Source organism: Adiantum capillus-veneris, chromosome 14 (assembly GCF_014529385.1).
Source record: "Adiantum capillus-veneris isolate H3 chromosome 14, ASM1452938v2, whole genome shotgun sequence".
Taxonomy (NCBI): Eukaryota; Viridiplantae; Streptophyta; class Polypodiopsida; order Polypodiales; family Pteridaceae; genus Adiantum; species Adiantum capillus-veneris.
In genome coordinates this window covers 7,515,944-7,643,061 of record NC_140944.1, presented here as the reverse complement: position 1 = coordinate 7,643,061, position 127,118 = coordinate 7,515,944, and the positions used below count along the sequence as shown (strand labels likewise).

Below are 127,118 nucleotides of genomic sequence, written 5' to 3'. Positions count from 1 at the left end.
TCCCTCTGCTACTCCTACGCTCCGGGGCACGGTTGAGATGCTTTCTCCTAGCACCATTACTACATAGCTCCGCCATCAATAGAGCTATTTGTCTCCTACATTGCATACTTTGTCCAACACTATTTGTCCCATTGTGCACCTAAGGTTTTCATCCTTCCATCACCACCACTCCTACAGAAAGAAAGCGGAGATAAGTATGCATGTGTTTAAGCATATAGAAGACATGGCTGTACGCGGTGATAGTATCAAACGGGCAAAGGTGGCATTAGCAAACACATTACACATTGTGCAGAGCGAGAAGATGGTGAGAGCACAAAAGTGGTGTACATAGGGCAAGGCAAGACGCTTACAATAGGAAATTAAAGGATAGGGTTCTCGGATAAGGTACTTCACACGAGCCATGTATATTTTGGAGATGAGCAACGCCACTTTGGGAAGTTGAGGCACATAATTAAACACGCAACAACTTGAGGATCTGAGCCCAAATAAAAATGGGGGCCCCGCGCCACTGTTGGTCAATAGCCACATGTTGTTGGAGAGATAGGACACTAACTGGTGATAGGAATGAGGGGGCACTAGGGGGAGCTCTCGCCATCTCTTCTTCTCCCTCTCTACTCTCCAAAGTCTTTGAAGCCAATCGTAGGCACTATTTGTTGTCATCTGGTATCGAAATCCCGAGCGCCGTAAACTTATTATATAGATTATATAGATATATGTATATTACATTATATAGATATATATATTATTATATAGATTGTGCTTCTCTATGCCGTTCCTCAACTTTGGCCTACCTCACCTAGCTATTGGGTACTTGTTGAAAGGTGTGTGTGTTACTTTTATAGATCATGTCGTCGTAGATAAGTTTACACTTAGTTCACACTTAGTTCACACACCAAATTTGGTGTGGTGCACATACCCTCCCAAGTTCACCAAGCTCACAAGTGACGAGGAGGGCTCGTGCGCTCTTAAGTACCACATTGGAGGGATTCACTTCGTTTTTGTGCTACTTTGAGCCGCTCCAAATGCTTCGTGGGACGCAGCTCTAAGCCTGAGAACCTCGTTCTTTGGATATGATGGCAAGTGCCCTTGGCAACACTACCCCATGATGTTGTTCTCACCCCCGACCATGCAAGCATGTTTCCATTGCCATTCATGGCCCCAACTATTCAAGGGAGCCACATGTCTACATGTGCAAGCACGAATTTTGAGGGACGAGGTGTCAAAAAACATTTTTCATTGGTGTGATACAACCAGAACAAGTGGTTCCTAGATCACTTAAAGCAATGATGAGTAGATGACCATTTGCTTCCCTATGAAAGCCCAAGAGGCCACTGACAACTAACAATTGAAAACGCCCAAGACGTCAAGAGCCTGAGAGGGTCTCTCTCTCTCTCTCTCTCTCTCTCTCTCTCTCTCTCTCTCTCTCTCTCTCTCTCTCTCTCTCTCTTTGTCCGAATGCAGTTGCTATTGACGTTGTGAAAAGGCTACACCATGGAGCATCTATTGATGTTGTGACAAGGGTGCACCATGGAGTAGCACTAAACCTATAATGGAGATCCATTTCACGCTCTCCGCATGGCCACATGGGAGAAGGCTGCGATGGACCCCAAGAGCCTGCGAGGTGATAGTGGCTATTGAATGAGCCGAAAGCGATGATAGCCATCTACGTGCATGCCAAGAGTGATGGGCACAGAGCTGAAGCGTTGGCACTGATTTGATAAATGGGCAGAGGGGTGTCAACCCACTAGGTGGAATCCTCTCTCTCTCTCTCTCTCTCTCTCTCTCTCACACACACACACACACACACACACACACACACACACACACACACACACACACACACACACACACACACACACACACACAAAAGGTGGAATCAATCAAGGGGTTGCTATAGTAGCTTCCATGCCCAAGCTCACTAGCCTGCTCAATGCTTAGGCTTGACTTTGACTCTATTCGCATGTGTTGACTAGCGCCTTTGCGGCAGATCACCTATGCAATTCGTGCACCACTCGCCTGAATGCAATCACCAATAGGGTCCCTTGTCTTGCTGCCCATTGCTCATCCCTCCACATCTCCGTCATGTAGCACTCCCCTGTCTGCCTGTTCTTGCTTGCCGTCCTCGAGTTGCCCTGCATTGCCGCCACCTATTGGACCACCTATGACCTATGATAACGCCCCGCATTCCACCTTCGGCCCTTCATTTTATAGCTCACCACTGGTCGCCTCAGTAAGCCCCAATTGCCACTCACTCTTCCACCTCCAACTCTTTCCCATACCCTGTTGGTCATGGTCACTGCCACATTAGCGAGAACAATAGAATCCTTGGTCATGTATTTTTTAATTATAAAATAAATATATTTCTCCTGGGCCTATAACCCATTGGCACCCTACAATGTAGCAAGTGCATCGTAATGCTGAGAGAGAGAGAGAGAGAGAGAGAGAGAGAGAGAGAGAGAGAGAGAGAGAGAGAGAGAGAGAGAGAGAGAGAGAGAGAGAGAGAGAGAGAGAGAGAGAGAGAGAGAGAGAGAGAGAGAGAGAGAGAGAGAGAGAGAGAGAGAGAGAGAGAGAGAGAGACTCTGCCATGCACCCCACATGCTACTTAAACGTCTATTCTTTAGCTAGCTTGGGCATGTGCAATTTTGATAGAGGGTAGAACGTCATATGAATTTGGTGTGGGTTGTAGCCTATGAGCAGAGGAAGGTGAACATGTAGGAGGTTTGCGAACAACAAGCGAAGAGACAGTAGGGGGGCGGAGAGAGGGAGAGAGAGAGAGAGAGAGAGAGAGAGAGAGAGAGAGAGAGAGAGAGAGAGAGAGAGAGAGAGAGAGAGGGAGGGAGGGAGAGAGGTAGGATGTAACATTTAATGGCCTAAAAACTTGTGTGTAGCAAAAATTATCATGAACATAGTGGGCATTCCATTAGAATAGATTCCTAATGAGAATGACAAGAGTGCTTGGGTGAAGAGAGCAACAAAAAGCATAACACCTAGTTAGATAGCATGAACAATACTTTCAAAAGAGAGAGAAATTAAGCTATTGACAACAGTTGAGGACTGGATTTTCATGGAGCCGGTCCCCCCTCCAAAAGGCTTTGTATTATGGTTTCTCCCATCAAGAGAGACATTGTACAATACAATTCTTTGTGTTCCTTCAAGACTAGCTAGTGCAATGAAGATGAAAGCTTCATGCACTAAGCAAAACACTTAGCAAACACAACATCAATTATCCCCGGTCTCAGACCCAAGACCTCACACACCTTCAAAGATGGTGAGAGCTAGCAGGGTATGAAAGTAGATTGAGAGGAAGAAGGAGTATCTTACGAGAAAGATGTACATCTCCTCACATAATCACTCATATTAGCATAGCTTAGCTTAGTAATTAGCATGGTAGAGGAGATGAGCATGCATTGAAGCTTGGCTCTTGGTTGGATTTGCATCACAAAGCCAAGAGTTGTTGGTGTAGGCCTCCCTTCTCACAAGCTTGGAGTAGGTGGTAAGCTTTTCATTAAAGCTTGAGAAGGAGAGAGAGTCTTCTTTACTTCACACATGAGATTGTGTGAGTGTGTGTGTGATAATGCCTTGCAAAAATCAGCCCCCTCTCTCTCTTGGTCGACCCCTCTTGCTATTTGCTCATGCTCTACCCTCATTGGACCTCCCAGGCCTAGCCAATGGTAATTAAGCAGTATAAGTGATAGCCTTCTGACATGTGTCCCCCTTTCCCCTTTTGTGAGAGCTTTAGGTAATTTAATAATTCAACTAAACTCTCATTGGACCCCTTTGCCTCCTGGCCAATAGGAATCAGGCAAGCCATTGGGCTGCTGAATGCTCATTGGATCCCATGGGAGACTGTCCAATAGTCTTCTAGAGGACTTAATTCTCATTGGTTCTTTTATTAAGTGTTTTTAAATTAATTAAAACTAGATTTACTCTAGCCTAATTCTCATTGGTCCACCTCCAAGGCCATCCAATAGGAATTGGGTACACCTTGTGGGCATCTGGGCTAGGGAGCTGACATATGTCCCTCATTCCCTTTGTGTAAAGGGAGCTTGTGTGTGTGTGTGTGTGTGTGTGTGTGTGTGGCTTTCTCTCTCATCCCCTACAAGAAAGGCTCGCCCCCTCCTAAGTAGGGATGTTGAAAGACTTTTTTGGACACACACAAAGCATCCAATTCCCCTATGGTTGACCTTTGGACACAACCTTTGAATTTTGGAACCTTAGCATTTTGGAAGTCTTAATGGGCTGAACCTTAGGGTCTTTTTAGCCCATTGTTGCACATGGCTCTTTTGCAGATGCCCCCCCCCCCCTTTGGATCCTTATTTTCCCTCCTTTGGATCCCTATTGTGGCCGGTCTGCTAGCTTAACCAATATTCTAGCTTTTTCTCCCCTGGCACTTCCCCATATTAAATGATCAGTTTAACATGAGAAAATCATTTAGGAGAATTAGATATTGATTATTATGACATAGAATTTAGATGGTCTCCATGGCTTTTGTGTAAGGAAGCCGCTAATGTAGGATTAAGATGGTCTCCATGGCTTTTGTGTAGGGAAGCCGATAAGGTAGAGATGGTCTTCATGGATTTTGTGTAGGAAAGTCGCCTTGTCGCATGAGGCAAAATTGCAAAACATTCGACGCAAAAATTATAGATAAATTATATCTTTGGAATTTGCATGCAATGTCCAGAAACAACTAGGTCTAGTGGAGTCCCACCAATGAATTTTTAAACTTACCACTCCAAAATCTAAATTTGGAAGGTGGGAAAATTTGCAAAATTTTGAGATATAAGTGGTGCAAATATGCCAAAATCAATGTACTCGCAAATAGACTTGCATTGTTACACATGGTAAATAATTGTATTATGTGGGTCGGCTATGGGTCATTAAGGAGAGAGGTGGAAGCACTCCCCTCTTTGAAGTCTGACGCTTTTCTTGCCTCGCTTACAACCAGGGCTAATTTAATAAGAAATAGAGCCCTACTGCTCTCTCTCTCTCTCTCTCTCTCTCTCTCTCTCTCTCTCTCTCTCTCTCTGTCCAAGTGTCCGCTAGGGCTTCCTTTCCTATATTGGCTATGAGTCTCCAATGTCCCCTCGCATTTCATTTACAGGTGGGTGTCTCCTCAACCTTTAGCGAGGCAGCGAGTCATAATGGCATAGGGAGACACAAGAAATAGCCAGCAAAGAGGCAACCAAGTGTGTGTGTGTGTGTGTGTGTGTGTGTGTGTGTGTGTGTGTGAGAGAGAGAGAGAGAGAGAGAGAGAGAGAGAGAGAGAGAGAGAGAGAGAGAGAGAGAGAGAGAGAGCTCTCCTTGCCCAAGTCCTTGCTCCAAGAGTAGCCAGAAACGTGTTTCAGGCTGTAGGGAGACAAAAGGGATAGCCATGAGCCTGTCGACGTAGGCGAAAGGTAGAATTAAGAGGGTCTCCATGACTTTTGTACAAAGATTCTGCTCTGCCACGTGAGGCAAAACTACAAAACCTTGGGTGAAATTTAGAAATAAATTGTGTCTTTGGAGTTTGCACATAGTGGCCAGAAAAAACCTCGGTTTAGTGTAATCCCACAAATGAATTTTTAAGTTTACCTCGCTAAAATTTAATTTTGGAATGTGGAAAAGTTAAAATTTTTTAAGATGTAAGTGGTGCACATGTGCCAAAATTAATGTATTTTCTGTAAGTAATTTTGGGTAAACTCTATGTGTGGACCAACAAAATCTTGGCATGCAGGCACATGACATGCGTGACATGATGTGTGTGGGGCATAGCCTAGGCGGCGCTCTGGCCACACTGTGTGCCAAGTGGTATCGAGAGGCAGCCTTCATCGACAACAATCTAAGTTGTCACATTGTGAACAAGCGTGATGTGGTGCCCTACATGCCAAAGCTATTGACATACCTGGTCTTTGCCTCGGCCTACAAGCATGTGGCCCAACCCAATTACCTATACGAGGACGCGCTTGACCAAGTGTCTCCCACCTGGAAGATTGACATCCCAACGAGCTCAACTTGGGCTTTTATGATATAAGGGTGGGTTCAGACTAGGCGGCGGAAGAGAAATGCAAAGGGGTGTGGATGCTCGATGGCGAAATCTGATTGGTTTGAGTTGAGGCAGTCTTCCGCCGGGCCCTCCATTTTTCTTCCAACCCCCCCCGGAAGAGTTGATGGCCTCTCTCAGCCCCCTTCACTTTTTCGCTTTTCCTCCTCCACGCTGTTCACACTAGGCGGCGGCAAATTTGCAAAGGAAGGTTTCTTTTGCCGGTAGAGTCTGAACCCAGCCTAAGAACCCAGCCTAAGACAAGTTCTTATATAGCCTCCACAAATGCGATGCTTCAAAATGTGGGCTTACTAGCTAACCATTGAGAGATAATTCCGGCCATTCTATAGCAGCCATTGACATACGCGGTGGGTCACGCGAGCTGAGAAACCTTGGTAGCCACGTGTGCGCCTAAGACGCGCGGACTTTGCTCGTGCTATTATGACTATAGCAGCCATTGACATACGCGGCGGGTCACGCGAGCTGAGAAACCTTGGTAGCCACGTGTGCGCCTAAGACGTGCGGACTTTGCTGGTGCTATTAAGACTATCCTCTCTTGCAACGGAACCATGGAGCTCAACTCCTGCGGAGGCCTCGCTTTCGATGCACCAATTTCGTTTGGAGGCCGCTTAGTCTTACCCCGCACAAGACGAGTCAGAAGCCTACTTCCAGCTCGCTCAAACCAAGAGACACCATCGCACACTACTGATTCAGAGATTGACAGGTTGGTTTTCGAGCATTATTTCCGAAATGTCTTGCATCTTTGGATATATGCATATGTATCCACACAAGTCTAGCAGGCTAGTATACGGCCCATACAAGCATTCCTACCGGTTTAAGCACTCAGCAATCTACATTCTTGCTAGGGGTAGCAGAATCTCGTAAGCTGCAAAGACAAAAATGCCTTTCATTAACAACATCATGAAGTTCTAATTTAAGCCCTTTCTTTCAGTGAAAGTTATGCATCTCATGTTAATTTGCCAATTTATAGCGTATCTATCTATTTAGTCATTTTATGTTTTTGACTCAAGTATATAAGACCCAGGGCTATTTAGTATCCCATATGGCCAAATTCATTGGAGCAATCTCAAGCTTCGCTTATCTCTCTCTCTCTCTCTCTCTCTCTCTCTCTCTCTCTCTCTCGTGCATGTCTGGTGCTGTGAGAGAGTGTCTGACATCTATGCTTCTAGATTGTGCTATGCTTCCACAATCTCTCTCTATCCTCTCTGTCTCTTACTCTCGTGCACGGCTTATACCACGTCTACGCTTCCGACGTTGTATTGGAGTATAGAAGAGCGCTTGGGGCTATCACCCATACAGTCGGATTGATTGAAGCCTATGTTGCGTGAAACGTTTCCAAACTAGAAACTTGGACTTGCATATAAGAACATGAAATGGAAACCTCCAAGACAAGGAAAGGTTGGGGGTATACCCAATTGAGAGTAGCCAAGCATACAAAAATCAACAACTACATTAAGAAAAATATTTTAACAAGATTTGCATAAACACATGAATGGGGAAAAAACTAGCTTTCATAATCCACATAAGCCAAAACCAAACAACTTGACACCTAGAGCCTCCTAGCATCATGGTTTCATTAAGAATCAATCCAAATAGATCAATACATTATGTACAAAACAATTTATGTAGCTTCTGCTTCACAAAAATCAATATCCATTTTTATCAAGAGTGTATACACATCCTCCAAGATTTGTCTTTCTTATGCACAAGTAGCATTGGTGAAAACAAAGGTGAAGAACTTGGTTGGATCAAGCTCTTTTCCATTAAGTCGTTGACTTGGCTTGTGACTTCTTCTTGTTAAGCTCTACTCACTTTGTACGGTGGTAGGTTCGGAGGGGACCGGGGTACTCCTTGGAATCAAGTGGATGTTGAGATCTTCTGGCCCCTTTGCAGCTCACTCGCCAAGTAAGCTCTCTAAGAAACAATTCACATGAGATTGAAGGAAATTGAGACGCTCGAACTGTAACCTTGACAAAGTTGAATCCTCAGATTCACTCATTGGTTTGACAAAGATTGAGTAAGCAAAAAGAGTTGGTTTCGTTAATTTGGAAATGGCAGACGTCGATACAATAGGGACTAACTAGCCCTTAAGTTTTACATTTAGGACCACATGTGTGTCTTTACTGTCCTTTAATAGGAGTTTCCCAGCTGTTGAATCCTCAAGATTTACTCTCAAATGAGCCGTCATCTCTAGATATGAAGTTTCTCTTGGCCTTATTGTCGAAGAAGATCAAGGCCTCCTAATCTTGTACCCTACTCCATTGTATAGCTCGATACTCTCGTTCTCGTGATCCTTGGGTGTCCCATGAAATCAACTACTAGTCTTGCCTTTGTCTTTTCCTTCGTTGTAGCTTGCACTTCTACAACTTTTGATGTCTTCGGCTTGTCTAGCTTTCCTTCTTTCTTTGGACTCTTTGTCTAAACGTGCTCGACCTCACCGCAACCATGAAACTTTTTCTGCGTGAAGAACTCTACCTGCTGCTCGGCAGTCATATAAGAAACAATGGTTTTCTTTTGTAGTCCTAACTTTTTCCCCTTCTTCTTCCCTTTGGAAGTCTCTGCTTGTACTGACTTGGATGTTGGGAGCACCCATGTGCAAAGTCAAGGAGTCTACAAGCAAAGGATAGCCATCCAAAGCATGGTCCATAAAGTGTAAGATGATTTAGGACTTCTGCTGCTCCAGACAGTAGTTTTGTAGCTTGTGGTAAGCGACAACAATATCGCTGTATATGTTCTTTTAGTGAGACCTTCGTGAAAGAAGATTTAGGTAGGAAAGTATCCCAAAATCTCTAGTTGTAATGCGGACGTGTGTCGCTCTCTATCATCCTAAGCGGTTCCAAGCCATCAATACCTTGGCTTCATACTTTGGTGTTAACTACAATTATGAAAAGAGCCTTTTGAGCCCCACCTAATTGCGAGGTGCCTGCCCGTGCAAAAAAAGTGATGACCACCAAGTCTGTGCATTGTCACTGGTTTTCTCCGTCAATTAGCGGGTACTCCTTTGTTTCAACACACACAACACAGACAAATGAAATTTTATATTAACGTCTTCAAAAGGCGAAAGTGACCTATGAGACCAAAAAGTTGCAAAATGGTGAATCTGATACAATGTCTGAGTACCAAAGACTATGGGGTACTAAATTGCTGTAACATCCTAAATTGTAGAAGTGAGCTAAGCAGCTAATTGGAACTGTGCAAGGTATGAATAAGAGTTGATACAACGAGTGAGGGTTGATACAATGAGTGATACAATCTCAACGGAGGTGAGTGGATAATGGGTGGGGTGTGTGATCATAGGATATTTCTCATCGATCGCTGGTGGATCTCATCATTATCCTCCATAGTGAGTACTGTGAGTAAGTGTTGGACGAATGATCCGGATCCTCTGATGCAACCTCTGTCAATGCTGTGAGGGCGCCCTCGCAATTGTGGGAGTGTGGATCTCCATAGCTCAATCAAGGTGCTTCTAGTGTGGGTGAGATATGAGCTTTGTGTTGTGACCACTCCTCTTCTAGTTGTCCATTGGCTGGTCAGAAATGTGCAATCTGCCTTTGAGAGTGGCTCTCCGCTCATCTCCTCAGCATGCTCTCTTTATGTCTGCGTAGCTCGAGAAAAAACAGTGCAAGACATCTCTGATTGTGGTATCTATCATGGGACGGGCACCATGTGCCAACGGAAAAGAATAGACTGAACAACTTTAAGCACTTCAAATAACAACTGAACTGAAAGAGATGCACGACACGAGATGGGGAGTGGGGGAGTTTCACCCCAAGAGAGCACTGGCCCCAAACGTTGGCGCCCCTTTCGGTATTTCTTTATATTGCTTGAACTTAGTATAACACTGGTACTTCATCCTCTGCACCTCTACGCGGGAGCTTGCCAGAGAATGAACCCTTGGCTCATATATAAAGGCCCTTGGCTTATGAAAAGCAGTTACATGAAAAACATCAAACTCTAAAAGCATCATCTGCCCATAAGGTGGCACTGAAAGTCATCCAGCGCAAATTACGAAAATCCGTACAAGTGCCACGTCAGCACAATCAGCGTAAAATGTGGAATTCCGTATTGTCTGCCACGTCAGCAATCCAAGGCAAATTGCGGGCTGTCTGTACAGCTCACGTCATTGGTTCTCCACGCAAGTCTTCTAGGTGCTTTATTTTAATGCCTTTAGTCACTTGGGCCCTATTGGACGGGGTCCACCATAACGTGGTGAGAACTCTTCTTTAAGAATAGGCCTCTTGGCAAGACTTCACAAGTTGGTAAAACTTCTTGTGTCGCTTCTACTTCTTCAGTTGCTTCTTCTTAGGGTTTAGGCCCCTTGGTTGGGATCTGCAGGATGGCTCCGTTCTTTCGTTGCTTGACACGTAAGAAGTTTTTGACATCCTGTTACAAACTGCTGATGTCAAGTCAGTGAAGAGCAGAGCCAACCTTCAAATCACGGCCAAGGGGCCTAAACCCTAAGAAGAACAAGCAACAACAGAAGAAGAAGTCCTACCGACACGTCCGATGGGGCCCAAGAGACATCAAGTAATTAAAATAAAGCAGGACCCACACACACACATCGCTCAGATTTTTCGTTGACTGCTGACGTGGTAGAACTGTATGGATTTCGCAAAATGCACTGACAATGCTGACGTGGCAGATTTCGCAAAACGCGTTGACAGTGTTGACGTGGCAGATTTCGCAAAACGCGCTGACAATGCTGACGTGGCAGTTGTACGGACTTTTGCAAAACGCGCTGGCAGATTTTTGGGCATTGCTTTTGGACCAGATGCTTTTGAGTTTGAAGGCTTTTCATGTAAATTGCTTTTGGGCCTAGGGCTTTTAATATGAGGCCATGGGCTCATTCTCTGGCATGCTTCCTGGAGAAGGTGCAAAGTCTCGAGTATCGGCTTATACTGTGTTGATGCAATATAAAGAAATACCGAAAGGGGCGCCAAGGTTTGGGGCCAATACTCTCTGGGGTGGAATTCCGCCACTCCGTGTCGCGTGTCGTCTCTCTCTCTCTCTCCCAGTTCAGTTGTTATTGAAGTGCTAAAAGTCTGTTCAATCTGTTCTTTTCTATTGGCACGTGGTGCCTGTCTTATGACGACGCTTCCAAATGTCCACTGGACTTTTATTTGAAGTATGTTCGGGTCCCGACTCCGGACTAATAAGCCACTCACACCCTTCATACATCGCGCATCGGGCGCGCTCCAGTCTTCAGCGCTCATGTCTTAGGGTATAAGCCAAAAAGATCACTTGCAAGAGAAGAATCCAAGATTTCTTTTGAGTCGCTGTTTTTCTCAAAACCAGTGCCATGCAGTGAGTGGATGTCTATAGCTACCAATCCGTACACTCAAAGGAGTTGGCAAGCTTTCAAGAAAATTTTTGCCCGAAGTTATATGGTTTCTGACGTCTTCTTTGAGAGTGCAACTTCTGGCAGAGTGGGGTATCCTGAAATGCTTGCCATGGAAACCCTTGCAGATTATATCTTGAAATTTCTCGACATCTCTTAGTAGGTGTCTCTTTTCGAGTTAAATCCTTGGAGGTCCAGTGTGATTGCTATGTCTTCGGACTACCATCAACGCCACGAGAACACTATCTGTCCAAGATCTGTGGACCGTGCTATGGTCGGCTACGACCTTATGAAAGGAATATAACCCTAATTTTTGGTGTAGGTTTCAGGATGGAAAGTCAGTCGACTTTTCGAGCTCCGCTAATGTCGAGATTGCTTTTTAAGTTTGAATTTTGTTTGAGAATCTTTTTGAGAACTTGTTTGGTGATTGTGTTTGAAATGGATGGTATCTGTCTTGAACATGTCTTGGTGCACTGCTTTCAATAATTGGTGATTTTACTCATGATTGGAGTAGTGAGAAGTGCCGTTTGGTATTGTTTGAACCTCGGAACGACGCAGACGGGATGTCTCGGGAGCGTTTCGTTGCATGCTAGAAAATTTGCGAATGACGTAGACGGGATGTCTGGGGAGCGTTTGGTTGTATGCTTGAAAAATATTGTTGTTGTGACTCCCCGCCCGGACCTGGATGGTTATGCGGAGGAGTACCAAGGAGTCTGAGCAATGGTTACTCTCAGCACCTCCAAACGACGCAGGCTGCGGTCTGGGGGGTGTTTGGTTGTAAAAGTCTCCTGGCCCGGACCTTTTTAGGTTATGCGGGAGGAGTGATGAGGGGAGTCATTGAATATCTCCCAGCCCGGGCTATGCGGGAGGAGTGTTCATCGGCGACTTTATGTTTCTATGTCTTGTAACATGCATATGTGAGCATCTGTGTTGCATTGTGATGTGCCAACTATTCCTATTTGGATGAGATTGCCTGGGTATGTAATTTTACTGCATCAAGACACCTGTGGAAGATCAATGCGGTCTGGGTGTGATGGATAATTTTACTACGCCGGAATATCAAGAGTTCCGATCTGGACGAAAGGAGAAGCCAACTCCTTGATCAAAAGAGCCGAAAGGAGACGCCAACTCCTTGATCAAAAGAGCCGAAAGGAGAAGCCAACTCCTTAACCAAAAAAAAAAAGAGCGAACTGATTGTCCCTCGGAAATTTTTGAGCTAACTTGAGTTGTTTTGCATATATGTTGTAATCGCGGACGATTACTTTCTTTCAAGAAGGGGGGATGTCACAAACTGTTGACGTGTCAAGTCAGTGAAGAGCAGAGCCAACCTTTAGATCACGGCCGAGGGGCCTAAACCCTAAGAAGAACAATCAACAACAGAAGAAGTAGAAGTCCTACCAACTTATGGGACCCCGTCTGATGGGGCCCAAGAGACATCAAGGAATTAAAATAAAGCAGGACCCACACACACATAGGCCGGATTTTTTACTGATTGTTGACTTGGCAGAACTGTACGGATTTCCGTAAAACGTGCTGACAGTGTTGACGTGGCAGTTGTATGGATTTTCGCAAAACGCGCTGGTAGATTTTTGGGCATTGCTTCTGGACCAGATGCTTTTGAGTTTGAAGGCTTTTCATGTAAACTGCTTTTGGGCCTAGGGCCTTTAAATATGAGGCCATGGGCTCATTCTTTGGCATGCTTCCTGGAGAAGGTGCATTCTTTGGCATGCTTCCTGGAGAAGGTGCAGAGTCTCGAGTACCACCTTGTACTGTGTTGATGCAATATAAAGAAATAGTGAAAGGGGCCCAAGGTTTGGAGCCAGTTCTCTCTAGGGTGGAATTCCGCCACTTCCGTGTCACGTGTCGTCTCTCTCTCCCAGTTCAGTTGTTATTGAAGTGCTAAAAGTCTGTTTTGTATGCTCTTTTCTGTTGGCACGTGGTGCCCGTCTTGTGACATATCCCCCCTTTGTGAAAGAAAGTAATCGTCCGCGATTACAACATATCTGCAAAACAACTCAAGTTAGCTAAAAATTTCCAAGGGCCATTCCCAGGGACATTCCGAGGGACAATCAATTTTCTCATTCCAAATTAGAGCTCGTCATATCTTGGGTCATTGGCTTTTCAAAAATTTTATCCAATAAGGAGTATATTTTCATTCCATATCGGAGTTACTTGATATTTTGTTGTAGCAAAATTAGCCATCACACCCAGATTGCGCTGATCTCCAAAAGGTGACTTGATGCACTAAAATTACATACCCAGGCAATTTCATCCAATTAGGAATATATTCAGTGGTTGGCACATCACAATGCAACATAAGTGCTCATATATGCATGTTTCAAGACACAATGAACAACGCCACTGGGCACTCCCCCGAGATGGTCTGCGGTATGAAGCTACTCAATGACTACCTCATCACTCCCCCCCGCAAATAACCTAGAAAGGTCCGGGCCATGACCTCAGAGGACTGATACAATCAAACGCTCCCGAGACCGCAACCTGCGTCGTTTGGAGGTTTCAAGCATACAACCAAATGCTCCCCAGACATCCCGTTTGTGTCGTTTGGAGGTTTTCTAGCATACAACGAAATGCTCCCTAGACATTCTGTCCGCGTCGTTCCAAGGTTTTCAAGCATAGAATGAAACGCTTCGCAGACATCCCATCTACGTCGTTCCGAGGTTTTTAAGCATACAACGAAATGCTCCCTAGACATCCCGTTTGCGTCGTTTCGAGGTTCAGACAATACCAAAACAACATTTCTCACTACTCCACCCGGGAGTAAATCACCAATCATTGAAACCAGTATTAAAGGAAGAGTTCAAATCGGCACCAAGAACATAGACAATCCATTTCAAACAAATTCCAAACAAGATCACCAAACAATCTCTCAATTAGAACTCAAAAAATCTGCTAGATCAAATTGAAAAAGCATTCCTCACATCAGTTGAGCTCGAAAGTAGACAGGGCTCCCTTCAAGAAATGTGCACCAAAATCAGTGTTAGATTTCTTCCATAAGGTTGTAGCCGACCGCAGCATGGTCCATAAGCTCTTGAATAGTCGAAACAGGCCTCAACAGACAGTCTTCCTGTGGCGGCGATGGTAGTCCCAAGACATAGCAATCACACTGGACCTCCAAGGTTATCAGCTTGAGAAGAGACACCTGTTACGAGATGTCCAAAAATTTCAAGTTGTAATTTGCTAGGGTTTTGCGTGGCAAGCATTTCAAGGTACCTCAAAGCACTTCAAATAACAACTGAACTGAAAGAGATGCACGACTTGAGACGGGGAGTGGCGGAGTTCCACCCCAAGAGAACACTAGCCCCAAACACTGACGCCCCTCTCGGTATTTCTTTATACTGCTTGAATATGAGAGAGAGAGAGAGAGAGAGAGAGAGAGAGAGAGAGAGAGAGAGAGAGAGAGAGAGAGAGAGAGTAGACCACAAACACAAGATATGGTGAAGAGGGGGCCATCAGCCCCCTCTTCCTACCATGAGTAGAAGATTCAATACACAATAACTAGGTGATGGAAGTGGGTACCCCCTTGGCCCCATAAATAGGTGCCCAAGGGGAGGTAGGGCAATGCCAGATAAAATCCTCCACGACCCAACAAGAAAAGAAATATATGAATTATGAGGGTGCATGGACAAGGTGGGTGGCCGGCCCAGAAGTGGGCGGCCGGACAATGCAGTCTAAATGCATGTATGGCTAGTGTGCCTAGGGACTACCCACTCTCTCAAGTGGGCGGTCGGCCCCAAACTCGGGTGGCCGAACAAGGTACAACCCTCTACAAATAGACTCACAAAAGTGCCAGATCACTTCTAAATCTAGAGAGATCAATTTCTTCTCCCACAAGGCAACGCTGAAGCTCCTGACGCAGTCGGCCCCTCTGACGCTGAAACTGGGGCTCACCCAGTCCCTGCATGTTCCATGAGACGATCCTCATGGGGAGCGAGAGAGAACAGATGCTGCCGCAGCAACTAAACGTGCTATCTTCGAGGCTGGCTTGGATGGAGAGTAATCCGCATCCGAGCGTCCTCTAGATAGGCGTGACTGCAAAGAGTACCTGGCCCAAGCCCAAGTAGACCGAGCCATGCGTAAAGAAACCTCCTCTGTCCAGGAGTCCTCATGAATGTGTACATAGCATGGCGGGCACTGTGTATCAGCAAAGAAGTGAACCACAATGTGTCTACATCCTGCTGCATCTGGAGGGGTCACAGCAAACTTAGCCAATGGCCACAAAGTCTGAAGCATGTCTGTAACTCCTAGGTCTCCCATGTGGTGAGAGAACTCTAGGGCCTGTGTATGGAGCCACTCCAGCAGTGAGTCGAGAGTCTACTCAGTCTGGTCCCTGCCGCACAGAGGAAAAGAGAAGCCAACCGCTGGGTCCAAGCCTCTATTCCCCTAGCTGCAAGGAACAGAACATGAACCCTGAAGCAGACTGCCTCAAGGTTTGATGAGGAGTCGCCGAGAAATTGTGTAAAGTCGTAGGCAAAAGAGTCCCATCGACGCCGAATGTCGAAGCTTGTGAGACCACGAGGGACTGTTGCAAAGGGAGACGTCAGTACCTGTAGAGGGGGTCGCAAGAAAGGCTGTCGCTCTCTCGCCAAGCGACTCGTGGCAAAGGCGTTGCCAAGAGATCTCCTAGCAGCCGGGGATGGCCCTACCCCCTGGGTCGACTGTGGAACTGGAGCGGGAGGGGGGGGTGTAGGAGCAGGGGGAGGAGAAGGGCGAGGAGGAGAGGCGGGGGGGAACTCAGGGGGAGGGGGGCTGTTGAGGGTGAAGCAGAGGTGGGGGCTGGAGCAGGGACCTCGTCCTGCTCAAGAGGACCGAATCGGTTCCCCGTGGGAACCCACTGCTGCTGGGCAGGCACCTGAGGACCACCCTGAGTGCCAGGCTGTCGCTGAGGCCCCCGTCGTCGTCGACCACGAACCTGCTGCCATCCCTCCTCCGCTGGAGCCCCAGGCTCGGAGGGTGGCTTTGCCTGTGTGCTCTGTCTCTCTGCTTGTTGTGGCTGCTGGCCAGCCCTTGCAGGTTGGGGCTAGGTCTGTGGTGTAGGTCGGGGCCTCCTCCGTGGAAAGGCCTTCGCAAGATGGCCCATCTGTCAAGTAATGAAGCATTGATTCGAGAGGCCTGAATACTCCATGCTCTTTCTAAACAAACCTCCACTCGCCCGAGGAGGGAGGATGACCTTCGGGAGAGTGTGAGTGTCCCTAACCAGAACGCGAATTGAGGGAATGCCAGCCGCCTTGGCAGCTACTGAGGCTGCCGTGCGAGGTGTCTCCAGGACAGCCCCAATCACTGAACCTATCGTGGACAAAAGTGGTAGGTACTTCCTCCGCAAACCAGGAAAGTAGACGGAGATGGGAATGTTTGCCTCCTCTACCAGAACATCTGAAGCAGGGTCAAAACCATGTCTCCACTCTCAAAAGTGGGCTTGAACTGCTCAGATGGTCAAGGGACTCATGACGATGACCTTGGATGCCATCTCGGATGTCTCAAACTCGATCTGATAGTGGCCTCGTCCGAGGATTTGAACGTCCAAGATCTTGTCCACCTTTGCGAGAAGGCGGGCCTGGAGAAGATCACACAGCTCTTCTCTGTTGGGTCTGGTGCCGAGAATCTTGCAGAGGACAGAGGTCGCCTGGAGGCGCTCCACCTCTGCTGCGAGGCTCGCGGTGAAAGAGCAAGTCGGATGGTGGGCTCAACTGGGTCGGGCGAGGGGGCCTCCGAGGAGTCCCTCTGGGGCGGAGCATGAGCCTCCATTTGTGTCTGCTGCTAAGTAGGAAAAGGGAGGGTGTGAAGACTAACGCTTGAGAACTCGGCGAGTAGAGTCCAAATGAGAGCTCCACTGCAGGGCTATACAAGGCCTTCGGGGCCCGGGGGGGGTTGTGCTAAAGGTGCCAAAGGTGGGGCGTGTGTAAATGAGGGGCAGGGTGTGTGGGGGCATGCATGCAACGAACGAAAGGGGGGAGTTCTGGCGAGCGTAGGGGGGAGGTGCGGGGTAGCGGGCTGGATAGCGCACAGGCTGGGTGCAGCACAGCAGCGCGCGGGACAGGGACATCGCGCAGGCAGGGGGCAGCGCGTGGGTGGAGGGGGGCGAGGAGAACGATGGCGAGGGGGGAAGGCAGGAGCAAGTGTGCGGGAGCAGCAACGAGCTTGTTATCGTACATCATCCTGCATACACGGTACTTTGGCCTTAGTAAGCGAGTATTTCTATTGGACATGAAAGCTTTCCTCCGAGAAGTATGTGCAAGAATGTGCGCAGTGTGAGCTTAATTAAAGCTGAACTTCAAAAGCATGCTCGACGACTCCTTTGCAAATTCCGGATGATAAATGGACTAGCATTTCTTTGTGATGCCATCTAAGTCATTGTTGACCAACTCACAAGAATGGCACAATTTAACCTATGGACAGACCGAACACACTAATCAAACAATGGAGGATATGCTTTGCGCATATGTCTCCCGTCGTCAATCTGATTGGGAACATTATTCTCCGGAGATTCAGTTTACAATTAACAGTGCTAAGCACTCGACTACTAGTTATAGCCCGTTCATGGTCATGTCGTCTCGAATCATCCTGAAACCTATGGTTAGACCGAACACACTAATCAAACAATGGAGGATATGCTTTGCGCATGTGTCCTGTCGTCAATCTGATTGGGAACATTATTCCCCAGAGATTGAGTTTACAATTAACAGTGCTAAGCACTCGATTGCTAGCTATAGCCCGTTCATGGTTATGAGCCGAAACCACTAATTGCCACTAGGCTCAAAGGCATTAAGATGCGACGCTAGGCTGTTTTCTTGCAGGACATGCAGGAAACTTGCGATGGCTAAGGAAAGCATAAACACGGCCCAAGATCGGGCTACCTTTTATGCTAGCTAGCATTGGTAACCTTGTGATCCTAAGGAGGGGATGTGGGTGTACCTTTAAGGTACCGAAGGATTCTAAATCGATCTGTACTAGTCAATGCTTGAAATTGTCTTTGCGATATTGTGGGTCATTCCGAAGATTAGTGATGTCTCCTACAAAGTGGGTCTACCTTCTAACATTACTGTCCATCCCGTGTTCCACGTTCCGCTTGAAGGAGCGATTGGGACAAGATGCACGAGCTGGTTTTATAAGCTGCATAGACATGTAGGTGGAGATGTGGACATTTTATTGGTTGAGAAGCATAAGATGGCCAAACCATTTGGCAATCTTATGTATATAGGATCTCGCACCTTTGGGAGCTTGCTCTAGGCAATATGTCTCGCACCTGTGGAGTGTGCAATGTGCATCTCTGTGGATCCATGGTAAGTGGCCTCTATTAGTCACCATGGTACTTTGGTTATTGGTAGAGCTATTTACGTCACTATACAGATTGCTACTACTTTGGTTGTCTATGCTCCTACTCATTGCGAGAACGAGCGACCTTTTGGGCAGCGCTGTCTCGTGCATTACCTATTGTGAATACTTGGGTTGTTGGAGGCAACATCAACAACATACAATTGATACATGATTAGCAAGCCTCCACCCCTCGAGTTTTGTTGTCCATAGCCCCGCATGAGCAGAATGCATGGGAGAGATTCCTCTTAGCTATACATGTAGTGATGCTTGGCACATTCCGTCCTTTGGTCACTAGCTTGGCTCACTCAAATTTCCTTGGGGGTTCCACAAAGAGGAGGGCTGTGTGCTTTTGAGCGGCTGGAAAGATTCTACATTGGTGCATGGAATGCATCCCTTGGTGGTTTCATTACTATTGGGTGGCACTCTTCTTTTTGATCATTTTCCAGTTTCGCCATGCATCTCTTTTTAGACTCCTGATGCCTCTTGGAGAAAATGCCGTATTCCAGATAGAGTGCTTACAGATGTAGAACTAGTTAGTGGATGTCGTAATCAACTTTCGGTGAGGGATCGGACGGAAACACAAAGATAACTACAATCTGCAAAACTCTGTAACACTTTATTGCTTCAAAAGAACTTGAATAACTGAGAGAGAGAGAGAGAGAGAGAGAGAGAGAGAGAGAGAGAGAGAGAGAGAGAGAGAGAGAGAGAGAGAGAGAGAGAGAGTACACGGTAGACACGAAGTGGCAGAGTTCCGCTCCTATACAACACTTGCCCCAAAGACTCGCGCCCCTTTCGGTATTTTATTATTATTGATCGCAAAGCTACTATTCCCTGATGGTCCAACTCTCCGAGACTCTTCGTCCAGATGCATCAAAAGAGTGGCCCTCAGGACACTTATAAACAGTACAAGGTATGCCCAAATAGAAGAGCCCCAAAAGCACTTGATCCAAAAGCTTTTGTTCCAAAAAGCAATTACTCATAAAAGCTAGCGCCAAAATCTGTGAGATCAGCGAGTGCAAAACGTGGATATTTGTAGAGCATGCCACTCATCATCTTCTATGCAAAGTGGTCCTCTGCTTGGTCTCTTAGTGCTTTAGGCCTCTCGGCAAGGATCTGCAAGTTCGGCGGGGTTAGGATTTTTAAGTTCTAACCCTCTTTAATCTTTAGGCCCCTCGTCCAGGTGCTATAAGTTGGTAGATCTTCTTCTTCTTTTTTTGCTAGGGAATAGGCCATTCGTCGGGATTCTCAAAACTCAATCAAGTTAGTTGAAAAATCCGAGGGTTGATCCGAAGGGTCGTTCTAAGAATCAATCAGTGTTTCTCATTCCATAACGATGCAACATAGATGATCAGAGATGCAAGTACAAGACATAAAAGAGGAAGGAAAATCTGTGCACGGCATAAAGGATTTTGGCTTTGACAAAGAGATTGGCATGGACCACCTTTCTAGGGATAGAGAGTCTGTAATTGGCCAAACAAACATAGTGATTAGATGCGTCTATGACCTCGATGTAGAAACCCTAACCCTAAAACCTGTCGCATATGCTGATTTTTTCAGTCTCCAATAGACCTGCTGGCCTTGTGCATTAGCGGTGTTTGTAGAGAGGCTGCATCGTTCACTTATAGAGAGCTTCGATGCATGTAGGTGTCGCTTTATATACCTTAGAGCTCGACTCAAAGGATCTTGCAGGAGTACCCTTGTGATACATTTTGCAGGTAGACAAGCAGAGTTGTTAGCAGAGCTTCATTCCATTCAGGAGGTGAGATCTGAGTTTTCCAATCATGCCGCGGTATCTTGCAAAGCAATTAGGATGAACGAGGATTTTTTTTGCTACACTAGAGAGTGGCTAGCCGGCTCCTCCATGAGAGCCATAAGAGATTCTCAGGATACCTTGCAGACTCATCCGAGTGCTGTTTTGGACATCGCCTTTGGTCTTTTCGAGAGGTTATTTTTTGCAAATCCAAATATTCCACCGATGCTGCAGGCTATAGAGTAGATATGGTCTCACTTACTCCTGTCAATGACAGAGGATATGTGTTTCCAGCTCATGTCTCTCTTCTCTTACAGAAAGCTGAATGATGTAGTTTGTAGTTGGGATGCATATACTTGCCGAGGGGAGGATGGGCTCACCTGAGGCTTCTTCTTGACACACTGAGATGTATTCCATGGGAGAGGTTGCCAAGATAACTTACATCTTGACATGCTTGGATCTATGTGTTCTAGCCTCATATCTTTTATTCCCAAAGGAGGGGACACTACTTATTTCTGGCAGTGGAGGCCGTTCACTTCGTTGTTTAAGATTTTGGCCAGCAAGATCAGTCCTAGATTGCACCCATTCTTATAGGATCTTATTCATGGTTCACAGATAGGATTTGCTGAGGATAGATGCATATTGGGCAATCTGTTTTATCTTTATCAGGCAGTTGAGTGGGCCAGATCTTTGGGCTACTCCTCGATTTTGAGAAGGCATATGATAGAGTTGACTAGGACTTCTTGGAGGGCACATTGCTCTGGATGGGGTTTCCGTAGGCTTGGATTAGAGGTGTTTCTGCTTTATACCTCTAAGTGACGACGACCATTGGGGGCGGCTTCATTGGACGCAAATTTGTGCTTTCTAGATTTGTGTGTCAGGGTCTCCCGCTAGCACCACACTTGTCTTTATTTATGGTAGAGGCTATATTCGTTTTCCTTAGAGTTCAGCAGCCTGCTGTCAAAGGTTTGAGCATGCCTATAGCAGAGGAGCCAGATTTGGTAGATCAAGAGTATGCCGATGATACCCTTTTGTTCTTGCAATATATGCCTGGCATTTTGGATGCGACTTGCAGATCAGTGGATGTCTATTGCTTGGATAGTGGTGCCCGCATCAACTGGCACACGTGGAATGGCATCTTGTGCGTTCTGATGATATGCCTACATGGGGGTCTTAGAGGAATTTACTTAGCACGCCTCTCTTTGGCTGGTAGAGCCCTAGTGGTTAACCAAGTTCTTCTTGCTTCGGTTTGGTTCATTGCCTTGTGTTGGATGCTTCATGCAAGAGTTATGTCTTAGCTTTGTTGAGAACTTCGTCTCGGGAGGTTTTGATTGCACTCATGAGACCAGAGCATGCGGCATATGGTCTACCATCATCCTCCTTAGGACTGAGGTGGCTTGTGTATGATTGATCCATAGATGCAGAGTTGCACACTTCTTACCAAGCTAATTGTATGAGGCTTGTTTCTTGGTGTGAGGCCAGACTTACCAGCACATTGATGGCAAAGCAGTTTGATATATATCTATGCTTTCTTGGTGTGAGGCTAGACTTACCAGCACATCAGATGGCAAAGCAGTTTGATATATGCAGGAAAGTCAACGAGAGGATAGCTAAGATAGAGGCAACTATACCTGTGCACTGGGACCAGGTGCTTCGAGGTGCTGTTGCTATTCTTGACATGTGGGCTTACTCTGATGAGAAGGGGATTCCCATTTTTGTTAAGCCCCTCCAACTACGTACTAACATGGCTCTGTGACAGGATACATCCTTTTTAGCGAGGAGATTCAAGGCCCCATATTACCACATTCTCCTTGGCAGTAGAGTAGTTGCTGCCAAGGGGACTCTGTAGGCCATGACAATAACATCTCATATGACATAAATTAAATGTTTATATATGGTGTAAACATATATTTAGGGCCCCATATTTCCACATTCACCCTGGCAGCCAGTCTGAGTAGTTGGTGCCAAGGGGACTCTATATGCCATGACAATAATATCTCATATGACATAAATTAAATGTTTATATATGTAAAAGAAGATCTCCCCCATGAGCTAGCCAAGTTGCAAATACCTCCAAAAGCTTTTTGTATCAATAGCCTATGTATAACAAGGCTTCACATTTTAATGAACGAAAATGTATTTTTCCCGAACAAGGTTGCATCCGTACGTACGTATGGAACCATTCAGTACGGTACAACCGTACCGTACATACCGTACGGTACGGTTCTGTATGGCCATATCTAAAGAATTTGGAGGAAATCAGTGCCGAGCGTATGGATTTTGGCGGACAGTTTTGGCGAGCCCTTTTGTGAGGTTTAGGATTTATTGAAGTGTGTGCCAAGCTTAAAAATTTTGGGCGCACCTGTTACGATTTCCAGAGAGGAGATTTGTGCAGAGACCTTCAGAGACAGTCACACAGAGGCTTCTACCTGAGACTTTCCCACGGAGAAAGGTAAGTTTCACTCTTCCCATATGCTTCTTCCACTCTTTCTTCCTACGTTGCGCGTACTCTTTGCGACCTCCTGCCCTCTCTGAGCATTTGTTCTCCTCTCGATTTCTCATGTGTGTTGTAATGTTAATTTTTTTGTGAGTCTAAATTTTTAAAGGTCTGTGAACTTAATTTCAATTTAATATGGTTTTTTTACAAATGGTACGTACCTATTACGTACCTGAAAGGTGGTTCAGTACGGAAGTACGCTCCGTACGTACCTTAACCATGCCCTACACCACGTACCTTTCCACCTTTGTCTTGAATATTTGTGTGGCTCATTTCTCTCGTTGCTCTCCCACTCTATCTTGTTAATGTTTTTCATGAAGCTTAATCGCGTTATCTATAATCCTCCCTAAAAGCTTAGAAGTTTCAACTCAAACCTCACTCCTTCTCATAACAAATGCTCATACTTGCACAATTTTTATTGGTCTCTTTTGTTTGAAGGTGATTTTTTCTTACAAATCCTAGGTATACTATAGTCGCAAATCAAGCTTCTATCATAGCTGCAACCCAAATTATTAGGCATTGACGACGACTATCTCTATGTGCCTATTACAAAAGTCACACTTCATGTGAATTTTTACAAAGTTTTTATCATTCAAAGCTAAAAAAATAAAGTTCTAGGAGCAGTTTCAACCTCAAAAAATGACTTGGGGAAACACAAACTGGTAAATTTACAGAGAATTCCAAGAGTTTATGCTCACCCCAGTAAGAGTTTTGAAGCTTGGTGATTGGCTTCATGAATTCGAAACATTAGAGAAATTCAAGCTAGAAATACATGATTGAATTGATGGAACTTCTACAAGAGAGATACTTAACCATTTTGTTGTAGAAATATAGTTATGTAGTGGTCTTTGTGTTGCAGAAACTCATGGTCTGAGTCAACATCTGTGTGTATTAGCGAACAGATTGGAGATGCCCTCTTGCGCAAGTAAGTACTCGTAGAAAGTTTTGTTTTAAAAGTTCTCTCTGAGCTTAGCATTTACTTTGCTTCTATATTCATTTATCTTCGTGCTTTATGTTGTTGGGTAGCAAGTTTTAAATAGCAGTATAGCTGCTTACAGTAACTGACTACTTTATTAAGAAACAAGATTATGGTCAACTGCTAAAAGCTTGTAAGTATGTTGGGAAGGTGAATTATTTCTAGGAGTAAATATACCACTAGCAGTTCAGTGTGATACGCGGAGCGTAGAAGGCTAGAGTACTTTCCTTTAAAGCCAGCTTGTGTCCGGTGCAATTTGAACAGGACCATATGTATTGATCGTTGTAATAAGTTTATTGAACAAGCCTTTCTTGGTATTTTTGGAGGGTGTTTATCTTTGGTGGAAGTTCTTCACATTCTGATAAAATTTCGTAACTTTTTTGAAAAATCTAGATTGAATTTGAGACAATGCTCCTAATAATTAAGTCTCAAAATAATTGGTGCATCATGTTTTCATATGGTTTAAATGTCAAAGGTATTTCAAAAGTTACTATCGCTGCAGTAGCATGACCTTGTGTGCGGGGCTATAGTCATAGATGCTTTCTTTTGCAAAGTCAAGGTAAAGCAAATGACTGTGCTAAATCAATCTTTTATCCTAGGGGTTTTTTAAGAGCCATTGGGAAGCGAGTGCTTTATTGCTTGCTCATTCGATTCGAAGAGAAAGAGACTCTTTAAACACTGATTTTTCTTAAATCCTCTCTGGCACTCATTGTTACTGCTCTAGGCCTTTAATAGCATCCTTTTTAAAACAGTGCGTCAATGCTAGACATCAAGCACCATGATCATCTGTGATTGTGTATAATGCAAGTTGTGCTTGACATTGTAATCATGATTTCGATGGAATGTCGTCAACTTTGAGAGGAGGTGTTGAGAAAACTAAAGTAGTTGGCCTCGACCATGGTCCGTTCCTATATGATATCATAGACAGCCTCCCTCATCCAAAAAACCTCCATGTAAAACCTGTACTCTGAATCTGATCATGGGAGAGCTCTATAGACTAAGGAACATGTGACGTTCTCCTGACAGCCGCTGGAAAATAATGTTGACACAGTGGTCTACTCCTCAAGGAGACATTTGGAAATCTCCATGGACCAACCACAAGGAATTGTGCATGCAAGATCTTTGATATTGGGACATCTGTTGGTGAAGCAAAATCTGTTGAATAGTCAGAGCTCACTCTCCTGCTCACTCCCATTCGGTCTTGGTTTCTCCCAAGGATAGGTGACAGGGAGTGAGGGTTGTTTTGTGGCTGTGCCCGGTCGGAGTGAGGTAGTTTTATCATGTCGGGATATGTATAGCCGTGTTTGGCTCGGAGTTTTTGGTTCTTTCCATGGCCAATAGGCTCCTGCACGCGGGGAATATCTTCCCCAGCCTTGCCAGTTTTCCCCCATGGCCCTACTGGGCCCTGGTGCCCTGTTCCACTATGTTTTTTCCAATTATTGGGTCATGAGAGCTGTTTCAGATCTGGCCGACCAGCTTCCCTGTGGAGTACTTATCAGTGGGAAGGGGTACCATATGGGGTGTGTGTGCAGAAGCCTTGGGTGCGGGTGCCCCTTGTGGGCAGCCCTAGGGTGATGTGATGGGCAGAGGAGGGCAGTTTTACTGGCGTTGAGAAGCAGGGAAGCACACCTGCAGAGGTGATGGGCAGCAGGGGTTGTCCCTTGCGTTTTTCTTCTCAGGGCATCTACATAGAGATGATGTGATCAGCTAGATGCAGAGCACCACATCCGAGGTGCAGGGAGTGGAGAGGAGATGCTCCATGCTCTCCAGGTCGTAGGGGACTCTTCAGTCTTCTTTCTCTCATACCTTTAAAGCCAGCTTGTGTCCGGTGCAATTTGAACAGGACCATATGTATTGATCGTTGTAATAAGTTTATTGAACAAGCCTTTCTTGGTATTTTTGGAGGGTGTTTATCTTTGGTGGAAGTTCTTCACATCCTGCAGAGGTGATGGGCAGCAGGGGCATCTACAAAGCAGCAAGAAAAAAGAATATATCATGCAACTTCTCACGAAAAACTTCATCAAAAGCATTTTGATGAGGAGGGCTGCAAATAGAGATGAGAACCTGCAAGAATGAGACTGAAAACGAGCGGTAAACATGTAGTAAATTGAAACAAGTTTCCACAATGTAATCTCTCATAGAGGCTCCCAAGCCATGTCGTAGGGGACTCTTCAGTCTTCTTTCTCTCATACCATGACGGAATGAATAGAGGAGTACTCGAGAGAGGAGACGAACACAGCGTGAGAGATGGATAATGACCCACGAGCAATAACTCAATAACTTTTTGTGTCATGTATTATCATCCACTGCTCTCGAACCATTCGCCAACTGGTGAAAAATACACTCAAAACTAGGTCAAGAAAAGAAACAATCAAATTCACAAGTTCTTAGATTTTAGATTTTTGGTCCCAACTTTCTTATTGCCCAATTTGGGATACTTTCCCCCACTTTGACAAGAGGTCGAGATGTATTGCAACCAATGAATGACCTTAGACCATAGCATCCCCTACGGACTGCATTCCAAAAGAAATCTGTTGTGGAATCGTACACCGGATCTTCTTTGGGCATAAGGCAACCTAGTTTCACTACCAGAATTCTTGGCAAAGTTGAATATCTTGATGCATGAAAACGATAACCACTTATAAGTTATCATATTCTAGATGCAAGATGCTATTATTTTCCAATTCTCTCCCAAAGATCACCTGTGAAGCTTCAAGTCATCTATGCCATGTACAAGAATGTCGACGTGTCTTATGTTTTTGAATGTTGATATATATACATAAATATAAATAGTTACAAGGCAAATTACTTTCGCTATTGTCCGATGAGGTGGCCTCGCACAGAAAATCGTTCAAGAGCTTGCTATAACCGATTCAGAGACATTAATTGACTAAGTATAGGGGTTGAACAGAGTGGAGTATGTGTGGCGGATCAAACACAACAAAAACATGACCAAAAGAAAAATGAACAAGAGCACAAGACTGGACTTGACATCAATCGAGCGTGATCGCTTGAGAATGAGCCCATCCTTTTATACTATGGGATCTCCGTATGCTTCTCGTGTGGGATGATCTTGCTTGTATTTCATTGCTCCAACATCTTCTCTCAACCTCTCGACGGATACCGGACAATTTGGAGAGTTGTTTGAGTCAGTTTAGGAGGCCTTGGGGAAGTTGGTTTGGTCATAGAGATGTGCACCTTGGTACCTTTCCTTGGCTTTTGTGGTGGAGGATGATTGGGTCCCTCCTTCCTCTTACAATAAGGCTGTGTCGTAGATCTGCATCCTTTTTTGGTGTACATCATTAGGAAATGAGTGGATGCAGGTGATTTGGAGGTAAGGCCTAGGGGTTTCATAGTGCCTTGGCTTTTGTGAACTGCTTTGAGCAGATTTTTCACAAGTCACATTTCACCTCTTGGTTAGAGTATCTTTATCCCTAGTTGTATCTTGTGGTTTGTTTGGGATTTTTCCCCATGATTTTATTGTGTCTCTTTCAAGATTTTTCCCATGCCCCTTGTATGTGGAGCTATGGTCTATTTTATGTAATGCAAACATAGTCACAAGGAATGGCTATTTTTGGGCCTATGGTAGTCCTTCCTTGTTCTCATTTCCCGTTCTAGTCCCCATTCCACGTGACTACATAGTCATAGGGAATGTCACTTCATGCGGTCCCCTGTTCCCGTTCCCCATTCTTATTTCTTGTTCCATGCAAAGGGTTAAACGCCCAACTTTGAGAGAGAGAGAGAGAGAGAGAGAGAGAGAGAGAGAGAGAGAGAGAGCTTTATTAATGTCTTCGAAAGGCCGAACTCGACCTATGAGACAATATCATATTCATGTGTTGATGCTCTAGGCATCGGAAAATAAAAAAAAGGTACAAACTGAAATGAGCCTATACTATGCAAAAGGGTGTGGTAGGGTGGTGCATGTGGTGTACAATGTATAGTGTGGGTCCTCGTGTCGAGGTGTGCTCACACATCATCAGGCTCAACTAGGGGCTGCAAGGTGATACCACCATGAGATGATAGGGAGGGTATCTAAAAACAAGCAACATATGTAGGGTAGAGAATGTGGTACATCGGTGGTGGCCTGCTCAGGTATCTTTGGAATGCTGGATCCCTTGGTGCTGGTACATGACTCTGCTCTAGATACTGATGGTGTAGATAGAGCTAGTATCCTCGAGATCTCCCTCCGGTGCCTGCTGAAGGGTAAGCCCTCTACTCTGTGTAGGTAGTGTGGGGGGGGTCTGGCCCTGCTCGACGGAAAAACTGTGTGATGGTAGTCTGTGTCCTGCTATCCTGACTCTGGCGTGGCTGTAACAACTGCTCTCGAACCTCTAAAGCCGCAACCAGGAACTGGCCAAACCTCCTCTGCTCTCGACCTATCATATGTTGCTGTAATGAGTCTCCAATGCCATATTTCTCTCTCAGCTCTGTATATGCTGGGCATCTCATGACAAAATGCTCTTCACTCTCCACCTCCGTCTGGCAGATCCGGCATGTACGCTCCTCTCGTGGTATGCCTTTGGCTCTGCCACTCTCAATCTCTAGCTGATGTGATGACACTTGTAGCTGGCCAATGCTGACCCGAAGTCGGTGTGGCATGTACTCCTGCATGTATAATGGAATCTCAATGAATCCCTTCTCTGAGAATCTCAGAAAATGCTCATAGTAATATAGCATTTTAGGAGGACGGGTGTCTGTGGGCCTGCGCCATGTCCTCTGAATATATGTATGCCATATCTCCTGTCTGATGACCCTATTCCTCTCAGAGCATGAGAGGGAATAGGTCGGGGCCTGGGTGTCATACTGGAGTGGTGGTAGTCTATTGATATCAAAACCGTGCTGGAGTGGTGGTAGTCTATCGATATCAAAACCGTGCTGAGAGAGAGAGAGAGAGAGAGAGAGAGAGAGAGAGAGAGAGAGAGAGAGAGAGAGAGAGAGAGAGAGAGAGAGAGAGAGAGAGAGAGAGAGAGAGAGAGAGAGAGAGAGAGAGAGAGAGAGAGAGAGAGAGAGAGAAATGAAAATGAAATGTTATATTAATGTCTTCAAAAGGCCAAAGTGACCTATGAGACCAGAAAGTTACAATGTGGTGGATCTGATACAAAGTCAGAGTAACAAGATGAGAGAATGACAGAATGACAAAATGACAAAATGACAAAATAAAATACTATGGAATCCTAAATTGCTAGGTGTGGACTAAGCAGCTAAACAACTAGCTGGGATGGGTAAATCACAGGAGATCCAGCATCGATCGTTGGCGGATCTCATCAATCTCCTCCATGGTCAGTAGTCTGACCGGGCGTCGTGCATGTCGAGCCAAAGTGATCAGAATCCTCTGATGCAGCCTCCATCGATGCTGTGTAGTCCTCCGCAGTCGTGGGCGTCTGGATCTCCCTAGCTCAGTCGCTCGGTCGATTAGTATGCCTCTGGTGTAAAGCGACGGGCTCTGCTGTGGTAGTAACTCCTTTGGGTGTCTAGTGGCAGCTCTAAAGAAGTCTGTGATCTGTCTCTGAGACTGGCTAGCCTCTCCTCTCATCAGGCTCTCTCTGTGTCTGCGCAGCTCGAGCAAAAACAAACCCAGTCATCTTTGATCCTCGTACCGCATGACTAGCGAAAGGTCCAATGCCCTCTCTGAACAAGCAATGGAAGCGGCCTCGTATCTTGTAGTAGACGGGGCAGTGGCATGTGTAGTGCAACTGTCTCAGTCTCGATGTCACACAGAGGGCATGTCCTGGCCTCTGCTGGTATTCCGTTGTATCTCCCGGTCTCGATCCGCAGCTGGTGTGAAGATGTGCGAATCTAGCCAATAGCACATCGTATTCCATGAGACAAGTGGGTGTCCATGTAGCTGGGCCTCGTCACAAAACCATCCTCCGTAAGCTGGAGGAGATGCTCTCTGTAGAAAGCCATCTTCGTGCCTAGCTCTTGTGCTGGTTGTATCCATGTCCTCTTGGTGTCTAGCCGAGTCAAATCTTGGCGAATGAGCCTGGTTACCTCGGACTGTGTAAGAGTCAGAGAGGGCGCATCCAGTGAGTACTGGAAGGGGGGCAATCTATCTATGCTGAACCCATGCATCTGAAACCATGATGTCATCTCCCCGTACCAGCATGCTGTATCTCCTTGCATGGCTAACTGTCGAGAGGACTCAAGTGCAAGGCGTGCATATCTGTCTTTGGGAAGTTCCCATATGCGGTGCATGAAGGAGATAGATCTGGTGAGCGCCTCAACCACCAGTGGGGGGGCAGCTAGCTCTGCTCGTACAATAGCAGGTGGTACTGAAGCCTTGGCTCTAATGAGCTGCGAGATCATAGAGACCAGAGGCTTCTCCATGTCCCCCCATCCATCCCTGCGGCCCATCCTCCCATGATGATCCAGTGAAGGTCCCCAAATCTCAGCTCCATAAAGCAATGCAGAAGCCACCAGAGTGTCAAAGAGCCAGAGCTTCGTCCGAGGCTCCTGAAACTGAACCTGTGAACACATCCTTTCCAATCTACCCAATGCTGCATGGGCTCTGGTCAATCTAGTCTCTGCTTCCCTCCTTAATGAAAATGCTGGCCCACTAAAAACCACTCCAAGGTAAGTGTAAGCATCTGTATACTCCACCTTCTCCTGGCCGTATGTGAAGGTAGGTGCTGATCTCCTAATCCACTGTGGGGTGGTATTAAATACCATGACCTTGGTTTTACCAAGGTTTATGGACAGACCACTTTCTTGGGCAAACCTATGCAAAGCATCCAAGTGACGTTGCATCCCCTCCGGAGAGTCGGAGATCAACACAATATCATCGGCATATAACAATAGTGGAATCGATGTCCCTGCCAGCTGTGCACCTCTATCACCATCTCTCTCAATGTACTCAGAAGCCTCATCTACATACATACCAAATAGAGTAGGAGAGAGCGGGCAGCCCTGCTTCACCCCAATAGTGGAGTAAACCGGTGTGGATAGACCCTCTGGGGTGCGTACATGTCCCACTACTGACCTCTATAATGCCATGACCTCCCAAATGAGCTCTTTGGGTGCTCCCATCTGCGGTAATCTGCGCATCAATCTAGCTCTGGGCACTGTGTCAGAGAGAAAGAAAGAAAGAAAGATATATTAACGTCCTGTCGAGGCCAAAGCTGACCTATAGGACAAATCAGAATACATCTTTGGTTACAGTGTCTTCCATCATAGCAAATTGAAAATAAAATAAAACTACCTCAGTAGCTCAAAGCTCCATGGTCATGAGCTTACCATTACAACATGTATTACCCATGCTTTCTACATATAAAGAAAAGAAAGATGTGCAATCAGGTTTCTTTAGTTTCCTGTGCTTGAGGTGATTTGTTGACAAAGTCTCTAATGATGGCTCTTCCTCCCCTATAGAGTGCCCACTTCCCCTTTTTCCTTGCTTCTCTTACTTTTTCTAGTTCTGCTGAGCTGTTCTTTAGTTGGGTAGGTGTCAGCTCATCTGATATCCAAACGGATGTACCTTTTAATGACCTTGTCTGCTTCATGACTGCTATCTGTTCTTGCATATCATAGTAGAAAACCTTTGCCTGTTTCCCTTTGACTTCCACATGCATTGGCTCTCCCAGATCGATGAAGGGGACCACCCGAGACAATCGTTTAGTCAGTGTATCTGTCTCTATAGTTTATTCAGATTCATCTTGTTCATCTTCATGCCTTTGCGTGTCCCACCCATCAGGAAGACCTCAAATTCGAATATGTCTTTCTATGCTCTGTACTCTCTCTTTTTCTTTAATAATAGACAAAACTTCATCAGAAGCTTTGTGGAGTTACCTTAGCTGTAGATTGGTCTTCTTCAACCTTTTGTGGGAGTTCTTCCATTGCTGTTTGCTTTGTTGTCAATTCTTGTACTTTTGTTTGAAGGTCTGCTATGTGTTCCTCTTCCTTCTGTAGCTCTTGTTTGACAAGGCTGAGTTCATTCTCAAGTTTCTTCATTTCTTGTAGCAGGTAAGATTCCCATCCTGTTGGTCTTATGATTGGTGGAGGGATGCGATTTGGTTGTGTCAGGATGTCAGCAAAAGTCTTCTTCTGCTTCCCTGTCATGGTGCGGGTGTGTATGTAGAAAAAAGGGGGGGGGGGGGGGGGGGGTGTTAAGAGAGCTACCCGCCAAAGGGGGGATCCCCCCCTCAACCCCCTTGGGGGGCTACTCCCTTACCTCAAGGCGCTAAAAAGGTTTGCGGCAGCGAGCAGGTCGGGTGCAGAGCGGGTCCGGGAGCGCAAGGGCAGAGAGAGAGAGAGAGAGAGAGAGAGAGAGAGAGAGAGAGAGAGAGAGAGAGAGAGAGAGAGAGAGAGAGAGAGAGAGAGAGAGAGAGAGAGATGCAATCATTTATTCATGTACTGTGTGTGTGTTGGCGGTGTGAATCCATGGAAATTGAGCTTGCAATAGACACTTCCGTTGTGTTCGAAAATCTGTCATTTTGCCAATGTCATGCCCAATGCCTATAACAAGACATTAGATCATGCTTGGATGCCACACACCCAAGATCTGGGAAGTTGAAGTGAACATCCATCTCATATTATGATGGAAGTTTGATGTCATCATTCATGCATTCATTCATAATCAACAGTCATCATTGATATCATCATACATTCATATTCATTCAGCATAAAAAATGTCATGGTTCATTCATTGTTCATGTTATCAATTCTTGGATATAATTGATTCTGAAGCCTTTGTTGTTCCTCACTTTAGTAGTGAAGGCATGTCCAATCATATTTCCTTGTTTTTGTTTCTCTATTGAATCTTTCGTACTCTAGCATCAAGCTCTCGATGATATGTAAGTTCTATTGGCTATCTGTGCTTCAAACATTCCCCTAGTGCCAGCCAATCCGATCAGCTTGAAGGATAATTGGTTTGCGTATGGTGTTTAATTGCAATGAGTCGTGTCACATTGCAATAGTAGCATTGTTTAGATGATGCCAAGGCTTACCACAACGAGCTTCACAATTTTTTAACTTCATAATGTGAAAGTCAATTTGACCAGGTTATCTACATGCTTGGACACTCCAAGGGAGAAATCAATAGCAAGACACGAACAAAAACTGCAAATAACCGATCTTGAGAGAGAGAGAGAGAGAGAGAGAGAGAGAGAGAGAGAGAGAGAGAGAGAGAGAGAGAGAGAGAGAGTCTGTCTGGATCTGCCCACATGCACATTACGTATGGCGTGCTATTTGCTGCTTTTTTTGTAGACTTGGGATTTAGGAGGGTTTTGTGACGTGGGGGGCCGTCACCTGGCTTTGGCGACATCCGGGCTCACATACCATGTATGAGGGATCTTCCATAGATCCAGTATTTTTGCTGATAGCCTTGGGATACAGACGGGGGCACATTGGACATGGTGCCTACTTTAGTACATGAGTTTGACATACAGCCTTGTGATATTCTATTTGCTACGATATGCAACATAGTATTGTGGATTATATAAAAGGCTCGTTGTGTTCAGGTTCTGGGTGGTCGTCCTTCCCATGTGACCACGACTTTGGCTGCAGTTTGGCCTGATCTTTTGCATACCTTGCGCATCCAATGGGATTCTTCAGCAGGCTTCTCTAGGGCAGAAAGAAGAGGACATCAGTTTCTTCGACTATGGGTGCATACTAAAGTTCTTTTCAGTATGGATAGTGTCACGAGTTTGTGGCAACTAACTTTACTTGTTGATTTCTTTTTGGGGGAATTTTATTTGCTTGTTTTAAAGCACCCCTCTAGATATGCCAATGTCCGAGTTGCATGATGTGAGGCAGACAGTAAGAGTCTAGGGCGGATGGCCAGTGAGCACTAAAGTTGGACAAATGGATTAAGATTAGCCACGGTGGGGCTACGAGTGTAAATCACCCGATAACTGGCCGACATTGCATTTTTCGATGTGATTCCAGTGGTGATTGATGGTCAGACGACCCGTGTGAGTGCCATGGAAGCATCTCCTAAAATTTAGGGAACTGCTATTTTGGACCTGAAAATGTGTTTGTGTCATTAGCTTTGGAATGACAAGGGGAACATTTTATTGCTCTGCTGCCAAGTCAACTGACGCACCAGTTGAGATATTTTTAGCCAAGTTGGCCAAAGTCGGAAACTGGGCGAGGTGTCACTCCATGAGCAATTCTGCCACTCTGGGAGAGATGGGGCGAGCCTACAAGAGAAAAGGGGCGCCATTTTCAGCTAGCAGGTGGATTGCAACAGGTGTAAGATCTATGGAGTGCTTCCTTTCCCTCTTATGTACAGTGGGGTGCTAGGAGTGATGCCCTGCACGCTATGCACTGCTCTCTCTCTCTCTCCCATAAGTGGCTAATCCCTCGCAGGTACATGTGAATTCGGAGAGGTTTCACGTGAGAAATCTCGTCCGATTCAAAAAGCAAGTAGCCCTACAGGTGCGAGAGCTTGAGAACTTGCTCCGGATGCGACCGGCACGCGAAACGGAGCTCGAAACAGAGAATTACAGCCTGCTGTGTATTTTTGCAGGTTTAGGGTTTCGGCCCTAAACGGTCCCTAATACCACCAGGAGGTTTGGGGACGCGAGGGGACCGCTGTAGAGGTGATCTGGCGCATTTTTGGGGCAGAAAACAGAGAATTCAGTGTGTTGCAGATTCTTGCTAGGTTTTGCAAAGTGTCCATATGCGTCGGGAAAGTCATCTATTGCGTGGGGATACTGACTGTGAAGCGTCCTAGTACAGTTATGTTGCCGAAATCGGGCGAGAACAGATGGATTTCAGTCCGGATTGTGCGGGACAGCTCGTAAGAAATCACAGGTTTTATTCCCTCTGTTAAAAAATAAAGAAATACCGAAAGGGGGGCCAACCTTTGGGGCCTACAGGTGTCGCTGTCTGCTTGGGAGCATTCTAGCTGCCTGGCTGTGCTTTTGTTTTGAAGTGTAATCCCATTCCCAATTATAGGTTCCTTCTAAGTCATTGCTTTGTGTCGTATAGTCAAGTGTTAAAGAATTGGGTGAAAGCTAACGTCTACTGCCCTGCAGGCCAGTTTCATGGTTCCGTCGCCAGGACAAGATCACTTTTTCCTTAAGAAGTGAGCCTTGGTTGGTTTGCGGCGAAGACACAAATCACAGGAACTTGGAATTACACTATGGCTGATAGGACAGACGATGCTAGAGAAGAGGGTTCCTCTTCCCAGGGTAGACGGGCTATTCCTTTACAGCATGAAGTTGGCGAGAGTTCACGACCGCCCAGTGTCTACGCCTTTTGCTCGTGTGAATGCACAGCGAGAACAGGTTCAAGGGTTCATGACTGGGCACTTTGAAGAGGATGCGTTCAGGACATAGTTAGTTGCTGCTGTGAATGTCTTCACGCAGTTGGTGCAGAATCCCAGGTTTATGGATTATTTGCAAGCATCATCAAAGTCACAAGAGGCAAGAGAACGCCCTCAGCGTACAGTGCCCGTTGAGGCTCAAGCCCAGGTCCCCCATGCGACTCAGCAGGATAGGGAACACTCCCATGTTGCGGAGTCTGGGGCTCCAAAACAGGTTACTCCTGTGCTTGAACAGGTGGCTAGAACGCCTATTCCACAGATTATGCCAGTTCAGCCCGCCACCTTTCAGAGCCCGCATGCTGTCTTAAATGGACAAGGGACTTGTTACTAGGCAATGTACCCAGCTTTTCCACCACCCATGGTACATCCTGGGTATTTCGGGGGTGGATCAGTGTTCCAAAGTATGGCTGGTTATGTGCCTGGAAGTAAGCTGTACATGCTAGGAACAATGTTTGGGGGTATGCAAGGCATCATGCCAAACCCCATGTATGGTAGTATCGGCATGCAGGAGGGTTTTCAATGCAACCAGTGCCAGTTTGGGGTGCCACAGGGTCATTTTGGCATGGCTGGTTTTTCTGGACAGCAGCCAGATATCGCACCTTTGACGCAAAATGTGAATGGCCAAGATGTGCCGATCATGCCTACTACAGTGCCCATGTTGCAGACTATTCCTTATGACAACTTGGGGGCACTGGAGAAGCCAAAAGCTTACAAAGAAGGTGGTGCAACTGTGAAGTTCAGCACCTTTAGTGGCTTCGAGGATAAAGCACAGGCTCTCACTTTCCTCCAGCAATTTGATACAGCTTATGCAGGAGGGAATTTTACAGAGGTCTCTAAAGTAAGAAAAGCTGCCACTTTCTTAAAGGACAATGCGCTTACATGGTGGATGACATTGCTAATGCAAGGACAGGCACTCGCCACTTGGGTTTACTTCAAGCAAATGTTTGCATCTGCTTGGCTTCAAATGAATTTGAAGCCGACGTCATGACAAATTGGCACCAGCTTACTTCGGCTACATGCAAGAGCTTGCTGGAGTACAATAGGAGGTTTTGTAAAACGTTACTCTTAGTGACCTCCTATAGATTTGTGCCATTGACAGAGGAGATAGAGAAATACTATTGTGGGTTGCTCAAAGGGCTTCGCGATTACTGTACCAAGAACAGGGTGGCTACCTTCACTCAGCTTATGGAAGTTGCGAACACTGGTCTTGCCTTGTTGAAAGGAGAAGACAATGGGTTTTCTAAGCAACGAGAAAGGAGGGAAGCAAAAGAAAAATTCAGCAAAGTAGCCCTTTACGAAAGCGGTTCCTGAAGCGTCCGAGGGGCCAATGAAGTTCAATAAAGGCAAGGGTTTAGCCGAGACTTCTGGAGCGCAGTCAAAGAAGCAGAAAAGGAAGCCTTTTATGCGTAAGACGCTCGAGGAAAAGGTCTTGATGGCCGAAAACAAGTGCTTTATATGCGAGCAGATTTGTCATTTTGCAACCAACTGTCCACAAAAGAAAAGGCCAGCTGATTCAGATGACAAAGAGGACAGGAAAGGAAAGAAGCTTATGCCCTCGGCACGTTTAGTGCCAGACATGTTGGGCGACAGGCCTAGTATAGATGCCAGTGAGTTATGCAGAGCGTGGGGTAAAGTTAGAGACCAAATGGCACTTATCTTCTTTGATCCAGGTGCCAAAGTGAACTTTATCACGCTAGAATTAGCTATGAAGCTGGGCATCGGAGTTGAGGAGATGGGATACACCGCAGAGGCATGATTAGCATGTCCTGGCCACTTAGAGTGCGTTACTCCCATCATTGGAAAGCTGCGTCTGTATATTCAGTTGTATGTGGACACAGAAGAGTTCTACATCATGCCGCTGGAAGGATGTGATCGTCTTGTTGGGGATCCTGTAGATGTTCCGAGTGCATGGAGTCTTGGATGCCTACAACAAAAACATCACTGTACAGCATAGGGGCAAAACTCACATCTTCGATGTAAAGTTAAAAGGAGAGTTAGTCCCTATTTTATCTGCTTCTGCTATCACTTCTGTAATAAAGAATCATCTTTCTGCGTACTTGGTTTTTGCACGTGATGTTTCAGATAGTTGTCAGTCAAGTTTATCTGTGTTAGATAAAGACAGGTTAGCATTTCTGCAAAAGTTTAATGGCTGTTTTTCTAATTCATTACTGTCTCAACTATCGCCGGGGAGGCCCGAGGATCATGCGATTGATTTGGTGCTAGGTTGTAGCCCACCAAATAGGCCACCGTATAGGGTTAGTGAGACGCAACGGAAAGAGATTATGAGTCAAGTGGAGGAGCTCTTAGAGAAAGGGCTGATTCAGCCTAGCTCGTCACCCTATTGCTCTCCAGTGCTCTTAGTACAGAAAAAGGATGGCTCGTGGCACATGTGTATTGATTACCGTGCGCTGAATAAGAATACCATCAAGAATAGGTTTCCTATTCCAAGGATTGATGATATTCTTGACCGCCTAGAGGGTGCAACGATTTTCAGCAGGATCGACCTTAAAGTGGGTACCATTAGATTCGAATTAGGCGTGAGGATGTGCACAAGACTGCGTTTAGAACGACATTTGGTCTCTACGAGTTCTTAGTGATGCCATTTGGTCTTACGAATGCTCCTGCTACGTTCAATAGGATGATGGATAGGATCTTCCGTCCATATCAAAACTTTGTTGGCACATTCTTTGATGACATGATACTCTACTCGAAGAATGAAGAGGAGCATAGGCATCACTTGATCATTGTGTTCGAAGAGTTGCGCACGAACAGATTGCTCATCAATGGCAAGAAAAGCGAGTTCTTCTTGGAAGAGATCCACTTTTTCGGACACATTGTGTCAAAGGATGGTGTCCGAATGGATCCTGCGAAGGTAGAAGCAATCAAGACATGGCCAGCTTTAAGGACTTTGCACGATGTCCGTAGCTTCTTAGGGCTATGTTCTTACTACAGAAGATTCATTCGCAACTTTGCAGAGATTGCTTCACCTGTACATGCTTTGCAAAAGAAAGAGGTCACTTTCAGATGGACCCGAAAAGAGATTTCATCTTTCAACCTCTTAAAGGAAAAGATGACTTCAGATCCAGTCATTGTTTTGCAAGATCTCAGGAAGTCATTTATGGTCCAGTGTGACGCTTGTGGTAGTAGCATTGGTGCAGTGCTAATGCAAGATGGCAGGGTAGCAGCCTTAGCAGCCTATGAAAGCAGAATCTTGCATGGCTAGAGATGACCATGCAGGTCTATAAAAAAAAGTTACTGGCTGTGATTCATGCACTCTTAAGTTGGAAACACTACCTGCTAGGTGCTGATTTTGTTGTCCAAACGGATCATCAGACCTTGCGATACTTTCTGACACAATCAAAGCTATCGGAAAAGCATATGCGATGGGCAAACATTCTTTCCATGTTTCACTCCCAGATTGTGCATGTGGAAGGCAAGAAGAATGTTGTGGCTGATGCGTTATCAAGAAAGCCACAAATTTCAGCTCTGTCGATTCTTTATCATCATGAGCTTGATGACATGAAGGAACATATGCGAGTGACGAAGATTTTGCAAGGATCTTCGAACAGTTACAGGAAGGACAACGTCATGAGCACTACCTCCTCAGAGATGGTTTTATGATGATGCATGGCAGACTCTTTGATCTTCCAAGAACACAAACAGGGAATGATGGAATTTGGACCATTATTTGCAGATTCAACAAGCAAGCTCATTTCATTCCTGTTAGAAAGAAGATAAAACCAGATCAGATGGCACGTCTTTTTATGTGCAATGTCTTTAAGTACCATGGTTTGCCACAGTCGATTGTCAGTGACTGTGACCCACTGATGACAAGTCTATTCTGGAGAGGCATATTTGAGAATATGGGCACTACGCTTAAGTTCTCATCATCGTTCCATCCACAGACAGATGGGCAGTCAGAAGAGGCAAATTCCACTGTCTTGGATCTGCTTAAGTGCTATGTGTCAGAGCATAAGGCGAAGTGGGAGCAGTATTTGCCGTTGGTTGAGTATGCGTACAATAATATAGTGCATTCTTCAACAGCCAAAGCACCTTTTGAAATTGTCGGTCATGTGAAAGTTCCTCCCATTTTGCATACCAAGGAAAAGATCTTTCAAGCAGATTAATATGTGCAGAATATGGATGAAATGGACCAGAAGATAAAGCATGCCCTTGAAAGGACACAGGCAAAGCAAAAGAAAGTTGCTGATCTCCACCGTCGTGGATTGTTGTTTTCACTTGGTGATTGGGTATTGTTGCGGTTTGAAAAGGCACGCTTAAAGAAGCGAAAAGGTAAAGAAAGTCTCTTTACAAAGCTTAGTATGCGTTACTATGGGCCTTTTCAAGTAACAGAGAAGATCAATGACGTCAGTTATTGGCTGAAATTGCCTGAGAACTCGAAGATTCACAATGCCTTTCACGTGAGTCTTCTCAGACCATTTATTGGTGATGTGCTAGAGGATATGCCAGTTGAAGAGTAGCCAGAAGTTGAAGAGCTTGATGAAATTTTGATCCGAGAACAGATCATGGCACACAAGGAAAGAAAAGTCAAAGGCAAGGTTACAAGGCGATATTTGGTGAAGTTCAAGAACTATCCACCTATGGATGCAAAGTGGATGGAAGAGAGTGAATTGTTAAGAGTCACCAAATGTATTGCAACTTTACCTTGAAGCCTTTGGTTTACCACCTACCTATTCTCCAACTCAAGTAGAGCAAAGGTCAAAAGGAAAGAGACGTGTGCTAGAGGGGGGTGATCCAGGAGCTAGCACTTCTCATGTATCTATGGATTTAGTGTAATAGAAGTATACCTTGCTTGGCAATTGCCCTTGGGAAATAAAAGTTTTGTCCAAAAGTTTGTTTAGTGCTATAGAAGTAAGTATGTCTTGTCAATTGTCAAGAGTACAATAATTGCTTCCAATGAGTACACGTTGACGCATTTTTAAACTGTTGGTTTATTATGCTTCAAAGGATTCGAAGTGTACGAAAAGTTATGGACTCTATTAAAGCCAGGGCACAGTGTGAAAGCTATCCACTATGTCAATGGAACAGTCTCACAGGTAGACCATACATGAGTTAACAAGTGTTGAATACACAAGAGTGTTAACTATGAGCATGTATGTCTCGTACCATGTTGACCAGGTGTGGACACACGAAAAGGTTGACAGTCGTGATACGGTGTCTATGAAGTCCTGCACACAACACACTAATGGATTGATATTCATGCAAACGAGGACGCTCACGATTTCAAGAGGGGGGTATGTCACGAGTTTGTGGCAACTAACTTTACTTGTTGATTTCTTTTTGGGGGAATTTTATTTGACTTGTTTTAAAGCACCCCTCTGGAATTGCCAATGCCCGAGTTGCATGATGTGAGGCAGACAGTGAGAGTCTAGGCCAGATGGCCAGTGAGCACTAAAGTTGGACAAATGGATTAAGGTTAGCCACGGTGGGGCTACGAGTGTAAATCACCTGATAACTGGCCGACATTGCATTTTCTGATGTGGTTCCAGTGGTGATTGATGGTCAGATGACCGGTGTGAGTGCCATGGAAGCATCTCCTAAAATTTAGGGAACTGCTATTTTGGACCTGAAAATGTGTTCGCGTCATTAGCTTTGGAATGACAAGGGGAACATTTTATTGCTCTGCTGCCAAGTCAACTGACGCACCAGTTGAGATATTTTTAGCCAAGTTGGCCAAAGTCGGAAACTGCGCGAGGTGTCACTCCGTGAGCAATTCTGCCACTCTGGGAGAGATGGGGCGAGCCTACAAGAGAAAAGGGGCGCCATTTTCAGCCAGCAGGTGGATTGCAAGAGGTGTAAGAGCTATGGAGTGCTTCCTTTCCCTCTTATGTACAATGCGGTGCTAGGAGTGATGCCCTGCACGCTACGCACTGCTCTCTCCCCCCCCTAAGTGGCTAATCCCCCGTAGGTACATGTGAATTCAGAGAAACAGGGAATTACAGCCTGCTCTGTATTTTTGCAGGTTTAGGGTTTCGGCCCTAAACGGTCCCTAATACCTCCAGGAGGTTAGGGGACGCGAGGGGACCGCTGTAGAGGTGATCTGGCGCATTTCTGGGGCAGAAAACAGAGAATTCAGTGTGCTGTAGATTCTCGCCAGGTTTTGCAAGCGTCCATATGCGTCGGGAAAGTCATCTATTGCGTGGGTATACTAACTGTGAAGCGTCCTAGTACAATTATGCTGCCGAAATCGGGCCAGAAGAGATGGATTTCAGCCCAGATTGTGCGGAACAGCTTGTGGAGAATCACAGGTTTTATTCCCTTTGTTATAGAATAAAGAAATACCGAAAGGGGCACCAACCTTTGGGGCCTATAGGTGTCGCTGTCTGCTTGGGAGCATTCTAGCTTCCTGGCCGTGCTTTTGTTTTGAAGTGTAATCCCATTCCTAGTTACAAGTTCCTATTAAGTCATTGCTTTGTGTCGTATAGTCAAGTGTTAAAGAATCGGGTGAAAGCTAACGTCTACCACCCTACGAGCCCGTTTCAGATAGAGGCACTATCACGTGGCATTATGCTTCTTCATGGTGGTTTATTCATCATTCTTCTCAGTTTCCACCTTTATGTACATACAACCCTGCAACTGATCAACCACAATTGTACTTCTTTTAGAAGACAGGCTCTCTTGAGCATCTCTAGAAGTCTCTCTGTACTCAGTGTATAGCAACTGTTCTTTGAGAGAGAGAGAGAGAGAGAGAGAGAGAGAGAGAGAGAGAGAGAGAGAGAGAGAGACGACATGGAATGACGGAGTCCTGTCCTTGGCCCCAAAGATTTGCGTCCCTTCCGGTGTTTCTTTATTGTTGCTTAAAGGTACAACTCCCCAAGCTCTCTGATACTCTGCGTCGAAATGCTCTCAAGAACTTGACCCTCACGGGTCTTTATAAACAGTACAGGGGATGCCCAAAAGTAGAGCCCCAAAATCATCTAGGTTATAATTTTTAGTGCCCAAAAGCATGCACTAGATTAGTCCGAATCAACTAGCGCAAAATGCAGAATTCCGTACAGCTTGCCACGTCAACAAGTTAAGGCAATTTTTTAAATACCCTTTTGTCAGTTAGGGTTTAGGCCTCTCAGTGGGTGCTCCTTAAGTTGGAAAGGGTTAGGTTTTTAATTGTCTAACCCCTTTGGCCCCACGGCCACATCTTCAGGCTCTTCTAGGCTAGAGTTTTTAACTCTTAACTCCTTGTCCTCTTGGGGTTGGGATCGCCACGTCATCAATTTAGACAACGGCCTTCAAATATATGCACAGGGGTCTCTCTCTGGCATTGTACCTTGTGAAGAAACAGAGTAGAGCCCCGTATTTTGTAACCAATTGAAGCAATATAAAGAAATATCGAAAGGGGTGCTAGGGTTTTGGCGCCAATGCATTATGGGAATGCAACTCCGTCACTCCTTGTCTCCCGCGTGGATCTGTGTGTGTGTGTTCAGTTTTTTGAAGTGTTAAAAGTCTGTTCTAGTGTGTTCCTTTTAGCTGGCACATGGTGCCCTCCGGTTACAGTGGTATTAGAGCTTCAAGTGTCTGCTTTTCTGAAAGCATACCGGTCCCTTCAAGAATAGATAGAGCAAGATGGCACTTCTAGATTCTAGAGGGTGCCTACTGTTCCTCCTATAGGCAATCCGGGGCATACTCTTGAGGCATCCTAAGGAGAACCTCCTGATTTTCCAACAGTTTTTAAGCTACATGTTGCCACCTGTGTTGCCTCAGGTTCCCCCTCCCTCTGGCACATGGCACCAGAAAGCACAAGGGCCTCTTCTCGACAACCTACATAGTCTTCTATTCGGATTAAGGGAGTTTTTAGGAACATGGTTTAACCATTTGACTTCTACCTTGTGCAACTGCGTTTGCCACCACTGTTGCCATAGCCATTGCCACCACCTCCTCCACCGCCACCTAGATACAATGGTTGGAGTCCGTATGGTACCTCTATTATTATCCACATCCTAGATCTGCACGGCATCAACCCAAGGACTTCAAGGATGGTGGATCTACCTGAACTTTTTCACCAGTGAAAGATAGAAAGAAAGCCTTATAGGTCATGGCATCATGCAACAGTTTGATAATATCTATGCCCTTGGGAACTGCACTGACAAATCAAAGATCTATTGAGCTACCACTTTGTTTAAAGACAATGCTATGTAGTGATGGAGTTCATAGCTACAAAGCCGCATGCTCCTAGAACTTGACAAGCTTTCAAGAAAATATTTTCTCGGAGCCACATGACATCTCTATTTGAAGTGCAGCTTCTGGCAGAGTGGGGTAACCTGAAAAGCTAGCCACGGAGACCATGGAAGACTACAACCAGAGGTTCCTAGTTGTCTACCTTCGGATGTCTTTCTTCAAGCTTGTACTATTTGGAGGACCAGTGTGATTGCTATACCATTGGATTGCCATCAGCGCTACATGAATACTGTTTGTTCTGCAAGTTTCTACTATCTAAGAGCTTATGGATCATGCTATAGTTGTCCAACAAGTTTCTACTATCCAAGAGCTTATGGATCATGCTGCAATTGGATACAAACTTATGAACAGAAGAGCAACTGACAAACACCAAGAATCCTTGACAACAACGTACAAATTCTCCGGATTTTTGCGATAATTCAACTCAACTTGCAAGACCTTGTAACAACAAGAAGGCGGTGCTTCCAATGTTTTCAGACGGGACACACCTCTTATGTATGTTCTAATAAAGATTGCAGTAGGACTTGTTCGGGATATTTAAGGCATCTTTGTAGCCGATGGTTCCAAAGAATTGTGCGGAGCATAAAGAAAGATCAGTGGCTTCAAGGCCCTCGAGAATTTCATTCATCCAGAGTTAGGTAAATTTTGAATATGATAAGTTTGCTGGAGAACTTGAGGCCGAGTTTTCCACAGGGAAAACTCATAAAGTTGTACCACTCATTGATGCTCTTCTGGTCACTATCCAAGGATTCCATGGCTTCCACATCATGAAGTTAGGGCCTTGCGACACTCTTTTGGGCATGCCTTGGCACGATAAGAATGATGCTACCATTCATATCTAGAACTGAACCATCACTTTGGAGAAGAATGGAAAACCGGTTGTCCTTCCAATTCGACTAACTGAGACAAACCTTGTATGATTTTTATTTTCTTTGTATTTAGATACTTTTGAACTCTGTTTGAGAATATTGTTTGTAATTTATTTGAAATAAAATTTATTTGTTATGAACATGCTCTATCGCCAACGGAGTAAGCGAGCCTTGCAGCAAAGGTGAAGCGCCTTCAAGCAACCTCTGTCATTTGCAAGATTATCAACACTTGGCTGAGCAGTGTTTGAGGTTCCTGAGATGGCTTCCAAGGTCATTTTGATGAGCTCGCTGGCCATCTGAGTAGTAGATAGTGGCGCCATGGTCTTGTTAAGGAAGCATATTTTCCCTTTTTGATCTGCCTCCCTGGCCTGAAGAGAGAGTATCTCTCCCTTTTATCCAGGATTGGTTGTAAGAATTGGGACAATCATGGAGACCCCGCGCATGGCAGCTTCAATTGCTGCCAAGGCAACAGGTAGATCCACAGGACATGTTTTGGTTCGAGACACGGACACTCTCCGAAGGTAGCCCTTCCATCTAGGGTGAGTGGCGGCTAGCTCCGCCCAGAGGGTGGAGTATTCAAGACTCCCGAACGAGTGCTTCATATGTAGACAGATGTGCCATCTTGCAAAGGCCTGTCCTCACATGAGAACTCGACACGTGCCACACTCAGCCTCCCAAGGTTGGTTAGGCACAATAGACAGAGACCTAGGGTGCATAGGCGACATGTCACCTCTTCATAGATGGGCGGCATGTCCATTGATGGCTGACATCATGTACATGGTTGCCGTCGTCAGGGACGAGTCCGCTGTACAACCCCCCTGATGGCCAACCTACGACAGGCCAACAACATTGGGTTCCTACAGGGAACCATTTTGACCCTCTACGGCATGATATTCTTGAGGAGTCTCCTTCCACCTCAGCCCCCCCCTCGGCTTGCCGACTCCTCTGCTCCGTCCCCACCTCCCCAACCCCTTTTCGCGCTCCTCCCATCTCCCCCACTGGCCCCTCAGCCTCATCTCATGGCCCATCTCACACTGCACCAACGGCTTTGGGGAGAGGACACTCCTAAATAGCTCGGAGATCTCTCTCTTGGCAGTGCTTTCGCTATGAGCCGATTGGCTCGGGAGGGACAAGAGGCCTCCACTTTTGGTGCAGGCTTCGCCTTTTGCGTTACTCCCTCGCGGGCTGACTAGTTTTGATGTAACGGACTCGGACACCCTGAGTCGGGAATCTGACACGACATACGTGCAATACTAAAAAATCACTCAATAGAATCTTATCACAATTTAATAGAGAGACGACACGGCCCGACGTAGTTCCGTGCCTAGAGGTATTGGCCCCAAAGTTTGGCGCCCCTTTCGGTATTTATTTTTTTATATTAATGCTTGAGCAAAGTACATTCAAGGGTCTTCTCTGCTTAGCGCCCCAAGCTTGGCAAATCTAAGAGAGGGAGTGACCCTAATTACATCTTTATAGGCCCAAAAGCTAGTGCTTGAAGTTCTAAAAGCATCATGGCCCAAAAGCTAGCGCTTTCAACACCCAACACAATTCACGGAAAATCCATACGCTGCCACATCAGTTGTCAGCGCAATTTGCGGGCCGTCCGTACAGCTTGCCACGTCAACGGAGTTTATGGAAATTTCTGCCACGTCAGCAACTGCATGCCATTCTTCTTAATTTCTTTTTTTCCCCATGGGCCCTATGGAACGGAACCCCCATAAGTTGGTACAACTTATAAAATAATCATTTTATCCATCATATCCATCAGTTGGACATGCCACATCATCATTTTGTGACATTTTACATTCGCCAACGATTGGATTTCTTCCGCTACGTATGCGCTTTCTTGGTGGCGACTCATCTCTTGACCACGAGGCACCTTGTTTCAGAGTACATGTTCTCTTTATGGCACCTAGAGGCGCTGAGGCCTTGGATAGAGCAGTTGGTTTCTCCTTTCCGTTGCATGGTAGTAATCACATAGAGTGGAATCTCATACAATACTAGATTGGCTCCATGTCTTGCACCACTCTGGGGACCTGGGAGTGACAAACTTGATTCAGACACTTTGGCCGCTAACCAAGTTTACTGTGACACCGTCTGATGTAGCTGGTTGTAGACACATTGTCTTTTTTGCAGACACCTAGATTGCTCCTTGTTATGTATTTTTACATCAGGATTCTTGCCATAGGTTGGACAGTCATTGCAGGCACGCCTCTTTCGAGGTCGTTCGGATGCAGATTACTCCCCATCCAAGGTGGCTTCGAAGATTGCAAGGTTGGCTGCCACGACGACATCATCTCATGGAACGTGCAAGGTCAAGGTGGACCCTAGTTTGTACGCCAAAGGGATCGTTTGAGACAGGAGCTTCAAAGATGCCTTGTGGGTGGCACAACATATATTCTTATGCTTCAAGAGCATCACCTTTGTAGGGCCAGTTGATATTGTGCTAATTCTTTTTATCTTTTGTGGTGCGTATGCCCTATCAACTACCTCATTTTTGTGCTAATTTTTTCGATTTAATGCTTCTTTTAGTGCTAGGCTTCATTATGGCTGAGTTTGCCCTTGATCTCCGGAGTCATGATAGAAACTCCGCACACTGAACTTTGTGTTGATGTATGCTCATGTGTGTGCGCGTGTGGTGTGTGTTGTGTTGGGGAGCATATGTTAGTACCTAGTTCTACACCCACTATTGGGCACTGACGACGTTAGTGGGGATGTTGTGGTATTTAGTGAATACTATGCATGATGGAGCTGATGATTATATTGTCTTGTGGGTGACTACCATGGGTCTATACCTTGCACTTTCCTTCAAGGGTGAATTTGGGCTTATCCTGGATTCATCTAGGTATATTCTTTAGTCGTATTGCGGACATGCAGACTTCACATTGTGAAGTTTTCGTCCGAGTTACGACCAGTTGATATTGTGCTAATTCTTTCTATCTTTTGTGGTGCGTATGCCCTATCAACTACCTCATTTTTGTGCTAATTTTTTCGATTTAATGCTTCTTTTAGTGCTAGGCTTCATTATGGCCGAGTCTGCCCTTGATCTCCGGAGTCATGACAGAAACTCAGCACGCTGAACTTTGTGTTGATGTATGCTCATGTGTGTGTGCGTGTGGTGTGTGTTGTGTTGGGGAGCATATGTTAGTACCTAGTTCTACACCCACTATTGGGCACTGGTGACGTTAGTGGGGATGTCGTGGTATTTAGTCAATACTATGCATGATGGAGCTGATGGTTATATTGTCTTGTGGTTGACTACCATGGGTCTATACCTTGCACTTTCCTTCAAGGGTGAATCTGGGCTTATCTTGGATTTATCTAGGTATATATCACCTGTGTAGGAGCTGTATTTGGCGTTGTGGAGAGATCTTGCGTGGCCGCTATGAGACTTTTTGGTCAGCTGCTTTTGGGCTTGGAGGCATTCACGGAGGTATATGTATGACTATGGCAGACTCATGGCAGCATGCCATTGTGGGCAGAGGTGCGGATTTTTGCCTTTCACGATGGTAGATTTTTAATAGTTTCTGTGTGGAGCTTTTGGAGCAGATGCTACTGGGTGCAGTGCTTTTGGGGCTCTGCTTTTGAGAAACCCTTGAACGTTTATAAGTGCTCAGAGGGCCACGCTTCCGTAGAGGATCTGGACGCAGAGTCTCGAAGTGAATTGGACCCTCGAGAGTTGTACTTTGCGAAAGAATTACCGAATAGGGTGCGAATCTTTGGGGCAGTGCATCTTGGCTCGGAACTCTCTCTCTCTCTCTCTCTCTCTCTTTCTCTTTCTCTCTAGAGTCTAAGTTCAATTATTTTGCAGTTTTTGTTTGTGTCGCTATCGATTTCTCGCTTGTAGTGTCCAAGCGTGTAACAATGCTATCAAAATTCAGAATGTAACGGTGGTCTCAGAATGATTTTTCTACTACAGAGGATCTGATCCTTTCTGTAGCACACATGGGTTCTCGCGGAGAATTTGAGAGAGATAACACCCCTCAGACCTTCGGGTCGCGGTTCGCGGGGAGATGAAGAGAAGTTGAAACCCAATGTGGGAACAAAAGAACCAATAGAGATTTTAGCAAATTTTTGGCGAGGAATCTTGACAGAGCGGAGTATAAATGTCAACTGCAGGTTAACACGGGTGTGAAAAAATTGATCAAGTACTCCCAGGACTCGAAATATGTGAATCACTTGAAGAATTACCCAATTGATTATATTCACTCGAGATGGCGAGAGGCTATCAAGTCTCCTCTCAAGTGGTAAGGAAGTTGAAAGAAAAGCTGAGTGCAAGGAAGCGGAAATTGTACTCGCAGAAAGAGTTTGACGAAGCTCTTGAAAAGAAGATGAACCATTTAATGAAAGGCTTAAAGCATCCTTGGAAGAAGAGGAAATCAGCGGATTTCCTCGCTTATTTGGGCCGGAAGTCGACTGTTGAGTTGGTAAGCAAATCGAAGAAGCATGTTCGTTTCGAGGATGACCTAGATATTTCTTCGTCTTCAGAGAGTTCCGACAGTTCGTCATTCACTAGTTCCATAGAGTATGAGAAAAGCCGGAAGAAGCGGAGATAAAGCATGAAAAGAAATTTTTTGAAAAACACTAGGAGGTATGGGAGGCCATTTAGTAGTTTAGAGGAGGAGAGCGCGTCCTCTTATGACAATGAGAACAAGAACAAGAAGACCAAGGAGTTCAAGGATGGGGTCAAGTTGTTAAGTTTGACACGTTTTTAGGCTACCAAGACACCCATCGAGCCCTTGAATTCATACAGGAGTTTGACACTGCCTTCTCGCGAGGTCGCTTCTTAGAATGCTCCAAGGTGCGAAGGGCGGCATCTTACTTTTAAGGAAATGCACAAACATGGTGGTCTACTGCGTTGTTGCGCAGAGAAGCACCTAAGAAGTGGGTAAAATTCAAGAGAATTTTTACTTCTGCTTGGATAACGGAAAAATATGGAGAAGATGTCCTCACGACTTCGCATCATTTGAGAATGACTACAATGGATACTTTGGACGACTACTGCTAGAGGTTTTGGGATACCTATTTGCCATTGTCCTCGTTTTGGAGGGTCACTTGTAGTACCAGATTGAGTGGTTTTGCTGTGGTTTGCCAAAAGAGATTCGATGGTATTGTTTGCAACAGAAGTTTGACTCTATTTAGAGACTTAGAGGACATGCCAAGCAAGGTTTTCGTATGCATGCCGGCTCGTTGACTTATCCTACCTTAACAGAGCAGGAGTCTTCCAGTGAAGAGAAGGAACCAAGATCGACGTTCATCAGAGGATTCCAGAGAAAAAAGAAAATCAGATGATAGTGCATCTGAGGGTTACAACGGAGCAATATAATTTATTGTATGGTTCATCTGAGAATCCCGACGATTGAGGTACCAATGGACAAGGGAGGCCAGCGGGGCTACCATAAAGTCACATGGCACAAGAAAAGAATAGAAAGGTAAGCTAGGTCCACCGGATAATTTGGTCAAGGGTACTTCTTGGCCCTCAATGCAAAGTGGATAAAGGAGGAGAACATCACAAATTCCCTTTAGTTTTAAGCTGTACCTTGAACCTTCCTAGGATATTGGCAGTGTCTATGCCAAAAGTTACTGAATCGATAGGTTGAATCTAGTGCAGCGCGGATTGCACAAAAGACTCCACTCCTTTGTCACAGATTGCCTTAAGTTGAATAAAGTCACTAATTTCCTAGGATATTGGTAGTGTCTATATAGGCCAAAAGGTACTGAATCGATAGGTTGAATCTAGTGCAACACAGACTGCACAAAAGACTCCACTCCTTTGTCACAGATTTCCTAGGTTCTAAAGTCACTAATTTTTCTTTGAGATTTTAAAGATACCGACAAGTTGACAACATTTTGCGGAATGACTCAATGAAAATATGTGCACTGAATTAGAAATTTCCTTGATTGAGTTGAACACGTGCTCCTTCATGTGTGTGTTGTTAGAGACATGTAGAGAAAGATGAAATGTCTACAGCAGTTTGTCTGGTGAATGATTTGACTTAGTGCATCTAGACATTTGCTAGAGATCAGCAAGATTTGGATGTGATGGCTAAGTAAATGAGAACTGGATGTGATTCTAGTGCATCAAGATTTTTATCTGAATCAAATGACTAGATACTATTGTGAGTGCATCAGGAGTTCCAAAAGGATGAGATGGCTGGACGCTGCATAGTGATCTAGGTACATCAAGAGTTTTGGACGGAATGAGATGGCTAGATTGAATGATTGAAACAGAGCGTTCAATGTGAACACCGTGTGAACTCAGTGTGTGATTTTGTGAAATGAATGCTAGGTGGATGTATTGTCTTGTGGGGATGGTCATGGTCATTGTTTACTTGATTGAAATGTCAAAAGAAAGGATATGAATGTGATAGTAACAAGATTGAGTGGATTAAAACATCCATGAAAAGATCAGCTCGATCTAGATGCGATTGCTGTATGGTTACAATTATCATGATTTGTATGTGAGACCCTCCACAGGAATGTGATTGATTAGTGACTCATGTCTTCGTAGAAGTGTTGGATTGGTGGAGTCTGGTGTATGGGTACATAGAGTTAGTGTCTAGTGAAGAAAGGTTCTGTTCTTTGGCTGTTTTGGAGGCTAATCGAGGGCAATTACAATTCTTTCAAGAGGGGGGAACGTCACAAAGTGATGATGTGGCATGCCCAATTGGAAAAAGATGGCCGGGGAGACAAGAGAAACTGAACCTTGAAGAAATTTTGAACCTTGAAGACTTAGGGAAAGGCCTAAAGGGGGTTAGGATTTAAAAACCTAACCTCTACCAACTTAAGGCGAGGGAGTAGTCCCCCCCCCCCCCCCCCCCCCCCTCCTCCTCTCTCTCTCTCTCTCTCTCTCTCTCTCTCACATACACGTTTGACTTTCCTCTTTACTTTATGGCATAGGTCCTTAAGGCTCTTTGAAGATTCAAGGAGAATAAAAAGGAAGCTCATAATTGGAAATAGTAACTCAATTTGTGGATTGAGATGCTCCAGGCATTGAGAGACACCGAGAGACGGCAAGAAGAGAATGCAAGAGAATTGTTGCATTAGGGCGGATATATAGCCTCCGGCAGCCACGTGTGTGAAAGCTGGTATGTATGGGCACATTGCGAGTGCGTGATGGCGCTGACCAGGCTTAGCCATGGAAGACCGCCCTGTTTTGGTCTCTCAGAGCTCTCCCCCTTCTCCTCTGGGTCTCTCATACCCACAAGTACCAAGAGGACATCTCTTGCGAAGAGCTTCAGCTGGCTGTGATGAGGGTGGGCACAGGGGCCGCCAAGACCCACAAGGCTTTCAAGCAGCTTATATGGGCTGCTTTCATGTCTGGCATGGCTGCAGCAGCGCTTCGCCCCACCAAACTTGCCCAGGCCTGTTCATGCGACAGTACTCTCTCCTTCCTGCAATACGAGTGTCTGCTTCACTAAGATCAGTGCTATTTATCTGTAAAGCTACTGCATGGGCGCTCTCACAAAGGCCAATGCCACAGCCGAGAAGGGTTTTACCTGTAATGATCATGCTGAGGTTTTGTGCCTCTGTGCAATTGCTGTCCCACCAAGAAAGAATATGCCTGCCCACAGCATGGTCATCTTCGTTCCAAGTTGTCTGGTCTCACAGATGCAACGAACATCTAGGGTGGAGAAGGTGATGGGATGGGACTCACTTTGCCCTTTCCAGCTTAACACTACACACTGTTGGCCTATAAACGTTCCATTGCAATGCTGAAGTTGTCCAATGTAAGGCTTATCACAACTTAGTCACAGTAATGATGCATGCCAGTGCAGGAATAACATTGGGCCATTGTTTGAAAATACATCTTCCATTTATCAACATTGTAGCAGCTGATCTGTGGTTTTGTGCAACAGACAGGTATCTCACCACAGCGAACCCTCTCATCACTACCCCCTTTCGGCCCTTGGTGTTTTTAGAAAATTGCATCACTGCTTGCAAGTTGCCCCTCGGGTTCCCTGTTAATACACCTTGAGCCTAGTGCTTTCAGAAAACCTCTATTGCACAACATTTTGTTTGGAGTTATGAATATTCAGGCAATGAATAGTCCATCCAAATAAATCGTAGGTGTGATTAACGTTAGGACGAGTGAACTTTTGCTTGTACTTTTGCTAGTCAAAATATTTCATCATAAATCTGCTTAAGTGATTGCCTTCTGAATTTAACACTCTAGCTTATCACTCAGACCTCTGTCTGTCAGTTTTACGGACATAAACAATTAACACTATTTTCTTGATGGTCATTTGATTCGTTTATGTATACTAACAGATATATATTGGATGAATACCAATTCGTGAGCATAGAAGAGATTCCAGTTGGGGAGTCATCAAAAAGCAGCCCTCTAAGGGAATCTGGAGGGTGGTCTTTACCAGCCAATGTTCCTAAGCTCCTCAAGGATTTTTTCTTGCCAACAGATTTTCCAGGTTTCTTTTGAGTGGTGTTGTTTCCATAATATTTTTTACAGTTAAACACCTCAGTCAGTACTGTGTGTGGGGCCTGAGGTTATTCTTTGTTAACTTCATCAAAATATTCTTGTTTTCAAGCAGTTTGACTAGTCCTGTTTGTGACAACAGAGAGCGTTTCAAGTGACTACCTGCAATATATGCTTTTGCAATTTCCAACCAATATTACAGGATGGACATGCAGCACTCTAGTAACTTCAAGTCTTCTCAAGGTGCTTCAATGTGCATAAGGTCTTTGAAAATACTACTTCTATGTCAATGATCTCAACATCTCAATTGTGCATTCATTTTTGTGACAAGGCTGTCGGCTTGGAAGCTTGGGCAGGGACAACTGTGGCTGCAACAGCAGCTATCAAGTGAGTTAATAAAGGTCATAGCTAAGAGTAAAATTGTTGTTAACACCAGTTATTTGTTTCGAAGCAATTTATTTTGAAGCAAACTGTCAAGTCAAGGAGGCTGCTTAACATCTTGTATCTCATGCATAGACAAAGCATTTATCAAGGTGGTTCCAAACGTACTGTACGTGGCGGATCTATACGTATTGTACGTTGTTCTGTACATAATATTTTTTTATGTATGTAAAAATATGTACTCTTGTGAAAAAACCTAAATTCACTAAAATTTCTAGGACATTTCGAATAAAGACCAGAGAGAAAAGGAAACAGCTTTTAGAGCGAAAACAAGTCTCTTTAATTTTAATAAAAAAATTTCTTGTACAGATCAATCTGTTTTGTATAGTACGGATTGGGATCCGTATGTACGTGTTGAAACAACCTTGGCATTTGTTAGGTAAATTTTTTTGAAGGGGCTTGATGTCTGCAATTGCCCTGCATTTGTGCCTCCACAAATGGTAACCATGCCCAATGATGGCCATTTTACAAAAAAAAAAAAGATTTGTGTGGTCTATTATCTGCAATTTGATACAAATGTAGCTTTCCTCATTCATGACTCTAGCTGAAGAGGAAACCAACTGCCATGCTGAGGTCGAGATGGTGATGGTGCGGCCGCTGAAGTGGGCAACCTCTTGGACCTTCTTGGAGGTCATCAGAGATCCCAGGTACAAGAGCCACATGGAAGAAAAGACCTACAAACTCCAAACGCCTCGACCTACAAGCCCTTGCCTGCCCGTAGACATTACAAGGTGAGTCGAGTTGATCAACACTTGAAATCACACTTGATGGTGACCAGAATATACTAGAAAAACCATAAAAAACTCAAAAACTCCAGCCACAAAAGTCCTCTCTCAAACCATTGAAAAAGCTCCACCAAACTCCACTCTGTTGGACTCTTTGGAGTAGCGCCAACCCTAATGGCACCGATACAGGGTCACATAGTCTTGCAGAAAGCCGTACCTTCTTCCCTCAATTTCTCGCGCACACACATCCATGGAAACCTCAGAAATTCCATGGACTCTCCCAAGTGCAAAATTGAAGGGAGAAAGCTCTCATTCACTCCTCCACACACTCGAAAACAGGACGTGAACGTGACATTGGAAAGAGGACCAAAGGCCACTGTGAGGATAGTGTCTTCTACCAAAGAGAGCACATCTTCAACGACGACAACAACATAATTACTTGGAGAAGCAACAACATTTTGGGGGAAACCCCAACAACAATTTTTGTGGGGTACATGGGAGGTGTTTATATATTTATAGGGATGGCTTGACAAGGAAATCCTTTGTTGTATTATGGAGGACATGGAAAGTTTGGTGCTATGAATGGCATGTACTATGAACCGGATTAAATTTTTTTTGTGGTTGTATGCTTGGAGACGTAGCACAATTGAAACCGAAAAATCACTTGCCGAGGTGGTAAAACAAAACAAAAAACTATGACAACAAACTTCAATGAAAGAGAACACTAGAGACGAGACAGAGTGGGGTGACTTTGATGCAATAGCCCCTAAACTAGACGCCCGGTACTTCTTTTTATTTTCTTGAAATTGTGTTGGTTACAACTATCGATGTCAGCCCACTCGTAGCGAGTCTGAGTGCTTTGGCTCACCTGTGGCGACATATTTTATAGGTCCTTGGTCTTTGCTGTACAATAGAATCAAAAGCGCCTTGAAACTCTACTTTCAATGACTTACGGCCCAAAAGCTCCAGAAAGTCAATGATTTCATAACTGCTCGCCCAAAAAACAAACCGTGCATGAAAAGTGCCACGTCAGCAGTGCCAACTACCACATCGTCAGTCCGTATGTCCACCACGCCAGCCGTACAGGATGGCTTGCGAATCCTACTGTGATTTGCACTCCGTTTTAGGGGTTGTTGCATGTGTGGCCGGGTTGTGGGGCTTTGATTCCAATCGGCTTCTGCTTTGCTCTTCCTCTCTAGTCTAGTCCTGCTCTTATTCTTAGCGAGTTTCGAGGGATATTCAATCTTGAGGCAAGGTGCCTCTCATTTGGTATGAGACCAAGGTTGTATTCTCGTTTAAATCCACATGCTTATGTACACATAGGTGGTACCTTACCTTTGCTGCTTTTCTTCCATAAGCTTTGAAAGAGGTAAGCTTCCTTGGCTACAAAATGTGATACACATTGAGAAAGTACTGAGAATCAAAGAGTACAAATTTGATTCTTAGGAGATATTCACAGTTTAGTCTTGCTATACAAATGAGGGGTGTGGTTAGCATGAATCTAGCCTTAGGATCTTTAGCCTTGAGGCAGGCGTTGATTTGAAACATTGACCTTACTACAAAAATGAAAACACTTTTACTTCTTCCTCAGCCTCAATCGGCAATGTTTATGACTCTCAAGGATGTCTTTTCGATCCTTCTTTCTTTTCAATAGCTATAAGTATCATAATTTGTATCAAGAAAGATTTAAGTTGTTAGCTAAGTCTACTTTGAAGAATTTGCATGTTTTTGGTGATGGTCCTTTCAAGAATGTCTTCATTAGTACGCTTTTGAGGTGTTAGGAAAAAACATGTTATGGTAGATCGTCCTTTAAGTCCGGTTCATACCTTTGAAGTTGTTTATGTATTTTATAGTATTCATGATAGTTCTACGATGTGTGTTGGCCAAACCTTTCGCACAACTTTTATCCGTTTTCAGGAACACATAAGAGAAGTGAGAAAAGTTCGAAGTAAAAGCACCTTACGTGAAAGTGTGAAACCCTTAAAGCCGCAAAACATGACTTTGAGTCTTACCATTGTTTTCCTATTGAGCACATAGAGGGTAATTTTAGAAACTCTTCAAGAGTTTTATATATCAAGGTGGCCTCGAGAGTTAAATGAGAACTTTGCATACCTTTTTTCCTAAAGGTTTCAACTTGGAAGGAAAGTCTTCTTTACGTAAAAATAAGACAATTTACCACAAGAAACCTATGCTGGCGAAGGCATCCCAAACCCGCGTTAGTTCTTCCTTCAAGTAGGTCTAAAAGAGCTTGGATTCCTAAAGGTTCTTGTTTAGATCTACCTTCTATCCCTTGAATCAATCCTATTGCCTTGCACAACACTTTTTCTTATGGAGTATAAGGTCTCCCTAAGGCTTCAATCTCTAGAATTGAGAGTGATGGCTCTTCCAACCATAAGGGATTACAAACGGAGATTGATTTACCTATCTAGAGTCATGGAGTTCGGGGTTCTTTTTCTTATAAGCTATTTGAGAGGTATAATACAAGGATCCTATTTAAGCTCTTGTAATACCCTTGAGAACTACTCTCATGAAAATTTGGAGTTAAGAAAGTCTCATAGTACTCAACTTTGAGTACTGTTAGGTAAATTTCTGAACTCCAAGTGTCTTAGTTTGAAGAATCCCTTGGTTGAAAAGAAAGATTTCTTGATAACTATCTTTATATCCCCTGACTTAGACAAGATTGGATTAAGCTCTATTTTGAGATTTTTAGAAGCTTTGGAAGCTCTCCCTCCTTGTGTGAGAAAGGTATGGAACCATCTCGTTGTAGCTTTCAAATATGTGAAAACTTTCAAGTCTGACAGAGCGTCGTGCATAGCGGGCCAAAGTGATCCGGATTCTCTGATGCAGCCTCCGTCGATGCTGTGTAGTCCTCCGCAGTCGTGGACGTCTGATCTCCCCATCTCGGTCGCTCGATCGATCAGTGCGCCTCTGGTGTAAGGCGACGAGCTTTGCTGTGGTGGTAGCTCCTCTTGGTGTCCAGTGTCTGCTTTGAAGAAGTCTGTGATCTGTCTCTGAGGCTGCCTAGCCTACCCTCCCGTCATGCTCTCTCTGTGTCTGCGCAGCTCTAGCAATGTATCTCCCAGTCTCGATCCGCAGCTGGTGTGAAGATGTGCGTATTTGGCCAATAGCACATCGTCTCCCATGAGACAAGTGGGTGTCCATGTATCTGGGCCTGGTCACAAAACCGTCCTCCGTAAGCTGGAGAAGATGCTCTCTGTAGACAGCCATCTTCGTGCCCAACTCCTGTAATGGCTGTATCCATGTCCTCCTAGTGTCTAGCTGAGTCAAGTCCTCGCGGATGAGCCTGTTGATCTCGGACTGTGTAAGAGTCAGAGAGGGTGCATCCAGTGAGTACTGGAAGGGGGGCAATTTTTCTATGCTGAACCCAGGCGCCTGAAACCATGATGTCATCTCCCCATACCAGCATGTTGTATCTCCCTTCATGGCTAACTGTCGAGAGGACTCAAGTGCAAGGCGGGCATATCTGTCTCTGGGAAGTTCCCACATGCGGTGTATGAAGGAGACAGATCTGGTGAGTGCCTCAACCACTAACGGGGGGGGCAGCTAGCTCTGCTCAGATAATGGCACGTGGTACTGAAGCCTTGGCTCTAATGAGCCGCGAGATCATAGAGACCAAAGGTTTCTCCATGTCTCCCCATCCATCAGTGCGACCCGTCCTCCCGTGATGATCCAATGAAGGTCCCCATATCTCAGCTCCATAGAGCAATGCAAAAGCCACCAAAGTGTCAAAGAGCCAGAGCTTTTCCCGATGCTCCTGAAACTGAACCTGTGAACACATCCTCTCCAATCTACCCAATGCTGCATTGGCTCTGGTCAATCTAGTCTCTGCTGCTCTCCTTGATTTGGTATGCATATGTTCGTAATCATTAGGGACGTGAGTTAGGGGAGTGGACTCATATTGACTGGGCCAGATGGGATGATGGGCTAACAACTTCTGTACGGATCTGGTTAGAGGTAGGTTTGCTTGATGCGGGTTTCACTAGCATTGAGTTCGGTATACGTAGGGGAGTTGCCACCCTAATGCTAGAGTTTGAGGATGCTCTTCATCCGGATTGGCGGTAGGCTATCTTGGGTGACTCAGATCTCTGCCCATGTATGAGGGCTGGTGGGCTTTTTTTGATGATGACAAGCATCCACGCTTGGTGTGTAGAGGCACTCTTGTCTTCTCGCTTGCAGAACACGGACATAGTAGAGGGCACATGCACATGACATTTCAGGGCTCCTCTCCTTTGGATGAGCAGCTTGATTTGCCATATGAGCCAGTTCGAGTGGTAGCGGTGAAGGAAAGATACTTACCTCCTGCCCATGAAGCGATAAAGATGAACGAGTTCTTTAGCTTGGAACAGTACAGTTTATCCTTGGAAGAGTACTACTCAAAGTTTGTAAGACTTAGACGTTACGCACCATCAATGACCATAGAGCAGCAAGTAGCTCGCTTTTGCCAAGGTTTAAGAGAACCAATTAGCTCGCGATTGGAAGCCCTAAAGCCTACCACAATACAAGATGCTTTACTATAGAGTTTGATAAGCTGTGTTTTCTTCCGAGAAGGCAATGTTATGGGGCTCAGCTTGTCTGGGATTCGGGAGAGTGGATGTGTTCAGGAAATATTGCAGATTAGACAATGTCATTTTTTGAGTACAGCGGGCGCATTGTTAAAGATATCATTTTTCGCCACAAGACTGTCTGTCATCAGCCACGCCAGCTACAACATTGGTTGGAGAAGAAGCTCTCTCATGCATTCATGTATCAATATTGGTCATGCATTTGGAGTCTTCATGTCAGCCGTTGTATTTTGTATTTCCTCTCGATGCTTGCGCATGCAGGTCTCCCTGTTGCACGACACGGGTGGAGGAGACGCTCCCTCATTGTTTTTGGATCTGCCCACATGCACATTATGTATAGCGTGCTGTTTGCTTCCTTCTTTGTAGACTTGGGATTCAGGAGGGTTTTGTGACGTGGGGGGCCGTCACCTGGCTTTTGCGACATCCTAGCTCACATATCATGTATGAGTGATCTTTCACAGATCCAGGTTTTTTGCTAACAGCCTTGGGATACAGACGTGGCACACTAGACATGGTGCTTGCTTTAGTACATGAGTTTAACATACAGCCTCGTGATATTCTATTTGCTACAATATGCAGCATAGTATTGTGGATTATATGGAAGGCTCGCTGTGCTCAGGTGCTGGGTGGTCGTCCTTCCTATGTGACCACTACTTTGGCTGCAGTTTAGTCTAAGCTTTTGCATATCTTGCGGAGCCAATGGGATTCTTCAACAGTCCTCTAGGGCAGCAGAGAGGAGACGGCATCATTTTCTTCGACTATGGGCGCGTACTACAACTCTTTTCAGTATGGATAGAGGCACGATCACGCGGCATTATACCCCTCCACGGTGGTTTATTCATTGTCCTTCTCAATTTCCACCTTGATGTACATACAACCCTGCCACTGATCATCCAGAGTTTGTACTTCTAGAAGACAAGCTCTCTTGAGCATCTCTAGAAGTCTCTCTGTACTCGGTATATAGCAACTGTTCTTTAAGAGAGAGAGAGAGAGAGAGAGAGAGAGAGAGAGAGAGAGAGAGAGAGAGAGAGAGAGAGAGAGAGAGAGAGAGAGAGAGAGAGAGAGAGAGAGATGGATGAACTGAAATTATATATCAACGTCTACAAACAACCAAAATGACCTATGAGACCAATCCGTTAGAAATGGCCCGCCCTACCGGCGCCCAACCCTCCTACATTGAGAGATGTGTACAAGATTGCATTTAGAACGACATTTGATCTCTATGAGTTTCTAGTGATGCGGTTTGGTCTAACAAGTGCTCTTGCCATGTTCAACAGAATGATGGATTGGATTTTTTGTTGGCATCAACAGTTTGTTGGAACATTCTTCAATGACATAATAATCTATTCGAAGCCTAAGTAGGTTTCCCCGTCGCACTTAGCAAGTTGGTGGATACTAGGAAGTGAACTCAATAAAGGCATAGTGCTTAGGTGGAATATCCCTTGTCTATATAGAAGGCTAATTTCCCTTTCTCTCGGGTTGTCCTTGTCACCAGCGTGTGACTACTATCTATCCTTTTTGTTGATTTCTTTCTTATTATCTATTTACTTTCACTTTTTGGAAACACCCCTCGAGAAATCTAACTGCCCTGCATTGCATAGCTAGTGTGGAACTATCCAGAGGGAGTCCAGGCCTGAGGGCAAGAGAGCACTAAGGTTGGACAAGGACTATGGTTAGCCAAGTGGGGTCATTGACTAGCCAAAGTGGAATCCTTTGCTACAGAGGCTACATTTCAGTTCTGGATGTGGCCACAGTGTACAAAGAGGGTCGGATGACCTAGAAAGATACAATGGCAGCATCTCCTAAAATTTAGGGAACTGCTATTTTGGGACCTGAAAATGTGTTGACGTCATTACCTCCGGAATGACAAGGGGAACATTTTCTTACTCTGCCGTGAAGTCAACTGGGCAACCGGTTGGGATATTTTTAGGCGGCAACCCCGAAACGGGAAAATGCTTGTAAATGTGCCAAGTGGCACATTCTGGTGCACTTGCCTCATGCAACAAGAAGTGGCGCTGAATTTGAAGGGGGGAGAGGCTCATTTGCAGCTTTTGTCACAGGTTAAGAGCTATGGAGTGCTTGCTTTCCCTCTTATGCACAGTGCGGTGCCAGGAGTGATGCCCTGCACGCTACGCGTTGCCCTCTCTCTCCCCTTTGGCAGTATGTTATGCCCCTCTAGTGGGCTCTTCATTTGACCAATGTACAGTTGTGTGGGTTCATGCGCGATTGCCGAGGCAAGAGCCTCTTGCACAGGTACTGGATTAGCTAGCGGCTAATCCCCCCGCAGGTACAGGTGAATTCGGAGAGGTTTCACGCCAGAAATCTCGTCCGATTCAAAGGGCAAGTAGCCCTAGAGGTGCGGGAGCTCGAGGACTTGCTACGGATGCGACCGGCACGCGAAACGGAGCCCGAAACAGTGAATTACAGCCTGCTGTGTATTTTTGCAGGTTTAGGGTTTTGGCCCTAATCGGACCCTAATACCCCCAGGAGGTTCGGGGACGCAAGGGGACCGCTGTACAGGTGATCTGGCGCATTTTCAGGGCTGAAAACAGAGAATTCAGCGTGCTGCAGATTCTCGCCAGGTTTTGCAAAGTGCCCGTATGCGTCGGGAAAGTCAGTCAATGCGTGGGAATACTGACTGTGAAGGGTTCTAGTACAATTATGCTGCCGAAATCGAGCTTGAACAGTGGAAATTCAGCCGAGTTTGTGCGGGACAGCTTGTAGGAACCACAGCGTTTATTCCCTCTTTTGAACAATAAAGAAATACCGAAAGGGGCGCCTAAGTTAGGGGCCAATCTGGTGTCCGTCTACTCATACAGGTGCAATCTAGCAGCCTGTATCCCTCTCCCCTTTGTTGTGTCTTGAAAGTACAGGTAAAATAGACGACTAATAATGGGTGAAAGCTAAATCAAGGTTTAAAGTAAAGTCTACCGCCCTTTTTGGATTGAACAGGCCGGTTTCAGTCCTTATCTCATGCATAACTTCTTGCATATGAGTAAGCTGTGAGAGTGTGAGGTCGTTCCAAGGAATATCCCTGTCTTCTTTAGTGTGGGACGCTTCTTCAAGAAATCCTTCTTTGCTTCCATGGAGGGAAAGAGAAAGATCAATGCTCTCTCCTTGGAAGTCTCCCCATTTCCTTCTCTCTTCTTCCCCACTCTCCATGGCTGTGTGAGTGGCCTCACTACTCATCATAATTAGAAGTTCTTTGACTTCCCTCTGCACATCATCATGGTCTCTTAGACCGGTCACTCCTACATGTACAGCTCTAGCCTTCCTCCTTTGCTCTTCCTCTAGGGTCATGTTGATGATTGTGGGAGTGGGGATGGTTGTTGGTTCCTTCCCTTTCGCTTTCTTGGCGACTCCTATCCATTTCTCGGCCTCATCTACATTCTTTTGTGTTTTCATGATTCTTTTGTCTAAAGTCTACCGCCCTTTTTGGATTGAACAGGCCGGTTTCATGGTTCCATCGCCAGGAATAAATCACTCTTTCCCATAGAAGTGAGCCTTGGTCAGTTTGGGCTTGAAGACACAGGGGATCATAGACCAGACACAAGGAATTGCAATTATGGCTGACAGACCAGATGATGTGACTGAAGAGGTTTCCTCCTCACAGGGTCAACAGACACATGAAGTGGGTGAGTCCTCAAGACCACCACAAACGGATGATGATATATTCAGGACCCAGTTGGCTACTGCTGTGGCTATGTTAACACAGGTAATGCAGAACCCGAGGTTTTTAGCCTTTCTGCAACCTCCTCTTCCGTCTCAGCAAGTTGGGTCATTGGATCATATTCAAAAGCCTGTTAAGGCTCAAGCACAGGTGATTCATACTGTAGAATCAATGGAAACACCTGTACACTTGACGAAGACCATGCAGTCTCCAAAACCTGTGCCTAAGGTGCAAGAACAGGTGGCTGAAATGCCAGTCTTTCAAGCTGTACCAGTTCAGCCAGCCACTTTTCAACAACCTATAGCTGGTTCTAATGGGCAGGGAAGCAACCTACAGGCTATGCAACAAGTCTTCCCACCACCTTCAGTACATCCTGGCTATTTTGGAGGTGGATCGGTATTCCAGAGCATGGCTAGTCATGCACCTGGAAATCAGTTTTACACGCCAGGAACAGTGTTCGGGGGTGCTCAAACAATGATGCCTAACCCCATGTATGGTGTCACGGGCATGCTACCAGGGTTTCAAAGCACTCAGGGCCAATTTGGGATGCCACAAGCAAATTTTGGTATGGCTGGAATTACAAATCAACAGCCAAATATGGCATTTCCAGGTCAAACTTAATAGCGGCCAAGGAACACAGATGAACCCTAACAGTGTTCCCATGTTTTAGTCACTTCCATATGACAACTTAGCGCCCCTGGAGAAGCCAACTCCGTACAAAGAAGGTGACAAAGGTGTGGCATTCACGACCTTTACAGGGTTTGATAACAGGAATAAGGCTCTCTCATTCCTCCAGCAGTTTGACAAGGCCTATGCAGGGGGAAACTTTACAGAGGCTTCAAAGGTCCGCAAGGCAGCCACTTTCTTGACAGGGAATGCGGGACAATGGTGGACAACTTTATTGCTTCAAGGGCAAGCTCCGTCCACATGGATTTACTTCAAGCAGATTTTTGCAGCAGCATGGTTATCTGATGACTTTGAAGCAGATGTCATGACAGAATGGCACCAGCTTAATGCTGCAACTTGCAGAAATCTGGATGATTACAATCGGAAGTTTTGGAAAGCTCTACTTCCAGTAACTTCCTATAGGTTTGTGCCATTGACAGAACAGATTTAAAAATACTGTTGTGGCCTACCTAAAGGATTGAGAAAGTACTGTACAAAGACAAAAGTCACTACTTTGACGCAGCTCATCGAGGTAGCAAACACTGGGAATGGTTTGCTCAAGGGAGAAGATTGTGAATTTAACACTGGCGTCAAGGCAGGATCAGGCAAGAAAAATTCAGCCAAGAAGCATGTTCCCAATGAGGCTCCTAAAGGGACTCAGGAGTCGGCCAACGCAGGGAAAGATAAAGCTACAGCTGAATCAGAAAAAGGACCAGCAAAGAAATGGAAAAGACATTTTCCTCGCAAGTCAGAAGAGCAAAAGAAGGTCCTGAGGACAGAGAACAAATGCTTTATATGTGAGCAGCCTGGCCACATTGCTTACAACTGTCCTACAAAGAAAAGGCCAGCTGATTCTGATGACAAGGAAGACAAGAAAGGAAAGAAGCCCATGGCTGGTCTAGTGCCAGATATGGTGGGCGACAAGCCAAATTCAGATGCAAGTGAGCTTTGCAGAGCATGGGGAAAGGTCAGGGATCAAACAGTGCTTATCTTCTTTGATCCAGGTGCCAAAGCCAACTTCATTTCCCCAGAATTGGCTTCAAAGTTGGGAATCAGACCTGAAGAGATGGGGTATACAGCAGAGGAAGGTTTGGCATGTCCTGGCCATACAGAGGCTGTGACACCCATCATTGGAAAGTTGCGTCTACATATCCAGTCCTATGTAGATGCTGAAGAATTTTACATCATGCCACTGGACGGATGTGATGTGTTGTTAGGTATTCCTTGGTTGTTTCGTGTACAGGGAATCATGGATGCCTACAACAAAAAGATCACAGTACAGAGCAGGGGAAAGACTCATATTCTAGATGTAAAGCTTAAAGGGGAGTCTATTCCTACTGTATCAGCTTCTGCTATTACTTCTGTAATGAAAAAGCATCTTTCTGCGTACTTGGTTTTTGCACGTGAAGTGTCAGATTCTGATGAATCAAATTTATCTATGCTAGATAAAGAAAGGTCAATGTTTTTACAACAGTATAGTGACTGTTTTTCCGATTCATTACCGTCTCAATTACCGCCAGAGAGACCCAAGGACCATGCGATAGATTTGGTGCCAGGCAGTAGCCCACCAAATAAGCCTCCGTACAGGGTTAGTGCGGCTCAGCAGAAAGAGATAATGGGCCAAGTACAGGAGCTGTTAGAAAAGGGGCTGATTCAGCCGAGTTCATCTCCATTCTGTTCTCCAGTGTTGTTGGTGCAGAAAAAGGATGGCTCATGGCGTATGTGCATCGACTACCGTGCACTGAACAAGAATACCATCAAGAATAGGTTCCCTATACCCATGTTTAGCAGGATAGATCTAAAGAGTGGGTACCATCAGATCCGCATTAGATCAGAGGATGTGCACAAGACTGCTTTTAGAACGACGTTTGGCCTTTACGAATTTTTAGTGATGCCCTTTGGTCTCACAAATGCTCCTGCTACGTTCAATAGGATGATGGACAGAATTTTCCGTCCACACCAGCAGTTTGTTGGTACGTTCTTTGATGACATGATAGTCTATTCAAAGAATGAAGAGGAGCATAGGCATCACTTGGCCATTGTGTTCAAAGAGCTACGCAGTCATAGGTTGCTCATCAATGCAAAGAAAAGTGAGTTTTTTCTGGAAGAGATTCTCTTTCTGGGACACATTGTCTCAAAGGATGGTGTCAGAATGGATCCTGCAAAAGTTGAAGCAATCAAGTCATGGCCAAATTTGAAGACGGTGCATGATGTCCGAAGCTTTTTGGGACTATGCTCCTATTACAGAAGGTTTATCCGAAATTTCGCTGAGATTGCTTCACCTTTACATGCTCTTCAAAAGAAGGCAGTCACCTTTAGATGGACACAGAAAGAGATTTCAGCTTTTAATCTCTTAAAGGAAAAGATGACTTCAGATCCAGTCATTGTGTTGCCAGATCTTAGGAAGTCATTTGTGGTCCAGTGTGACGCCTGCGGTAGTAGCATTGGTGCAGTGCTAATGCAAGATGGCAGGGTAGTAGCCTATGAGAGCAGAATTTTGCAAGGGCCAGAGATGACCATGCAGGTCTATGAGAAAGAGTTACTGGCTGTGATTCATGCGCTCTTAAGTTGGAAACACTACCTGCTAGGTGCACACTTTGTTGTCCAAACGGACCATCAAACCTTGCAATACTTCTTGACACAGACAAAGTTATCTGAGAAGCATATGCGATGGGCAAATATCTTGTCCATGTTCCATTTTCAGATTGTGCATGTGGAAGGCAAGAAGAACGTTGTGGTTGATGCCTTGTCAAGGAAGCCACAAATTTCAGCTGTGTCAATTCCTTATCATCATGAACTTGATGATATGAGAGAACAGTATGCAAATGATGAAGATTTTGCAAGGGTCTTCGAGCAGCTAATGCATGGACAACGTCATGAACACTATCTTCTTAAAGACGGGTTCATGATGATGCATGGCAGATTGTGTGTCACAAAGCCATTGCGACGCAAAGTTATGGAAGAGAGTCATGTCCCACCGTATGCAGGGCATCGTGGTATCGATGCTACAGTTAAAGTGGTTGAGACATTCTTCTATTGGCCTACATTGAGAAGGGATGTGGATACCTTTGTGCGAGAATGCCTAATATGCCAAAAGGTCAAGTTTGACAGGCAAAAGGCACCAGGGTTATTGCAACCACTACCTATTCCAGATAAACCATGGGAAAGTATTGCTATGGATTTTATCTTTGATCTTCCGAGAACGCAGACAGGAAACGATGGTATTTGGACCATTATTTGCAGATTCAGCAAACAGGCTCATTTTATTCCTGTCAGGAAGAAGATAAAACCAGATCAGATGGCACGCCTGTTTATGAGCAATATTTTCAAGTATCATGGCATGCCACAGTCGATTGTTAGCGATCTTGATCCACGCATGACAAGTTTGTTCTGGAGAGGCTTGTTTGAGAATATGGGCACCACGCTCAAATTCTCTTCGTCATTTCATCCTCAAACAGATGGGCAGTCAGAAGAGGCAAATTCTACTGTCCTAGATCTGCTGAAGTGCTATGTGTCAGAGCATAAAGGAAAGTGGGAGCAGTATTTGCCATTGGTGGAGTATGCATACAATAATACAGTGCATTCATCAACTGGCAAGGCACCCTTTGAGATAGTTGAAGGTGGCAAGAAAGTTCCTCCCATACTGCATACAAAGGACAAGATATTTGAAGCAGATAAGTATGTTCAGGACATGGATGAAATGTACAAGAAGGTCAAACTGGCCTTAGAAAGGACTCAGGCAAAGCAAAAGAAAGCAGCTGATCGTCACCGTTGTGAAGTGGTATATTCACTTGGTGATTGGGTGCTTTTACGCTTTGAAAAGGCAAGGTTAAAGAAGATGAAGGGCAAGGAAAGACTGTTTCCAAAGCTCAGCATGCGTTACTATGGGCCTTTTCAAGTATGCGACATAATCAGTGATGTTGCATATAGGCTGAAATTGCCTGATAGTTGGAAGATTCACAATGCGTTTCATGTGAGTCTTCTCAGACCCTATGTGGGTGCTGTGCCAAAAGATATGCCAGCTGAAGTTCAGTCGGAAGTCGAGGAACTTGACGAGATCTTGGTCCCTGAACAGATTTTGGCACACAAAGAAAGGAAAGTGAAAGGCAAGGTTGCTAGGCGTTACTTGGTAAAGTTCATAAACTATCCACCAATGGATGCTAAGTGGATGGAAGAAGGTGAACTTGCAGAGTCACCAACTGTGTTATCACTTTACCTGGAAGCCTTCGGTTTGCAACCTACCTTGACCCCTTGAGTTTCAAAGCTAAATGGATTGTCAGTGTGACAATGGCTTCTGAAACAAATGATGTACATGGTATTTAAAGTGAGCTCAAATCAAATACCTGTTACATGAATGTTAGAGCTGTACAGATTGTCAGTTTGGCAATTGCTCTTTTGGAATGTCCAAAAGTTTGGTTAGTGCTATAGAAGTGAGTATTTCTTGTCAGTTTGTCAAGGATACAGTGATTGCTTCTATTAAAGAGTACATGTGTAACTGCATTCTTAAACTGTCGGTTTGGGTATGCTCGAAAGTGTTACGGGATCCAACGTGTACTATAAGACAGTGGCAAAATGTGCAGCTACCATTTTGTCATTGGAAAGTTAGTGACTCAAAGCAATGGCAGAGTGCGCAGCTACCACTATGTCATTGGGACAGGGTTCACACGCAGGCAATACATGAGTCGACGAGGTGTTGAATACACCAGGGTTGACAATGAGCATGTATGTGTCGTACATGTGTCGACAGTTGTTGAATACATCAGTGTTGACTAGGAGCATGAACGACATAGATGCAAACGAGGACGTTTGAGATTTCAAGAGGGGGGTATGTCACCAGCGTGTGACTACTATCTATCCTTTTTGTTGATTTCTTTCTTATTATCTATTTACTTTCACTTTTTGGAAACACCCCTCGAGAAATCTAACTGCCCTGCATTGCATAGCTAGTGTGGAACTGTCCAGAGGGAGTCCAGGCCTGAGGGCAAGAGAGCACTAAGGTTGGACAAGGACTATGGTTAGCCAAGTGGGGTCATTGACTAGCCAAAGTGGAATCCTTTGCTACAGAGGCTACATTTCAGTTCTGGATGTGGCCACAGTGTACAAAGAGGGTCGGATGACCTAGAAAGATACAATGGCAGCATCTCCTAAAATTTAGGGAACTGCTATTTTGGGACCTGAAAATGTGTTGACGTCATTACCTCCGGAATGACAAGGGGAACATTTTCTTACTCTGCCGTGAAGTCAACTGGGCAACCGGTTGGGATATTTTTAGGCGGCAACCCCGAAACGGGAAAATGCTTGTAAATGTGCCAAGTGGCACATTCTGGTGCACTTGCCTCATGCAACAAGAAGTGGCGCTGAATTTGAAGGGGGGAGAGGCTCATTTGCAGCTTTTGTCACAGGTTAAGAGCTATGGAGTGCTTGCTTTCCCTCTTATGCACAGTGCGGTGCGAGGAGTGATGCCCTGCACGCTACGCGCTGCCCTCTCTCTCCCCTTTGGCAGTATGTTATGCCCCTCTAGTGGGCTCTTCATTTGACCAATGTACAGTTGTGTGGGTTCATGCGCGATTGCCGAGGCAAGAGCCTCTTGCACAGGTACTGGATTAGCTAGCGGCTAATCCCCCCGCAGGTACAGGTGAATTCGGAGAGGTTTCACGCCAGAAATCTCGTCCGATTCAAAGGGCAAGTAGCCCTAGAGGTGCGGGAGCTCGAGGACTTACTACGGATGCGACCAGCACGCGAAACGGAGCCCGAAACAGTGAATTACAGCCTGCTGTGTATTTTTGCAGGTTTAGGGTTTTGGCCCTAATCGGACCCTAATACCCCCAGGAGGTTCGGGGACGCAAGGGGACCGCTGTACAGGTGATCTGGCGCATTTTCAGGGCTGAAAACAGAGAATTCAGCGTGCTGCAGATTCTCGCCAGGTTTTGCAAAGTGCCCGTATGCATCGGGAAAGTCAGTCAATGCGTGGGAATACTGACTGTGAAGGGTTCTAGTATAATTATGCTGCCGAAATCGAGCTTGAACAGTGGAAATTCAGCCGAGTTTGTGCGGGACAGCTTGTAGGAACCACAACGTTTATTCCCTCTTTTGAACAATAAAGAAATACCGAAAGGGGCGCCTAAGTTAGGGGCCAATCTGGTGTCCGTCTACTCATACAGGTGCAATCTAGCAGCCTGTATCCCTCTCCCCTTTGTTGTGTCTTGAAAGTACAGGTAAAATAGACGACTAATAATGGGTGAAAGCTAAATCAAGGTTTAAAGTAAAGTCTACCGCCCTTTTTGGATTGAACAGGCCGGTTTCAGTCCTTATCTCATGCATAACTTCTTGCATATGAGCAAGCTGTGAGAGTGTGAGGTCGTTCCAAGGAATATCCCTGTCTTCTTTAGTGTGGGACGCTTCTTCAAGAAATCCTTCTTTGCTTCCATGGAGGGAAAGAGAAAGATCAATGCTCTCTCCTTGGAAGTCTCCCCATTTCCTTCTCTCTTCTTCCCCACTCTCCATGGCTGTGTGAGTGGCCTCACTACTCATCATAATTAGAAGTTCTTTGACTTCCCTCTGCACATCATCATGGTCTCTTAGACCGGTCACTCCTACATGTACAACTCTAGCCTTCCTCCTTTGCTCTTCCTCTAGGGTCATGTTGATGATTGTGGGAGTGGGGATGGTTGTTGGTTCCTTCCCTTTCGCTTTCTTGGCGACTCCTATCCATTTCTCGGCCTCATCTACATTCTTTTGTGTTTTCATGATTACATCTACCCACGATGACATTTGTGCCTCATGTTGCTTCTTTTCTTCTTTGATCTTCCGCACTTGTTCTTTGATGACTTTGAGTTCCTCTATCATCGAGGGCTGGATTTCTCCTTCTTCAAGTCCACTCCCCGCTCTAGTTTCCGCAAGCTCTCGCTTGAGGGTTGAGACTTCTTCCCGGAGTGCTTGGACTTCTGCCTGAAAGTCTTCTTTCTCCTTTTGCCATTGCTTACCCTCGTTGAAGACCATGTGGATGAGGCCTTTTCTTTCCAGCATCCTTCCATCTACGTTTTCCACTTTTTTATCTCTTTTTCCACTTGTGTTATTCTCTTGTTTGTGACCATGAATGCTGCCTTCGTTACCATCGAAGGAGACTTGCACACGGGTGAGTTGCTCCTGGTCTCCATTTCTAGAGAGACTCTAAAACAACCAAAAAATACAAGAAACCGTAAAAAATAGCAAGAAACGATTGTGAAACCCTAAAACACAGAGAAAATAAGCTTCAAAACGCTAAAAAACAGCAAGAAACAGTGACGAAACTTAGAAAACAGCCAAAAAGAAATTTGAAACCCTAAAAACAACAAAAAATTGGTGACGAAACCCTAAAAACAGTGAGAGTTCAACCCATGAGAGAGAGAGAGAGAGAGAGAGAGAGAGAGAGAGAGAGAGAGAGAGAGAGAGTGAAACGAACGAGGGGAGAGGATCTCCCGGCTACACAGACCGCCTACAGATACACGTCGGACGAACCATCTGACCATAGCCACCATCCGACAGCTCCCCGTGTGGGGCCAGCGTCAGAGGACGTAGGCGTGCACCTGTAAGACTGGGCGTCCCATACCACCCGGCCTCACCTCCTCGAGGTGACCTCGCGCACTCCTAGCCTCGCGGGCTAACCACCGGCACTTTGCCAGTGGGGGTCGATGACTACAGATGAGGCCTTGGCCTCCCTTTTATAATAATGGCCAGCCACACTGGCCATGTCACACTACGTCCGCCCGGACACTGGACGCCCATCCCGACGGCATCTGGGCTAGATCCCCTCTCTTGTGAGCGGGACATAACATACTTCCCCCCTTAAGAACCATTGATGTCCTCATCAATGAAGTGGGGATATTGAGCCTTCAAAGCTCTAACAGGTTCCCAAGTAGCAAACCTTTCAGATTAACCCTTCCATTTAATTACGTACTCGTCATAAGCCTTTTGGCGCGAATGACGGGTACAATGATTCAAAACTGCTTCTGATTCTCGAGGAATATAGTCAGTTTGCATATCTTGCCATACATTTTCCTCTATAGGCACAACAACGTCGGCTTCGCTCAATTTCACTTTAAGGCGGTTGGCATGAAACACTGGATGTACACTAACTTCCGAAGGAAGAGCCAGTTTGTAGGCAACTTGGCCAATTTTCTATGTGATCAAGAACGGACCACAATATCTAGCTAAAAGCTTATAGTGCTTTCCTGTTCGCATAGTCTTGGAATCCTTGGGTATCTTCAGATAGACCCCCATTGTCCCACATCTAGAGTCCTTGGAGATCTCTTTTGATTAGCATAAGTAGTGGCTCGGTCATGAGCCGTTCTTATACTATCCTTAGCCAATTCGAGCATTTCTTGCATGTCATACATGAAATCATGAGCTTGGCGTTCCTTGACATTATTTAAGCCAATAGCAATTGGGGATTTAGGCTCAAATCCATACATCAGCATGAACGGGCTAAATCCAGTAGCAGAATGCTTGCTACTATTATAGGCAAACTCTAACTGTGGAAGATACCTTTCCCAATCAGATTGCCTATGAGAGACATAGGCTCTCAACATCTCCTCCAACGTTTGATTCATCCTCTCAGTTTGTCCGTCAGACTCAGGATGGTCAGAAGACGACATACTCAACTTCGTCTGAAGGTGAGCAAAGACATCTCGCCAAAATCGGCCAGTGAACTTAGTATCGCGATCACTAACAATATCTTCTGGGAGACCATACAGCTTATAAAGCTGATCGACAAATAAGACCGCCAACTCATGGCTTTTTACTATCGACTTCGTTGTATAAACTTCGCCATTTTTGTGAGTCTATCAACCACAACCCAAATAGCGTCATTGCCTCGACTAGTATTTGGCAAACCAACGACGAAGTCCATGGAAATACTCTGCCACTTGGCATCTGGGATTTCCAATGGATGTAGCTGACCAGCTTTCCTAAGGCGCTCTGCCTTATTGACCTGACACTGAGCGCATCTCTTCACATAGCTCTCTATGTAAGAGCGCATTCTTGGCCAATAGAAATATCGCTTGAACAAAGCCAAAGTTCTCTGGATGCTTGGGTGCCCAGCGCTAGGAACATCGTGGCATTCGCACAAAATCCTTTGTCGAATCTCATCGATTTCCGGCACGGAGACTTTACCATTTCTGAACAATAGTCCACCTCTTATGGAATATTGTCGCTGTCTCGCCTCTCTTGCACGACTTACTTGGGTCTTCGGACCACCCAAACCTGTATGCGAGTCATGACCCGCTTCGACCTCGTTCCATATCTTGCCAAAATGGCCATCAGAACGACATAGCCCTCGGAGAGAGAGAGAGAAATCCGTCGAGATTTCAGCCATAGACAAGGCATTAATCTTAGGAATCCTGCTGAGTGCATCGGCAACTCAATTGTTGGATCCTTTTCTATAACGGATCTCAAAGTCAAAACTCTAGCATAAGCAACCCATCTAGCCTTCCGGCCTCTGAGATCACCCTGATCACAGATATAGCGCAAGGAATGATGATCTGTCCATGCAACAAACGTAGAGCCATACAAGTAGTGCCGCCATTTCCTCAGGGCGTGGACTACGGCGTAAAGCTCCTTTTCATACGTTGGATAACGCATCTTAGCATCAGAAAGCTTCTTACTTTCAAACTGGACAGGACATCCATCCTGGTATAATGCCGCACCAATAGCATAATCACTAGCATCCGTTTCAACCACAAACGTTTTGCTAGGATCCACAATGTGTAATATTGGCACAGTAGTCACCAAGTGCTTTAGTGTTCGAAAGCTTTCGTCGAGACGCGATGAGGACCCGAAGTCTTCGGCCCTTTCACCCCTCCTTTTAAAAGTTGCGTAAGCGGAGCAGCAACTTTAGAGTAATCCTTGATAAACTTGCGAAAGAATTCAGTAAAGCCTTAAAAGGACTTTACTTGGCGCACATTCTTCAGAATGGGCCAATTTCGCACTTTATCCAATTTTTCAGGGTCGAAGCGAATTTCATCGCGAGTAATGATGTGACCCAAGTACAGAAGTCTTTCTTAAAGAATTTACACTTAGAAGCCTTAGCATAAAGCTTCTCAATTCTCAGTATTTCGAGAACAATGCGTATATGCACTAGGTGCTCAAACAAACTTCGGCTGTAGATCAAGATATCATCGAGAAATACAACAACGAAGTTGCCTAAAAATGGTCTCAGTAGATCATTCATCATCTGCTGAAACGTAGCTGGAGCATTGGTCAAACCAAAAGGCAAGACCAAAAACTCGTAGTGACCATACCGCGTATGGAAGCCTGTCTTAGGAATATCTTCCAGTTTGATCAGTATCTGATGATAGCGTGATCGCAGGTCTATCTTCGTAAAATACAATGCTCCATGGAGCCGATCTATCAGATCGTCCATACGCGGGAGCGGATACTTGTTCTTGACAGTGAGTTTATTCAACCCCTTGTAATCCACGCAGAAGCGCATAGTGTTATCCTTCTTTCGAGAAAGTAACACTGGCGCTCCCCACGGGGACTTACTTGGTCGAACAAAACCCCTATCGAGATAATCTTTCAGCTGCCGCTGAATCTCGTCCTCTTCGGTTTTACTAAACCGATAGGGTTGCTTTGAGAAGGGTTGGCTACCAGCCACCAACTCAATGCCATGATCGACGACTCTTGAAGGCGGTAAGCCAGGAGGTAGATCATTAGGAAAAACATGTTGGAAATCAGTCATGATTTCTCGGATAAGGTTGGATTCGTCGGAATCCCCAAGTTCAACAGAAGAAGATGAAACATTTTTACGAAATTCAATGACAGAAGTACCAAGCACTAACGAATCAAACCAAGTAGACGGTACACATTGATAAAAGTCAACATCAGAAGACTTTATTTCTTTATACATTTCCAAAGCAGTAACAACTGGTATTGCAAAACCATTATTTACAGACTTCTGATTACAAAGCGACACAGATACATGAGGCATGTTCTGCTTAACAAAAACAAGAGAGTGATGTACATAGTCTATATACAACGAGTCTTGTTTATCATAAAACCATGGAATTCCTAAAATAACATCTGCTCTGTCCAGGCGCATGATGTGGAAATCCAAGTGCTCTTTGTAGTCAGCCAGCTCGAGCGACAAGTCTGGAACCATTCGATTCCATACATCCGTATCCACGCCACGAGCCATCTTCACGCGATACTCATGGTCACTGTCCCGCGTCCGCAAGCTCAGTTTCTGCACCAATTTTGCATCCACAAAATTGTGTGAGCTTCCATTATCAAGGAGTATGGTCACATCGTGACCATTGATCTTCTCGATGTGACCATTGATCTTTTCGGGGAAATGGAGAAGATCGTGCTTATCAAACACTTTGGTGCTAAAAGTACAATTAGTGCATGAACTGTGCGCTAAATGATGGATTTCAACTTGAACAACATCAGAGTTACCTGAGATCTCGTGAATTTGAACCGAAGGACGACCTTGCGGTTTCTGTGTCTTCTTCTTCTTGGGGCAATCCTTGATTTGGTGACCCATGTGAACAAATCCGAAGGAAGCCCCCTTCTTCACTGCTTCAGCAACTGAAGCATTTCTGGCTTTCTTCTTCTCTTGAGAAGATCTCGGCGGTGATTTGGACTTATGCTGGAATCGGGGTCGCTTCCTCGAAGCACCCTCACCGGATTGATGGTTGCAGTTCTTTTCTTCTCATAGTTTGCTCCATTTATCAAATGGAACGTCCTGGCCTTTGCCATTGCATCCTCGACATCGGTCGGGGCTTTGTCTTTGATTAAGGCCCAACGGTAATCCTCATGTAGTCCCAGCAGGTGCATGTGCACCGCGTGCGTAGAATCCACCTTACAGAAGGTGAGCGCCTCTTTGAAAGCTGTCGTATATTTATCAAAAGACAGAGTTTTCATCGAAAGACTCTGCAGTTTGGCATAAGCTTTCAAAGGGTCCATTTTAGCGAAATCCCTCTTGAATTTCACACTAAAATCAGCCCACGTCGTAGGCTTCTCTGTCATGTCGCGCCACCAGGTAAGCGCCTTACTGCGCAGATAGAGAGGAATCGTCTCAATCCTCCGTTCATCATGCTTCCCATGGAGATCAAAGTATGTGGTCCACTGGTGAAGCTAGTTATTTACGGCCAGTTCTGTACACTCCTTCTTTTCACCTGAGAAATTTGTAGTTTTGTACGGAATCATGGCAGTCGGACCACCTTGTGAACGTCCAAAAGCAGCAATCTGTATCCGCAATTGCTGGAGATGGGTTTCGCCCTCGGAAATACACGCAGTCGTCAACTGAGCCATATTTTCGAGAGTAGAGAGTCGGGAACTGAGCCCCTGCACGACCCCTTCGAGAGAGGCCAAGCGAATATTCGTCTGAATGTTGGCGTTTTCAAGAGCGTTAACACGTTGGTCGAAACTCTGGAAAGTACTTGTAATCCATGTATAGAGAGCATGCGTAAATAGAATTTGGATATTACCTGGCGTGTCGTCACGTTACACATCTGAGCTGGAGGAATCCATGGCGAAGTGCGTGAAAAACTGGAATTTTCATGCAAAACCGGGCCTTTTCTGCACTTTTCGATCGCGAAAAGTTGAAGTTCGAGGAGCTCTACGCGTCGGCGTGAGCGTCTGAAAGCGAGCAGGTGATGGCGGGAACGCGGGAACACGAGCAGATGGGAGAGAGCAGACTTGAAAGAGGAGCAAGAGAGAAAAAATGAAGTTCTCTGTAACTCTGTGAGTTTGTTTTTTAATAAACTCAGGTTTCAGACCTTTCTTGTAAAAGTCCACATTTAAAGAGCCTGCCCATTTTATAATGGGTACCCCCTTTTTAAAAAAAATCGATGTAGACTTTACAGCGTGGAAAAGAAGCTGTGCGTTGAAACTGCCGCGTGGAGGTCACGAAGGAAAGAACGGGGTGTGTGGTTGCCCGTGGCCAGCACGCACAAGGGGCGCCAATTTGGAGCCAACATGGAGGAGCAGCCAGCGTGGAGGAGCAGTGCATCCTCTCACCCACTCTGCCCTGCACCTCCCCTGCAAGCTCAAACTGCGCAAGCAAAGAGAGGTAAATCTCTCTCTCTCTCTCTCTCTCTCTCTCTCTCTCTATGCTTCGCATAGAGGGACTTACAGAGAGAGAGAGAGATTTGAAAGGATACAGCATGCTGAATTTTAATTTAAAACCAGCAATTTAATGAGTAATCCTCCGATTTAATAAGTAATCCACTGAAAAATTTCATTTTTCAGCACTTTCACCTGCCAATTTGCTGATTTTTGTCAAAAATCAGCAACCAAACATTATTTTCTTACCTGCAAACATGCTTTCGAGAAGAAAAATAAGTAATTTCAGCAAATTAATCACTAAAGATTACGTGAAATTAAGGTTCCCCGACTCAACCCAATCCGTAGGTTTGCACACGGTCCTTCGTGTAGCCAAGCCGGCTCTGATACCATGAAACGAACGAGGGGAGAGGATCTCCCGGCTACACGGACCGCCTACAGATACACGTCGGACGAACCACCCGACCATAGCCACCATCCGGCAGCTCCCCCATGCTGGGGCCAGCGTCCGAGGACGTAGGCATGCACTTGTAAGACCGGGCGTCCCATACCACTCAGCCTCACCTCCTCGAGGTGACCTCGCGCACTCCTAGCCTCGCGGGCTAACCACTGGCACTCTGCCAGTGGGGGTCGATAACTGCAAATGAGGCCTTGGCCTCCCTTTTATAATAATGGCCGGCCACACTGGCCGTGTTCACACTACGTCCGCCCGAACACTGGACGCCCATCCCGACGGCATCTGGGCTAGATCCCCTCTCCTGTGAGCAGCACATGAGAGAGAGAGAGAGAGAGAGAGAGAGAGAGAGAGAGAGAGAGAGAGAGAGAGAGAGAGAGAGAGAGAGAGAGAGAGAGAGAGAGAGAGAGACACCCTTGCGCCCACGTGTTTGGCCGAACTCCGAAGCTATGGTTGTGTTGGAATGTTTTAGGCAAGGCAAAGCTCTTTGCCAGACTAAATGCAACAGTGTCGGGCGCCATGTAGGTATGTCCAGATTGTAGCTCTCTCTCTCTCTCTCTCTCTCTCTCTCTTTGTGGCCTTGCTTCTGCAAACGAATATGTGTGCCTCTCTCTCTCTCTCTCTCTCTCTCTCTCTCTCTCTCTCACTTGAGGCTCTATTTGAGCGAACGACAACAAAGCAACCACGTCCTACAATCTAGTGAGAGAAATAGAGAGAGTATACCTTATAGCTAAGATGACAGGAAGAGTGAGTTTTACACTCATTGATAATGAGATCTCTCACTTATAGAAGAAAAGAAAACAAATTACTCTATCAATTTATGTGTAAGAGCTCTTCGCTTAAATATTGATATAGAAAAGTTCAATGGCTCTCTTTGAGCGAACATTGACAAAGAAACCACTTCCTTGTGGTTGATGTGGACAAGGTTAAGCTCAGCTAAAGCCTTAGCCAAGGTTGGTCCCTGAAAAATAGACCAAGGGCAAGTGTGAGAGTAGGGTTAGTGTGTCATCCGTGATTGCATCACACAAGGATAAACGTGCCATGTCTAGCCACGGATCACGACAAGCAGCTAGGAATCCGGCCTCTGCTCAGGGGTGCGTATAAGACCAGGAATTAGATGTGGTTGGGACAAGAGGTTTAGGTGGATGCTAAGGACTATTGGAGGACGATTGAGTAGTCTAAAGGAAAAAGCCTTTACTTGTGTCCCAATATAGCAAGTTTTCTCCTATATACACACGCAATGGTTGGGTGATATACACACACTTCTCATTTTTGCTCTTATTCTTAGTGAGTTTCGAAGGAGATTCAATTTTGAGATAAGGTGCCTCACTATCACACAGGAGACAATAGAATCATTGAGCATGCACTAGCACAAGTCCTAATCCATATCGGGATTTGGACAACATTTACGAATTACATTTACATGTTAGTCACCACGAAACCTCATTCGCAGACTATGGTCCTCAATGAATCCTTTAGCCATCACATCTTGGCCTCGTCAACCTCTCTCAAATGTCTCGATGTACAAAATTTATCATCATCATCATCATCAATATCACCCCTATGAGTGAACAAAGATAAAAGGTTGCAGACATTCTATCTCACATACTCAAACAAACATACAAATTGCAAAGAGTAAACACCTTTGCTGCACCAATTCTCTTTGATATCAAGCCATAACATATGTACATATATATCGCAGTCACCACGTAGAGTGCCGTCAAGTCAATACCCCAAAAATGTCCAAGAATAAAATGGTTAACTCTATTCTCACTTGGTGTTGATCTATGACAAGGGAGTGGAGTCGCTCCCCTCTTATGCAACATGCACTACACTAGACGCTTGAAGCGACGTGCACTTTTCGAGAGGTCAATGCCAATCCAAAAGCCTCATGTCACGTGACACATCCAGCCCTATGTGTCCGTGGACAAGCTACAGCATGATCAGGGTTTAGTCAGTTTAGATTTAGAAGTGATCTGACACTTTTGTGAGTCTATTCGTAGACCATGCATGCCCAGCCACTTAGTGTAGATGCATATCCTCTGGTTGCACACAACTTGATCATCGGTATTTCCATTAGAATCCATTAGAATCAGTTAGGGGATTTTTCCAGTGCATTTAGCCTATTTTCCCTATTTTTGACATTTTTCACTTGTTAATTTAAGTGACTTCCCAACAAAAGTAGGTAGGGCAATTTTGCTAAGTTTGTATACAAGCAAACCAAAGCTAGCATTCTTTGGCAGATGAGCAAGGAGCACAACAGGCCCCCAGGCAGCAGGTACTCCCTCTCTCTTAGCAAGACCTCTCCAAGCTTCCCTTGGCGAGCCCCTCCCCCATCAGCCTAGCGTTTTGGTCATCGCCATCACCTCCCCCTAGCCCTGGCGTTTTCAGCTTTGTAGTCATCGCCCATATTCCCAGGTACCCAGCGTTTTCACTAACACTACAAGGAACATCAGCGTTTTCCAATTTCAGCCCTTCATTGAAGCAGAAGAACATCGTTTTCAGCAATTAAGGACAGCAGTCAATTCAGCCCCGGACATTGCAAAAGAACCCCATTTTCAGCCCTCAAAGACGCAGCCAAAACATCGTTTTCAGCAGTCCCGAAACAGTCCCAGATTTTCAGCCATAGCGTTTTTATGGACAGCAGATAGAAGACCGCAGATTTCAGCCCGTCTCATCGTCGTCCTCATCGTCGTCGACATCGTCGGCAAGTCCAAGCATTGTAGAGATTTGTGCAATCATAAGTAGACCACTCTCGCCGATGAGAGTGGGGCCTTCGGAGGAGGGTTTTACAACGTCTTTCGTGTCGTATCTCTCCTCTCTCTATCTCTCAGTCTCATACACTTGCACGCACATTGTCCATTCACTTTGTTTGTGATCATAGCATTCTCTCTCTAAGAACGGAAAGCTCTCCCTTCCGTAAGAACAAAAGAAACCTTGAGCACAGTTCGGAGCACTCATCTTGAGCAAAGTGCAAACATTCATTCTGTTGCACTTAACATTGGTATCAGAGCTTTGGCAGTGTTCTGTATCACTCAAGGAAAGAACCACAAGAATCACAAGAATTTTTTTGCTTGTAGCGGTCGCATGAACCCAAGTTCGCTTGGGCGTGTCGGTGTTTTTGAAGAGTGATAGGAATCCCAAGAAAGAAGGGCTTGTCCAGCCTCCCCTTGTGTCTCTTTTCACTCATTGAGAGCGGACCGTGCACTTAGCAGCCGGCCAATCGACGTGAGGTGGGAAAAAGCAACCTTGGTGTGAGCGCAAGGCCGCCAAGGGGTGCGCCCGCGGAAAAGAGTAGAACTCGGGTGAAGAGAAGATCCTTCTCAAACGCGGTTTGCAAGCAAAAGAAAACCCTCAAGAACCTCAAGACCCTCAAGAACCCCAAGAACTCAAGAACCCAAGAACCAAGACCCCAAAGAACCCAAGTTCCTCGTGAACTTAAGAACCAACAAGAACCCACGATTGTAGAATGGTCATCACTCGAAGCGGAATGGATACTTCGCTTGGAGGTGATGAGCATGAGAGAGGCGAAGAAGAATTTTCCCCACCAGGAGGTTTTTCCGACCCTCCCCCTTCCCCGTCTACGTCAAGGATTGCACTAACTCCTATGGAGGCTTTGAACCAGATGTTTCTGGAAAGAAAGTTAGAACGTGAAGCAAGAATTGCAGAAAGAAAAGCAAAAATGGACACTTTACAAAACCTTGCGAGAATCTGCAGCACGCTGAATTCTCTGTTTCTGCCCCGAAAATGCGCTAGATCACCTGTACAACGGTCCCCTCGCGTCCCCGAACCTCCTGGGGGTATCAGGGTCCGTTTAGGGCCAAAAGCCTAAACCTACAAAAATACACAGCAGGCTGTAATTCACTGTTTCGGGCTCTGTTTTGCGTGCCGGTCGCATCCGTAGCAAGCCCTCAAGTTCCCGCACCTGTGAGGCTACTTGCCCTTTGAATTGGACGAGATTTCGCACGTGAAACCTCTCCGAATCACTTGTACCTGCGGGGGATTAGCCGCTAGCTAATCCAGTACCTGTGCAAGAGGCTCTTGCCTCGGCAATCGCGCATGAACTGTAACAGACTTGGACACTCCAAGTCAAGAATCAACCGCGACAGCACCAAATAACCACTTCAAAACAATTCACAGATCACAACAGATTTACACTGGCCCGGCGAGTTCCGTGCCTAGAGATATTGGCCCCAAAGACTGGCGCCCCTTTCGGTATTTCTTTTTATATTAATCAGATCAAAGTACAAGAGTGTGGCTAGGGTTTCACTCTCAGACTCTGCGTCCAGATGCTCTGAGAAGTGAAGCCCTCTCCACATATTTAAAGGTACAAGGGATGCCCAAAAGCAGAGCCCCAAAAGCTTTTACAATAAAAAGCATAAGAGCTCAAAAGCTCTTCTCTCTCAAGTTCTCCTTTTTTTTTTGTTAAAAATAAAGCATTCTCTTCAAAAGCGAAATTCGCGTCGCTCATCATTTTTTTTTCAGCCTCCGCGATTTCCGAAAATTAGGGTTTTTGGCAAAAATTAGGGTTTGCAGGAATTTTAGGGTTTCTGGCAGAAATTAGGGTTTTTGCTATCCTCCACGTCATCACTTTGTGACATACCCCCCTCTTGAAAGCATTGTAATCTACTGCTATTACGCCTGCAAAACCGACAAAAGCCATAAACCGTCTAGCAGACACTGACTGTTAGTACCTACGTACTAGGAACACACATCTAGCACATGTACAAAATCGACAGTCACATCACATGACATCACAGGACATCACCAGACATCACAGGACATCACATGACATTCAACATTCATTCGGATCTTAGACCATGATTTATCGGCAATGTGGCTAGCAATCACATCTAGGTCCAATCGGGACCTCAACGATGTCCGATTGACTAACCCCTATTGCAACCATGTCTATTCGAGATCAATGAGACCAAAATGCTGCAGTCATTTCGGTTATCAGTTCCTGCACTCACAAGAAGTCAAGAACAAATCAGTATCATTATCAGGAATTCCATTTCATAAAGTCGTACAACAGAATATTGTCAGCTCTCAGTATCCCTGAAGCTCAAAGAGACATCAATGACTCTAGTATCTAAATCAAGGCATCTGTTGACAAAGGAGTGGACTCTGGAGTGACTCCCCTCTTGTGCATCCCATTGCACCAGATCTCCGGCCAAGCTGAATTCTGGGTTCCATTTGGAGTAGACTATGCTAAACCAAAAGCATCGAGGTAAAGTTTCACAATCTGAGGAGTATCTGCTAGGTCCTCCTCCTCCATCCACTTCGCATCAAGTGCAGGATAATTCTTGAACTTAACCAAGAACCGCCTTCGGACTTTACCCTTATTCTTCGTATCCTTCTGTGCCAAAATCTGTTCAGGAACAAGGATGTCCTCGTTTTCTTCCACTTCGGGTTGCTCATCAGGCTCCCCATCATCAGGCACATCACCTTTAAAAGGTTTCAAGAGACTCACATGAAATGCATTGTGAATGCTCCAAGTATCTGGCAGTTTCAGTCGGAAGGAGACTTCATTTATCTTTTCAGTAATCTGGAAAGGGCCGTAGTATCGCATACTAAGCTTTGGAAAAAGCCTCTCCTTTTCCTTTTTCTTTCGTAGGCGTGCCTTCTCAAAACGTAAGAGCACCCAATCATCCTCCTCCAATTTCATGTCGCGACGATGGCGAGCCGTTGCCTTTTTCTGTCGTTCTTGAGACTTTTGCAAAGTCTCGGGAACCTTGGCAAAAGCCGTATCCAGATCTCGCGTATATTCATCCGCTTCAAAGATCTTATCTTTTGTGCTCAGGAAGGGTGGAACCTTCGCAGCACCTTCAACAATCTCAAACGGCGCCTTCCCCGTCGACGAGTGTATCGTGTTATTGTAGGCAAATTCCACCAAAGGTAAATATCTTTCCCATTGAGTCTTTTGATCTAAGATATAAGACTTCAATAAATCTAGAACCACTGAATTGGCAATGTCCGATTGCTCGTCAGTCTGCGGGTGGAACGATCACGAGAACTGCAACCGCGTGCCAATGTTCTCCCAAATTGCCTTCCAAAACAAACTCGTAAATTTGAGGTCTCTGTCGGAGACAATTGTCTCAGGCATGCCATGTAATCTGAAAATCTGGGCCACAAACATTCTTGCTAAGTGATCCGGCTTGACTGTTTTCTTCACTGGAATGAAATGAGCCTGTTTGCTAAATCTGTCAATAACAGTCCAGATACCATCGTGACCACTCTGTGTTCTCGGGAGATCAAAAATGAAATCCATCGCTATACTTTCCTAGGGGTGGGTGGGTATGGGTAAAGGCTGTAACAATCTCTGTGCTTTATGCCTGTCAAACTTGACCTTTTGGCATACCAAGCAACTGCGCACAAATTCTTCCACATCTTTCTTGAGTCTCGGCCAAAAGAAATATCTCTCTACCCCTTTCATGGTGGTAGCAATGCCGCGGTGACCCGTAAAAGGTGGACAGCGGCATTCAGTCATAACCTTCTCCCTCAACGGCTATGTAACTCACAACATAGTCTTTTTCATCAAGTAGCCTTCCCGAAGGGAGTATCCAGCTACTGTCTTTCCATCCCGTAGCCGTGTGAAAATATCTGCAAAATCCGTATCTGTGGCTTACTGATCGACCATATCCTCGAAGCTCCTACGATGTATCGCGGAAATAGCCAGAACCAACGGTTTCCGAGACAAAGCATCTGCCACCACATTCTTCTGTCCCTGCACATGGACAATCTGGAAGTGGAACTGTGACAAGATGTTTGCCAACCACATCTGCTTTTCCAAAAGCTGCTTCTGTGACAAGAAGTAGCGCAAACTTTGATGGTCTGTAAAGACAGTGAAATCCGCTCCGAGTAGGTAATGCCGCCACTGAGTAAGAGCATGGATAACCGCCAAAAGCTCTTTCTCATAAATCTGTGCTGTCATCTCCGGCCTAGAGAACAAACGGCTCTGGTAAGCTATGACATGGCCTTCTTGCATCAAGAGCGCACCCAGACTACGACCACTAGCATCACAATATACTTCGAATGACTTCTGCAAGTCCGGCAAAGTCAAAATAGGTCCCGTAGTCAATTTCTTTTTCAATGTCTGAAAGGCAGTCACCTCTGTGGCTCCCGACGAAAAAGGTACTCCTTTCTGTGTCAAGATATGCAAAGGGGAAGCAACCTCTGCAAACTTTCGTATGAACCGCCTGTAGTACGAACACAGTCCCAAGAAGCTTCGAACTTCATGGACATTCTTCAAGTCAGGCCAATCACAGATAGTCTCTATCTTGGCCAGATCCATTTGCACTCCTGCTCTGCTGACACAATGTGTCCCAAAAAGTGTATCTCTGGTAGGAAAAATTCACTTTTCTTTGCATTAATCACTAACTTGTGATCTCGTAATTCTTGAAAGACCTGAAGCAGATGATCTCTGTGTTCTGCCTCATTCTTGGAGAAAACAATGATGTTGTCAAAGAAAGTGCCAACAAATAGCCTGTACTCTCGAAAAATCCTATCCATCATCCGGTTAAATGTCGCAGAGCATTGGTTAAGCCAAAAGGCATCACCAAAAACTCAAACAACCCAAAAGTCGTTCGAAAAGATGTCTTGTAGACGTCTCCCGGCACTATCCTGATCTGATGATATCCACTCTTCAAGTCAATCCTGCTAAAGCACGAGGATCCCTGTAACCTGTCGAGTATATCATCGATCCTAGGAATCGGAAATCTGTTCTTGATGGTGATTTTGTTGAGAGCTCTATAATCGATGCACATTCTCCAAGATCCGTCTTTCTTCAAAACCAACAACACTGGAGAGCAATATGATGAAGTACTAGGCTGGACAAGACCCTTTTCCAAGAGGTCTTTCACTTGGTTCATAATCTCTTCATTCTGTGCTCGGCTCACACGGTAGGGTGGCCGGTTCGGTGGTGTACTACCAGGTATCAGATCAATGGTATGATCTTCAGGACGAGCAGGTGGTCACTCTCATGGCAGACCTTCTGAGAAGCAATCGGCGTGAGAGTGTAGAAAATCTTGGCGTTCTTTATCAAGTTTAGACATATTTGTCCTATCATCATCACTCAACTCTTTCATAAAGATCGAGTAAACAAACATATTGGATTTCATTAATTTTGAAATGGCCGAAGCCGATACAATAGCGACAGACTCGCCCTTCAGTTTAACATCAAGTACAATTGTTTTGCCCTTTTGTGTAGTCAAAGTCGCTTTTCTCGCCCGATAATCGACCACGGCGTTGTTCTTGTGGTACCAAGGAATCCCTAAGAGAACATCACAACCCTCCAAAGGCATTATGAAGAAGTCTTTATGCCCCAAATACCCCTGACAATGCAACCGAAGTTTGCCAATGACAGGTGTAATGGCTACGTCCTTGCTGGGTGCCACTAGAACTGCCTCTTCAAGTGGTCCCATCTGATTGGGAGTAATCTCGAGCCACGCCGCCAAGCTCGAGTCTGAAGAGCTAGAAGAACTGTCAGAAGAAGAAGAAGAAGAAGAACTAGGTAGGCCTTCAAACTTGACGCGCTTCTTCAGTTTCTTTGCCTTGTCGAATGTCGACCGACGACCCAAATATCCCGGGAAGTCAGTGCCTTTCTTCTGCTTTTTGCCGTGCTTTTTGTTCTTCTTTTGCACATCGAAAAGGTGAGCAATCCGTGCATCAACCACGTTCTCCAGTTCCTTCTCCGTATATTTCTTGGAGGCAGAAGATTTCTTGAGAGCGGGTTTCGGGAGTGGTGTTGTGGTTCTCTGCCACTTTGTCTGTACCTCTTCCAAAGAGGTATGGTTCATATATTTTGCCATCTTCGGGTCCTTGGCAAAATTGAGCATCATCTTTGTTGCATCATCAATCAATTTTCGACGCTCCATCTCTCGCTGCTCCGCTAGAGTAGGCCTAGGCGGGCCATACTCCGTGCCGGAATCTTCGTTGTGATCCCTGCTCGCCCGCATCTCCAGATGCAGAGGGAGTCGACTGATCATTGCCTGAAGCCATAGGTGCCGCGGAAAATTTTTTTCGGGGATCAGATTTCCCGTAGAAGAGAAATCGGCCGTGCTCTGATACCACTATAACAGACTTGGACACTTCAAGTCAAGAATCAACCGCGACAGCACCAAATAACAACTTCAAAACAATTCACAGATCACAATAAATTTGCACTGGCCCGGCGGAGTTTCGTGCCTAGAGATATTGGCCCCAAAGACTGGCGCCCCTTTCGGTATTTCTTTTTAATTAATCAGATCAAAGTACAAGAGTGTAGCTAGGGTTTCACTCTCAGACGCTGCGTCCAGATGCTCTGAGAAGTGAAGCCCTCTCCACATATTTAAAGGTACAGGGGATGCCCAAAAGCAGAGCCCCAAAAGCTTTTAAAATAAAAAGCATAAGAGCTCAAAAGCTCTTCTCTCTCAAGTTCTCCTTTTTTTTTTGTTATTAAAAAGCATTCTCTTCAAAAGCGAAATTCGCGTCGCTCATCATTTAATTTCAATTTTTTTTTTCAGCCTCCATAATTTCCGAAAATTAGGGTTTTTGCTATCCGCCACGTCATCACTTTGTGACATGAACCCACACAACTGTACACCACTAGAGGGGCATAAATACTGCCATAGGGGAGAGAGAGAGTAGTGCGTAGCGTGCAGGGCATCACTCCTGGGACCGCACTGTACATAAGAGGGAAAGGAAGCACTCCATAGCTCTTAACCTGTGATAGTTTTAAAAGGAGGCTCATCCCAGCTTAAAAATCAGCGCCCCCTTCTCTTGCATGAGGAAACTGCACAGAAATGTGCCACTTGGCACACTTACAGGTCATTTCTCGTTTCGGGGTTGCCGCCTAAAAATCTCCCGACCGGTTGCCCAGTTGACTTCAATGCAGAGTAATAAAATGTTCCCCTTGTCATTCCGGAGATAATGACGCGAACACATTTTTAGGTCCCAAAATAGCAGTTCCCTAAATTTTAGGAGATGCTACCATTGTATCTTTCTAGGTCATCCGACCCCCTTTGTACACTGCAACCACACCCATAATTGAAATGTAGCCTTTGTAGCAAAGGATTCCACTTTGGCTAGTCAATGATCCCACTTTGGCTAACCATAGTCCTTGTCCAACCTTAGTGCTCTCTTGCCCTCAGGCCTGGACTCCCTCTGAACAGTTCCACACTAGCTATGCAATGCAAGGCAATTAGATTTCCCGAGGGGTGTTTCCAAAAAGTGAAAATGAATAAATAATAAGAAAGAAATCAACAAAAAGGATAGATAGTAGTCACACGCTGGTGACATACCCCCCTCTTGAAATCTCAAACGTCCTCGTTTGCATCTATGTCGTACATGCTCACAGTCAACACTGATGTATTCAACACCTGTCGACACATGTACGACACATACATGCTCATTGTCAACCCTGGTGTATTCAACACCTCGTCGACACATGTATTGCTTGCGTGTGAACCCTGTTCCAATGACATAGTGGTAGCTTCGCACTCTGCCATTGCTTTGAGTCACTAACTTTCCAATGACAAAATGGTAGCTACACATTTTGCCACTGTCTTATAGTACACGTTGGGCCGAGTAACACTTTCGAGCATACCCAAACCGACAGTTTAAGAATGCAGTTACACATGTACCCTTTAATAGAAACAATTACTGTATCCTTGACAAACTGACAAAAAATACTCACTTCTATAGCACTAACCAAACTTTTGGACATTCCATAAGAGCAATTGCCAAACTGACAATCTGTACAGCTCTAACATTCATGTAACATGTACTTGAGCTCACTTTAAATACCATGTACATCATTTCTTTCAGAAGCCATTGTTACACTGACAATCCATGTAGCTTTGAAACTCAAGGGGTCAAGGTAGGTTGCAAATTGAAGGCTTCAAGGTAAAGTGATAACACAGTTGGTGACTCTGCAAGTTCACCTTCTTCCATCCACTTAGCATCCATTGGTGGATAGTTTCTGAACTTCACAAAGTAAGGCCTAGCAACCTTGCCTTTCACTTTTCTTTCTTTATGTGCCAAGATCTGTTCCGGGACCAAGATCTCGTCAAGTTCCTCGACTTCCGGCTGATCTTCAACTGGCATATCCTCTGGCACATCACCCACATAGGGTCTGAGAAGACTCACATGAAACGCATTGTGAATCTTCCAACTCTCAGGCAATTTCAGCCTATATGCAACATCATTGATTATGTCGCATACTTGAAAAGGCCCATAGTAACGCATGCTGAGCTTTGGAAACAGTCTTTCCTTGCCCTTCATCTTCTTTAACCTTGCCTTTTCAAAGCGTAGAAGCACCCAATCACCAAGTGAAAATACCACTTCACGACGGTGACGATTAGGTGCTTTCTTTTGCTTTGCCTGAGTCTTTTCTAAGGCCACTTTGACCTTCTTGTACATTTCATCCATGTCTTGAACATACTTGTCTGCTTCAAATATCTTGTCCTTTGTATGCAGCATAGGAGGAACTTTCTTGCCACCTTCAACTATCTCAAAAGGTGCCTTGCCAGTTGATGAATGCACTGTATTATTGTATGCATACTCCACCAATGGCAAATACTGCTTCCACTTTCCTTTATGCTCTAACATGTAGCACTTCAGCAGATCTAGGACAATAGAATTTGCCTCTTCTGACTGCCCATCTGTTTGAGGATGAAATGACGAAGAGAATTTGAGCGTTGTGCCCATATTCTCAAACAAGCCTCTCCAGAACAAACTTGTCATGCGTGGATCACGGTCGCTAACAATTGACTGTGGCATGCCATGATACTTGAAAATATTGCTCATAAACGAGCGTGCCATCTGATTTGGCTTTATCTTCTTCCTGACAGGAATAAAATGAGCCTGCTTGCTGATTCTGCAAATGATGGTCCAAATACCATCATTTCTTGTCTGCGTTCTCGGAAGATAGCAATACTTTCCCATGGTTTATCTGGAATAGGTAGTGGTTGCAATAACCCTGGTGCCTTTTGCCTGTCAAACTTGACCTTCTGGCATATTAGGCATTCTCGCACAAAGGCATCCACATCTCTTCTCAATGTAGGCCAGTAGAAGAATGTCTCAACTGCTTTAACTGTAGCATCGATACCACGATGCCCTGCATACGGTGGGACATGACTCTCTTCGATAACTCTGCGTCGTAATGGCTTTGTGACACACAATCTGCCATGCATCATCATGAACCCATCTTTGAGGAGATAGTGTTCATGATGTTGTCTATCCATTAGCTGCTCGAAGACCCTTGCAAAATCTTCATCATTTGCATACTGTTCCCTCATATCATCAAGTTCATGATGATAAGGAATTGACACAGCTGAAATTTGTGGCTTCCTTGACAAGGCATCAACCACAACGTTCTTCTTGCCTTCCACATGCACAATCTGAAAATGGAACATGGACAAGATATTTACCCATCGCATATGCTTCTCAGATAACTTTGCCTGTGTTAAGAAGTATCGCAAGGTCTGGTGATCCGTTTGGACAAGGAAATCTGCACCTAGTAGGTAGTGTTTCCAACTTAAGAGCGCATGAATGACGGCCTGCAGTTCTTTTTCATAGACTTGCATAGTCTTTTCTGGCCCTTGCAAGATTCTACTCTCATAGGCTACTACTCTGCCATCTTGCATTAGCACTGCACCAATGCTACTACCACAGACGTCACACTGGACCACAAATGACTTCCTAAGGTCTGGCAACACAATGATTGGATCTGAAGTCATCTTTTTCTTTAAGAGATTAAAAGCTGAAATCTCTTTTTGTGTCCATCTAAAGGTGACTGCCTTCTTTTGAAGAGCATGTAAAGGTGAAGCAATCTTAGCGAAATTTCGGATAAACCTTCTGTAATAGGAGCATAGTCCCAAGAAGCTTCGGACATCGTGCACCCTCTTCAAATCTGGCCATGACTTGATCGCTTCAACTTTTGCAGGATCCATTTTGACACCATCCTTTGAGACAATGTATCCCAAAAAGTGAATCTCTTCAAGGAAAAATTCACTTTTCTTTGCATTGATGAGCAACTGGTTGCGTAGCTCTTTGAACACAATGGCCAAGTGATGCCTATGCTCCTCTTCATTCTTTGAGTAGACTATCATGTCATCAAAGAATGTACCAACAACCTGCTGGTGTGGACGGAAATTCTGTCCATCATCTTATTGAACGTAGCAGGAGCATTTGTGAGACCAAAGGACATCACTAAAAATTCATAAAGGCCAAACGTTGTTCTAAAAGCAGTCTTGTGCACATCCTCTGATCTAATGCGGATCTGATGGTACCCACTCTTTAGATCTATCTTGCTAAACATAGCTACTCCTTCTAATTTGTCCAGAATATCATCAATTCTAGGTACAGGGAACCTATTCTTGATGGTATTCTTGTTCAATGCACGGTAGTCGATGCACATACGCCATGAGCCATCCTTTTTCTGCACCAACAACACTGGAGAACAAAATAGAGATGAACTGGGCTGAATCAGCCCTTTGTCTAACAGCTCCTGTACTTGGCTCATTATCTCTTTTTGCTGAGCCGCGCTAACCCTGTACGGAGGCTTATTTGGTGGGCTACTACCTGGCACCAAATCTATCGCATGGTCCTCGGGTCTCTCTGGCGGTAATCGAGACGGTAATGAATTGGAAAAACAGTCACTATATTGTTGTAAAAACATTGACCTTTCTTTATCTAACACAGATAAATTTGATTCATCACAATCTGACACTTCACGTGCAAAAACCAAGTACGCAGAAAGATGCTTTTTCATTACAGAAGTAATAGCAGAAGCTGATACAATGGGAATAGACTCCCCTCTAAGCTTTACATCCAGAATGTGAGTCTTTCCCCTGCTCTGTACAGTGATCTTTTTGTTGTAGGAATCCATGATTCCCTGTACGCGAAATAACCAAGGAATACCTAACAACGCATCACATCCGTCTAGTGGCATGATGTAAAATTCTTCAGCATCTACATAGGACTGGATATGTAGGCGCAACTTTTCGATGATGGGTGTCACAGTCTCTGTATGGGCAGGACATGCCAAACCTGCCTCTGTTGTATACCCCATCTCTTCAGGTCTGATTCTCAACTTTGAAGCCAATTCTGGGGAAATGAAGTTGGCTTTGGCACGTGGATCAAAGAAGATAAGGACTGTTTGATCCCTGACCTTTCCCCATGCTCTGCAAAGCTCACTTGCATCTGAATTTGGCTTGTCGCCCACCATATCTGGCACTAGACTAGCCATGGGCCTCTTTCCTTTCCTGTCCTCCTTGTCTTCAGAATCAGCTGGCCTTTTATTTTGAGGACAATTGTAAGCAATGTGGCCAGGCTGCTCTCAGATAAAGCATTTGTTCTCTGACCTCAGGACCTTCTTTTGCTCTTCCGACTTGCGCGGAAAACGTCTTTTCCATTTCTTTGCTGGTCCCTTTTCTGATTCAGCCATAGCTTTGCCTTTCCCTGCGTTGGCCGGCTCCTGAGTCGCTTTAGGAACCTCATTGGGAACGTACTTCTTCGCTGAATTTTTCTTGGCTGATCCTTCCTTGACGCGAGTGTTAAATTCACAATCTTCTCCCTTGAGCAAACCATTGCTAGTGTTTGCTACCTCGATGAGCTGCGTCAAAGTAGTGACTTTGGTCTTCGTGTAGTACTTTCTCAATCCTTTGGGTAGGCCACAACAGTATTTTTCAATCTGTTCTGTCAATAGCACAAACCTATAGGAAGTTACTGGAAGTAGAGCTTTCCAAAACTTTCGATTGTAGTCATCCAGATTCTTGCAAGTAGCAGCATTAAGCTGGTGCCATTCTGTCATGACATCTGCTTCAAAGTCATCAGATAACCATGTTGCTGCTGCAAAAATCTGCTTAAAGTAAATCCATGTGGACGGAGCTTGCTCTTGAAGCAATAAAGTTGTTCACCATTGTCCCGCATTCCCTGTCAAGAAAGTGGCTGCCTTGCGGACCTTTGAAGCCTCTGTAAAGTTTCCCCCTTCATAGGCCTTGTCAAACTGCTGGAGGAATGAGAGAGCCTTATTCCTGTTATCAAACCCTGTAAAGGTCGTGAATGCCACACCTTTGTCACCTTCTTTGTACGGAGTTGGCTTCTCCAGGGGCGCTAAGTTGTCATATGGAAGTGACTAAAACATGGGAACACTGTTAGGGTTCATCTGTGTTCCTTGGCCGCTATTAAGTTTGACCTGGAAATGCCATATTTGGCTGTTGATTTGTAATTCCAGCCATACCAAAATTTGCCTGTGGCATCCCAAATTGGCCCTGAGTGCTTTGAAACCCTGGTAGCATGCCCGTGACACCATACATGGGGTTAGGCATCATTGTTTGAGCACCCCCGAACACTGTTCCTGGCGTGTAAAACTGATTTCCAGGTGCATGACTAGCCATGCTCTGGAATACCGATCCACCTCCAAAATAGCCAGGATGTACTGAAGGTGGTGGGAAGACTTGTTGCATAGCCTGTAGGTTGCTTCCTTGCCCATTAGAACCAGCTATAGGTTGTTGAAAAGTGGCTGGTTGAACTGGTACAGCTTGAAAGACTGGCATTTCAGCCACCTGTTCTTGCACCTTAGGCACAGGTTTTGGAGACTGCATGGTCTTCGTCAAGTGTACAGGTGTTTCCATTGATTCTGCAGTATGAATCACCTGTGCTTGAGCCTTAACAGGCTTTTGAATATGATCCAGTGACCCAACTTGCTGAGACGGAAGAGGAGGTTGCAGAAAGGCTAAAAACCTCGGGTTCTGCATTACCTGTGTTAACATAGCCACAGCAGTAGCCAACTGGGTCCTGAATATATCATCATCCGTTTGTGGTGGTCTTGAGGACTCACCCACTTCATGTGTCTGTTGACCCTGTGAGGAGGAAACCTCTTCAGTCACATCATCTGGTCTGACAGCCATAATTGCAATTCCTTGTGTCTGGTCTATGATCCCCCGTGTCTTCAAGCCCAAACTGACCAAGGCTCACTTCTATGGGAAAGAGTGATTTATTCCCGGTGATGGAACCATGAAACCGGCCTGTTCAATCCAAAAAGGGCGGTAGACTTTAGACTTAAACCTTATTTGCTTTCACCCATTTAATTTGTCGTCCACTTTACCTGTACTTTCAAGACAACAAAGGGGAAAGGGATACAGGCTGCTAGAATGCACCTGTATGAGAAGACCGACACCAAATTGGCCCCTAACTTAGGCGCCCCTTTCGGTATTTCTTTATTGTTTAAAAGAGGGAATAAACGATGTGGTTCCCTACAAGCTGCCCCGCACAACCTTGGCTGAATTTAAACTGTTCTGGCCTGATTTCGGCAGCATAACTGTACTAGGACCCTTCACAGTCAGTATTCCCACGCATTGGATGACTTTCCCGACGCATATGGACACTTTACAAAACCTGGCGAGAATCTGCAGCACGCTGAATTCTCTGTTTTCTGCCCCGAAAATGCGCTAGATCACCTGTACAGCGGTCCCCTCGCGTCCCGGAACCTCCTGGGGGTATTAGGGTCCGTTTAGGGCCAAAACCCTAAACCTGCAAAAATACACAGCAGGCTGTAATTCACTGTTTCGGGCTCTGTTTTGCGTGCCGGTCGCATCCGTAGCAAGTCCTCGAGCTCCCGCACCTGTAGGGCTACTTGCCCTTTGAATCGGACGAGATTTCGCACGTGAAACCTCTCCGAATCACCTGTACCTGCGGGGGATTAGCCGCTAGCTAATCCAGTACTTGTGCAAGAGGCTCTTGCCTCGGCAATCGTGCATGAACCCACACAACTGTACATTGGTCAATTGAAAAGCCCACTAGAGGGGCATAACATACTGTCATAGGGGGGAGAGAGAGCAATGCGTAGTATGCAGGGCATCACTCATGGCACGGCACTGTACATAAGAGGGAAAGGAAGCACTCCATAGCTCTTAACCTGTGACAATTTTCAAAAGGAGGCTCATGCCAGCTTAAAAATCAACGCCCCCTTCTCTTGCATGAGGAAACTGCACAGAAATGTGCCACTTGGCACACTTACAGGCCATTTCCCGTTTTGGGGTTGCCACCTAAAAATCTCCCAACCGGTTGCCGAGTTGACTTCACTGCAGAGTAATAAAATGTTCCCGTTGTCATTCCGGCGATAATGATGCGAACACATTTTCAGGTCCCAAAATAGCAGTTCCCTAAATTTTAGGAGATGCTGCCATTGTATCTTTCTAGGTCATCCGACCCCCTTTGTACACTGCAGCCACACCCATAACTGAAATGTAGCCTCTGTAGCAAAGGATTCCACTTTGGCTAGTCAATGACCTCACTTTGGCTAACCATAGTCCTTGTCCAACCTTAGTGCTCTCTTGCCCTCAGGCCTGGACTCCCTCTGAACAGGTCAACACTAGCTATGCAATGCAAGGCAGTTAGATTTCCCGAGGGGTGTTTCGAAAAAGTGAAAATGAATAAATAATAAGAAAGAAATCAACAAAAAGGATAGATAGTAGTCACACGTTGGTGACATGTACTCACAAGAGGAACGATCACGTACAGTGGATGTTAACTATACCTTCGGATGTACCTTAGTGTGACTTACACGCAAGAAATGAAAGCAGGATATCTTGGAAGTTTGAGAGTCATGATCTAGAAAAGGATCATTTGTGGGCTCCAACATATCGAACAAAAATGCAATTGCTTTTATTAGCAATTGAAAAGATCTATGTCAGCATTATTTACGGGTAGCTTCAAGGTGATTGTGCTGCCAAGCACTACTACAAGAGAGAGCCATTCCAGAAACCAGGAGTATGTCACTTGTGTGTGAGTTCCAGAATATTGGAATAAGGAGCCTTGTATTAAGGCAGAGGACGGTTATCAAAGGGGGCTAATAAGTGGCATCTAGCATACATAGCTAGACACTTGAAAACTGGTAATTTAACAAAGAGTTAGGCCATTAGTGGGAAATTGTGCAAATTATTCTGGAATTTCTGGATTCTAATGATGTTGTTTACTCATAAAGCCTTTCATTTTATACCAGCCTTTGAAGTCGTTAGTCTTTTCTTCCTTCCTTTAATTGTCTTACTCTTATGTGTGTAACGAAAGAGGTATAGATAGAAATAGAGGAACATGCTCTAATTTTAGAAAGAGAGGTTAGAAAGTATCAGGCTGTTCTTGTAGTTTGACTTGTGCATTTAAGATGTTTGTAAATTTAAGACCATACCTTTCATTTCAAACGTTGACATATGCAGATGGGTTTCCAAAGATGGGCTTGGAGCATTCGGCCGCCTTTTTGTGGGTGTGTAAATAACTCTTCTTTACAGGTTCTTTTCAACTTATCGGTCTATCGGTCACATTTTTAAATAAGGGGATGGAGTTGTTTCCATAAAATCCAGGGCACCAAATTTAAAATCAAGTACTGTTAGCTCTCCTGAACAAAACTTGACATGCAGGAGCATGCCAGTGAGCCAAGTGTGATGCTAACTGGCCATCAAACAAAAATTGTGCTAGGCTTTTGCATGAAAAATGGAAGATACTTTGGCACTATGGATGTACATGTAAAGCCTTCTTAGAACCTCTGGAAGAGTATAATCAGTCAGAATTTGTCGAAAAAAAGTCTTTTTTTGGTTGGTATTGCATGGTGTATGTCAGCACTATGCCAGTGCTGTTGACAAGACAGGACATGAAGTTGATTTGTGCCTACAATCCTTTCAAAGGGAGATGGATGGTTGTTGAATCTCTCATTAACAGTATGAGTTCGCTACCATCTATGCTTACCTTTCCTTAAAGGTCAAGGGTTGTTTGCGACATGATATGGCTTCTAACATTGGCTGCGGTGTGCACTTTTTCTGGGGACTCCAATAATGGTCCTTAATGCATTAAGTATTAACAGTTCATGCCATTCACACATACCATTCTCATATGCTGGCAAGTGACATCTTGCTTGGGATTTCATGGCTGCATCAATAGTGCTTATGTATTTCTTGCAACACACCAACCTGTCTATTTTTAGCTCCTTTCCATCATACAAGCCATAACTGGATAATTGGCACTTCATGCAAGTTAGTATCATGCCTTGGTTTGCAACATGGGAGTTCATTATTGTTTGCAACTGGTTGATTGTCTCATCTTCGGAGGAATTTTTCCTTATCTGTGATGGTGGATCCCCGGGGTCTTTCCATGAAGAATACGTTGGTTTCTGGTGCCGTAGTATTCCGATTTTGATATTTCTAGCTTTGAGTACAGCTATTTAAATTGCCTTAGGAGAGTCTCAAGAATGGCACAAGAAAGCAGGGGACATGCATCGACGCAAGTTGCAGTTAAAAGAAGGTCATTGGGTGCTTGAGAAGGCACACTTAACAAAGATGAAGGGTAAGACGAAGCTTTATCCAAAGCTGAGTATGCAATACTATGGGTCCTTTCAAATCTCCAAAAAAATCAATGAGGTGTCCTTCAAACTGAAGTTGCCCGAAACTCGAAGGATTCACAATGCATTTCATGTGAGTGTACTACGACCTTTCAAGGGTAGGGTGCCAGAGGACAAGGAACCTGACTGCAACGTGAGGTAGAAGAAACCAACGAGATTCTTATTCCTGAGCAATCCTAGTGCACAAGTAAAGGAAAGTGAAAGTTGAGATGGTTCAGAAATACTAGGTCAAGTTCAAAAATTACCCGGCTCTTATGCGAAGTGGGTGGAGGACTACTTGACAGAGATTTTGGGCGCCAGCTTTCGTAGCAGTGTGCTTTTGTGTGCCTTTGAATAAGAGGCCAGGGATTAAAGATGCAGATTAATGCATATGGTTGTAGTGTGCAGAGCGACTCTTTGGCAGTTGTATTTGTTTAAGGATCAAGAATAGAAGTAGTGCAAGGGGCCAGCGCATCTAAACGGAGAACTTCATTACTTATTGCTCTGTATTTGAACATTGGCAATACCTCCTTCTGGGATGTTGGTTTTTGGTTGCTTTTTTGGCTCCATACAACTTGTTGCTAACCAAAAACAAGTCACTTGTCGCTTATCTTGGTACCCCATAAATTGATTTGGCTAGTAGTTCTTTCCATTTCGAAACTGTACATTGGACTTTGCTTTTTCTAGCTACATTAACTAATCTCTTACCTAGGAAAGCATACTTCTTGGGACAAAAAGGGGTGACTAAATAGGATGATCTTGTGGATGAGAGTGGGCAATCTATTTCATTTTGTATTGCTCGACATAGTTTTTGGTTTCAGTAATCACTACAGCCCTCTTTAGTATCCTATTTGTGATTGGCTTCGACCCTATCTACCTATTCCTCCTTTGAACACACAAGCTAGATTGTCTGATTGGCAGCTTGTGATGTTCTCTTTTCTTGCATTTCAGCTCGGCAAGTATATGCAAAGTTACAATCACATTCTTGGGTTTTGGAGGCATGCTATAGTTTGTGGTATATGAAAAAAAACCATTTCCTCTAAGGAATATTTGGTTCTATGACGATGTCTTGTTGATGTAATTGCAGTAGGAGTTGTGCTTGCGAAACACAAAATTTCGAAACGCATGATGTTCATGTTGGCGACATGTGGACTCTTCTCATGCACATTTGCTTTGGTTCAATCCTTCCTGGGCATTGCTTTTGCGCGTTTCCTTTTGCCTTCTTGCTAGATTCCCCATTAGCCCCTTTGGTAAATGGTTCTGGCTGTTTCATATGCTATTCAACCCATCTATGGATGCTACCATCTTCTTCACTTGGGTTTGTTATTGGGCTTTGTGGTCTATTTGGAGTTTCAGGAATCATCTTTTACTCCTTAAATCTCCAAGAGATCCTTTTCACTTCTTTGATGCCTCTTTGGCGGTCATTACACTCTCTTTCACCATTCAAGACTTTTTTCAGAAGACGCTAGAGTTGTTTTTTGACTGCTTTTAGCTCCTCACTGTCTCAACCCTCTTCTTCATGGTCTGAGTGCACGATTCTACTTTGTAGTATGTACCTCCTTGTGGGTTTGTTCCTCATCTTGAGGTTTCCCACCATTAATATAAGCATTGCAAAATTGTGTGTGAGCATGTGCTCGTGCGTGTTTCATCCAAATTGACACTTGATAACTGTTCTCTTTTGTTTGGTTTGGAAATTATTTGTGTATGTGCACCCATGTTACATGTACATATTGTGTGGCAGGTGGTCGATTTGGAAGGGTTTTTGATGATGATCCCAAGCAATGGAGGATGTATGCTGAGTTGATTGGTAGCTTTGGCAGGTCAGGCTAGCATGATTCATAAAGTTTGCATTTTATTTGTTTTTAATTCTTTTGAGGCTCATCCGTTGTGTTATTGTTTTGAAAGCTTTCTCACTTACACAGTGTCTTTGAGCTTATCACTCCTGTAAAGCCAGAATGGTTTTTTCCCCTGGCTGCTTTAGGACGTCTCACTAAGGTAATTGATTCTCTACTACCACAAATGCAACAAAATTGAGGTGAACTTGATTAATGGTTTTCAAACAGGCAGTAGGCAAAGGGCTGAAAGATCCCTCTTTCCGGGTAATCCAGAATCATTTTGCAATTGCTGGAAATATGGGAGAGGTTTCTGCCAAGGTAAAGCTGTAATCCTAAGCAGGCGTCATGAGAGCAGCAGATGAAATACTCTTGCACTTTTTACGTTTCTAGGAAGAAGTTTGGGAGGTGTCTGCGGAGCTTATTGGTATTGCCTTTGGTGTGGCAATTCTGGTAAGTTTATGCTGAGGTTCAGACATGTATAACTTTCTTCTGAACAGATTAATGTGGTATAGTAGTTGTGTTGTGAAATGCAGTCTTCCCCTGGTGTAGCATCCTCATATTCAACGTTAGTTCTGTCGTGGGCTACAATACGAGCTCTTCATTTATATTTACGATATCAATCACTTGCATCTCTGGTATTTTCAACTGTAGGTAACGATGTGATGAGATTTTTACCTCTTTTTGGTTTTACATTGACATGAATTTGATGGAATGAGCTCAATATTTGTTTCTAGGTCAATTTCAAGCGAGCTTTTATAATGGCAGAACTACACATCATGGACTCCCCTATTCCAGGTGTGTGAAATTGCGATTTAAGTCTTCTTTTCACAAAACAAAGCAAAATGTACTTGCTAAAGTATCCCCCATTCTCATAGGTTTGACAAGTTGCAACATGATGGAGAATATACTGCTGCCTTGGCAGTTCACAAAGCCATACCTTCACCTAGGTTGCTCTTTGAAGGATGCAGTTGATGACGGTTTGACATCGATGCAAGAGGTATGCACCCAGATAAGCAAGCATGTTTGCACCAGATCACTTGCTAGAGAATGGTTGCAACAGGGTAGGGAAAAGAACTCAACATAAAAGACCAGAAATTGAAGCGAGCTACACTTTTATGAAGAAAAAACACACTCCTGGCTACCTCCTTAAACCTGCCCTTGTTATTTGCCCTGGCTTGGCTCTGGATCTTGTGTCTCAAGGCCTTGAAAAACTTTCTCCCATTACTCCCTTACCTTCTCTTTCTCCAACCATGTAGAGATGCTTCAGTGTGGGTGCTCTTGAAAGATATCCTTTTAGGTGAGGCTTGTGTGTTTTGGACGATGATGCTTGCCTCATCTTTTTATAAACTACTGGATGGGTCTGGAGTTGTAGAGCTTCACCATAAAGAAATCTAGCTAGTCAGTGATGACTCATAGTTTACATTTTCAGATGCTCTACTCAAGCAGGCTTGAGATTGTCCCATGTGGCTCTCTTTGGCACGATACCCAAAGTGGATTGTAAACATGTAGCTAATATGTCCTAGAGGTCAAGTTGGGCTCCAAAGGACGTTAATAAGTATCTTTCTTGCTTTCTTTCTTTCTATGTCAAGTCACAAAAAATTACGGCTTATACCCTCTTGATCTTACAAAATTTTACAGAGACGGCAAAACTATTTGTTCAAATTACAGCTGAAAGCCACCTCAATGCTCTCACATGGTGGTCCACTCTTCTGTTGTACAACAAAACGCCAACTAAGTGGGCCAAGTTCAAGCAACTGTTTACTTCAGTGTGGTTGACACAACAATATGAGGTCGATGTCATTACAGCCTGGAACCATATGAAGATGCGAAAAGGTTGACACTTGGGCTGCCTATAGTGAATGCTCATTTTTGCCCAAGTGCTGCTTTTCGAACAATGTCTTCCATGGTCCAGTTGGAGTGGTATGCTGCGGATTGACCAAAGAGATCTGATGATACTATTTAAAACATAGCTTATGGAGCATGCCATGGATAGTTATGCTACAGGCAAGCCAGTGTCCAAGGCATCAAAGAAAGATTCTTCTAAGGAAAAGAAGAAATGCAAGAAGCAGAAGAAAACTACCAGGCCTAAACTAATAGTAGAGGAACGTGCTGAATATACAAGCAGTGCAAAGAAAGAAAAGGAGGAGAAACCAGAGGGTAATGGACAGAATCTTTCAAGAGCACAGAGTTTGTGGGCACATTCTTTGACGACATTGTTGTTTTCTCCAAGAATGAAGAAGAACATCGCAAGCATTTGTTAGAAGTATTTAATGCACTACGCAAACACAGATTGGTGATCAATTGGAAGAAGAGTGATATCTTCTTGCCAAAGATACACTTCCTGGGACACATTGTTTCGTCCAAGGGTGTTTGCATGGATGCAACTAAAGTGACGTCCTTTCGACATTGGCCTAGATTGAAGAATGTACATGATGTGAAGAGCTTTTTGGGATTATGTCCTTACTATCGGCGGTTGATGAGAGAGTTTACGAAGAATGCTTCACCGTTGCATGCCCTTACTCATAAAGGGGTACCATTCACTTGGACCTCCTACGAGTGTAGCATTCAAGCGACTCATGCAGAAGCTGACTACTAGGGAAGTTTTGATTTTTCCAAACTTGCCAAAAGCTTTTGAGGTCTAAGCCGAGAAGGTTGCACATATTTTATGGAAAGGAGCTCTTAGCAGTCATTCGCGCTTCTCAGTGGAGGCATTGGTTGCTCAGGGCAAATTTTACAGTATACACGTCAGGCGTGTGCTTTTCTCAGAGCAGACCGGTTCTATCAAATTGTAGACAGGGCACTGTTGGAAATTGTTATTTGAGGTATCTTTGGGATTTTTGGGTCCTGACCCCGGACTTATTAGCCACTCCCACCCTTCATACATTGCGCATCGGGCGCGCTCCCGTCTTCATTGCCCTGTGTTACAGGGCATAAAGCCATAAAGAATCCGACATTACTTATGGATTCCAACAAGAATCAGTCGACTTCTTCTGCATCTGCTAATTCGGGAGAAGATCATGAAGAAGATTCTCATGAGCAAACAGAGGTAGAGTACGGCCCACCTCGGCCTACTCAATTCGAGATTGAAGAGATGGAACGTCGACAATTGGTTGACGAGGCAACGAAGCAGATGATTAAAATTGCGAAGGACCCAAAATTTGAACAAATTTTGTCTCAGCAATCTATCGTAGAAGTGCATACTCAGTGGCAGAAAACCAACGAGCCACCAATCAAACCGGCGATCAAGAAGCCTCCTACTCCGAGATTGTTAATTGAAGAAGAACTCCATGATGCGGTTCAGGCCCAAATCAATCAGCTTCTCGACACGAAGAAGCTATCGGAAAAGCAACTTGAGCAACGTAACAAGAAAACTAATTTCTCCGGTTACTTGGGTCAAAAATCCACTTTTGAAAACGCCAGAAAGTAGAAGCGTGTACGCTTCGAAGGATAGCCCAGTTCTTCCTCATCTTCTGAAAGCTCGGACACATCATCTTCTTCTGACTCGAGTGATGAGAATAGGAAGGGCAAGAAATGACGGAAAGATCACATGTTTTATGCAAAAAGAAAGCATTTTTACAGAGCCAATCAATATTATTTCCTCGACGACAAGGGCAAAAAGCCCAAAGAATTCGAAGAGGGAGGACAGGCAGTAAAGTTTGAGCACTTTTCAGTGTTTCGAGATGCTCCCAAGGCTTTAGCCTTTGTCCAATTGTTTGACATAGCATTTTCTGGAGTCCGTTATAGAGAGCACTCCAAGATCAGACGAGCGGCATCCTTTTTGAAAGGTAATGCACGGACATGGTGGTCCACTCTATAGTTAAGGAAACAAGCACCGACAAAGTGGTTGAAATTTAAGAAACTCTTTAATGGCTAACACAAGAATACGAATGAGACATGATTACTGACTGGAACCATGTTCGGATGGTCAAGACAGAATCTTTGGATTCTTACAGTGAAAGATTCTGGGAAATTTTTCTACCTGTCTCATCCTTTAAGAAGGTCAGTTTTAAGGAGCCTATTGAACGATCTTGTTGTGGGGTTTCCAAAGAAATTCGAGACTACTGTCCCGAAAGGAAGTTCGAGTCTATACAACAGTTGATGGGACACGCGAAGCGGGGATTTGCTATACATTCGGGTAAATTGACTTACTCATCGGATGAACCTTCAACGAGTCATAGCAGAAACATTCGACGAAGAGATAGACGACCTTCTCTCACACAAGACCAAAGAGATGAATATTTTAAAGCATCAAAGTGTTTTGAATGTGGAGAACAAGGACATATCGCGACATGGTGCCCCAAAAGGGCACAAGAATCAGGATGACTAGCAGATTGAAAGAACAGCAGGACGAGGCGATACTTGTTCCATAATAGATTTTTGATTTAGCATTATTTTACTTTATCAATTAATGAAACAAGACTTTTTGGAAGATGATTTTCTTTCGTAATAAAACTAACGTTTTATGAAAGAATTTGTTAATTATGGAAAAAGAGCAGAATTAAGAATGAGATGGATTAGTGACAGCTCCCGAATGAACCTGATAGCGAATCATGAATCACAACTGATTCAATGGAATGAATAACTTGACCACTCTGTTCAGTATCAACTTAATGATAAATTGAGATCCTCGGAAATGATTCTTGCACATGACAGTGCTTGAGGTGAACGATTCTCGCATACGACAATGCTTGAGGCGACAGATTCTCGCACACGACAGTGCTTGAGGTGAACGATTCGCACACGATAGTGCTTGAGGCGAATGACTACTTGCACACTATAGTGCTTGAGTCGAAAAATCTCTATAGACATGATCGCAATATGGGATTAGTTAACCTGACATCAATGAGGTCCAGAATGGATCTAGATGTGGTTACTAAATACGTTGCTGGCAGTCATGCGCTAAGATTTGGAATGAATGTTTCTGTGATTGATTGTCATGTGATGTCCTGTGATGTCACGTGCAGTGATGTGATTGTCGTCTTTGTACATGTGTGTGCTAGATGTGTCGTGTCTAGTGCGTCAGTACTAACAGTCAGTGTCTACTAAGATAGTTTATGGCCTTGTTTGTTTTTGCAGACGTAATCGAGGACGATTACAATTCTTTCAAGAGGGGGGTATGTCACAAACTGGTGACGTGGCAGAGCCAGCCACACGCAAATGTGGTGACGTGGACAAACAGTACGGACTGTCCACAAACTACGCTGACAGATGATGACGTGGCAGATTGTACAGCAGCACCGGATTTTGCGTTGAGAGGTGCCACATGGTAGCAATAAGGATTGTCGTAAATTGTGCTGACTGCTTTTTGGGCAGTTTTGGAGTCAAAAGCTTTTGGGAGTGTTTGCTTTTGAGTTTTGAAGCCTTAGGGGCTTTGCTTTTGGCATCGCTTGTAAGAATAAAAGGGCCCTAAGAGCCTCACTCTTCAGAGCATCTAGACGCAGAGTCTGAGAGCGGAGGAGCCTTTGGGAGTTGTACTTTGCTCAAAGGTTAATATAAAAGAAATACCAAAAGGGGCGCCGGTCTTTGGGGCCAATCTCTCTAGGCACGGAACTACCCCGGGCCGTGTCGACCAAATTGAACTGTGATCTTAAAGTTGTGAAGCATTTTAAGTGAATCTCTCTCGTGTCGCGACAGAATTTGGACTTGGAGTGCCCAAGTCTGTTACAGTTGCTTTCCTGCAGAGGATGTAGGAGCAGCACCCAGACATGCCCCTGGTTGGAGGAGCAGTTGCAGCAGGCTTGCCAGGAGCTTGCCAGTACAGAGGAGAGGCGTCATGAGTTTGCTTTCCATTGACTGACAACTCTGTGGACTCAGGTGCGTGACAGAGTTACGGGGGCGTTCTTTGAGACTGTGGGACCTCGGCATGCGCACGCTAGTGTCAGCAAGTTGAGGAGGCTTGACGGGTCAGTTGCTTTAGAGCTAGAGGACATGCGTGCAGTGCTACTGACTTTTACCGTGACCTGTTGTCATCAGAGCCTCAGTCGGAGCGTCAGTATGCATGCCGAGAGCTGGTATGGGCACAAGTGCCTTGTTATGTGACTGAGGAGATGCGTCAAAGGCTTGAGCTGCTTCTTCAGCTAGAGGAGCTCCACGTGGCCTCAGAGCACTTTCCCGTGGTAGCTGTCTAGGTGAGGATGGTTTGATTCCGAGGTGAGTATTGGGACTTGCTTGGCTTTTCAACACATCTTATACATAGGAGAGATGCCTGACAGCATGAGTGAGGGTTTGATATACCTCATTTCCAAGGAGGGTGGTTCCTTGGATGAGATTTGCCAGTGGCGACCCATCACCATCCTTAACTCAGCCTACAAAATTCTTGCCAAGGCTCTGAGTTTGAGGATTCAGCCACTTTTTGGAGAGCAGTATCCTTGACAACATCTTTACTTTTTGGGAGGCATCTGTCCTCGCGTGCCTCCGTGGTGAGGATCTCGTGGTTCTTTTTCTCAATTTTGGCCTATGATAGAGTTGAGTGGGACTTTTTGGAGGGCACTCTTCGTAGGATGGGCTTCTTAGACGCTTGGATTAGAGGTGTGTCAGCTCTTTACAGACGTGCACACAGTCAGGTGCTTTTGGTAGGAGGTAGAGGAGATTGGTTTATGCTCACATGTTCAGTCAGTCAGGGCTGCCCTCTTCCCCCCTTCCTCTTTCTATTCTATGTTGAGGCGATGAGCAGATTTTTGGTTTGCGTGGCTTAGCGCTTCTTATTCATGGCGATGAGCTACTGGATGCCGACTTTGCTGACGACTCAGCTTTGTACTTGGAGGGCCAGGAGGCCAATCTACACAGGTGTGAGCAGGCTCTTGAGACCTTTTGTTGTGCGTCAGGCGCACTGACAATCTATTGATGATGTGCAACTATAATGACAGCCTCTTTCCAAAATTCAAGAGGTAAACTCAGCATGGATAACATGGTTGTGACTCTTTCTTGAAGTGTGGGATTCATACGCTCAGCAATTCCATTATGAGCAGGTGTGCATGGCGTAGTAAATTGTCGCCAAATCTCTCGTTTGCTACAAAAATTCTTGAACTCTATGGAGACATACTCTCCACCATTGTCAGCTCGAAAAGCTTTTAGCTTTCTACCAGATTGGTTCTCAACCATGGCTAAGAATTTCTTGAATGTAGCAAACACTTCGTCTTTCCCCTTCAAGAGGTAGACCCACACCTTCCGAGTAGAGTCATCTATGAATGTCAGGAAATATAGTGCTCCCCCTAGAAATTTGTGTGGCATAGGCCCACATAAATCGCTATGAACCAAATCTAGAGGATGCGCGTATGTGTGTGCACGGTGCGGGTGCGGGTGCGGTGCAGTGTGTGCATGCAAGAACTCTTGATGCACGCACGATTGTTCCATTGAATCATCCGTGATTCAAAATTCATGATTCGATATCAGGTTCATTCGGGAGCTGTCATTGCTCCAAAATCAACATCATCTCATTTTTAATCATGTTATCTATTCACAAATAGCAAGTTCTTCCATAAAACATTAGTTTCATACTTAAATCAAAATCACCTTCAAAAAGTGTTATTTCATTCATAAAGCAAAATAATGCTAGTTCTCCTCACCCCGTTCTATTTCCCATATGTCAACCATTTTCATTATTGTGCCTTCTTGGGGCACCGTGCGGAGATATGTTCTTGTTCTCCATATTCAAAAATTTTTCTTGATTTCTCTCTGCTCTTCTATCAGTCTCTATTCTTCTGTTAGTCGAAATCGTGTATCTCTTTGTTGTTTGTTTCTGTTCTGACTCGTCAAAGGTTCATGTGGTGGGTAACGCAAGTTACCCGAATGTATAGCAAATCCCCACTTCGCATGTCCCATCAATTGCTATATGGACTCGGACTTCTTTTCAAGACAGTAGTCTCGGATCTCTTTAAGAAGTCCACAACAGAACTTCAATCTGCTCTTTAAAACTGATCTTCTTAAAAGATGAATTGGGTAAAAAGACATCCCAAAATCATTTGCAGTAAGTATCCAAAGGTTCTGTCTTGACCATCTGAATATGGTTTTAGCATAGTTACCTGGAATGGGGAACGGGAACGGCGATGGGCCTCCCTGTGGAAAGGGGAACGGCAAGCGGTCCGGAACGGGAATGGCGCGAAATGGGAGGCATAAAAAACACCCAAATAATGCAATTTTTAGCCTTATGTGTTTGAATACAAGTAGTATTTGAGTCCTTTGACTCTAATACTCACAAAAAACATGATTTGAAGACCATTCCACCTTATTATGGCTTGATTGCATCGTGTGGTGATGCGCGGTCATAGTACATTCACAACAGACACAGTGCAAGCTTGAGATAGAGAGCTTGAGAGAGGCTTCACTTCTTGAGACCAAGGGAGAGAGAGCTTGAAGCCTTGAAAGTTGAGGGCAAGCCCAAGAGAGAGAGCTTGAGAGCTTGAGGCCCGAGCGCGAGGGTAGATCTTGAGAGCAAGGTCTCTAGAGAGAGAGCCTTGAGGCTTGTTGCATTTGTGAAGGAAAGGGGTGAGGGGGGAGCAATTTATAAGGAAACACACACATCCAAAATCTTCCCCTTTATGCTTTCTTACCATTGCTACCGTTCCGGCCGTGTTCCCCCCTGCCGTTCCGGTGATGCCCTGTTTGTCGGAACGCCCTGTTGTTCCGGGCACCTGCAGCCAGCCGGAACACCGTTCCGGCTTTCCAGGCCCTTGTAGGGACGTTCTTCGGTAACTCTGGGCTTTAGTTCGTAATCACATCTCGTTCGTATTCTTGTGTGAGCCATGAAGAAATAAAGAGTTTCTTAAATTTCAACCATTTTGTTGGTGCTTCTTTTCTTAACAAAAGAGTGGACCACCATGTCCGTACATTGCCTTTCAGAAAGGATGCTACTCGTTTAATCTTGGAGTGCTTTGTATAGCAGCCTCCAGAAAATGCTGTATCAAGCTGTTGATAAAGGCTAAAGCCTTGGGAGTATCTCGAAACCCTGAAAAGTACTCAAACTTTACTGCCTGTCCTCCATCTTTGAATTCTTTGTCCTTTTTGTCCTTGTCATCGAGGAAATCATACTGATTGGCTCGGTAAAAGTGCTTCCTTTTTGCATAAAACACGTGATATTTGCGTCGTTGCTTGCCCTTTTTGTCCTCATCACTCTAGTCAAAAGGAGATGAGGACGAACTGGACAATCCTTCAAAGCGTACACTCTTCTTCTGTTTTCTTGCATTCTCAAAAGAGGATTTTTTGCCCAAGTAACCAGGGAAGTTAGTTCCCTTGTTATGTTTCTTCAGTTGCTTCTCCTTTGATCCCAATAGTTGGTTGACTCGTTTTTCGATAATGTCCTCGAGTTCATCTTCAGTAACATCCCTGGATAAGGAGGGTGCTTGAGGGTTGACTTGATTGGTGTATCAATGGATTGCTGCCAATGCGTATGCACCTCATCTATCGGTCAAAAATTTTGCATATTGTGAATCCTTTGTAAACTTGAGCATCTGCTTTGCGCACTATCAACTTGCTATTGATGTTGCATCTCCATTAGAGCTGAAACTCCCGAGGCTGAGGTAGCCCGTACTCGTGATCTGCTAATCCACTCGAATTCTCCGTACTGCCTCGCGTTCCCGATGTGGCAAGAGGAGTCATCTGATTCTTGCTGGAATCCATGTGTGTTGCGAGAAAGGGATCGATTTCCCAGTAGAAGAGAATCGGTCGTGCTCTGATACGAGTGTCACAGGCTTGGCACACCAAGTACAAAATTCGACACGACACACGAGAGAATCACTTAAAACCCCAAGTTGAGAATTCGACACGATACACGAGAGAATCACTTCAAATATTTCACAACTTTAAAATCACAGTTCAATTTGGTCGACACAACCCGGCGTAGTTCCATGCCCTGAGGTATTGGCCCCAAAACTTGGCGCCTCTTTTAATATTTCTTTATTATATTAATGCTTGAGCAAAGTACAACTCCCGAAGAGGTCCTTTGCTCTTAGACTCTGCGTTCAGATACTCTCAAGAGTAATGCACCTAAGGATCCTTTTATTCTTACAAGGGATGCCAAAAGCAGAACCCCAAAAGCAATTAAACTCAAAAGCAATACTCCCCAAAAGCTGGCCCAAAAAGCATCAGCGTGATTTGCGAAAGTCCATACAATTTGTGAGTGCTTTTTGCAGAGCTGCAACTTCATGAGCTTGTCAGCGCAATTTGCGGGCAGTCCGTACTCCTTGCCATGTCCGTACACAGTGTGTGTGTGTGTGCACGCGCGCGGGCAATATAGCCACGTTATCATTTTGTGACACGTTGTGAGCGGCCAAGCTGGATGGCTGGATCAGGAAGAATGCCCTAATGAGGGTGTGACTGAGTAACTTATGGTAGTTGACAGTGCCTCTGTAAAAAAAAAAAAGGAGTGATTTGCCTCTCTATGGATCATATATGTGTAGGTCCTCCCTTCTTAAGGGTCGTCTCTCTGAGTCTACTAATCTCTAGCAAGAAGAGACGTAGACGCCTCTAATCATAGTAATCCATGATGTGGGACAAGGGCCCAAAACCCTCTTTGAATAAGCAATGAAAATGCCCGCGGATCTCATAGTATGATGTGCATTGGCAGATATAGTGCTCCTTTGTCTTTGGCTTTCTCTGGCAAACCTGGCATAATCTCTCCGCTGGGGGAATACCTCTATATCGGCCAATCTCTATCTCCAACTCATGAGATGAGGTGCGTAGCTGACCAATAACATATCTAATGCCATGAGGCAGATGTTTGCCCATCTACTTGGGGCGTGAGATAAAGCCATCATCAATCATGCAAAGAAGATGGTCTCGATAAAAAGCCATCTTCGTCCCCAACTCACGTGACGGAGTCAACCAAGCCCTCCTAGTATCCAGTCGAATGAGATCATGTCTGATAGTCTGCTAATCTTTGAATGTGTGAGGGTGACGGACGGTGCATCCAAGCTGTTGGGGTAAGCCTAGCTTATGGAGCCTTTCCCTAGCTCTCCATGACCATGTATACATCCCAAATGATGCCCCATGTATGTAGATATGACCCATGGACCTTTCTAGCATCTTTCCTGATGCATATGAAGCCAAAAAGGAGGTCAAAACAGACCCTAAAAAGGTGCATATGGGTTTTCCACATGTTTATCCTCTTTTGTGTTGATTCTTGAACCCTTTCACACCTCATCTATGATGCAAGCAAGAAGCTCTAGTCTATGCCTATATAAGAGGCAGTCATGTACTCATTTTCATGATGAATTGAAGCATAACTATGTCCTTTTTCACCCATTCACAGGGAATACTGAAAAGGGGGCAGCCTATTCATACTAACCAGCATGAAGTATCACCCTGAAGTATCACCCTCACTGGCCAGTTATCGTGATCACTCAAGACCAGCGCTAGTTGTGCATATTTGTTGCATGGTAGCTCCCATGTGCTATTAATAAAATACACCGATCTAGCAAGAGTCTCCACTACGATTGGTGTTGCGTTCCTCTTAGCTCTGATAATCTCATGTGGCACTGAGGCTTCACCCGGATCAGCCTGGAGATCATGGATACAAGTGGTCTCTTCATGGATCTCTATTCATCATATGTGGGCCGTGATCTACTAAGATGGTCCAAGCTAGACCCCCATATCTGCACTCCATAAAGCATGGTGGAAGTGACCAATATGTCAAATAGCCATAGCTTAGTGCATGGCTCCTGAAACTGCACATGTGAACATATCCTCTCTAGTCCTCCTAATGTTGCATATCCGCTCGTCAATCTCGCCTCTAGAGCACCTCTCCTAGAAAAAGTAGGTCCACTAAATACAACAACAAGATATGTATAAGAGTTTACTTACTCTACTCGCTTTCTAGTTGAAAGCACTACCTGTTAGGTGTTGATTTCGTTGTCCAGACAGATCATCAGACCTTGTGAACTTCTTGATGTAGTCAAAGTTATTCGAAACGCACATGCGATGGGCAAACATAGTATATGGACCATTATTTGCAGGTTCAGCAAGCAGGCCCATTTTATTCCTATCAAGAAGAAGATAAAATGTGACCAGATGGCACGGTTGTTTATGTACAATGTTTTCAAGTACCATGGTATGCCACAGTCTATTGTCAGTGATCGTGATCCTCGTATGACGAGCCCGTTTTGGAGAGGTTTGTTTGAAAACATGGGCACCACACTCAAGTCTTAGATCTGCTGAAATGTTATGTGTCAGATAAAAAGGGCAAGTGGAAACAATATCTACCCATGCTTGAGTAGGCGTACAACAATAGGGTGCATTCGTCAACTGGCAAGGCACCTTTTGAGATTGTTGAGGGTGGCAAAAAGGATCCTTCCATTTTGCACACGAAGGACAATTTTCGAAGCAGATCGTTATGTTGAGAATATGGATGAAGTGTATAAGATCAAGCTTCCCTTGGAGAAGACTCAAGGAAAGCAGAAAAGGTTGTTGATCATCACCGTGGTGAATTGTTGTTTTCACCTAGTGACTGGGTACTTTTACGGTTTGAAAAGGCAAGGTTAAAGATTTAATGTTTCTTTTAGTGCTAGGCTTCATTATGGTTGAGTCTGCCCTTGATCTCCGGAGTCATGACAGAAACTCAGTATGCTGAATTATGTGTTGATGTATGCTCATGTGTGTGTGGGTGTGGCGTGTGTTGTGTTTGGGAGCATATGTTAGTACCTAGTTCTACACCCACTATTGGGCACTGACGACGTTAGTGGGGATGTCGTGGTATTTAGTCAATGCTATGCATGATGAGCTGATGGTTATATTGTCTTGTGGGTGACTACCATGGGTCTATACCTTGCACTTTCCTTAATAGGTGAATCTAGGCTTATCTTGGATTCATCTAGGTATATGTTTTAGTCGTATAGCGGACATGCAGACTTCACATTGTGAAGTTTTCGTCCGAGTTACGACCAGGATGTTGTGCTAATTCTTTCTATCTTTGTGGTGCGTATGCCCTATCAACTACCTCATTTTTTGTGCTAATTTTTCCGATTTAATGTTTCTTTTAGTGCTAGGCTTCATTATGGCGGAGTCTGCCCTTATCTCCGGAGTCATGACAGAAACTGAGTATGCTGAATTATGTGTTGATGTATGCTCATGTGTGTGTGGGTGTGGCGTGTGTTGTGTTTGGGAGCATATGTTAGTACCTAGTTCTACACCCACTATTGGGCACTGACGACGTTAGTGGGGATGTCGTGGTATTTAGTCAATGCTATGCATGATGAGCTGATGGTTATATTGTCTTGTGGGTGACTACCATGAGTCTATACCTTGCACTTTCCTTAATAGGTGAATCTAGGCTTATCTTGGATTCATCTAGGTATATGTTTTAGTCGTATAGCGGACATGCAGACTTCACATTGTGAAGTTTTCGTCCGAGTTACGACCAGTTGATGTTGTGCTAATTCTTTCTATCTTTGTGGTGCGTATGCCCTATCAACTACCTCATTTTTTGTGTTTATTTTTCCGATTTAATGTTTCTTTTAGTGCTAGGCTTCATTATGGCGGAGTCTGCCCTTGATCTCCGGAGTCATGACAAAAACTCAGTATGCTGAATTATGTGTTGATGTATGCTCATGTGTGTGTGGGTGTGGCGTGTGTTGTGTTTGGGAGCATATGTTAGTACCTAGTTCTACACCCACTATTGGGCACTGACGACGTTAGTGGGGATGTCGTGGTATTTAGTCAATGCTATGCATGATGAGCTGATGGTTATATTGTCTTGTGGGTGACTACCATGGGTCTATACCTTGCACTTTCCTTAATAGGTGAATCTAGGCTTATCTTGGATTCATCTAGGTATATAAGGTTAAAGAAGATGAAGGGCAATAAAAGGTTGTTTCCGAAGCTCAAACTGCGTTATTGTGAGCTTTTCAAGTACTTGAGAAGATCAACGATGTTGCGTATAGGCTGAAATTGCCTGATAGTTGGAAGATTCATAAAGCGTCTCACGTCTTCTAAGACCCTTGGTGGGAGATGTGCCAGAAGATATGCGAGATGAGGATCAACTAGAAGTTGAGGAACTTGATGAGATCTTGGTACTTGAGCAAGTTTTGGCACCTAAGGAAAGAAAAGTTAAGGGAAAAGTTGCATGATGGTATTTGGTGAAGTTCAGGAACTATCCACCTATGGATGCAAAGTGGATGGAAGAGTGTTAACTTTTAGGATCACCAAATGTATTGCAGCTTTACCTTGAGGCCTTTGGGTTACAGCCTACGTATGCCCCAACTCAACGTGCTCAAAGGAGGGGTAATGATGGAGCTAGCACATTAAATGTGCATATGGATTCAGTGCAATAGAAGTGGACACTGCTCTACAAATGCTAAAGGTATTATGCTCACTTCTATCGTATATGAAATGACAAAAGTATGAAGGCGTCATTAAGTCATTTGTATCTATGTTTCATGACCTTTCGTGCGGTTACATGTAATGATAAAATGGTGCTAATTACTGGCATGTACATCTGGCATGCAATCGAGGACGTTTGCGATTTCAAGAAGGGGTATGTCACGAGGCAGTGGGAACCACTAACCTTAGTTGTTGGTTTCTTTCCCTTGATTTTTATTGGATGTTTGGGACCCTCATTTTGAAGTCACAAATGGCCGGACATTGTGTGGCCAGTGTGAAACGAACGAGGGTCGAGAAGGGCAAGTCGTTACGAGATGATTGGGCTAGTCGGCATTGGAATCCGAGCAGTAAAAGGGTGTCTAGGCTTAGTTCAAAGTCATTTAGGCCCCTCTGTACACTTTATAAGACGGTGGGTACTAGGAATTAACTCAAAAGAGGCAAACTAGATACATGGTGCCTCCAGGTAGACTTGCCAGACTCATCCCAAGAGGGGGCGCCCAATTTGAGAAGAGAGGCTGATTTTTGCAATTCATTGTGACTACAGTGTGTGTGTGAGTAGTGGAGCAGGTGATCACAGCTTTAATGGAAAGATTGCCTTCTCCCTTGCCTCATGTAGTGCGACGATTTGCTCGCGTGCATCTCTCTCCCCCCTTTGCACATATGGTAATGTCTCACTAGTTGGACTTCTCAGTTGACCATGTACAATTCTGGGGGTTTTATGCGCGTGTCCCAAGGCAAGAGTCTTCTGTACAAGAACCGGATTAGCTAATTGCTAATCCCCCACAGGTACACACAGCTCCATCACAAAGGATTGCGAAATCGGAGAGTTTTCTCTTGTGAAAACACGACCGATTTAAAGGGGAACAGTCCCATTGCGTGTGGGAGCACCTGAGACACACGTAGACGTGTTCGCTCCGCCTAGAACGATCGAAAACAGAAAATTACAGCCTGTTGTGTTTTTCTGCAAGTTTAGGGTCCTAAACTATAGGGCATCGGCGGGGGAGCCTCGGGAAAGCCTTGGGATGTTTACACAGGGCTTTAGGCACTTGATAGTGACAAAAACAGGGAATTACAGCATGGTGAAATTGACCTGCAGCACACTAAAAATCTTCCAAATCGCAAGAGTAAGTGTCCTTGATGTTTATTTTTGACCTTCAGAGGGTTTTGCACGGTTATGCTAGCTGGTGTAATGGGGTTAAAATCTGCAATTACAGCCATGGACAGGTTTGGATAGCTTGGTGAGAGTTAGGTGAAAGTGTTCGGATCGTCTATCTGCAATAAGAATAAAGAAATACCGAGGGGTGCCAGTCTTTGGGGCCTACAGGGTGTTGCTCTTTGCTTGGTAGCACTCTAGCTGCCAGGCTGTGGTTAGTGTTAATTCCAGTCATAGGCTTATTCGTGAAGTTCCTTTGAGTTAACATTGTAAAGATCGGGTGAGAGCTAAAGTCTGCCCGTCTACGGGCTGGTTTCAGGATTGATGGTAGATTTTGCTTTAATTGAACATGTTGTTGATTTGTGGATAAGGGAGTGCCAGCAAATGTTTAGTTCAGAGCCCTGTAAGTGTCTTTACTGCGGATTGTTGTAACAGCTCGAGAAACTTCTTGCCTTGTTTTCGGACGAGCTTCATGTACTTATTTTGAACTCCAATGCTGTACACAAGGTGGATATGCGTGTTATTTTCAAGGTAAGCAGGTCCAACTCTAGGTTTTGCCACTATTTGCATGGCACACTTCGTGAATTGATGCTAGCTCCAGTTATCTGTCTTTCATCTTTGATTTCAGGAAGGAGCCACCAGTGTGACAGTACTGCGCTGTATATGGCAATCAGAATGGATAATGAAGTTTATTTTGTCAAAGGGAAACCCTTCAATGGCATTGATACCAACAAGATGGACCCTTGATAAACAACTCAGCTTGCTGGCTGGCAGCCTTGAAGAACTAAAGAGCAGCTTTGACGATTTCTTGCTTCAGATGGAACAAGCAGGCTGGGAGACATCCAGCCTTGTTCTTAAAATTCCCAAGAATGCACCATTTCTCATTCTGTCAACTTCACCAGCAGATTCTAGGCGCAAGGTGGAAAATGCTTAGAAATGTGAAAATTGTATGGGTCTGCCACTTGATGAAGCTTTGATATTCAGCTTTTACTGACTTCTCTCTTGTAAGTGAAAGGAGTCGGTCAGAAAATAGTGATGAGGTTCAAAATCCTAAGAAAAACACAGCAAAAAAGCATTATCCAACGATGCGGATCCAGAAAATCAGACTCAACTAGGTACCGAAGGAGCTTCCTGAAAGCTACCATCAGTTGATTAAAAAGAGCCTATGAAGGGAGGGTTGCATGGCATCTATTTTGATTTTGGGCCACATAGCTACCCAACAAGTCCTTGCAGTTGAATGCGCCTTGCTCATCACCAAAACAGAAATTTGCCCCTCAGAGAACAGAGCATGGTGGTGAAGAAGCACAAAGGATACAAGGACACGCAGATCCCTTTTCTTTACCTTTCATCTGCAACATAATTTTGAGGGCTCCAATTTGTAGAGGTTATGACCAACTGTCTTCTTTTTGGCTCAGATAGAACAGCATGAGCCATTGATGGCAATCATTTATGTTATTGAATGTGCAGAAGCAGTTCTGATGGGAGGTACCCTCTTGTCAAAAAGCTCAACGTACGGAAAGACCTGCCGGATGCCTTTAGCATTTCCAAATCAGCGACCAGCCCGTGCAGTTTGAAGCCATGGTGGGAGTTGCATTGCTGAGAAATGTCAGTGAAGGATCTCTCCCCACCATCAAGAGTCAGGGGCCTGGGGCTTGTACCTGGCTGCTGCAGTGGACTGCAGCAAGGGCCGCGATCCTTGTTACTAATTTACACCCGAATTTTAGGGGATCTATGGTTGAAAATCGGCTTTGCGTGTTGGTAAAGATCATAACCATTGATCTCAATTGTGAACTTTATGTAAACTAAGTGTAAACTTGGGCGAACGTAAACTTGTTGTGAAATTGGATGTGAACTACATGTGAACTCCGTAAGCTGTGTGCATTGCATTATGGTGGTGTGATATGAATGTGAACTCAGTTGGTGTAAGCTCGAAGTGAACTCCATGTGAACAAGGATCGTGAGTGGGCCAAAACTACTCTAACTAATGTTATCATTTCCCTTGCATAACAAAACTTGTGCATGAACGTAGTGGTAAGACATTCACGTCGTGATGGGTAGGTGTGAGATCAAACCTTGCCCAACCTATTTTTTGCCTTCCTATAGACGAGCGTAGAGGGCGTGCAAAAAATAGAAAAGAGCATGCTATGAGCATAAAACCACATTTGCATATGTGGCAAATAGCAGGTGCGTCGTAATTAAGATATATATGACGTGAGAGACAGAGCTCGTCAGAGAGAGCGAGGTAGCACAGGCAAATATACCTCTTGAAGTGGAGTGCTACATCGGCATGGCGAGAGGAGAGTGAGAGAGGAGAAGATGAACATATACACTCAGTTTAATCTCGCCCACGCAAGAGGGAGCATTTTTTTGTTGCACGTATGTACTTGTAGGTTTCTTGAATGGTCAAAATGAATACGGACTGTCTATTCGAACTCAAAGTGGCTATGGCTCATAAAGAGCGATGGTTGTAGCTTTTGAAGAAGTTATAAGCTCTGAGTTTAGAAATCACGTCAGAAACATATTCCACACAATGGGATTGTTTTGTAGATGGATTCATTCATGGAGGCCCAAGGATTATGGATTTGGGAATGAAGCACAATATTACTTTCACAAAAGGTGAAGGTGATTTGATGCAAGTACTTAACTATGAAGAACTTTGGAATTAGGTTTGTGCAAAATTAGCAGTAGAGCTTGCAAGATGGTTTGGGAGATGTTGCACAAATTGAAGGACCAAAAATTGAAATTAATGCAACTTTTTTTAAATTACCTAAAGATTATGGTTGGTTGCTAGCAACTCATGTGAAGCTATTGATGAAGATTGTTCTAATAATAAAATATCCATACACTTCCAATCTTTTTGTATAGACCATAGCTTTGCCACATGCCAGCTGTATTAAATAATTACTTATCAATTTTCACTATATAACTCTCCGTTAGAAAAGCAACTGTCCTAAGTCTACTAGGTTAAATACTTGTCAAAAAGAATGGTTAAACTTATGTATATGAAAAATATCATAAGCAAACTCATAAATTTAAACAAACAAATTTTTGTTTTTGCGTCATTGTTTACATGACATATTCTAATGTTCACTACTATGAGAGTAAAAGGTAGGTCATATCTTAAGATATCATTGGTCACAAGCATTGTTCAATAAACAATGTTTCATTTATTCGAAGTCCAATTTCATGAACATTGTTGACAAGTTAATCATCATAAATCAAATTCAAATCCAGCACGAATTTTTAATCCAAAATCATTTTTATTACATACTCGTGTAGCAAAATCATACCAAGGATAGTGGTGTCAATCATTGCAACATGATTTTGTAATCGGTGTTGTTCAAATTGATGAATTGACACCAATGAAACGTTCTATTCATGCAGTGAATTTGCATTAATATTGTTTAAATTAATGGATTTGTTGTTTGTTAGTGTGTTGTCTAAATTTGCGAATCTATATCAAGATGATCATTTACAGACTGTGTAAATTGGTGAATCTGTATGCAAATGATCAATGAGTTAAAGCATTAAATACATTTCATATTTTACTTGTTTGATAGCAAAGTGAAATAAATTTGAATAGTGATGTACAAATTGTTGTCAATTATTACAAATCACATTAGCTCATGTGAGTGACTGTATAGCTTGATGATATCAATTAATAATTGTTGTCAATTATTACAAATCACATTAGCTCATGTGAGTGACTGCATTACTATTGATGATATCAATAGTAATGCCTTTCAATGTAATTAATGGAAATGAGTAAAAGAGAGCCATGTCTTTAATGTTTGACAATATTCTATGGTGTTGTAAAAATTGCTTGAGTGTAGCTATTAAGTATTATTGCAAAGATAATAGCTTACAAGAGAGAGATAATAGTATTATATTATAATTGATGTGGTCCATAAATTCGTACACAGGATTAAAAGAAAAGTATCACATCAGTGTGGTAGTGATTTTAAAAGAGTCAGTCAGTAATGAATGATTAGCAAGCTTGTGATGCATCGGTGTTTGGAGCTAGATTGGTAGTGAGTTAGTAAAACAAATATGCTTGGATATTGATAGAGAAAATAGTGGATAACTCCTTTGAGGGGAGCTTTATAAAAATTGATTGTGTATAAAAGTTGATTGTGTGTAGTTATGTTGTGCTTTTGGAATGAGAAAAAAAAAAGATTGGTCTACTAGAGAGATCGGACACACAAATAAATTCATGTTTAGGATTGATTAAATGTTAGGCAAAACTTAAAGCAACTTATTGTGAGAAAAATAATTGACCACATTTGTTGATGTCTACACCACACAAAAAATGGACTATGTGAGAGAGAGTTGAAAGATTTAAGAGAAATAAAGACATACATGAAAATTTTGCTAAAAATATTTATATGGGGTTTTGTTCACCACGGATACGATGAATATGTGCCTCTTACGTGTAGCTTGGGGTGGTTGAAGTCATGGTCTTTCATTCAAGCTTATGTTTTGAGATTCTTGAGATAGTCAAGGGTCGTACTTTAGGCGGGAAAAGTAGAGTTTATGGGTGTCGTATCACTGGTTGGATAAGGTGAGGTTGGTGGACGTTATGTGTTTGCGTTCATGGATTTCTGCCTATACTTCTATAAGAAGGTTAGAGAAGTATGGAGATTGATAATCCTATCAATCCCCGATCGCACGTCTAGAAAATCAAAGGACATCTATGGTTTATGATAATTGTCAAACATGATTATTTTTGGTGGGGGTTATTACACAGGATTTTTATAGGAGAATGAAATGAAAGAATAATGGACATTGTCTTTCATGATCTTGCTCTAGACTCTAGACATAACAACGGAAAAGTAGTCAAGAACACCACAAAATTCAGGTTGACCTTCTGTGTACTTGTGTCAAGCGTGTAGGGTATTGCGAACCAAGTAATTCGTAGTTGTTCGCTCATCGAGACAATTACAAAGGACCTTGAGGTCCCAACAAACATCTTTGTCGGTCGCTTAGTCTTGTAGAATGAAGATCTGGATGTCTTGGAATACCATGGACTAGAAGTTGTTTTGAGTGATGGTGCGATGAAGATTTAATAAGTCGAAAAGAGGTAAGAATGGTGTGCTTCGAACTACTCATTGTCTGAAGTTGAAGGTTACTACTCAAATCCATATCATCTTCTCTTGTGTGATTTGGCCATCATGTCAATTGTTGCATTTGTTTTTGTTGACCAGTGTACCATCGACGTATGTGTTACTTTCAATGTATTGATGTATACGACTAGTCTAGTAGATCAGGGAACAATATTGAATGATAAAGTCTATCATTGGTGTATGTGTTACTTTCAATGTATTGATGTATACGACTAGTCTGGTAGATCAGGGAACAATATTGAATGATAAAGTGTATCATCAGTGTATGTGTTACTTTCAATGTATTGATGTATACGACTAGTCTAGTAGATCAGGGAACAATATTGAATGATAAAGTGTATCATCGGTGTATGTGTTAGTTTCAATGTATTGATGTATACGACTAGTCTGGTAGATCAGGGAACAATATTGAATGATAAAGTGTATCATTGGAGTATGTGTTACTTTCAATGTATTGATGTATACGACTAATCTGGTACACTACAAGAGGTCACTTAAATTCCGGCGCCAAATTACCGGCGTCAATGGCGGGCGTTGCTATATGTGTAGGTAAGTATGGAGGAAGATGAACATTTTTAAAAAAATTATTTTTGAATTTTTGATGCATATACGGATGGATATTTCGACGCCTGTTTCGATGAAGTTTTCGACGCATATACCAGCACCTGAACCGACGGACCCTGCAAAAAACGAAACCGCGGGTCTTTCCCTGCTCATTTCTCTAGTTTTTGCGCCTCTTCGCTTGCTCTCTCCTCCTCCTCACCTACTGCAGATCTGGTGCCCAACAACTTGTCGAAGGTGAGTATCTTGCTTGTAGACTACTCCCTAGCATCAAGGTGAGATTCTTTTCAATTTTGCTTGTAGGTTTAGGGTTTAGGGTTTAACATAGTGTGTGTGCGTTTTTGCAGGGTTGAAGATGTTTACAAGAAGCTTTCTTGCTCAAATAGGCCGCATGTGAGTGCTCAAAAGTTTATGCATATTTAATTAATTTAAAATTATATTGTATATTGATAAAATAAAATTTCATTCATTAGGTTTCAATGCTTTAAGTTTTTATGAAATTTTGTTTAGAAATTATGCTTTGGAAAAAAATTGTTTTGAAATTATGGTTTGGGGTAATTTTGATTTGAAATTATGTTTTGAAGAAAATTTGTTTCGAAATTATGCTATGGAAAATTTTGTTTTGAAATTACGCTACCATCTCATCATCATCATGCGATTGTTGAGGTTTAGGTTATAGGTTTCGATTAGGTTTAGTTTAGGTTATAGGTCAGGTTAGGATATAGGTTATATGTTAAGTTATAGGTTATGCGTTAGGTTAGGTTTAGGTTAGGTTAGCTTATAGGTTAAGTTATGTTAGGTTATAGGTTAATTAAGTTAAGCTAGATTAGCTTATAGATTAGGTTTAGGTTATAGGTTATGATTAAGGTTTAGGCAACATGTTAGGTTACAGGTTAGAGTAAGTAGGTTAGGTTATAAGTTGTACGTAAAAGGTTAGGTTAGATTATAAGTTAACTAATGTTTAGGTTATAGGTTTTGTTCGAAAAAAGTTTGACTCCCAACTAAAACATTGGCGGCCCATAACGATGATGTCAATAGCTTACAAAATTATTGCCAAGCCAATTGTCCTAAGACTCTTTCCCCCACTCTGGATAAGGGTATCACTCTTCGCCAACAAGGTTGTATCAAAGGAAGATCTATTTAAGATAACACCTTAACATCAATGGTTGGATTAGAATACACACCATTCACCATGCAAGATTGTGTCGGTTATAGGTTAGGTTATAGTTAGCGACAAATAGTACAAAACAAACGAACTTCGGAAATGACTCTTGTCTTCAAAAAATGCAAACGGATTTTGATTATGTTAGGTTTATGCTATAAGTTAGGTCAGGTTATAGGTTCTGTTAGATTAGGTTATAGGTTATAGGTTAGGTTAGAGCCAACGACAAATTAATAGTCAAAAAAACATAAAAGGACTTCGAAGATGACTCGTGTACTAAAAACGCAAACGGACTTTGATTATGTTAGGTTATAAATTAAACTATAGATTAAGTTTCGGTTATAGGTTATCTTTAGATTATAATTTATATGTTAGGTTAAGTTATAGGTTATAGGTTATACGTTATAAGTTAAGTTATGTTAGGTTAGAGCTAGTGGCAAATAATAAAAAAAATGCAAACGGATTTAAAAAATGACTTGTGTACTTCAAAAAAATACAAACGGACTTCGCCCTTCAGCCATCCCATCTATATCCACGGCATGATAGCAACGATAAAGAGAGCGAGATTATGCAAACTCTTGCATGCATGCCGCTTTACAATGGTGTGGAAATCTCAGCTCTCCGTACCGCTTTGGCAATGCTTAATTTGCAGTCTGTGTAAATACATTGTATCCTAAGCATGATCAAGTGCAAGCTACAGTTCAATAATTTGATCAAGGGGTGACCTGTTCATGTAACGAGGACAGGTTGCTCAACGAGCAAATTTTGCCAGAAGGGAATCACATGCTCCCTACTTGTCCAGTCGCTAAAAAGCTTCTTACTAATCTGGGCTTGGATTATCACAAAATATATGCATGTCCTAATGATTGTATACTCTTTCGCAATGAGTGTGCAAATTTGGAACAATGTGCCAATTGTAGATCAAACATATATAGAGAGGGCACACAAGGAAAATTTATCATTGCAAAGGCCTTTCCTTTGACACTTTCCTATCATTCCAAGAATAAAGAGCTTGGTCAGGTGCAAGTCTATAGCCGCTTTGATGACATGGTACTCAAACACTAGATCGACAGATGATGTGATGCGGGTACCTGTTGACTCTCATGCATGGAAGCACATAGAGGTAAGTTGGCCTACATTTAATCGATGTATCTGCTTTGGTCTGTCAATGGACGGAGTAAACACATTCGGATTACGGAGTGAATTTTTGGTCTCAATTGATCCAGAGATTCCCCGAATGTGGACTACTGACATCAACGTAAAGGTGACAGGGGACGAGCCGCAGGAACAAGGCATTGTTTAGGAAGATGGACATCACAATGTGAGAAAAGGTTATGAGATTTTGCCTTCTCAACTCAGACATAATGCAAAAGTGGCTAGAGAGGTACAAAGGGGAAAAGAGACAATGCTTGTTGACAGATCGCCTGCAATTCAAGCGCAATCGTGCCATTAGAAACCTTCCTTTTCCAGATCATCTTCAGAAATTGCCTGACTTTCTAACTGGGCGGTGGTTAGATGCAACAATCTCAGAGGCAAAGAGGAATGGTGTGTTGATTACTGAAGAGGAAGAGATATCAAGGGGGTTGCGATTGGCATGTATATTTTCACAACTTCCTTTTTGAGCTCCACATGATAACATTACTTTAATGACTAAGTTTGTTTCAATTTTGTGGCTACAGTATCACAAATATGGAGCTTTCTGGTCGCATGGGAAACACTTCCGAGTGCAACGGATCGACGAACAAAGGGTCACTTTCGACAATGGTGTTAGGAGTAGTGCCAGGGATGAGAACACAGAGACTAGCCAACTTGAATACTTTGGTTACATCCAAGACATCTTGAAGATTAGCTTTAGAAGGTTTGATATTTTTATCTTTGATGTCAAGTGGTTCAAAGTTATTACCAACGGCCCTAATGCAACTGTGCACAAAGACAAGAGTGGATTGATACAAGTAAACTCGAGACGGGTGTGGATAGAATGCGTGGGATACATTCGTTCTTCACCAGCATTCTGAACAAGTTATGTTGACACTAGATCCATTATGGAGAGAAAATGATGAAAATGATATGTCTAAACCGCACTGGCTCTATGTTGTTCAAGTTGCTCCACATAGCAAGCGAGTATGTGAAGGATTGGATGTTGAGGTTGAACAGGTGATTCATGAACAAAGTGCATGGTCGATAGATGATATAAGTATGGATTTTTAGTTGGAGGTCAATGGTGAGTATATGCCTGAACCTATAGATGAAGTGTCAAATACTGAAGCTGATGCGGAGAGCGACGAAGAAGTAGGGTTTGATGACAAAGATGCAGTACAGATTGAGATAAACATATTTGGTGCATCAAATTTCATAGAAGATGAGAGACTAACTAATGATTTTTGCTATGAACTCTTTTGTAAAACTCTTTTTATTAAACTACAATCACTTTAAATTCATTCATTTGTGTTGGCGATTTGTTTATTTATTATTTGTATTGATAAGTATTTTTCTGTAAACTAACATATTTTGTGGGTATTATTTGTGTATCTATAGCCATGGATGATGACAATGAGCCATACTCTCTTGGTTTTAGTTTTTCTGTCACTCTGGTCGGCATGTCACCCGAGCAGATGGGTCTCTTTTTGACACAGTTCACACCAGAGTAGATCACGATGGCGTAGAACCTTTGGGCAGCAGATTCCTCTAGACCTACTACGACCAACCCTACGTCTAGGACTTGTGTGGTCCCTACACCGACCATCCCCACACCTCAATCGAGTGTGTCCCCTACGCTTAGGACTAGTGTGTCCCCTACACCGACGGGTGGTTCATCCTCGAGACGAGGTAGGTGTCATTCTCGAGGCGGTGGTTGTTGTGGTAGCGGTTCTATCGATGCATCCACACCATCAAGAGAGCGTCCCCCACTCTGTTCAGTAGATAGTTCACCGATTGGCACACCACATACACCTTGGGGATCACACGAGCATGATCCTAGCAAGGTGTACAAGAGCAGGGATGGAGCTGTTGTGGCGGATAGGGTCGAAAAGGCCATGCGACAGAGGATTCGACAGCTCTGTACAATTCAGTTTGGTCACTCTGTGATGGAGGTTTGGGATAATCTTAACGATGAAAGAAAGAGTTACATCGTCGAGGCCATTCATAGAGAGTACATGCCGGCAGAGGGGTACGGTTCAGTCTCGAATGACTAGATTTTAAACGTGGTGAAGGCCACAATGTCACGCCGTCGATCACAGGCGAGAGATAGGTACAATGTTGGCAATAGTCCAAAATTCGACATGGTGGGACGCAGAGGAGTGGGCAGGGATTGCTCGAGAGACACAAGACAGTCCAAAAAGATTTCAGCACCAGAGAGATGTAGCCAGAGCACGTTTGGAGTCTGCTGGAGCATCACATCTTGGGAGTGGAGACTATAACACACTTCGACATGAGTTTGTAAGTATTATACGTATGCTTTGCATTGTTGAAAATATATATGAAGGTTGAAGATTTATCTCATGATTAAACCATAATTTTGTAGGAAGTTGCCGGTGAAGCGCCTTTCGACACCCCAAGAGAAGAAGTATGGCCCTTTTGACCTAGCTGCAAGAGGAGGGAGAGGACGTTGGTTGGGAAGCATTATCATGATGGTCTTCTTGATACAATTTTACTCAGTCTTCTTTGTACAGTCTTTTTTGTAGCTGTGGTCTTCTTGATATAGTTTTACTCAATGATTGTTTGCATGTACAGTTTTATAATGCTTATGTTTATGGTTTTGCATTCCATTTGTGATTATGATTTGTTTTGCAATTATGGTATGACACATAGGTTATGGTTATGGTATGGCAGAGGTTTTGATCATGGTTTGGCAATCAAGTTATGGTTATGGTTTTGCAATGATGGTATGGCAATCATGGTATGGTTAGGGTTTGGCAATCAAGTTATGGTTATGGTTTTCAGTGATGGTATGCAATTATGTGATGGTTATGGTTTAGCAATTAGATTATGGTTATGGTTATGTTTTTGCAATCATGGTATGGTTGTTATGGTTATGGTATGATAAGCAAGTTATGGTAATGGTTATGGTATGGGAAGTGGGTTATGTTTATGGTTTTGTAGTTTTTGAATCATGTTTTAATTGTGGCTATAAAATCTTTATGTCGTTGTGCGTATGGTTTGGGAGTCGATGTTATGGTTATGATTTTGAGAACTTATCATGATTAAGCTTTTGATTTTGTGGTTTTGTTCTTTTTACAGTTTTGCTAATCTGTATACACCCGCTCTTTAGTGTCAACGTGTAGGTGGAGTACGGTTGCTTGTGCACTCTTCCTTTGGGTAGAGAGGGCTCTTTTTTGTTCCTATAGTACATACAGCATCAGTTCCCAGTCCTCTCTGTCTAGAAAAAAATTTGCAGGTTTGGTCGTCAAAACAGAGTTCGATATACGCACCGGTATAGGGCTCAAAAAAAGCATCGATATTAGAGACAATTTTTGGCGCTTATAACTGCGTGTATACATGTGCTAATAACAGCGTGTATTTCGACTATATTACCTGTGTGAATATCGACGGTCCTTTTTGGTGCATATACCGCGTTACGATACTGGTGTCTATTACGATGCTTATTCCATAGTATTTTACTTTTAAAAGAAGCGTTGTCTCGTCGGTATGTGCACCGATTTTTGCGTGACGTGTTATATTGGTAGATAAGAGAACAATATAGAATGATAAAGATGTGGTGTGATTTGCAAAGTTTGGTAGAAGAGGATAAGCAGAGAGAGCACGAGCATGAATGGTAGCAACATATAGAAGTGTATAAAGAGGAAGAGAGATAGGGAGGAACTCCCTTAGTATCTATTCTATAGTTAAAAATGAGGAGAATGCGTTGCCGTAAACTACCTTATGTGTGAATGCACTGCTTACTAGAATAATAATTAAAATGGTTGCGTTTTGGTGGTCACATGATTTGAAGGTGTCTAGGTGCTAAAGGTTCCATCGATGAAGCATTGCATGCGATTGTGGCATGCCCCTCCTTTGAGTTTCTGCGTGGTTGCTGAGGCTGCTGCAGCGAGAGAGAACAAAGGAGAAAGAGTCACTGGATGGTTGTGGTTGGTGAGAGAAAGGAGAGAGAGAGAGAGAGAGAGAGAGGGGGGGAGAGGGAGAGAGAGATTTCGATGTCTGTGGTTGATAGGTTTCTGGCCACTCAAAAGGGTGAGGTTGGTGGGTGAGAAGGGAACCTCGGCAATAGTTATATATCGGGGTGCTTGCCCCCATGTAGGTGCAGGTGACCGACTGGGCCATTCACGCGCTTTTTGGTGGGGGCCAGCACTTTGGTTACCTTATGTACAGAAGCTCTCAAGTATGCAGCATGTGCGTGCTTTGTCTCCTTGGTGACGAGATCGAGCCGTATGAGCACTTCGTTGACCTCCATTTTAGTCAAGCGGCTATTGTCCACTCAGCTTGACTAGCAATCGGCTCGTGGCAAGCAGCCCAATATATGGTTATTGATAGCACGAGGACGAGACAGCCTGCATGGTGGACATTAAGTGTGGTTTGGCAGCTACAAAGCTGCATGGTGAGATGTCGTGTAGAGGTTGAATGAGAGATCTATAGGGTGGCCTGCACATTTGACGTCAGTTATGGGTGGTTGGTTGTCGGCCCTGGCAAGAGCCCTAGAGAGGCAAAGAGACAAACATGAGTCCGATGGCGGTTGACCAAAGAGAGAGAGAGAGAGAGAGAGAGAGAGAGAGAGAGAGAGAGAGAGAGAGAGAGAGAGAGAGAGATAGATGCACTCCGTGATCTAAGGAGTGAGGTGGGTTGGTGGTTGGGTATTTTAATCTTGCGGGATGTGTTTGTGGTTGCCAATTGAGAGAGAGAGAGAGAGAGAGAGAGAGAGAGAGAGAGAGAGAGAGAGAGAGCATGACACTCTACTCCATGATGAGGAAACTTCCACTGCATGCTCCTGCGTCGAGTAGTAGTTGGCGGCCTTTCATGAAAGGGTTGGGACTCGGGAGGGGCAGCCGCCATGAACATAGAGTTTTGGATGATGCTCCTTGCATGGTGGCGCGTGAGTTGTGGGGATGAGAGCGTCCTGAAAGTCGTAAAGGATTTTACGGCCGTTGCAAGCCCACTATCCACGTGTGGTCCAGTTTGCGGCTACCTTGGAAGTTGGGTGGATGGCATCGCAGAGCCTTGGTGGCTTCACACCTTGCTGGTGCTTTGAGACACCACCTATCAAGGGAAGAGGTAGAACCGGCCGGACGATTGTTGCCACCGGACTCAGTCGGACGACCGTTGTCGGTGCGCAAAGGCATAGAAATGGTTACCTTGGCTTGTGTGCCATGATCTTCTCCACACGCATGATACACTCATGGTTTGTTAGAACAATAATCAACAACATCTGTTGCTCCATTATATTGATGTCACATGCGGATGATGATAGCTCTGTTGATGTGGCTTTGTTAGGGATGGTAGATGCAAGAGTGTATTGCATCCTTGTTAATTAAACCAAAGTTTTCTGGTGGTGATTCCCATGGGGCAAGAAAATTCCCACATGAAGTCCCACCTTCTCTGATTCTTCCTCTTCTTCTTAACTTTTTCTCTTTGGATCGTTCGCCATCATGATCAGAAGAGCCGCAATGAGAATGGAAAGATGCCAATTTCTCTATCTCCTTCTTCTTCTACTATCATCAAACCTTGACAAAACTCGACTAGGGTCCTATGCCGAAGAATCTATTCTACTTCTGCTTCTTCTCCTTCTTATTAAACTACATTAAAGCTTCTTCTTCTAATGTTCTGTGAGAATGGTCTCTCTCGATGAAATCGACCATAGAGGTATGTTAAGATTTCTTCTTTTACTATACATAACCTCGATATTGTATGCAATCTCATGTGCCTACTACTACTATTAACAAGTTATATCTTGATTTTTCGAGTGCTAATTGAGATATTAGTAATGTTTGAGCTTTGCGATATAAAATATCATGATTTCTACATCCTATTAAAATCTTTTTCACTAATTACAAATTTATGAAGGATTACTACTAAGATATCCAAAGATTTGCAATAAACGGATAACGTCGAGGAATAAAAATAAAAAATGTAAATAAACCAAAAAAGAATTACGTAAGTGCACTTAGCTGTGGTGCATAATCGCATAGATTCCTTGCTCAAGTTTTAATTTTTGTAGCTCTTTTATTGATTATCATCAAGACCGTAGCCTTGTGCTTTGATACCATTGCTACAGACGGGAGCGTAGAGGACGTGCAAAATATAGGAAAAAGCGAATAGCATGTGCACCATAATCAAGTTATACACGACCTGAGAGAGCAAGGGAGCACGTGCAGATGCACCTCGTAGAGTGAAGTGCTGC

At 44.3% G+C, this 127,118-nt stretch overlaps 2 protein-coding genes across 3 annotated transcripts; one reads left to right on the top strand and one right to left on the bottom strand.

Moving 5' to 3' along the window:
• The first annotated feature begins 6,503 nt into the window (after positions 1 to 6,503).
• Positions 6,504 to 114,813, top strand: RUS5 (root UVB sensitive protein (Protein of unknown function, DUF647)). Of its 2 annotated transcripts, XM_086528250.1 has the most exons (17): positions 6,504 to 6,743; positions 23,817 to 23,882; positions 52,530 to 52,684; positions 52,835 to 52,935; positions 53,024 to 53,079; positions 94,473 to 94,519; positions 97,368 to 97,446; positions 97,549 to 97,621; positions 97,690 to 97,779; positions 97,852 to 97,911; positions 97,995 to 98,108; positions 98,196 to 98,256; positions 98,337 to 98,458; positions 113,360 to 113,455; positions 113,553 to 113,843; positions 114,137 to 114,308; positions 114,392 to 114,813. In XM_086528250.1, exons 1-17 carry the CDS (start codon positions 6,589 to 6,591, stop codon positions 114,496 to 114,498), a joined length of 1,845 nt encoding a protein of 614 aa, XP_086384376.1. In that variant the 5' UTR covers positions 6,504 to 6,588; the 3' UTR covers positions 114,499 to 114,813. The 2 variants fall into 2 exon arrangements, with proteins under 2 accessions (XP_086384376.1, XP_086384375.1); XM_086528249.1 differs by lacking the exons at positions 6,504 to 6,743; positions 23,817 to 23,882 and adding an exon at positions 51,312 to 51,896 and having other exon boundaries at positions 113,553 to 114,813.
• On the bottom strand, positions 31,223 to 31,985 carry LOC147441857 (uncharacterized). The gene is made up of 2 exons (XM_086529897.1): positions 31,743 to 31,985; positions 31,223 to 31,558 (listed from the first exon to the last, which is right to left on the bottom strand). Exons 1-2 carry the CDS (start codon positions 31,983 to 31,985, stop codon positions 31,223 to 31,225), a joined length of 579 nt encoding a protein of 192 aa, XP_086386023.1.
• Positions 114,814 to 127,118: the final 12,305 nt, after the last annotated feature.

Excerpts from the sequence above, each read along its gene's own strand:
- LOC147441857 (XM_086529897.1), bottom strand. The coding sequence starts at position 31,985 with ATGACAGGGAAGCAGAAGAAGACTTTTGCTGACATCCTGACACAACCA. Across the intron at positions 31,559-31,742 it reads TGGAAGAACTCCCACAAAAG|ACAGATACACTGACTAAACG; the intron begins GTTGAAGAAGAC and ends TAAACTATAGAG.
- RUS5 (XM_086528249.1), top strand. The coding sequence starts at position 51,397 with ATGGAAGACCGCCCTGTTTTGGTCTCTCAGAGCTCTCCCCCTTCTCCT. Across the intron at positions 51,897-52,529 it reads GAACATCTAGGGTGGAGAAG|ATATATATTGGATGAATACC; the intron begins GTGATGGGATGG and ends GTATACTAACAG. Across the intron at positions 52,685-52,834 it reads CTTGCCAACAGATTTTCCAG|AGAGCGTTTCAAGTGACTAC; the intron begins GTTTCTTTTGAG and ends TTGTGACAACAG.